The sequence below is a fragment of the Maylandia zebra genome, linkage group LG5, assembly GCF_041146795.1.
Source record: "Maylandia zebra isolate NMK-2024a linkage group LG5, Mzebra_GT3a, whole genome shotgun sequence".
NCBI lineage: Eukaryota > Metazoa > Chordata > Actinopteri > Cichliformes > Cichlidae > Maylandia > Maylandia zebra.
The window spans coordinates 15,612,243-15,756,421 of NC_135171.1; the positions used below are offsets into that span (position 1 = coordinate 15,612,243).

At 41.1% G+C, this 144,179-nt stretch overlaps 1 protein-coding gene across 10 annotated transcripts; it reads right to left on the minus strand.

Annotated features, from left to right (window-relative positions):
* Positions 1–424: 424 nt before the first annotated feature.
* Positions 425–92,226, minus strand: celf4 (CUGBP, Elav-like family member 4). 10 transcript variants are annotated; one of them, XM_014407983.4, is made up of 14 exons: positions 91,500–92,225; positions 67,104–67,186; positions 22,668–22,716; positions 15,550–15,678; positions 14,504–14,583; positions 12,229–12,369; positions 11,739–11,877; positions 10,352–10,504; positions 9,900–10,010; positions 8,479–8,541; positions 7,992–8,069; positions 6,650–6,793; positions 5,354–5,547; positions 425–2,369 (listed from the first exon to the last, which is right to left on the minus strand). In XM_014407983.4, the coding sequence occupies exons 1-13, from the start codon at positions 91,774–91,776 to the stop codon at positions 5,420–5,422; spliced, it is 1,575 nt and encodes a 524-aa protein (XP_014263469.1). In that variant the 5' UTR covers positions 91,777–92,225; the 3' UTR covers positions 425–2,369; positions 5,354–5,419. The 10 variants fall into 10 exon arrangements, with proteins under 10 accessions (XP_014263469.1, XP_023008283.1, XP_023008284.1 ...); XM_023152515.3 differs by having other exon boundaries at positions 7,992–8,072; XM_023152516.3 differs by having other exon boundaries at positions 8,479–8,544.
* Between the last annotated feature and the right edge of the window lie 51,953 nt (positions 92,227–144,179).

Genomic DNA, 144,179 nt, shown 5'->3' on the forward strand with positions numbered 1-144,179 from the left:
ATTAACCCTCTCAGGCTCAAACTAAGTTTTTGTTGCTAATGCACAAAAGAATACCTGCAGTGGTACTTCTGAGTAAAAATACCTCATAAAATATGTATGTGGGGTAATCAGGTTGTTAGCTTTTAAGTGTTACAAATCTGCAACGCCTGCCTTGAGAGGGTTAAAATCCTCCTTGGTCCAGTAAGCTCAGTCGCATCCCTTATCAAGCCCCATTGTGCCCATTTCAGCCCTGATTTTTACCCTTTATTACCTTCCAACTAGTGGAACTTAGTCTCAGGTGCCTTGCACACAACTTGAAAAGTTAGTGCCTGTGCTAGAAGGTTACCTAATGCCCGCTTTTGTTTGAAGTTTGAAGTGGTATCGCATGAATCTACATTAGACCTAAATGCTTTCACCCCCCCCAAAGACAATGATGGACCAACAGTGCTTGGACAATTTTTGTTATATTTGACATGCACTGAAGCTCTCTACGCAGCTGAAAAAATGATATGGATCAGGCTGTAGTTTTGACATCATAATAGCGCGCTGGCTACTTGCAGTAGTGTGTGTGTGTTCAGTTTTTTTTTCTTTGTTTTCTGAGAGCACAGTGCTTGATGGCAGATTCTGCAGGTGACAAGGCACACCTTGACATGGTGACAGCCCATACGCTACATGCACTTTACTGAATGCAAAAGAGAGCAAGGGTTGTGAGACATTTTCATTTTGGTTCAAGTTTCAAAGAGAAGTTTGTGTGTGTATGCATGTGTGCGTGTGTGTGTGTGTGTGTGTGTAAGCTCAAAAGATATGTTTGGAATAGAGTCGAAGATAATTGTCCTTTTCCTCTAAAATCATCTAGCCTGATTCTCTTAAAGCCTGCTACTGAGATTGGCTTTTTGCATTTTCAGATAATATGTACACCATATGTGTTTCATCACACATGAATCTTTTTAGCAATATATTGTGTGTCAGCATATAGGTAATCAGAGAAAGGAATGCCTGCAGTTTTGGGAGCTGCCAGATTTGCGATTCTTCCCAAGCAGAGCAATGCTTCAAACTCCAGCTAAAATCTACAAAAAAATTACAGCTCAACATAGTCAGTAGCCGTTCTATATACAGACACACATATATAAAATATGTGCATATAAATACATATATTTGTGATTAATATCTATTTATCCATATATACTGTATATATGAATACATTTGCTTGAATGCCTGTTATACATATATATGTACTGCAAATATAAACAAGTTCATATATTTCAAACATTTCTGATGTTATTCTATCTATGAGGTTAGGATGTCAAGTTAAAAAAGATAAGGCTGTGATACAGAGCAGCCCCTCCCATGCACTCGCCATCCCTCCCGAGACAAAATGAGAAGAGAAAAAAATAAACATTTTGAGTAATTGTAAACTAGCGAAGTGAGAGACCCCATTTGGTCATCTGAAATAGTTTTGCCTGTATTCAAAAAGCATATCAGCAATATATATGTATATATACATGTGTTGTATATATTCGTAATGTACACTTCTTTTAAGTGCAACTCCCCAGCCACGCTGGCTGACAGAGATGCAGTGGTCCGAGTATATTAGAGCTACAAGTCCTCAGCAATAAAAATGTTTGGTCTTTTGGTCCCTAAAACAACTAAGGAATGATGGATAAGACTCCCTGGAGACTGTTGCTATGGCGCTCCTCGGCAACGGTATCCCCTGGAAACGGACAGGCACTCCGAGCTAAAGATGGCCATCCCAAATCGAAGCCAATCTGTGTCGTGAAAATGTCACATTCCTACTTAAGTTCTCTCTCAGAGAATTTGTCCCTTCTTGTTTCAAATCTTAAAAATTGGTCTTCAAAACTCAATTGCTCCACACTATCTTAATGAAAGATCTCCTACGGCAATCCGCTATTATGTTTTTTGTTTGTGGTTTTTCTTGTGGTTGTTTTTTTTTTTTTTTTTTGTTATTTTTATTTTTTTTTTCAAAGTTTTGTTCTTGTTGGACTTTTGACATCCGTATTCCTTTCAAGAGTTCAGCGGGGTTGGTCATTGTAAGGAGGTTTGATGTAGTTTCTTTTACTTTTTTCTCCTCCTTTCTTTGTTCAAGTAAAAGTTTTTGTGGTCCAGAAAAGGTAGCTGTCATTCAAGCAGGGTTTTGTGGGGAAAGAAGTGTGTATATGTGTGCAGAAGAGGGGAAAAAAAGTCCTGGGGCTAACCAGGCTGGTACAAATTCACTCTGAGTTCCAAAGTTTTAGTACATCCAAAAAGGAGGTGTCCTTGACTCGGTCATCGCTCTCTCTCTCTCTCCTCTGTTTTCTGAAGCAGCCTCAGTGGTCCAGATGTTGAGTTTGCACTCAGTGGTGGGTAGCAAATAATCAACAGCTCAACAAAACCTGAAAAGCACAGAAGAAAAAGGGACTGTTTGAGTAAAGGAATGTGTGGAGAAACAACACAAGGTTTCACGTTTTGCACCTCGATGCATTGATGCTTGCACTTTTCCACAGGATAGCCACTGGCTCGAGCTTTTCTGCAGATTGCTTAGGTTCCTAGAAGTATCCCACGAAAACTGCACTTTGATACCAGCAGCTGTGGGGTTTGAAGGTGTGTCTAGCTTTGCGGTTCATTTGTGCACTTGCTTGGATCTGATTTAGATAATTGAATGAGACAGCTAGGTCGCTTGCCGTTGAACTTTCATTACACATTTCTACATTATACCGGAAAACAAGAAAAATGACGGAGAGATATTTGCTTTGATTTTTAAATTAATTTTTCTTTGGAAGCAATGACGTCACCAGTGTTGTGTGTTCCTTCTCTGTTGATTTTTGCTGTATTTACATGCAGATGGAGCGGTGCAGAATACTTAACAGGACACCTGCCTCTCTAAAGCGTCTTAGCCAGCACTAAGACTCTAAGTCCTGGTGTGGATAAACAAAGATCATTTTGCTGAGACAATTTTCAAAACAAATCAGTGCTCATCCTGCAGTGAATTAATCTGGCTTCCTGGCTGCAGCTCCGTTGTTATCTTCTACGCGATGAAACAAATTTTTCGTTTCTATTAAAAAACAAACTCTTCAATCCTGTTTTTGAAATGGTGAAGGGATTCTAATCGAGACACACCTTACCGTGTCATTAGATGTTAAATAAGAGTACTCTAGCTTGCTGTTGTGCCAACAGTGTGTTATTATTCTATTTTATTCTATTTTTATTTTTTTAGATGATAATACCAATAGTAAAGCTGGTGATGCAAGTCGAAAAGCAGCTCGCTAATCAGTTGAGAGCGTAATGATGCTCTGGGAAAAAAAAAAAGGAAATCAGAAGATGTTTTCTCCAACATTCAGTTTAAAAAAATCATTTTACATATCAAAAGGAGTGGCGGCACACATTTGATGACAAATTCATATGAGATTGCTCTTCCACCTGCAGTGATTTGCCTCAGGACACTGTCTGGTATGGTTCAGTTAGTTTGTGAGTGGGTGATAAGTTGCCCTTGAATGAAGTCATCAGTAGTGAATGAACGACACAGCCTAAACTCTCCATCACACAGATGAAGGGAGGAGACAAAGAGGAACAGCACAATTACCTGCCTGAGGGGTAATAAATGCCTCTCCCTTGGAAGCACTTTCTTCCCTGTGCAACATGCTGAACCATTTACCAATTATCTTTTACCTACGAGGTAACATACAGGGTCATTTACTGTAAAGTCGTTCTGCAAATAGAGGAGGCTACTTTTTTCGGCCAGCCTGGAAGCTGACATCAAAACAAGGTTTCACTTTCAGTATAGATAGACACGTCTTATGGTTCACAATTACATTTAACATCTTATATTCTCAATATGTTTTAACTAGTCTGCTTTGCCCCCTGTGTGTGTGGGACATTTCCGTTAGCGCTGTGCATCACAGCACTCTTGTTTTCAGCGAATGATGCACGGAGCTAAGAGTGTTTTCCGCCGAAGAAGGCGATGTGAGTGACACTTGTTTGCCCAAGAACACACGGCGCTCTGGCGAGAGTGTTGTTAGGTGTGTGTGCTGCACGTGAGGCACTGTAACACAGCTGTCAGCAGGTTAAAGCTGCAGGAGTTTTAGACAATGCAGTCGCTGCTGAAATTCCCTGAAATGTCACGTTTCACTCTCAGCTTGTCTTGGGAAATATCTGCATGTGACTAATGATAACAAAAAAAAAAAATCATTATTGTCATCTTCAATAAAGGGTAAGACAACAGCTGCAAAATTTCCTCTTGTTCTTTAGCAGGAAAAACGATTTAATCATTTCACTGTTCAATGAAAACATGAGCATGCTCAGTGAGTGCTTTCATGCACAACAGTGAACACAATTGGGGATTAAAACGAAGAGTTTCTCAACGAGGCTGAATCAGAGGATCACAAGATACTGAAAAAGCTGAAAACTGATGTTGATGCTTCTGCATTAAAAGCATTTTGTGTAGTGGAAATCATTACTACTGTACAAGTATACCAGTGCATCATCCAAAAACGTTTTGACTATCATGTAAAGATAAAAAACAAACAAAACATTTTTAACATGAAGAGGAATAGTCCTTGAATCAAAATCTCTAATTGTCCTGCATGGATGCTGCATTCTCTGAGGTAAATAGTAGAAGTGTAAAAGCATCTCAGATGGTATAGGTTTGTAAATGCTTTTGTACATCACATGGATAACTTGAACATCTGAGACTTGGTGGTAGTGAATGTTACAAAGAGGTTTTGAAGCAACACATGCTGCCATTCAATTGTCTTTTTGAGATAAGGCCTTGTTTACATCCTCACTAAACCCCATTCTGCGGGTATTACAACAGCGTTGCTTCATATTAAGAGCAGCTATAACTACCTGTATACAGTCTAGGCCTGTCAGTTCTTTTTTCAAAAATTTATGAAACAAAAGACAGCGGATTCTTGGGCAGAAAATCCTTTAACAAGGAAGACTGGGGAAGATTTTGCTCTCTATAGGTGAACATTTGGTCTCATTGGTTCCCAAACCCTTACAGAGTGCTGTTAAGAGAAGAGGTGATGCAATGCAGTGGTAAACATACCATGCTTCTAACTGTTTTTTGTGTGTTGCTGGCATCAAATTCAACACGAGCACATTTTTTTTAAACAAAATGTTTCAACTTTAATATCTCATAGGCTCTCTTTATACAATTTTTATATTTTATACAATTCAATGTATTGGTTACATTATTTTTATTTATTTATTTAGGTTTGTAGTCATGGTCCTGGGAGGATTGTGGGAATGTCAACACCTGGTTTTGTTTGGTGAGTGTTTGCCAGTATAATTTGCAATAGCTGTGCATGCACTCAAGAAACCACCTGTGAAACTAAACTGACAACAGGTGTTCCTCAAGGAGTCAACACTGATGCCTAACCTGTCTTTCCCTGTGTTCGACAGCTGCCCCGGCCGCCAGGGTGGCGGTGGCTGGCTGGGGCGCGGGCTAGTAGGGACGGTTGGCATCCTTTGGCCTCTTCAGTTGCACCTTGAGTCTTTTCATGCCGATCTGGAAGCCATTCATTGACTGGATGGCAGCTTGGGCACTACCTGGGTTGTCGAAACTTACAAACCCTGGGGGAAAGGCCAAAAGAGAGAGAAAGAGAAAGGAGGAGATATTGTTATATGAAGAAGCAAGAGCAGTTTGGGACACTAAAAACATGGAATGTGAAGATGAGTTCATTAAGATCCAATAGTCATTTACAGGTGTGTATGATATGAAAACTGGAACGATAATGAAAACCTTTAATCAGCACATAAAACTAAAAAACAGTTACCATTCATGAAACAACTAGTTGTAAGCGTAAATCTAATATAGTGTGATTATTAAAAAAAAAGCACATTAAACTAACATCACACAGATGTGTAATAGTATGACAACAACAACAGGATTACAGGATAATGGGGTTTTATAACTAAAACATCAATATGGTAGTGCAACATTTCAGTTTTGCTTTTTAACTTCCACTGTGATGTGGGGGGAAAAAAAGCGTCAAATAACAAATTAAAACCCGCATCACAAAAACGCCAACATGAATTGAGGAAATACATTAATGCAGCGTATTAGTGAGCGAAAGCTAATTTGCAAATGGGTTGCACCTGATGGACTCTCCATAAAACATTCTCCACAATCCATTTATAATTTGCCACATAATTATGCGTTCGACTACGCTGCACTGTCAGCAGCATGACGTGAGATGGCAGTTTTCTGTCTTTGCACGGCAGACTAACTGTGGGATTCTGAAGTTACGTTCTTGGCATGCATCCCTTTTTTTTGTTTTTAGCTGAAAGGAAGCTATAGTCAGGGGCATGCGACTGAAAAACCCACATTTGTATTATACAAAATGTCACGAAGAGCACAGTCGTAATCGAAAGATAAAACGGGCCGCTGAGTTCTCAGATCTCAGCTGTCTGTAACGCTTGGAAAAGGAAAACAAAATATCCAAAGTATCCACTCTTTCTTATTAGTAACAGCACACCTGCAGAGAAACGATCTGCTCTTTTGTTCATCTTTTTAAAGGGAGAGGTGTCAAGAGGTTTGGGGGTAGGGAAGGCGTGGGGGTGGGAAGGGAGTATTGACTGCAGTGCAAAAAAAGGGTGATTAGGAAAAAAAAAGAATAATAATAATCAGGAATAAATAACCAATAATCGTTTGGTTTTGTTCATTTTTACCCACCAAAGCATTTACTTTGGTTTGTCGCCCGATCCACAAACACTTTGGAGGAGATGACATTACCGAATGGCAGGAACATCTGCATCAGCTCTCCATCTCCAAACTCCTGAGGGAGGTGGTAGATGAACAGGTTGCAGCCTTCCGGTCCTGCATGGAAAGAAACGGAGAAAGGCGAGAGAAGAGAGGGGGAGGGAGAGAGAGAGAGATAAAAAGGCAAAGGTCAGAGAAAAGGGTCAAGGAAAGAGACGGGGAGTAAGAATGGGAAAGGCAGACCACGAGAGGAAAAAACTCTGTGATGACAGTAAGAAATTATTTAAAGTGTAAAGTAAAAGATAAAGAGGGTAGAAGAGCACATTGTTAGTCAAAGTGGGCTAAAAGGCAGTGAAAGTCAGTTGCCTCTGACAGCTTCTTATAAATGATGTATAAACTCAATTTTCTGCCAAAAATAGAATAATGTTGGTTATTTTAGAAAAGAGCTACATTTTTTTTTAACATAAGCTCTCACAGAAACCAATCAAGATGAACATTTCAACATTTGATTGCGTAATTTCATCAGTTTTCTTTGTTTTCTAGCTGTGTCGGTCCTATGTGGTAGTTAATCTCGCATGTTTGGATTGTTGTTTTGACTAAACTAGAATTTAAAATGCATCAGAGTGAAAAACACAAAATAAATGTTCCAGTTTTCTGCATCAGACCATCTTTATGCCCAGTTTCACATTAAATTTTTTTTTCCTTAAATGTGTTTCTTAATATTTGCCTAGTTTTAAGGTTCCAGAGTTGCAAAAATGAAACACGAATAAAACCCATAAAAAGTGTAGAGCAGTTTTCTCCAAGGCTTCAGTCACAGTTGAATGGTAACCTTAAGTTGGTGATTGCTGAATGTTAAGTATCATGAAAACTAACAACCTTCATACTGATAATTTTATGGCACCCCTTACTATATGACTCCCAAATGCTTAAAATATGGCCTCTGGGTTGCCACAGCTGTGAAATCATCTGCAATTTTTATCTTAACTTCCACAAGAGGGCAGTAAGGTCCCAGGCATGGGTGTTGAGCTTGGCGGTCATTCGGTTCATGAGAAGGCTTACAGCTGAGTTTGAGATGCTCAGTAATATTCTTCTTTTTCTTTTTCTTTGACTCATTCTCAACTCTGTCCTCTGTTTTTTTTATATTACCGAACCAAAAAGCACCAATAATAAAAAAGCTGTTTTGTATCAGGTAAACAAAAACACCCCAAAACACTGCTGAATATTTGTACTTTTCGTAAAAACTGACTGGCAACATTTCAAATCACCCCGCCAGCGTGTATGAGTATTTCAGGAGCATGCCGTGCGTGAGCGTTACCTTCTCGCTGCTGCTGTGGGATGATAGGTGGAGGGTGGGGGAAGGCTTGGCTGATCTGGCCGTATGCAGCGGGGTAGGCTGCTGACACACACAAACACACACCGCGGATCAGATAACAGTCATGACTAGAGCGCACACTTGTATACATATAAACAATGTGATATATGCAGGGGCACAGCAGGCAATCGATCAGATAGCGCACAATAGAGTCTAACGTGTTGCACACCCGACGCGGTGCAGAGAACAAACTGATGGAGTGAGACTGAAACACTTAATGTTACAATATCAAAATTTTAATTTCGAACAAAGGTATGCTTATCCTTGTCCTGTTTTCCGTAGTCTGGCCTCCCTTCCTACTGTACACACACACACACACACACACACACACACACACACACACACACACACACACACACACACACACACACACACACGCATACATATGCAGACACACATATCATTGGTGCAGTGAGAGTGACAGACAGACCTGCATACTGCTGGACTCCTGTGTAAGCCTGCTGGAGAGGATCAGCTGCAGTGGGACTTTGAGCTGCTTCAACAGAGACACAGAGAAGAGAAGAAAAAAGAGGAGGAGGTGGTGGTGGTGGGGGAGCACAGATGGATGGAGGTGTGTGTGTAGGGGGAGCGAGACAGAGGGAGAATGTAGATGGAGGAGAGGGCACGGAGGAAGGAGAGAGTAATATATAGCAGGGATGAGAAGGAGGAGAGCGATGGAGAGAAGAAAAAGCAGAAAGGTTAGCGAGCCGAACAGCGTGGAGTCAACTCACTTCACTTCGGTGTGTGAGGAACTGAATTCTGAACCTCTCCCTTCTCTTTTTCCAGACCCTTATACTTAAAAGTTTCCCCCAAAGCATTTCAAAAGTTTTCTTCTTCTTCTTTTTTTTAAGAAAAGCAGGAAAGCAAAACTTTGATAAACCACAGTTAAGACCAACACACACACACACAAAACAAAAAAGAAAACAACCAACAACACATGGCTCCACTGTCACCACAACAAAGAAAAAAATGTACCTAAACTTGTGCCTATCACAGAAAACCTAAAAAAAAAACAAGAAACACATTTATTTTTCACATGTACAACAACAGGACGAGCACAACGCACGTAACAGTGGATACGCCTGCTGCTTTCACTTCACATGTTCACAGATCTACAGCAAACTCTCCCTGCATCTGAACTACCGCCGGCACTGTGCCGCACCTTAATGCTACACACCCGTGCGTACAACGCATGCACAATAAATACACCACTGAGAACACACACACACACATATACACACACACACACACACTGATAAACATGTACACACTGATAACGCCAGTATCCTTTAAAACCAAAGTAACACCGAGCACGCTGTGGACTAACAGTAACACTGGAAAAACAGCAACAGATAGCCAGAAGAAAAGAAGAAGAGTTATGGGCTCAAAGAACCTTTAAAAAAAAAAAAAAAACCAGGTGAAATCCTGTTCAAAAATAATTCAGCTGTCTGTGTTATTATCATCCTTTGTAACACTGTGATACATTTTGCCAGGGGAATTGCAAGTTTGTGAATGTAGCAGCCACAGGGATAGGTTTATTCTAACAAGATGATTTGTATTTGTATACACTGCAAAGAACTTTTCTTTATGACAGTGTCTGGAAACACGAAGTCAGAGTCTTTTTCAGAGCATATTACAGAGCAGAAAATATTTCAGATATTTGAAGCAATATAAATCTTTACTGTTCACTCACAAACTTGAATTTTCCCTCTTTCTTTCCTTCTTTTTAAAATGTTTTAAATGTAAAAAGAAAGAATGTTTGGTCCCAATGGCTTTGAAATGATATCTTCCTGTCCCTGAGCTCAGAAAGAAAAGGGATGAGGGATGAGGGTGGGAGGGAAAGAGCGCTACCTTCGGAGAGAGATGAGAGGAAGCAGCCACCCTGAACCCCAAAACAACTCCGCGGAGCCACGCCCAAGCCGTTTTTCTCTGAGTCCTCTCTAAAAACCACCTCCTGCAACACTGGGGAGACAAGACAACCAAACACATCCAATAAGGTACTAACCACGACTCATGACACAAGCGCATAGTTAGACTCCGGCAGCCCGAACGCCTTTGCCAAACGATAATCGCCTCAACTTGCTTGCTTTCTGTGGACTACATTCGTCTGGCCTCACCCCCCATGAACATGCTTAAAGGCTATCCTAGTGTGTAAGCCAACATCATGCACGCTTTTCCTGTTGATGGCTGCTTTACAGTGGACGTGTGTCTACATTGAAAAAAATCATACTTTAACATTTGAATTTTTGTGTGTGTGTGTGTGTGTGTGTGTGTGCGTTCGTCTCTGAGATGATCATATTTACCAGGATAATGGTGTATCCCATTGGTAAAAACTGCTTCTGCGGGGGGCTGTCCATTTGCCTGCGGGGGCGGCATGCCAGTAAAACCATTTACACTAATTGGAGATGGGATGCTGGTCACTGTGGGGGCGCTGATGCCTGGTGGAGTACTGCCACCTGCAGCCATGGGGCAGACAGACAGAGACAGAGAGAAACAATGCAATTTTTCCACCCCGAGGACATTATGGAAAAGTTTTACTTTGACTGGCCACCTAGTAACTCTTGCAAATGTCAGGAGGGCCGGTCCAGTGGGCCGGTGAAGACACTAAATGTCAGGGCTGATTTCTTGTCCAAGTATGGCCCTTACAGTGAAACAACAGCCATTAGATGTGACCCTCAGACGTATTTTCTGAGACTAGTGAATACTGTGTTGATATCAAATGATTGCTAATTATGTGTTCCCAGAATGATCTTCTTTTACATTCCTTGGGTGTATCCAGAAACATGCATTTTCTTCCTTTCGGCTGTATCTTATTTCCACTGCAGTCTTAGAGTCGGGTCTTAAAAGAATAAACTATTTTTAGTCATTAATATTACACTTTATTAAACAGCTGGTGCTGCTGTTTTCAAAAGGATCTCATACTTATATTCGATTTTCCACATCTTATTTTAATGTCTTCGCTTTAGACGGCATGATGGAAGTGAATAAACAAAAAAAAATCCTTTTATCCAGACTGTTGTGTCATGCAGTGCAGATATATTATGTTGTAGGGCCATGTTAACACTTCAGTCAGCCAATTTATGGATTGCATTTATATAGCGCTTTTCAAGGAAAGCCATATCGTGCCATCGGCCCCTCTGGCCAACACCAGTAGGCGGTAGGGTAAAGTGTCTTGCCCAAGGACACAACGACCAGGACAGAGAACCCAGGGATCGAACCAGCGACCTTCCGGTTGCAGATGCGCTTCCCAACCCCCTGAGCCAGTTTTAGTGTTTGAGTAAATCTGTAACCACAGTAACCAGGTGTTTAGACTAAAGAATCAACCTGATGTATTTCTTTGATGGATATGGTTATTCAATTTTATTGATTTATTTTATGTTGTATGTACTTAACCTTAAGATGACCTTTATGACCTGTAAAGACTTTTATGAGCACTCAGTAGCACTGAGTGCTCATAAAAGTCAAAAGTCTCATGTGCACAGATGGAAGGTTTAGGGTTTCAGATTTGGGTTCTTGGCTTCCAGTGACACCAGATTGTCTGCTGTCAGCCCCCCTCTGGAACATTAATGCTAGCTTGTGCTCATGTATATTTATGTATAGAAGTATAATCCACAATGCATGCACTGTGGTAGATGCACTTTCTGAAAAAACTCTGATAGGTACTTTAACAATTGACCTTAAACCAGTTACCTGACGTGGGAGTCAGCGGTGCTCCGGGGAGGCCATTGATGGTGGCCATGTGCTGCATCTGGGCAGCAGCAAAGGCTGCCATTGGACTGAGGTAGCCTCCTTGGCCTACAGATGCCATCAGTGCTGCTTGCTGCTGCACCTTCAGGTGGTGAAGAAGAAGGGAAAGCAGAAAGTAATAAAAGTAAAGACCTGTGAGTCTGAGCTAAGCAAAGCAAGACAAAAAAAGCATAAGAAGTAGAGCTATAGCAGAAATGCTGCTACAGAGATGGGAAACAGCATATTAGGAGGTGAAAACCATGTATTAAACTTTATAGAACATCTATCCTTTAATTTTTTTTTTTTTAAATTAACATTTGACTTGATGACTTTTGCTTCTTCTTTTGCCTTTTCAAATTTAAATTTGAGCTAAGCTCGAGCGCTCTGTTTAATCTCTGTGGCTCACTGAATAAATAACTGTAGATAAAAAAAGGAGTTCTGTGGGGCATCTTGCCTGAGCGTAGGCTCCATAGGCTCCAAACTGCAGGGCCATAGGGTTGAAGATGCCCATCTGACCAGCCATCTGCTGCATGCGGCGTATGGTGCGCTCCTTATCCGTGTCGGCGAACTTTACCACCAGACTGGATGAGGCCCCCTGTGCACCCACCCATCCACCCACACACATACACACACACACACACACACACACACACGCCAGGAAGTACATGTTAATGTGGTTCGATAGACGTCTGACATAAGCTTGCATTAGCACACATACACACATACTGTTTTAAATCTCTGGCCAAGGCAATGGCCCCCAGAGCTTTAACTGGTGCCCATTTTCCCCAAAAAGTCCTGATGGGTTATAACTAAAAGGGACATTCCATGTTAAGTCAACCTTACATTCTCATGTAATATTTTTACATTTTCATAATTTCCTGTTGCAAGGCTTCCGTTATGAATATATTCCAATTATTAGAGCAATTTAAATATTTATGAAAAAAGTGCCACTTTTACAGAAGGGCAAAATCGTACTTTTTCGCCTAAATCATAACTCACAAGTTGAGTGGTTTCACAAAGCTGCTCAGCAATACTTTATCTCCACCATTGTGCTTGTGGGAACAGCTGGATAATTTGTGTGGAATCTGCCAGATTTGGGAGTATTCTATGGGATTTTTGTCAGATACAGCAACAAACACAAAACAACAAAAAAGCAAAACATCAAGACAGATCTTGACTATTTTCCCCTGAAACCTGTAAAAAAATATTACCAGTACTAAATACATACATGTACATGTGCAGGTGAACACATCGCTATGCACTCTGAATTTGGCTCATGTAAACAAATTCTTTTTCATAGCTCTTAGTTTTGACTGTCCAATCAAACAAACGTTTTCATCAGTGGTAGGCAATGTGAGCTCACTCTCATTGCACTGTAAGCTATAGAGATATAACAGGTACAATGAATAAAATATGAACAATGTGAAAATGTAATTGGTGCTTCAGATAAATTCAGAAATGCCTGTTGGACTCCTTTAATGAGCCACTCTTCAAACTTTTACTGCCAGCCCATTGCAGGTTGTAGGTACTATTGTAGCTGATGTAATGCAGCACAGTAAGCTGCAATGTAAAATATCTTCCTAGTGTACGAAACACCACATATGCAAATTACCCATATAAATGCACCGTATCCATGAAGAATGTTTAAGATTTCAGATGCTAATAAGATCCAAATGGTTTATTCGAGGGCTACATGCCTTAGTTTGTTTATTTTGCTTGCACTGGAGGTTCAAGGTAGCGAACTGACCAGAGGATGTGTACACTGTCGACATCAGGGGATGGATACGCTCAGTAACAATACTCAAGAGGGCTCTGGCATTTAAACAATGCACAGTTTGTACTAAGGGACCCAAAGCGTCCCGAGAAATTGAGCCTGTGTGATTTATAGCCTCAGTTTTCTATTCTTAGCTGACAGGGGTGGCACCTGGTGTGGTCTTCTTCTGCTGCTGCTGTAGACCCACCTGCTTTGCGGTTCAACATGTTCTGCATTCAGAGATGCTCTCTGAGTTACTGTTGCCTTTTCAGCTCGTAGCACTCTGGCCATTTTCCCTTGACCTCTGACATCAGTACTGGATATTTTCCCTTTTTCCAGACCATTCTCTTTAAACTCTAGAGATGATTGTGCTGGAAAATCCCAGCAGATCAGCAGTTTCTTCAAAGTTCAAAGCAATTGATAATTATTTAAATGTGCTGCCTTTGTAAATTTAGTGAAAAATGTAACTACATCTGTCCCAGGCTGAACTTTTTTTTAAATATGTGAATGTTTAGCAGTTTTTAGCAGCTATTTCTTTTTAAACAGCAGAACAGGATGACAGATAAAAACTGCTGCAAAAAACAAAAATAACAACTGTGCCTACCAAAATTATAGGTATACAACATTTCCCAGTAGTCCTAATCCACTGACTATAATTTAAGCAAATATTGTGCATATGATCACCTCTTCTTTAGAGGACGCTGTAACTTGAAAAATATTTCCTCTATGGGTCTAATATTTGAGAAATCTCATGACATAGATTCATAGATTCATCTTTCAACCCAGGAAAAAAAAAGTGTAAAAAATGGCTCAACTGAGATGGAAAGATCGAATAGCCCTAAGGACAAATTTCCTCACTGGGACTGATAAACTCCAGCCCGAGTTAAATTTATAAGGAATATAAGCAGTATTTGAGTCATCTCCCTGTGTGACTCACCTCTCTCACACACCTACATGCACGCACGCAGTTACTCACAGGCATTGTCTGGCTCCCGTGTAGTGCACCGATGGCTGCCTGAGCTTCAGCATGAGAGGAGTATTTTACAAACGCACAGCCTTAAAGAGAACGAGAGAGAGGAGAACCTGAGTAAGGGGATAATGAGATCGTGAGAACAAAGGGAAAAAAAAGTTTCCTGAGAAGTATATCATACAGTATCACAACAAAGCATTTATAGTAACAATACAACAAGCAGACAGTCCCCCCCCCTCCTTTTTTTCCCACCTGGGATAAATTTTCTACAGTAACAAATATTTAGTGAAGAAAGCCTCCTTTGCTGCGGATTGCTACATCAATGTTGATCGAAGCTCAGCAGACTAAATGTGCCAATCTGGCGTCATTAACGACTTCGAGGATCCTCAGATAGCGCTCAAAATGCTACAGCGTTTTGGTGTCGCTTACTATTGACAAGCGCCGTTGATAAATTTGAGTGATCAAGTTCTCAGTAATTATTGAGCTAAAGCCCACTTAGCTGAGTAAGCTGGCTGATGAAGCCTTGTTAATGGAGCTTCACGGAGGAATCAGAATGATCAAGCCCACTGTAATCATCAGGCTTAGTTATCATCGAGTTTCATTGATTAGCTGCTAAGCCCACTGATGAACTTCATGCGGTGAACTTGTGTAGCACTCTGACAACATTTAAAAAGGGGCATTTTTCTGGCATGACATGAAGCCCGATGGTTAATAAGGAGGGTGACTTATTTTTTTTTTCTTTATCAGAGCCTTGTAGGTTGACTCACGAGGTTAATGGGGTTCATCTGTAAAGAGCTGCTGGTTTGTATCTCTCGTCCCTTTGGGCGAAAGCTTGCAAATGGCATTTACTGTTGAAATTTACTGAATCTCCGGTATTCTTATGTAACGACTCCTCTGATGATTGTGAAATAGCCCGCTTTGACATCACTCAGCGCGGAGTGTTTTAAGAAGAACTTTGCAAAGTCACCAACTTTGAAAGGCCAAATCATTTCTGTGCAGTAGCCTGTGAAAAAAGTCTGCCGGCTCAAAGTCATAAACAGCTATAAACTCACCTTTGCTGTTTCCGTCGGGACCTCTGAGGATGGTGCATTCCTCGATGCTGCCGAAGGACTCGAAAAGGCGCCGCACATCATCTTCTGACTGTTGCTTGTTGAGCATGCCCACAAAAAGCTTTCTGTCTTCTAAAAGGAAAAAGGAATAGGTCACGATCAGGAGATCAGGAGATCAGGAGATGCTTTTTGGTATTCTACAAAGAGACGTGCTGTGTCGCTTAGACGGAGGCATTTTTGCTAAGCCTTAGATACACAAGCACCAGGTCAAATATCAGATGCAGTTTTGTTTTGTGATATAGTCAATTGCAACAATTTTCAAACTTGAAAATCTGCTTGATTAAGTTTCATTAGAAATTCAACTTTATTTGTGTTAAAAACAACTGAGTTGAAGCTACACGCCAAAAAGAGAAAGTTATAGTAGAATAACAGTTCACAAAAAGTTCATAATGCTAGAAAAAATAATTATGTAATGTAATCTAATGCTGCAGTCCTAGTGTATTTCTAATTCAATGCTGTTCCTGAGCTGAAAGTCTGTAATGTGCATTTTAAATGGACTAGCTGGTTGGTGTATTATGTTATTATTTAGTATGCAGTCTATTTGAGGTGCACAGCTGTTTCTGCATATTCACTTTAAAATGTATTAATACTGTTTACTGTTTAACCAGCTGCCCATTGCATATTTGCAGGGCAACCTAATCAAGGCGAGGAAGCCCTTTTCTGTGGAGTCTCTGTCCTTTGGGAATATGACTACCCCATGGCACAGTATGTCTGATGCTAACAACAATGTTCTCTCTCATCACATTCAGTGCAGCTTGCGTGACACATGCAGTGTCTGTGGTAAATGCTTGCCACTGTATAAGTTGGCTATGCTGCTGGTTTCACGTGTCACGCCCCCTCTGCAACCTCAACTCCTTATGCAGCGGTAGCGCGAAAGTTTCTGTTGCCCTGGATTTAATTGCTAATACCTGACAAGGTGTGGCAGGGAGACCAGACACTGTCATGCTCTCTCTTGGGTGTTGGTGTCGTTTTTAGCTAAAAATATTTAGTAAATTAAAATAAAGCCCATGTTTCTAAAAAAGAAAAAAAAAGCAGTGTGGAGTCAATCTCCGATTTATGTTGGAGCTTATGAGCCAGGTCATAAAAGATGCCAAGGAAAGATGTTCTCCAAGTTTTATGAACGCTGTTGCTAGGTAATATTTTCCCTACATTTATACTGAGAAAATAAGCTATTTTCTGCTCTGTATCTTTTTTTATATTTCTGGACTTCATCTGTTTCATCTTGCTTTGCACTTCCTTGACAAAAACAGGTAGTGCAAATAACACTAAACAGAATATGGAGTATTAATAGCTATGATGTTATGTAGAGAGATTATCTTCTTCTTCTTTTGGCTGTTCCTTCCTTCCTACCTCCGTCTCATCCTATCCCTAGCATCCTCCTGTGCCACACCAACCCACTTCACGTCCTCCTTCACCATATCTATGAACCTCATCTGAGGGCTTCCTCTTTTCCTCCTGCCTGGCAGCTTCATCTTTAACATCCCTTATGTTGCGATGATGAGATATTTGACTAAAGTTACTTTCATATAATACCACTTTGTACCTCAAGAAGGGATAGTGAGTCAGTGTAGCAGCAATTCCCTCACTCAAGCGTGAGAAGAAATAGTGCTGCCCAGAGATTTGGTGGGTTTTTTTTTAAATTTCATTCAGCAGGAAAAACAGTCAGGGAATGAAACTGTAAACATAACTCTGGCAGAGTGACAGTTGAGAGAAGATTAACAGGAGTTACCAAGCGAGCTGGCCAGCTAGTCCAGCTTATGCTTCCTCTCACACTGCCCAGGCCACCAGTATTAAGAGATGATGGGGACTTGTAACGAGCAACGGGCGTACAGCAGATCATCACGGAGGCTGGTTGCAGAGCTTTTATGGTTTTGTGTTTTCTCATTACTTGTTTTTGTTTTCAATTCGGTTTAGTTTCACTTGGTTTCCAGAATGGCTTTGCTTTAGTTTAGTGTTCATTAGTTGTAGTCTTTGTTAATTATTTTCATACAGACGTTATTTGTCAGGGGGAAGAATTGGAAAATAAAAGCAAAGATGTTTTCATGCATAAATGCTTAGTAAAGAGGGTCCGACGCAAGTTCAGAAAATCATTTCAGCTAGTCTTGTTTTATTTTTGTTGGTTTTTGGTTAGTTTTTGAATGATTTCTATGCTGTAGCAATGTCTCACAAAGGCAAACCAGCACTGCTGAGACATCCATATGACATGGAAATAAAAGAAAGCAATACGAAGCACCACTCAGGATTCTGAGCAGTCACTGCTTTCTACTGTGAAGCAACAGTGGTCTCTTCTAGAGCGAGGTATTTGTGGCAAATTAAATGGTTTTGTTTATTTATTTATGACTGCCTCCTGCACCCCATCCACCAGGAGTCATACTCTTCAGTTCCATTGTGGAAGGAAATTTCACCAAGTCCCTCGGTCCTCCCGAGGATTCCACAACATGTCGTAATTTTCAAACCAGAATATGAATGATCTGAAAAATCTACCATGTTGAATGTTATTTGTGCAGATTCTACAGAAAATAAGCCACCAAGTGATAATCATCTTGTATTAAATGTTATGTGTAAATAAATGTGAATGCATAATGTGTGGTGAGACAACATCCTGTAAGCAGCATCCTAGTAGCTGTTTCATCAGATGTTTTTGTCAGATATGAAATGGCACGACAAGATAGAAACTCACAATGACAGTGTGACAATGCATGGGTCTTGCTTGTCACATCAGTCTGACATTTTTTTCCCCCATTGAATCAGTCATTTAAAATTACAACCTATAGGCAAGGAAGTGCGCCTGTCACAGGTGTCAGATATGAGAGAAGGCAGCTGTGTGGGTGTGCCTTTCCTCAGGTCAGAACATGATTAAAATTTAACTAAGGTCAGTTCCCTAGTCTTGCCAGTGAACTTTTCCTTCCCCCCCCCCCCCTTCCCCCCCAAAGAACAACATATGTATTGTCATTATTATTATACAGAAGTAGGAAGTAATATGCATAAGTCAAAGATTATGCTGAATCCAGGAGACAGCTGTATGAATGTGGGAGGCTATGCGCATATTTTTCCCATGGCTAAAGAAAAGCTTTGCTAAGACCTTCGAAGCAGCATACCTACTTTCTGTATAAGGTTACAGCAGGTAAAGCGTCAGGAAAAATACTTTATCATTTCTCACGGCCAACACCTAATGCATTTATGGGTCTAATTCTCATTTATGAGCACGTAGCAATAATCCATTTGCATATATTAACTGCTGGCCTCTTCTTTGGCAAAAAGCCTCCACCATATTTATGCCCAAAATGCTGACGTGAAGTAACTTGATTACATGTAAAACTTACACGTAATTTTGGTACAAAACATTAAATTTAATGCAACTGGTGAAATTAAATGCATTTGATTGGTATACACTGAGTTTATACTAAACTATGTTTTTCAATGATTAGTTTGATTGAATTTGAGTTAAAAAACATTTGATTTTATATATTTCAGTTGCATTTTACTCAAAATTATTGTGTCATGTTAATGAGGGCCAGCACTCTTTTTTTTTTTTAGTGAAGTAACTCATAATTAAAACCTAATTTCTTTCTTTTTCACTGCCAATTTTTTCACATATAAACTTACAGGCTGTCAAATACATTGTAGAACGTTATAATCGGATACAAATCGGTCATTCAGGGTCTCTAATAAAATATGGACAGACCAAGGTTCGGCATCAGTTCATTAGTGTCAGCACATGACGGCGTTAGTCGAGTCACTCAATGAGTGGTCGAGGAGAATTGTGAAGCTGAGAGCGAAAGTGTGCTGGAAGCGAAAGCAGCAGATGTGTCGATGTGCATGGCTGTCATCAGTTCCCGCGTCGCAAAGAATCTGAGCTTTGTGGAAAAAAGGGGGTGTATACGTTCGGAAACTAATGAGCCTCAGTGCAATTGAGGCTCTGAATGTGCTCTGCAAATTAATGTGTGTCTAGGTGTGGGTATCCGCGGGCGTCCGTGTGTGCGTGCATGCGTGTTGAGGGTCCGTTCCCCGCTGCTTGTGCCTGACAGGGTGTCCTTGCCAAGTCAACAAGACTAATCTGCGCTCTGGCCTTGCACCGGGGGAGGGGGCAGGGTGGGATGGTGAGTGTTTACAAGAGTGTAGCGCATATCAGAGGTGGACACACATATGCACAGGCACGCACTCGCAAATCTTGAAATGTTTGCACCCCCACACCCTCCTCCTCCTCACATCTTCTCAGACACATACACATTCATAGTACACACCTCAATGGTGCCCAACAATTCTCCAGGGAAGCCACCAATAAACATTACATCTTTCTTTGTGAAAGGACTTACACACACACGCACACACACTCATATTCAGCAAGAGAGCAAATCAATATACACCAGAGTCTCAATAACGATGTAAAGCCCCCCCTCTCTCTCACGCACACAGACAGTACATGACAGTGGCTCTCCCCGATCTCCCACTACAGTAATATTTAGTTGGCTCGAGTTGTACCAGGATACATAAAAAGTATTAGTTTCCAATTTCATTATTGATTTTTGCCACACTTAACAGTACTCCTTTTTTTTATCACTTGCGCAGACCCATCTTCACTAAATCAGTTTTCACACATGAACTCAGGGTCAGGGTAATCAGGTGTCCCCAGTTATCCTTTCTCACACACGTAGCGCACTGTAGCAGATGGCCAGCGTTATCTGGAGACTCAGTACTGGAAATACTGTTTGGTTTAGGTGAGGGAGATGTCTGACTAGAGCAAGCACAGAGCAGGATATAGGACACTCACTTGCTAGCTGTGAATTTGTTGGACAAAGCTGTTTTTTTTCAAGATCAAGGCACATTAGTGCACCTGGTCATCAGGCGGTCTTTGTACTTGGAAGCTGGCAAGTTAAAGGTCTCTTAATGTCAGAACTGACTGTGTGGCACGTTTTCATTCTCACGAAGCTCGATCAGAGAAGTTATGACTGAAAGTAGCTTCTCCTTATTTGTTAACAGTGGTGGAAAGCAATGTGCTTATTGAATCAAGTGCTGTACTTGAATCTCATTTACTTTAATATTTTTCAGTTTTTGCTATCTTATTGTTAAAGTAATTTAAAGATGAAATATTGTATTACTTACTCCAGTGCATCTAGTTTTATTTTATTAGAAAGCCATAGTCTTCAAGTTTCAATCTTGCATTTAAACTTATGACAAGCATTTAAAATCCAGAGCATTAAATCAGTGGGTCGAAACCTGTTGGCTTCTGGCACTGTTACAATAAGAAGCGCCTAGTTGGTGATCCATGCCAGTTTTTTAGATGTGAAGTATTTGCTACTATTTTACCCTGAAAAGGTAAAATAATAGTAAGTACGGTGGTGCAGTGGTGCACTGCTGCCTCACACCAAGAAGGTAGAAATCTGACCGAGATTTTTGTGTGAAGCTTGCATGTACTCTCCGTGTGGGTTCTTTCTGGGTGCACTGGCTATTACTTAAGTGAATTGGTGATTCCTAAATTGCCTGTAGGTGTCTCACTGTGTTAGCCCTGTGACAGCAATCCGTCCAGGTTATACCCTGCCTCTCATCCTGCGGCACCACCAAGTGCTGTAACATCTTGTATCAACACTGGTTTTAGCTGAGTAATATCACACTGAAATGTATGTAACTGGGTTACAAGGGGCTAGAAGGTACCACCAGTACACTTTAAAACCAGTATATAAAAATTCAAATGCACAAATGTTAAGATTTTATTGATAACAGGTTACGATTATGTTATCAATATAATTGTTTTTGCCTTGTTTTTTGGCATACATTTGTTTTTTTATTATCATCACCAGTTTCTGACCCCTTATTACCCCATTACACAAACATACTCAGCTAAAACCGCTGTTGATAAAAGATGATACCTACTGGATACTGCCATACTGGATATAGATTTGGTATTTAAGTGGTAATAACTTGCTATCTCCATATTATTACCTTCTTATTCCTTCCCTTTTACCCCATTATTACCACATCGTTGCTGAGCTGTAACAGAAAGTGCAACTGAAAGATGAATTATTCCTCCACCAGTACAATTTAACACTCTGGCACTATATTATATTGCTTTGCTTTCCTGTGTGAAAATATGGGATCAAGAAGTAAAGAAATTTCCTGGAAAACCAGCAGTGTAGGGAACTAGATAAGAGGCAGAGAAGTATGGATGTCTTGCCTTGCCTTCACTTTCCTCATTCTCAGTGTTGCCTCTTTTCTCCCCCTTTCCATCAATCATTCTCAGAGAACCAACAAACTAAACAGAAGAAGAAGTTGCGGATTCCTTGCAGTTTTATTTATTTATTTTTTTGTACAAACTAACACCTCTCTCAGTCTGTAGACATCCACTGCTTATCAACCTTATCAACGAACTCCTTGCATGCTCCATTTCTTCTCCCCCCCTCCCCTCCCCTCACCCTTTCCATCTTTCTTGTGCCTGGAGAATCACTCTGGTGCCTGTTATATTAAAAACTGAAAACTTTGAAAGACTTCAGCCAAAATTGGTCAGACTGCATCAATCTTGTCTTGTACAGTCCATTGATTGATGTCAGGAGCAGGTCACTACTTGTCTAGACATAGAAAATTCGCTTTAAGCGGCCTTAGCTGTCAATATGGCGCGCTGCACACAAAATACCAGACCGGAATTCACTTTCATTGACACAGACCTGTCATTTACATTTTCAGTTCATTTGGCTGACACAAGCTTGTGACATTAGTCAAATTGGGTTTGCTTTGTTTGTCTTGGTGTTTGACAAACAAAGTGACCTGTTTCCCCCTCGAAAATGACAGGTCATGCGTATCTCCGTGTATGCATACGCGTTTGTACATGCATCAGCGCATATGATGAGACTCAAGGAAAGGAGCTAGAGGCTACACTGGCCAGGAAGAGCGCCGTTTACATAATGTGTTCTGAAAACTGGAGCGCTGTCAGCCCGCGTCGAGGTACGGGGCATCGTTTAATAGGACAGATAATGGTGAGGCTGATACGCGCAGGCAACATGCTTGAAGGGCTAGAACAAAGAATGGAAGTGGAGGGAAAAAAGGCAACAAAGAGGGGCGTACAGTACCTCCTCGACTCTCACTGTCTGCTGGCTTCACCTGGATCGGTCTGTTCATCTGTGACATAGAAAGAAGAAAGCAAGAGACAAAGAACCCAGTTAGCATCATGTAATGGCACATGCTTTTACCCCCCACCCCCAACCTCCCCCCCCCCCCCCTCCTAAAAAAACTTTTTTAGAATCACTCAGCCGCAATTGAGGGTAAAATGTATTGAAAATCTCCAAAGCTGCAGCACTTACAGCCATTGGGGGAATAGCTGGTTGGGAATATGGGTTGGAAATATTATTTGATCTGAGATGAAAGGAGAGAGAAGGGTTGGAAAGGGGGATAAGCAGAGGGATGAAGGGAAAGATAGAAAGAGGGGATGATAGAGGAAAGGTAACACCGGGTCAGCAGAGCTACTGCGAATGTGTCTGTCTCTAGAGGTTTGATGTGGCACCACAATATTATCAGTGTGGGCTTTGTGTTTTTATGTGATACATATGCACGTACAGCGCAGCCAACACATACAGTACATACTGTACAGTGAGACTCTATCTTACATGGGTTTTCAGACTCCTAAGCCTCATTGCAAATTGTTCTTGCACAGTCTTCTTTTAGCCTCACACACCAGTACACACGCGTGCGTGCATGCGCGCGCGCGCGCGCGCGCACACACACACACACACACACACACACACACACACACACACACACACACACACACACACACACGCTGTCCCCCACTGAGACCTTTCCACACTGTGTCCGCCGAGGCCCTCCTTTCATTTCACTCCTGCCTGTCAAAATTTTCCTCTCCGCCTCGCCACCCTGCTAAACGCTCACCACCAATCAATTTTTAATAATGCCAATCGCCATGCTGCCAGGAGGAATAGAAGGGAAGGGAGAGAGGAAAGGAGAAGAGATCAGAAGAGAGGAGAAAAAAAGGAGAGGAGAGGAGAAGATGGGGCATGTGAAGGATGAAAGGGAGAAGGGAAAGGTCAAGGTTCTGTGTGATGCAGAATCAGTGTTTTGCAAAATGTCATTAAAATCTTTTCTTTTGAATTTGCTGATATAGTCATCACCCTTATGAATCTGCAAGCTTTCAGATGATTCCCCAAAAGGCAAAAAACTTTGAGCACGAGGACACGAGGACGCGGCGCAAACACAATTAATGCTCGGACCTTCACCCTTTTCTGGCGCTTTTCAGCTGCTAATATTAAATCACATCATTCCCCACAACACTTGAGTTACCCATTCCCTCATCTCCCTCGTCTCCTCCCTCTCTTTGACAGCCAAGAACCCTGCTAATGTTTTTAATGTGCTGTGATGCATTATTTATCAGACTGGCTGTTGATATGGAAAAAGGACGAGAGGGGATAAAGAAAATGGGGAATGGAAAAAAAGGGAGTTAAAAATGAGTAAAAAGCGAGAGTACAGTCTTGTGAAAAAAAGTTTTCACAAGACTTCACAGGACTCTGTGCAATCCTGTGCAAAACTAAGTACACCCAGTCACAAACTGCTAATCAATTGACCAACAAAGTATAAGCACCTCTAAAATGCCACAATCTTCCCTGGAGTTGCTGGCTCAGCAAATTCAAACCAGGGTCAGATTATGCACCAAGAGCTACATTTCAGGCTCTACAGACCTCAGAAACATGATGCTAAAATGAACAAGTATGGCCTGTTGGAAGGGCTACCTTTCTATAAAGGACATGCCCAGTACTGCTAAGGTTTGCAAAGCTGCAACCGAACAAACCACAAGACTTGTGGAATAATGTCCTTTGGACAGACAAGACTGAAGTTGAGATGTTTGGTAATGCAAAAACCAACCACAGCATGTCAGCGCAAACACCTCACACCAACTGTCAAGCACGTCGGTGGAGAGGTCATGATGTGGCCTTGTTCCAAAAACACAGGACTTGGATACTTTGCAGTCACTGAGTCGACCACGAATGCCTCTGCATACCAGAATATTTAAGAGTCAAATGTGAGGCCATCTATCCAACAGCTAAAGATTGGCCAAAAATGGGGCATGCAACAGAACAATAATTCCAAACACAGCAATAGTCTCCAACATAATGGCTGAAAAAGAAAAGAAAGGTGTTGCAATGGTCTGATTGAAATGCTCTGGCGGGACATTAAGAGAGGGCCAGTGTCTCCACAATGATGTGAGACATTGATAAATTCATGGAGAAAACAATTACTCAAAAGTATTGCTGCTAAATGTGGCTCTGCCAGTTACTCATCAGGGTGTACTTTTTTTTTTACACGATTGGATGGATCGCTGTGAAAACTTTATTTTCACATGACCGTATGTGAATCAAAAAAGTGTTAGGTAAACAACTGATCGCAGGAAAGGTGAGATCACACTGGGTGAGAAAAGTAAAAAAAACTAAATGAAAAAAGTGAAAAAAGGGTGGCGATGGAAGGAATAAATGTAGTGATAAAAAAGGGAAGTGGGATAAGGAAGAAGAGTAAGGGGAGAGGGAATTAGGAAAACAGGACATAGGGGAAGAAGAAGATATGGATCAGAGTATGGGCAACGTCAGCTCAATGCTCCCGAGGGGGTCGGGGGTAAAAGCCTGCATACATATGAGCACTTTTACTATGATTCATACAAATAGTTTGACCTCAATCTTATCTAATTGTGTTCTACCTCAACTAGTTCTTTATGCAAGTGTCAGCATTAACCTGCATGTTATATGATAACACTGACCCACTGAGATTTTATTTAATTACGCAGGTCTTTATTTAAGTCTTCACTTGGAGTTTAGAGAAGCTACAAAAAACTATTTGGGGATGGCGATGGCAACAATATACAGTATGTGATATATACTTGATCTCTTATATGTAATAACATATAAAAAGCTAGATTTTATTAAAATAATAATTCCTCACTCTTAACGTGCAAAATCCCGTGAACCCGGATGAATTGGTGAATCCCTTAAATCATCATTGCCACTTGAGCACCAGCATGCGAAATGTCTGCTCATAAATTTTTAGATACCGTTCAAAATAATGTTAAGTGGTTAAACCATTATTTTCTTTTTGTCACTGAGGGCTGAGTGCTGTTTCATGGGCTCTCTATCAGTGGTTTCCATTACTCCAGGCCCATAAACTGCTTCAAGGTCAGCTTTATCATCCTGCTCATAATAGGGTGAGTTAGCACCAGCCCACTGGACAACTGATCCCAAAACAGTTGTTAAACCCACACGCTGACTCGCACAGATAGCTCCCCTCGGATGTCTGTGGTAGTGCTAGCTAAAGCCAGATGGCAGCATTGAGCAGGAGAAGCTCTCTTTAGCCTAATACCAGTGAAAAATCTCATTTACACAAAAGAGGCTAAAATCCATACATGCATACATATATATACACGCAGACATGAAATAAGAGTAAGTGGCTAAGCTCACATGACTAGACATGGATGCTTATCCACACAAGTCTGGCGCGTACACAGAACATGCAACAGCACAAAATAGGCCTATGCATCCAAGCGTGCGCGGGTCGGGAAATAAATAAGTGTAGGTATGCACAAAAGATATGTAAATGTAGCTTTGTGAGTCAACATGTGCAGTGCCTAAATTGGCTCATCTCACAGCACGCACACCTAATACCCTGTTTGTAGATCACTTTCTCTCCTCATCCTTGTAAGTGCGGTCGCCTGTTTTTCATTTCATATGCCTAAAAAAAAAACGAAAAAAGAATCACACACACACATGCTAAGCTCCATTCTTGCTGAAAGTCCACCTCAGCAGACTTGTGTTGAGAATGGCCTTGGTGTGTACCACATGATTGACAGCTCAAGAGGAACTGCAGCTACACAAATGCATGGGGGCACGCACACTCACACACATTCTTGCTACACTCCTCTGTTGATTATGTAACTCAATGACAGTGCTCTGCCTCAGTGCTGCCATAGATTCCCTGTTAACTAGAAGCTGAGGGAATACATGGTCTGCATGCAGTCTGTGCTCTACCAAACTGGTGAGTCATTCTTCTGAATCAGTGTGGCTTGAATGTCTAGCAAGGCCCACAAGATTAGCTCCAAGCAGTGTGGGACTCAAGCTTTGCCTTATTGGATTCTCCTTTGAAATGGGACAAAACTGAAGTCCTTGATCTGAGTTTTGCTGCTTACAGTATTGATTTCACTGTGTGCAAAGCACAAAAATGAAGTTATAGGAACAATATTTTGATGACAACTCTACGGGATTTCTTTTCGCTGAATTTCTTTATAGTACCTTGTTATGTCAGATGCACTTCAAATACAGTTTATTACAAGTTGCTCAAGGCAATGCCAGCATCACAAGCCACACACACACACACACACACACACACACACACACACACACACACACACACACACACACACACACACACACACACACACACACACACACAATAATGCATGCACACAGAGCTACATTAATACACAACACTCGCAAGGACACGAAAGTCCACAGTCACTCACACTCCCATCACTCTGTGAAAAAGAATATTGAAAGTATGCTTTACGAAACTCGGGAGAGGAGGTAGGATTTTCTCATTTTCACCCTCGTCTAGCAGATGTGTTTTTGAGAGAGAGTAGAGCAGTGCAGGCCAGGTCATTTCATTATCACAGTGAGAAAGCACTCCATGAAACTCTCCCAGGGAAGCAAGGAAGGCTGCTCGTAATATTCCTCCCTTACTATTGTCAAAACTTGCTCTATTTTACATTTTACAGTCGAAGGTCTTTTTCTTATTACATTCCAATTGCTTTCGTTTTGTCTTTATCCCATTTGAATGCTGAGATGTTTGGGGTTCTTTTGCTCTCTGCTCATACATATAATTACTGGTTCTTAAATGTGGTACACATAAAAGCATCTACAAAAAAAAGAGAACTGCTCCAAATGTTAAAATTATCTGCAGGAGCAATGTCACTGAGTGCAACTGTAACCAAATGCTGGTATTCATGTCAAATGAACCACTGGCACTCGACCTGGACCTGCTTTCCAAAGTATCTCAGCATGCATAACACTCATCTTGGGATGGAAACGCGCCAATGGAAACATTAGCTGAACAAATATGGTTATAACCCTGAGATGCTTTTGGGAAACTGGGCTGTTGATGGCGAGAAAAATCCACTCTCAATGGCAAGATTAGCTTGACTAGAAACATTAAGCAGGTGTATATTAGATTTTACACATGATCACAACCTATTTTAAAAGCAACAATTAAGATTTGACACAAATTAAGCTTCTACAGTATATGATTTCCCCCCCCTAAGTTACAATAATGTTTTATAAAGCCGAAACAAAATCTCACGCATCACCGTTACAACTGCTTCAGGTGACGACTGAAACTGGCCTTTGCTTGCCACAGCATCAGATGTGTTCGTTACAAGCCATTCAGTCACAAACTGAACAGCTATATTTGCAAGTGCCTGAACTAATCTGTGCAACAAATGTTTTACCAGTGTCATGTAGCAGGATGAGCTGGACAATGTGTAAAGTAAATGTTGACAAATGCTTGAATTTAATAACTCCTGGAGGTAACAGGAAGAACCACTATCAGAATTTTACTATAGCTGCTGTTAGAGGGATTTTAGGGCATGCCTCCCTTAAAGTTGTTTGAGTACATTAATATTTCAGGTGTGGCTTGAGTGCACATTCTTCTTCGGGTCGTGCCACAGCACCTTAGTTTGGTTAGGGTCAGGACTCTGACTTTTTCACCCCAAAACCAGATTTTCCTGTCTCTTCAGCCGTTCTGTTGTTGAATTGTCTTGTGAGCTCTAGATCGGTGTAGCTTTTTATCATTCAGCCTCTCCTAAGCTTTAGGTCACTGACTGCTGCCCTGACATTTTCCTGTGTAACCTCACCTTTTTCAAGTTTCTTTCTTTCTTTGTTTCTTTTTTATTGTTTTGAATTCAAGACTCTGAAGAAGGAAAGCAGCTGAAACAATGACGATCCCTCCACCATGCTTCACAGATGGGATGGCATTTTAGCGTTGGTGTGCAGTGCCTATTTTGTCATCTCAGCAGACAAGTTCCCTTTTCATACCTCCTTTACCCTACTAAAGGAAAACAAATATACGCTGTAATTCACTGTAATTTTTAAAATCATTCTTGTCTTCTTATCAGGAGTGTGGCACTTTTTCAAATTCTTCAGTCAGTATTTAGTCGTGTCAAACTAAATTCTGTTACAAATACTTATTTGTGGATCACAAAGTTACATATGGGACATTATTAAGCTCACTTGAACCATCACCTCTATGTAAAAGAAAAATCTGTGTGAACTAAAGAAGAATTGTTCTTCTAGACGTAAATTTGGCAGGAGTTTTTTTTTAAAACATGGTCACTGATTTCTTGAGTAAAATAAGCTACTTTCTATATGAGAGCCAATCTAAACTCAACTCATCCAGAATAACTACCTCAGAAGTAATATACAATGATATTAGTTTGGCAATTTCTCTCAGGGCTTCACAGCATACAGAAAGGGGGCATAAATTCTAACAGCAAAATGGTCACTACCTCCAGAGCAGATGTCAACAGCAATATATTCAAAAGTCTGAGGCAGCGAAACAGCAGAACAGGACCACCCTGCAAGGAGTCTTTGACATTAACCACTGCTCCACCTCTTTTAGATTTCTTGTCACTACAAAAGATCGTGTAATGCTCTTATAGGTATTGGTATCTGAGACTCTGTTATCTAGCCGAGCTATGAATCAGGCAAAAATCTCAGGGTGGCATTTATGTATCAAGATGTTAACAAAGTCCACTTTTAAAAAAAAGTGCTCCTAATATTTAAATGTAATAATCCAAGCTGGGATTTGAGTGGAGATAGTTGTAGTAAAGATGTGTCGTATCTCAGGAGGCTGCATGTTGATCTTTACAAGATCATACTAGGCATTTGTCAGACACAATTCTGTTACCAACAAACAACAGCCACCATGATGTTCTACTAGTTCCTGAAATGCCAGAAATGCAGTGTGACTTGATGTTGCCCCAGGCTCCAGTTCTACCGGGGCACAAAAGCATGCCTTGCACCCTCAGTTGGAACTGAATAATAACAAAGGCGTATCACAGACAGGCGGGGGTATTACAGTAATGTATAGTTTTTGTTATTGCTCTTTAATTCATTAAAAGCAGCTGCAGACATATATAAATGGTTGTAATCTGTTTTTGGCAGGTACCTTTTTGGGTGTCCACACCCAAACTCATTTCAGATGGATCCTAAGTCATTTTGTACTGGAACCAGGCCTGCCTTGGTTTGACAAGAACCTTTAGGTCTATTCTATAGTAGTGTTGATAACAGCTTATAAATTGATGAATGTTTAAATCTCACTTGGCTTCCTCTCAGGTTTAATCTCCACTAATGTCTACACATCTCACTGAGTATTTCCCCCCCCCCCCCCCCCAACCACCGCTGTAGTTCTTCATTCTGACATACGGCCAAACATTAAACCTCTCTTTTGAAGTGAAACATATTGCAGCGAGATCAGGGTCTGCGTGTGAGGGTAAAGAGGGCTATAAAGCAAAACATCACAATCGCTTCCCTTTTGTTGCATTGTCTTCTTCTTTAACCCCTTTCATCTTTACAGACAAACGGAGATGGGCAATCTGTTTCGCGTCAGATCAAGAACGAGAAGAGAATTTCCTGACAACAGCACAGCCTGGCCCAGTTTTTTGGGGTGGGATTGAGTAGCATGCTGCAGTCAGCCGGAGTGGACAGGAACAAAATAAATATTAAGAGAGAGAGAGAAAGGGGCGAAAAAAAGGCATCCAGATGAATTATGAATTACTGGCACAGACTGTACTTTATGTGGCTGTTGAACCGCAGCACTAATGTGGCTAGTAGAATGACAACTTGGCTGCAGTATGCACTATGGCCCCCCCAAAAAGACTGATCAGTATTTCTTAATGTTCAAAATTCTATAAGATCACGAAGCAGCTCGCTTTCTCTGAAGAATAATATACATGCACAGTGTTTTTAGGGCTAGGTTTTGAGCTGCAGCTGAAATAGGTTTAATGTTTGGTGGTGAAAGATGTATTTGAATGGCGGAAGTTAAATTCCCAAACGTCCCTTGCAAAATCATCCTAAACAAATTCAAATTTAATATAAAGCTGCCTCTCTATCTGAACTGAGAAATCCCTCTAAAGCCACTACATAAATGAAAAATACCGCCACCTTCTTCCCCCTGCCTGTTTCTATATGCTGCTGCTTCCTCTGTGGTGCTGCTGTCCCAGTAGTGTCTACAGAGATCACGACGTCTCCACAAAGGCAGATGAAAGGGAAACACACAGAGATCACAAAAGAAGGCAAGCCTCCCTGTCCGACCCTCTAATCACCCGGTGATTCCTTCATCAACACGGCTTTTGAACACCGCTCAAGCATGCACGGAACATGAAGACAGAGGATGATAGACAGGCACACACACGCAAGTCGTACACAAGCATCCAAATCAAATCACACCCTCGAGCACGGAGCATCATTCTCGACCTTGGGAATAATGTGTGTGTCAGAATAATGACAACTCAAAAGGTCCACTCGGTGTATTTATGCTCAACTTCCATGCAGATCCATCCTTTCCCGGTTAACGACAATTTCTTTGAAAATTCTTTTCCCAACTTTCTGACGACCTGTTTTAAAAAAAAAAACTAGTTACAAAATACAGACATTTTTAAAAGCTGCAAGTTATCGCACACCCCCACTCCTCCTCCACTCCTTTTTCTGTTTTGCCCGCAGTTGGTTGAGAGCAGCGATGCTTTTTCTCACATCCATTGTTTGATCCATTTCACACCAGCCCACCTCTTCTTTTTATCTCCTCCTGTTTTCTCTTTCTTTCACTGGCAAGCAGCCTGAATGCTGGCAGTAGTGGGAAGACTCTGGAGCAATTTTGAATGAGAGGTTAAAATGAAAATGTAGTTCTCTCTCTGTTTTTCTTTCTATTCTTGTTCCTATTATTCCCCCCTTATTCTTCTCCCTCCTATTCTCTTGTATGAAGTTGTTTGTCGAATAGAGTAAATGAGTGTTAAGACCTATTTTTCCCCTGCAGCAAGTTCATGCATGAAAACAGTGTTTTCCCCTCATTTCCTCCACGTTTTTTCAGTGCTCCAACCTGGATAAGAATCTATGTGGAATGAGAGCAGACAGGGTTTATGCTTCCCGCGAACACTTTAATAGGAATCGACAGTTGAGAATTCTGTTGTCACAGCGTAACAGGATAGAAAAAGCACATCATCTGCACCCCCAAATGATTTTGCCCTGTCAGAACCTGTTATGGCTCCACACTTTCCTGTGACATGCACTTGTACACGAGCTACGCCCCGACTCACTAAAGACTCACGCGAATGAAATGCGCTCCCAAATGATATATCATATGTCAAAATGTTCTATTTTAAGTTTACATAAATGTTTCATTTGTTTCTTTAAGGCACAAAGCATCACAGCTGACTCGGAAGATCTTTTTTTAAGAGCCCTGAACACAGGTTGATTATCACACTACAGCTTGATTCATCATAGAAAGAGGCATCACTAATAGAACAGTGCCAGGGTGGGAAACAAAAAGCCTGCAGAGCACGCACACACCTTTTGTGAGTTATATAATTAGATGTACAGCACCTTGGCAATCAACAACTCTGATGTTGCCATAGGGACAATAGCTTTGACTATAAAAAGAATGGATCTATATGTGGAGGTGGTTGAGGGCGGAGGTGCAGAGTGAGGCAGCAAGAGAAAGAAAGGAGAAGACGCGGAGAATGAAGAAAGAAAAAAGTGTGAGAAAATTGGTGCAAGAGAAGCGAAGGTGTTGCCGAGGTGCGGAGCAGCTCTCGGTGCATGTGTGAGTTTGTGTGCATGGTGCACCTGCACGCGTGTGATTAGGAGCGTTCAAAGCTCGTGGGTGTGTGTGTGTGTGTGTGTGCACGCGCACCTGTGTGTATGTGCTGCTGTTCTTGTGTATGAAAGTGTGCAGGAAGGGAGAAGAAAAAAAACAACAAGGACAAAATGTGATAGAGTTGGTAAGTAAGTGAGAGAAAGAAAAGAGCTAACTACAGAAATTGTAGAGGACAATTTTCAGCCTCTCTCTCCCCCTCTAAGCTTGCTGCATTGCTAAGGCTTTGCAGCATATAGTGAAGATTAGGCCAGATGAGAAAGCCATAAATTCTACTTTTCTCTTTCCAGAGGTGAACATAAATCATGGCTGGTACTGGCATGCCATAACTGGGTTTTTGCTTTTCACTTATCTAATAAATAAAATAAAATAAAAATAAGTGTGCGGGCTGTCATTGTCTGAGCCGAGCAGACTGCCTTCACTTGCATCCCTCCACAGTTTTTTTTGTCCTCCTCTCCAGCCATCACCGAGGTACAGAGACGATGAGTGGGTTTCCCATAATTGCTGCGGGAGCACTGTATTCATGAGCTGACTATCGCTGGACTGTGTGTGTGTGTGTGCGCACGCGTGTGTGCATGTGTGAAATGTGTGCGAGTGAGAAGAAGAGAGCGAGAGCTGACTTAAAAAGCCCCGTGCATATGAAAGACACCTTACAGCATATGCAAATGTAAATATAGACACAAATAGCAGCATGGGCAAACGCGCCATCGTTGCGGCTCGGGAAGGAAATGCAACCTCTCTCGTGTTCAAGTAGACTGAAAAGCCTGCACACGCACACTCACACAGACATGGAAACACACACAGCTTCTGTCTCATAAGGTTAGAGGGGTTAGAAGACGGTGTTGTAATGAGCTGTCACTCAAAATAGCCAGCTTTTTTTGTCCTGGAAAACCCCCAGAAGGGTGGTGGTGGTGGTGGAGGGGGGGGGGGGGGGGGGGGGGTATGATGTAAGGAAAAATGAGTTGTTGATACTGATTTCCCCCCTCCTGTCTTAATCTAATGAGTTTGATGAGCTTGAGCTTAATGCCATGACACTGTAACAGCTTAAGGAATATGGTTTCCATCTATCACTGAGTGCTCTGACTGCAGACAGAAAAATATAAAACTAGAGACCTTGGGAAGATTTAAAGGAATAGACACTGGCATTTTGAAGTTATGAAGTCATTACTGAAGGATTTGCCAACAAACAGAAGACGCTTTAAAGAAGCTGCCCAAAAACATACAAAACATAACATGTTGATTGGAAGCATTTGTTGGATGGATTTCATCAGCGACGGCCTGCGGTTAGTGGAGAAATGCTTCTGTCTTACTCTTCTAAGACAGACAGAAAAAGCATCTCACAACTTTCCACTGTTGCTTCTGTCAGCTGTAACTGTTTCTACCAGATCAAAATCAACACTGCCCTAACATGGACATAATAACATCCAAGTCTGGAGACAACTTTGACCACAGGGATGACTCTCTTCTCCCCTGTCTTAATGTTAACACTAGATTATTAGCAACAGAAAAAGTACATTTAAGTGTAATGGCTATATATAAATATTCTGTATTTTATAAACCAATTTAAAAAAACAAAACAATTCTAGGGCATTTTAAATTAAATACATCTTTTCTTTTTTCTCCCTTTGACATGACTGAAAGCACCTTGATTCTTAAATTCATGACTATCCTGTGTCTATGTTAACATGGCCTCAACGCTCCCCTGAATGGAGAGAAACAGGGGCTAGTAGGGAATGTGAGGGATGCTAGTATAAATAAAAAAGGCAGAGGGAAATTGCATGGAGGTATCATTCACGGGTGCATTGTCCATCTAAAACCCTGTAAAGCCTATTATGTAATGTGTAACCTCTGTACTCCTTCATACTCTCCAAACGCTGGACTGCCCTTAAATGCCGGGAGGGTTTCAAAGGATTCAGAGAAATAAACGGCAGCTTGTCTCTCATGTGCATGCACGCACACACACACACACACACACACACACACACACACACACACACACACACACACACACACACACACACACACACACTCCTTCTCTTAGCTGCATATTTCCATCAAATAATCACTAATTCCGTGCTCCCCGCCTGATTAAATATAGAAAAGCCAGGAAGAGAGGAAGACGAGCGAAAGAGAAAGAGTGTTGGGAACAGAGCAGTGTGAGGGAGAAGAGAGGAGTTAAGAGTGGAGGAGGAGGAGGATGAGAAAGAAGGGAGTGATACAGTCAAATCTGCCTCTTAGGCTCCGCCAAAGAAACAACAGGGAGTTTTTCAGTAAGACAGCTCTGTTGGCTCCAAGCTAAGCCCAGGTGGGCGATGTGAATGTTCTCTCACTCCCACTCACTTACTAGTCAAAAATATGCACATGCACATGACTGAATGCAGTATAAAGTACACACAAGTGCTCACAAACAATGATGCAGGCCTGTATGTTTCATGCAACTCACCGGTCTGCCTACATTCATACACACTTGCTAACAGAGTCAAACGTCCATGACTTTAGGGGGCATTACACTGACTTAACGTAACTAATAACCAACATAACTTCACCCTTACCTTAAAACACACCTCCATCTCTAACATGTCTCCCGACTATGTGACTAAGTTTGAGAAATACCTGAGACCACACACTCACAAACACAAGCACAAGCACACACAGAAAAACATCTTCAAGGATGCAACAGCCAATGTGTCAGTCTGTCTTTGTTTTTCACACACGCATTTATTCCCACATTCACAATGATAGTTTTCACTTTTCAGTGGCCTGTAAAATTATCAAAGGCTCACTCTGTGTAATCCTGAAAACATGCAAAGAGACAAAGATGAAACGAAGGAAAGATGGAACGGTGGCTATGCCACCCCACTTGCTTTCCTCATTTAAAAGTGAAGGTTTATACTGAGGATAAGAGGAAGTCTTAAGCAACTAAGTGAGAGAGGGGAAGTTTTAAGTAGCAGCAACAGACCAACACCAAGTTCGTTCCAGAGGGAAGTGAGAGAGAGGAAAAGAGGGGAATACATTTCATTATTAATGAAGGAAAAGTTTGTTCAAATTGAACCTGTAAAGTATCTCCAGCTGCTTTTCTTTTCAAACATAGGGAGGCAGGGAGAGGAGGTGGTGGAAGACCTGAATAAGGAAGTGGAAAACGTTAGTGAGCAAAATGAAAAAAATTGTTTCCTCCATTTTTGTTGGAGTTTGGTTAATTTAATTTATGAATATTTATTGTCTTAGTTTTAATTTTTACCCATCCAAACCGAAGGACAAAGTAGTCATTAAAGGCATCGCGAGTAGCGCCAGTGACACGTAAGGCCTTTAATGTGTGATATGAAGTGCAATAACACAAACCTAGCTGAATTACAAAATACAAAATGCAGCATTGCTTAGTGGAATACATTAAGGAGTTTTCTGCTACTGCGTGTTTCTCCGGTAGATAATTTTATACAGATATTAATTCATTATTGTGCTTTGTGTAGGTTGTTCAACCAATTGTTTCTTACCGCTTTACTTTCCTAAGAAAACTACTGAAATTGTAATTTGTGACATGCTAGAATGGCGTGGCTGAAGCACAAGTAAAGAAAGACTACAAGGTAAGCAAACTGAATTTGTAATGTTAGTCAGCAAACGATACAGCTGCTGTCTGCCACTATAAACTACTCTCATAACAAAACCAGCTGAGTGTAGCAAAATGATTGACGTGGTGGGACACGGTGTGATGGATGTTTATTTTTGTTTATGGATTTTATTTGCTAAGGAAGATTATGTCAGTTTTCCTCCACAGTTAAAGAGAATTAATGTAACCATTCCCCTCATGCACATCATCACTTATGTGCTCTTTTAGCAGAGGAGCTCCTGTTCACATGCCGAGCTCCCTTGGTGTTAATTTCAGCCCTATGCTTTGATGTACTTTGTAGGAATGGTGCCAAAACACAGCAGTTTTTCATATTTATCTCATCATTTGAAACAGACGCCCTTACCCCCAACACACACACATATGCATACACATTGACACACACCCTCAACCAAATGACCAAATGAACTTTATTTAGTACACACTGAACTTAACATGCAAACATGTGTACAACAGATATACTTAAGTAGGTGATCTATCCACTTCTAGGGTGCTTTTGCCTCTATTGCATCATGTAAATTCAGCTAAATAAAAAAATAAATAAAAGTATAGCTTTACAGTCTCTGAGAAAGCAAGTTGTCAGATTGGATATGTGCAGTATGAATGCATTTTGTGAAAGAGAGAGAAGATCGATTCAGTGTGAATCACTGAGGTGCATTTTAATGAAATGCAAAATAACATCTCTATATAAAAGAGACAAGCAGGAGAGCTCTTTGCATGCTGTGGCTGTGAGTGCTAAGATCAAGAGTTACATCTCCAGCATGTTATGGGACCCCTTCCAATTGTAAGCCCTCCACCTTCCACATCCAACTTCCCTTGGGATATCCCATATGTCAGGAGTAATGTTTTACGTTGTATGAGCTAAAGTTAAAGCTCTTATGCAACTCTGCAGTGGAGTGGCCTTTATTTTCATTACCTGTCAGGGTGGGTATTATGTCATTCTTATGACAGCGCTGGCCAATATGTCAGCCTCTTTAGGCTGAGTGCATCCATCTGTGTTACTATATATCTGACTGTAATATCTTCCTGGCTGTTGGCCAGCTGAATCTTGGTCTGCCAGAGTTGCTACTGTATCTCGCAGCGCCTCTCCTGCTCTCTCCTCACCACCCCCATGGACCTAAAAATATTGGACTTAGTGATAGGAAGGCATATGCTCCAGCCAACTTTTTACACACTTAAAATCTATGAAGAGAACTGACCATTTGTACACTTCCAAGAATTTCTGTGAGGACGCGAATCCAAATCTATAACTAAATGCATGAGTTTGTACTTCCAGTAGCTGCAAAGGCGTTTTGCAAGAAGAAATCTATAGATATTCGAGTGAACACCCTTATGGAGTGGTGCCTGGGAATGCTGAGGCAGAATGACTGATTTCAGGCGATAGTTTCTCCCCTGCAGAGTTAAGAGGGCCCACTGGCCCTTGGGAGCAGCCTGTCACAACTAGAGAAACTCCTGCTGGGGCCACTCTGTTGAGGTTTTCAGCCAGTTCCCAGGGGGTCCCCTCCACCACTTACCCGTTGAAATAAAAATCAATGGCTTAATGATCCAAAACAGGAAACAGAATAGGAAAAAAGAAAGTCCCTTAAACAACAAAATGTCTTTTGGCAAGGGACATTCTGTCCTGGGCCTTCATTTGTTTGTTTGTGTTGAAAGAAATTTGCTGGGATGGTAAGTGAGTATATGTGTGTGTGTACATGCACCAGCAGCTTTGAGAGAGTGAGCTTACCCTAGCTTAGTGGCACAAAACATATTGATTTATTGATTGCCTGTTTCACCCCCTCGCCATCTCTCTCTCTCCCCCTCTCTGTCTTTCTCTCTCTCGCCCTCTCTCGCTGCCTGTTATAGAGGCTCCGGGGACTTGAGACCGCAGTGGGAACTGAAAAAGGGACGTGAGTTTAGGAGAGATGGAAGAGGAGAGAGAGTCAGGGAAGGAGAGAAAGACACTGAAAGCCAGGGAGGAGTATCCCATTTGAGGGTTGATCCAGCGGCCTTTTAACCAAGGCCCCTACATCATTCAGATTTATGAACTAAGGTCATGGCCAAATCAAAACCTTGACCTATCTGTGAGGATGTCGATTTATAAGCACCTTGTAGTGGGGAGTGGTGGGGACTTGGCAGGAGGACTTGGCCCTGCTTTCCTATGGAGAGAGCTGGATCAGGGCTAGAGGAGAGGCTGGCTGTAATTTGTGATTAGCAGACAGGTTGTGCTTTATCATATACTAGTCACAGCTGATGCAACTCATTGTATTTTTTTTAAGTCACTGTCAAATACCATATACAGTAATATGTGCTGTCTCTCTATAAGCAGAGCATGGTGGAGCAAGTCATGTTGTAACCATCCATGCTATGGCTGTCTCTGTCAAGATCTGCAAGTTCCCATTAACTGATACTTTTAGATGAGTGGCCTTAAACACTCTTTAACCAACTAAACATTGCCACAAAGTGTCACTGACACGTAACATAACACTTAATGGGGGCATATCTGCAATGATTACAATGGCAAAATGGCAGCAAGCACAGTGAGTAGCTTACAGAAAACACATGTCATCATCGATTTGCACTGTGCCCCCTCCAGTTGCTTATGACTCTGGGGGATGCTTATGACAAGTATCCCCCCATGTTAGTTCAATGTCCCTTCCTAAACCTAGCCTCTCCATAAATTATGGACGGGATGAAATACGAGTCATGCAGCCCTTTGTTTCCCCCTCCCAGGGAGACCCAGCACAAAGCAAAATTTGTTGCTATTTTTTGTTCCTCACGCAACAGAAAAAGGAGGAGAGGAACAGAAAGAGACGCAAAGAAGTTAAACAAACTGAACAGCCCCTTGCACATTATGTAACAGAAGAAAGGAAGTGCAAAGTCACAGAGGCAGGAGGGCTACATTAAGCCTTTCTTTTTTTCTTTCTCTATTTACCATTTCCCTCCTGGTTGTCATGACGACATTTCATCCTGGGGTTGGTGCTGGTCTGCTCCCCATGGAGAAAGCTTGAAAAACCAGGTAGAGGAGGGCCACAGGGACCAGGGCCATTCTATTCTTAAAAAACAGCATCAGGCAAATACAATTACAAACCCAAGAAGGGCCAGAGTATAATCTAATAGATGCTGCATGGTGCATGTGGTGAAAGCCTCTCACTTTGCGCGAGATGGCAAACCCAGGCACAGTGTGCCATAGGGGGCCGTGGCACTGGCAGACATCCTGCTATGTGGAGTGCTGGGAGAGACTATTTGTACGACTGTTACAGAACACACTACAAGAACGATAATTTTATCTTCAACTCAAACCCACTGACTCAACAGTTCATCTGTGAGCTGTTGATTAGCTGTGATTAAACACAGTGTTGGTAAATTCTGGCACTTTTGTTGTGTAAGGGAAACACTTTTTGGACTTTTTCATGCCTTCCAAATTTGAGGTTATTGTACAGGCCAGTGGCTAATTAAAGGAAAACCCAACATAAAGCATCTCAGTGAAAATGCTGGGCCACTCAGCGATCGCACAGAGCAACTGCGTATTGATTTGCAGTGGCCCTTCCCTCTACGGGTAAAAATGGATCCAAACCATGCCAGTAAAATGTCACCAGATCTACTCAGTCAAGGAGTAAATAAAAATTCCTCATTCATCTATATATTTAAGACGTAAAAATCTATCTTTTTAACATTTAATGTGCAGCCAGCTTAAAAAAAACTACGTATGTCCATTATTTATAACAGTTTATTCTCAGATTTCCCTGCTTTCTGCACTTCTGCAACAATGTTTCCTGCAGCACTGTGTTTGCCCAAGATGATGAGTCAGACAAAATCCATCTACTCAGAGGGGTTAAAGAGTCCGTTTGAGTCTTGGATGTCAGCTTGTCAGCCACAGCCAACTCACTCAGATTACAAATGAAAGGATCTAATGGTGTCGACTGCGGCCAAATTCCTCTAATTAAAATCACAATGGCTGAAAACGTGGTAACACTGGCATGTCTTTGCTGAGGGATGCCCATTTTGCCCTTAATAAAGGATACCTGGAGAGGAAAGGTTAATAGCACAGAGCTCAATGATACAAGCACTAGTGTAATTCTATTAACTACAGTGTGTGAGGCAGTTGTGGGAGAACTCTTTTTACATGCACAGCTAGAGCTTAAATGTTTAAGGCATTAAAGATGAAATAAGGAAAGAATGATTCAAGAGTTTTATTTAATCCTGTTTAAAAAAAAGGAAAGACTAAAAGCCATATTTGGTGTGATCTATGCCTTCAAAAAGGCTACAAAGTTATAGTTTTTCCCTGCTCTTCTGTTTTTAAATATACTGACTGAATGACTCCATAATAGTCAGTCCAGGCAAATATAACTAGTTGTTAGCCACTATTAAATAGTTTGGACTAAGTAATCTGAGTCAGCATTCTAAATGCAATGTAAAACAGGAAATTATATATTGATGTTTCCAAAGGGAACTAATTTCCTTCTTTCTCTCTTAGTGTAGCTCTTCGAGTTATCTAGTTGGACCACAAAGGATCTCTGCACTGATGGGAATCAATTATTTCTTGCATGGTATAGGCAGCTGAAGGTTAACTCAGCAAGCTTGCATCAAAAAGGTAAATATCACTCAGAAATCACCATTCAGGTCTGACTGATAAACAGATGTACACAGGGACAGACTTACTCAGTTTTTTTTATACCTCTTTTCAAATGTATGCTGTCCCTGGAGAAATCCATGTTATTTATCAAACAAGCTCACTGGCCTGGAAGAGCAGTTTGCTTGTCACCTGCAGCCCACCTTGCATGTAATCAGTGAATTGTTCCTTTTTCCTTTATGCATATGTATTCAGGGCAGGATTACAGAACTAATTAAAAAAAAGATATGATAGGTGTGGCTTATTATTTATTCCACTTGATTTGCTAGTGTTGCGATTTGTGAACCGCGGTAAGTTTTTGTATATTCTGTGTTTATTACTGCAAAAGCTAAAAGTTAAATGTGCTGTTACATTTGGTTAGCCTGATGTAAACTTCTCTATGGTTCAACAGTTATGGGAAGCACAGTTTGGGCACTGTTACTTGTCCAGCACATTCCCAGTAAACAAGTGCATATTCAAACTACAGAGAACGGGAATGATCCCGGAAACATGTTCTTCAGTCCTCTGTGAATTGTACACATATGCACACGGTTATTAGTTAGAAAGCTCCCAGTGGTAACCACAATGCACGCAGCAAACATGAGTGCTAGCTCAGCCATCAGTTGATGGTTGAGCTAGTGCTCATGTTTGGAAATAATGCAAACTGACACCAAGTTTAGGTATAGGTTATTGTGCAGTAAACATTATTTAGAAATGTACAAAGTGTGAGCCTATTATGATTAAACTCAAAACAATTATTAAAAAAAACCCTAAAACAGCCCTATTTATAAGTTTGTAGGTAAAAATAAAAAATAAATAAAGCTGTCAGACCCAATTTAGTCAATTTAAGTCCCTATAGAGATTTTAAGTTTATCAAATACTGTGGAACTAAGTGGCAGCCCTTTGGGGTTATTCCTCTGGAAGTAGGCCCACTTTGCCTGCTTAGAAATGGCTACTAAATGGATTGTATTTATATAACACTTTTCAAGTCTTATTGACCACTCAAAGCTATGCAGCCCTGACATCCCAGAATGCATCCCGTAGGTATAGAGAAGTGTTTACACCTGGAGTTTTTGGCTTCTCTGGTTCTATCAGGACCACTTTAGTCAAAATAGGGTTGCTATTTGAGCTGTGGTATATTTAGTGGTGTGACTTTGTTATAGGGCTTCTTGGCCCTTTCATGCACAGACATGGAAAGCCAAAAGGCAGGGAGAGCAGCAGAAAGACTTGATCGCAGAGTGACAATGGACGTAACACTGTTTATGAGAGATATAGCATCAATAGCAGGAAATGGAGGAGATTGTGGGTTGCAAAGCAGCTTGCAGAAACAGCAGCATTTGTACACTGGCTGCAGTATGTGAAGTATCTATCTGGATCTGCTAATGGGATGTGCAGAAGGGTATCAGTTGGTTCGATGTGAGCAGCCACTGATGTGCCAGGATTGCTGGCTAAAGTTGACCTCATGGCCATCCAGTAGTGCTATGCTCAATTTTAAGCTTGTAATATCATCTTCCAAGTATCGGGGAGAATAAAGCAATGACATTTTTGTCATATTTTATTTTTCACAACATGTAACAGCAGGAGATAGTCTGCTGCTTCAGACATGTTCTCGCTACTGGACGTATGTCGTTTTGATTAACAATTTACCCAGTCGCCTGGGTAAATTGTGCGACTGGGTAAATTTATTTTAATCTTGATGAATAAATTTAGTAAATTCAGTTACTTACATTATTGCCATGTTGCCACAATCAGACGTCACACAGCATTTGTGTCTGATGCAACTACATCAGACATTTCCCTGTCATGTCTGATAAGCTCAGTACTGCACATGTTTGTAAAAACGAGTTCTATGTTTAAAAAAATGTATTTATGTATTTTTTTTTTTACCTTTTTCATGTAGCTCCTGTGCCTCCTTTTATGTCTCCCTCATCTCTGCTTTGCTCTCATTGTTGTTGCTTCCTGCTTTATTTTGAAGTTGCTCACCTTGTGTTTCCAGTGTCTTTGCTTACTCCAGGGCTGTTTCCAAATTACTTGTCTGTGCATTGAAAGTCCTGTTTCTTCCTCTTCTTTGTTATCCCTGCTTGTTGACCTTCCCTGGTCCCTACCCAGCATTTGTCTTTGTGTTTCTAGTATCTTTAGTTTCTTTTTTTTAATGTTTTACTACGCACTTTGTTGTAGCTACCTTGCCTTAAGAGTTTTCTCCCCCCCCCCCCTTTATTTATTTGCTTCTTAGGCCTACAGGATCAGTATTTTTTGCTTTTACCTGGCTGTCCTTTTATGTCTGTATGTAGATTTTCCTTTGACTTTCAAACCAAGACAGTCAATGCATTTGTATATTGTAAAAGTATAAAGTCTCTGAACAAGTAACACATGGAATGAACCAGTATCACAACTGTGCAGTTTTCTGTCATGTCTGAGAAGATTTGTAGGTTTATGTATTTAAAGAATTACATTAATAATTTATTTGTTATTTCTGCAAAATTAAAGTCAGAGTGTTGACATTAGCACCTCCTATTTTGTTGGCAGTTGCAAAGACCAGACAATGAAGACTAAATTAAAGAGTGAATCACACAGAAACCGAGAGAGAGGTTACTTTTCCTAGCATATAGATACAATTACATTTCAAGCAAATCCCTGTTCCCTGTTCAAAGAGGTCAACTAAAGTGTATCTTTATCGCTCACAACTACAGGAATAAAAATAAACTGTCTTGCCTCTGTAGAAAACTGTGATTAAATATTATTTTACTTCCCATTATTATGAGACTCATTTGAACCATGGGATTTTATTAAACACTGCATCAGGTAGAGTGAATATAGACAAAGACAAACAGGAGGAAAGCACTCAGGGGAAAGAACAAAAAGCACAGAGGAGGGTGCACATGGAGCTGCGGCTGACATAAGATGACACATGCACGGAAATAAATGAGAGATACAGTGAAGCAGAGAAGAAAGAAGGAACAGTTCTTTCTACCAGACACAAGACAGGAGCATTATAAGACTCAGCAGAGTTATGCTTAGTTGACTTTGAACGCATTTCGATATATATCTTAAATTTTGGATGTTTTGTTCCATCAGTTTTCCTTAAATCGGCATGTAATCGCAAAAAGCAGTCTAAAGCTGGAATTTTTAAGGAGTGCTTAAACAGCAAAACTTGAACAATGAAATTCTCCAACCCTGACTAATTTAACTAAAAGTGCAGGATAGAAGTAATCCTAGCCAATGCTCACACAGGAGGGCCAAGCAGCCAAAGAGCTCCCTACATGTGAGCCAGATGAACCTGCTCTCTTGGAACCTTGCCTGGACAAATAGGAGAGTACGCTTGTAAGGTCTGTGCATCAACACACCTGACATAAGCCAGCACTGCTCTGTTACACATGTAGGTTTGGCACAGCATTGGGAAATTTAGCATAATGTGATATGGAAGTTTTTCAGTTTTCTGAACGTCTTTTTAATAAAATAGCACACCTGGTTTTTAACAACATAAACTGACATGATTGCCAAATTCAAACGGGGCTAGAATTGACGTGTGTAGATATTTCCGCCTATGATAGCTTCACAGAAATGGAAACAAGCAAGTTGCACCGAGGACTTGTCCTGACTGCTATGCTGGCAAATTTTCACAGATGCTATAAAATTTCATGCGCTATCATATTAACTTTTGTTTAAGTGTTTATTAAAACCACAACTCTTTAAATGTCTGATGTGTGAAACACTGATGAAAGAAATGCTGAATGAGAGACTCCTCTGATTTATGCTAGCACAACAGAAGCTAGCAAAGGTGTGACGTGTGGGATTTCTTATATGTGGGTTTTTGCACACTGTATTAATTTACACCAAACCCATGTGATTAATTGTTCCGTGCAGACATTTATATTGACTTCTAGCAGTTGAACACAACCCTCTCGTGTAAACACGTAGAAAAATATATGTATATAAGAATAAGTATAAATGTACTCTACTACTTCCAGTTTGGACGCTTTTTTTAAGGGTGATATAATTAGGCCACTAAATACTTAAAAAAAAAAATCCCCCAAACGTCCCTCGACTTCACCGGCGATCTTACACAATACCCTAAGGAACATTTAGGTTTTGCACCTATCTTCTCACCTGTCCACCCCTGCTCCTTTGTTCCTCTCCTCTTGTCCTCCTTCACTCCCCTGTTGGCTCCCCCTCTCCCCCCTACCTCTTCCCTCTGCTAATGAGCAGGGTAATTACTGTTGGCCCAGGCCAAAGGGAGAGGGGGAGGAGGAAAAGACAAAACAGGAGGAGAAGAGGAGGAGACCCTGCCTAGTCTAGCCTGGTGCTCCAGATAGCATTAGTTCTCTCCCTCTCTTTCTGACACATAGCCCTACGCTTAATTAAACATGCCTCAGAGGGACGCAGAGAGAGTGAGAGAGAGAGCGAGACCCACACAGAGTGGAGAGAGAGAGGGGAGAAAGTGAGTTCGTGTTGGCAACGAGTTAGAGAAGGGAGAGGGAAAAGTGAGGGTGATGCAAATGCAGAGAGAGAGGCAGATAAGAAACTGGTGATGGAGTGTGAGAGAAGGGGAGGCGGAGAGGGTGAGACGAAAGGTGGGGAGATATCGAAAGGAGGCTTGAAGGGTGAGTGAGGCCGAGAGAGAGAGAAAGAGAGAAAGACGCTGGAGGGGGTTCCAGCGAGGTAAGAGCCGAGGAGAAGATGAGGACATCTTCGGTAGAAAAAAAGAAACAAGTGAGGTCTGATGGAGACAAAAAGGAATTAAAGAGTGGTGAAGAGCGCGGGGAATAGGATTACTATAATATATGAAAATAATAGCAAATTGGCTCCCATGAGACTGTGGAGTGCTAGCTCCACAGAAACCAAAGTAGTGAAAATGGTGGCTAGAAACCTGCATTTTCTGGTCACAAGGAAATATGAGCATAATCTAAAGCCTTGCAAGCATCGCAGAAGCTGATGAGTTTACTATTCTAAAGTGTGTCATAGCTGCATTACGAAGCACTGTGTCATTTAACTTTTACCTACTCCTCATATTTCATGTCTTGGTCTGAGTCAGTTTTGACCCGGGCCAACAATTCCTTCAAAATAAGAGTCTGCTCCAAGTTTGGAACTGCAGATTTGTTTAGAATGTATAAATAGCCTATGTGGCACAAACAATTGGATGGTTAATCTTTAATTAATGTTTCAGAGAGCATGGAGAGTGCATTTTTTATATTTTACAAAAGCATTTGCTTATTGCACAGAATGATGTAATGTTTTACCCAAGTCATGAAAACATAACAGCCATAATGATTTAAGTATATCAGCAAAACCCTGCAGTGACTTTTGAAAGTCTCGATTCTGTATTTAGACGTGACTTGAACATAATTCTGTCTGGATACAAAATTTTGATTACTGATAGGTGACGTACGTTGAATGAAGACACACGAAGCAAACGCAAAACATAACGTTACATTTGGGGGGGGGCAACAAAATTAACCTAAGGAAAATGAATATATATATACATACATGTGCTAAAATAATTATAGTAAGATGTTATTCAAAATGAAAATGGCAATAGCAGCCTTAAACTGTTAGGATTTAATATATATAGCTAATTATAACCATTAGTTAACCACAGTGCGTGAGTACTGGACAGCACACTTGCACTGCCGCGGTGTATGTGCAGGGCCCTTTATGCTGTTAGGCTTAGCATGTTTTGTTCAAACTCCATGATCCTTCAAGCTCAAGGCTAGCAGGTACCTGTCTCTGTCAGTCTGGGCAAATGTAGTGGGAACGCAAACAGTTCTTGTGACCGTGTGTTTGACAAGGCGCCCCTTAAAAGTCAAAATTCCCGAAAACCATCATTTCCCATAATTGCCTGGCTGCTTGCCTGTCTCCCTGTCTATCCATCTATATGTATGTATGCATTTATCCTGTTATTGTGCTACACTATAATGTTACAATGATGGATGTGCAAATTAAGTGTAGGCAGAAGTTTAGATTATGAGGTCAACCTATGTAAGTGTCCACTTTAGTCAATAGGTCAGGCTTTAGGCTACTCTAAATGCTTGGTTTCTAATAGTTTTTTTTCTACTCTTGGTCCCAGTTGAGGTCAACAAGTGGGAATTTTACATATAGAGCCACACACGGAAAAAGCTGCTCTGAGTAAAGCACCCCCAACAGCCTGCTCGGTCTGACTCACAGACTTTTTCCATTGATTTACTTTCTTTAAAAAAAATGTACTTTAGGTTTTGAAGGAAAGTTACATCTGAGTGGCTTTTCTAAAGGAGAGGCATAAGAAAAAAGTATCTTTTGAAACCAAAGCCAAAAGTGTTTGTTTTTACACGTCACTTCATGGAAGAAGAGGTGTGAACGGAGCCCAGTATGAGGCTAGATTTTGGCTAGGCTAATGCTAAGCACAGCAGCTGCTGATGAATTGAAACCACAAGCTGTAACATTACATCAGATGTTTGTCTTGTATTGATAATTAGATCAAAATGTCTAATTATCTTTACTATAACAAAGACTAACTTTAAAGTTCGGTGGCAAAGTTTGCAGGGAAAGTAGGAAACACAACCTTGCTAATTGGGCCCTGAATGGGGCCCCACCATACTTCAAATATATATATATATAATATATAATTCATACTGCAAATTTTGATACAGATATGATACCAAGTAAATACTAGGCCAGTATTGCCAATACAAAAATGGATACTTTTAACCTATGAAAGTCATTATGTATTTTGAAACTGCTCTTTTGGAGACGTGGCATGTAAATGTGGCTGTATGCACTTTGGATCAGCTTAAAATAGATGTGATAGTCAGCACAAAAAGGTTGAGACATCTTACATTGATATCATATCGAGCTAGTATCCCTCCGATACCAATACCAGCGCTGGTATCGATGTTATCAATATATGGATCGATCTGCCAACCTGTACTCATAACTGATTCTGTTTAAATGAACCCAAGGAGAACAATGAAAGCAAGACGAAGAGGATTTGTGCTTTCTGGAGAGACAAAATAAAGAGGAAGAGGAGAAAAAGTAAGACAGATGTGATTGGAGCAGATGATAATGATTAAATATAAGGGTCAGTAACTAAATGCTGCCAGTTTAACACTGACTTTGGGAGAGCAACACTTGAATAACATAACTTCCACCTGCATTGCAATGCTGGTGGAATCACCGGACACTGCAGAGGTTCTTGTCCATGCATTTGTGACTTCACGCATTGATTATTGTAACACTCTTCTTTCTGTGTTACCGAAGAAAAGTCTTAGAGGCTTACAGATGGTACAAAATGCAACTGCTTGCATTTGAACCAAAACTGGGAAATTACCCCATCTCTTCACTGGTTGCCTGGTCAGGTTCGAGCAGATTTTAAGGTCCTGTTGCTCACCTACAAGGCTTTAAATGGTTCGGCACCTTCATATATCTCTGACCTTTTGCACCTCTATGTTCTATCCCGTGCCCTCTGATCTCAGGACACTGGCCTTCTAAAAGTTCCTAAAGCTAGAAAAAAGACTATTGAGGAGCGTATTTTTCGTGCCCCATTTTTGTGGAACAACCCTGAAGATATTAGGCAGGCATGCTCCGTGGAGGTTTATAAAGCTAAGTTAAAGACACACTTGTTCACCCTATCCTATGTGTCTTAATTTTATGCCTATTAGTTTTTAAATTGTTATCAGTTTGTAAATTGTATAGCTTTTTTCTGTATTGCTTTTATTTATTTATCTTTTTATCTTCAAATAACTGTTCAGCACTTTGTTTAAAAGCGCTTTTTAAATAAATTTGTTATTATATTATTGTTTTTGTTCATGTTGACATGTAATATTAATTAACGCCTAGCTAAGGAGTCCATTTTTTTGTTGTTTTCAGATTGTTTATAACATAATGGTGATGAGCGCTGGTTGGAGGGGCCCCTGTGAATTTTGACCTAACAGACTCTGGAATCACCACTGATTCCAGTGATGGGCCACCTATCCGACTGAACATCACCCACACAACCCAAAAAACTAGACTTTTTTGTTCAAACTCCATTTCTACTTCTTTAGTATTCTGCCCCCACAGAAAAAAATCAACATCACAGCAACATTTCAAGTTAAAAACAAAACATGAAGCTTTAAACATACATTTCACACAGAAAATGAGCGACAACACGCTGTGGACCCATGCTAATTAGTGGGCTTTACTGTTGTGAATAATAAACTAGGCTAATAACAGCACAATTATGAATGCGTAATCACATTAAAGGGACATGGAGACTGGTTTCAACCTGGTAATGATGACATGTAATTAGAGCGCAACTGTTATCTCCAGGATCACATCAATAATTCATCACCACACGCATTTTTGTGTTGCACAAAGATGACATCTAATGATTAATAACGGATACATGGATGTCTATCTGTTCTGCAAATGCTGACAGTTGATGCCACATAATTGGACAGAACTGTTTTCCCATTTTTGAGAAGGACTGAAAGTGCTGGAAGAAACACCCCCCCCCCCCCCCCCCCCCCCCCCCATACAGGTCAAACAGTCTCTGAATTTAATGAGGTTATCAGACATTTTGTAGCATTTACTAAGAAATATCTGTCCCTGTGTCGGTTATGAGCTGCTAAGGAAGGCAAAATAAGGACATGGATACACGTGTGCTTTTAGAAAAGGATTTCAGAAAAATAAGGCACGGTGACCTCGTGGTCATACGAGAATAATTTGTTTCTCATTATGACAAGAAAACAGGCATGCTTGTACAGTTTTCAAAGAATTTATAAGTAGGCAAAATCGGCTACGTTTGTGCAGTGCTGGCAAACATGGGAGGATAACTGTGAAATTATCAACCTTTTCTACATCGCTGCTAATGACAGCATGAAGCTGGATATCTTTCAGCCTCCATTTAAAGAGATTTATTTACCATCTTTTGCTGCCAGGGCTACGTTATGTAACTTTGTCTCTTAAAAACACACCACTGTTGATGAGACAAGCTATGTCTTTGGAGGGTTTGGAATGATTTTTTGGTTTTGCTAAGACTCGGGGAAGGAAAGATGCAAAACAACAAAGAGCCAACACATTTACATCCACATGTAAAAAGAAATTGTCAGTACAGCTTGCGCAGGAGGAAATGAAAACAACTTTACAAAAGTTTAATTAAAGAACAGAAGCATTGTCGTCAAGAGTCAACTGCCAGTCTCAACATCTGGGCTCCAGCTATTGTCGGCAGACTTTCTCAGCAGTCTGCCTCATTGGTGAAAGACTAGCGGAGCAAATGAAAAAAAAAATTGCTCTTCCATAGCATTGCGCAGACAAAAATAAATAAATAAATAAAAGACGTGAAGGAGGGAAGAAAGTGGAGATGCGGAGAAAGAGCCAAACGGGTTCTGCGTTAGTCGCTGCGAGTGACTTTGGATTGCATTGTACTTTTAAACTTTAATGAATACAGCCCTTGAGTCATGATGTAATGAGATCAAGAGAAGAAAAATAACACAGAAATCCCAAAGAGGGAGGAAGAGATACAGTGAGAGGGAGGACAAGAAAGAAATGCTGTGTCATTATTGCTGACTCAGCACTCATTGAGTAAACACACCCGAATCATAACGTGCTCACGCTGTCCAGTATATGCACATACCCAGCTATAACTCACTGTTAAATTGCTATTGATTCACCAGTGCCACTGCCTGCATAGAGCTTGCAACAAAAGGAATTGAATATCAAAGTTCAGCTAGAAACTCCAAAAGGCAATTTTGGATATGAGAATAACATGTGAAAACCACCAGGCACTTAAACGCTCAGAGGGTCACCCACCAGATGTGAACGATTATAGTGAATATTCAATCAGGAAAGCATTTGGTTGTTTTCTTATTTGCTTAAAAAGTCTTTTAAGGAGAGACATCTGTGAAGGATACATGTATGTTCCTCTTCACTATAGCTCAAATAGAGGCTTTACAAATTGGCATTGTAGAAGGCTGCTGAAATGCTCAGCAGCCTTGAGGTTTTAAACTACACATAATAATAGCCGGTCCTGAGTGGGTAGCTGTTCTAAAAATTCTCTGGTGTGCTTTAAGTAATGGCACAAATACAAGTAGAAGTGCGTAGTTGGTATGAGTAGAGGCAGTCACCAAGGCTGAGTGGAATAAGAACAGAACGCCATCTGCAGAAGCCCACACTCAAAGTATAGAGAAACATTTGCTCAGAGGGGCTTAAAAGGATAACCGGCTGTCCCGAAATGCTTAATTCTGAGTTAACACGAAAATTACCGTTCCAAGACGGAAAAACAAAAGCACAGCGATGGTGAGTGAGTGATGCAGGTCTCGTGCTCAGACCAGACTGTCAGTTATTAGAAGCAATCTCACTTTGATTATATTGTTATTTTGGGTGAGTGCCTAGATGGAGATGCAGTTTTTTAGATGTATTGTTAAGCGCTAATGTACTATAGGTCCACTGGCAACTTTTACTAAGCAGCAAATGCCTTTAGTTAATGCGGTATTATTAGTTAAGCTTTTAAGCAAACAGCAGCATGTCTGAAGCAGTGACATAGTTAAAATGTCTTTGTGTCTGATGTGTTCATACAGTGTGGATATGATTGTGCCCCTCTAGACAAGGTCACTCTTAGACACCATCCTAAAATCTGCCTTTGTATTTGCCTCACTAGTGTCAGTAGTTCATTTCATGCTAGCTTGTTTTGGGATTAAGGGAGCTGCTGTCAGAGTTGGAGTACTGGTAACACAGAGTCAAAGACGACACTGGGAAATGCAGTTCAAGAACACAAAACCACTGTCTTCTCACTACAGAAAACAGATAAACAGGAATTTAAGAGATGATCATTTAAAACGTAATGATGTGAAGCAGTGGAGTTTTTTAATTATTAGTGTGCAGAGAAAGCTATTCACAGAAGCCATTAAAGAGGGAAATATACACTAGGCAGCTTAGAACTAAGTGCTTCTGCAAGAGCCATGTCAAACTTTTAAGTCCTTTACTACTCAGGCAGACGTGTTACTGTTCAGTAAATGAATTATTGGTTGGCTGGATCCTTGCCAAAGACAACCTTGCTGTGGAACATGATTGTTAATTAGGTCTAGATGTGCTTAAGGGCTAACAAATGTGCACAAGCACCACACCTCCAACATCCAGCTGAGATTAAACTGTTACTACAGCCTTATCTTTGCTTCCTTTAGTAACTTCACAGAGCCGAACCTGTGACTAACTAAATTAAAATGCTCTGCCCTTTGGCATTAAAAGTGGTTAATGCATGAATCAGTTTAGCCATCTTTCATGCAATGCTAATATTCTGTTTTGCAGCCAGTGGGGAATTCATTTGTCTGTTTAATTTCACAGGTGCCCTTAACGCACTGATCAACAACAAGCGCTGGTTGTGAACAGGCGGCACCATCTGTGTGCAGGGAGTGCCAAGGGCCCTGAAGTATTCGCTCTTTGCCACCGAGCACTAAGACTCCATTAAGAAGTCTGGGTCCATGCATCTTTGGCCATCATTTATTTGGCAAAGGCAATTAAAAAGCTCCCCCCACCCAAAGACAGCATGTGCGGTAGAAGCCACGTCTCCTCTCTTAATCACTGGTAGTAATTAGTTTCTGCAAGCGGTATCATTAGGTATCACCGCTGGCACTGTTGTCACAGCTAGCGCACATCTTGGATGACAAAAGGAGACGGAAGGAATAGAGGAGAATCGCCGCTGTAACAGAGAATCTGGCCGAGTTAGACTCCTGTCCAAAAACGATACAAGGTTGTCCCACGAGAAGCATAATCCATCAAAGTGATTTTTCTTCTCTCGCTTTCTCCTGTCCCCTCCTGTTCTGCCCCCCTGTCTTCTTTGCAACGTAATCATTTTCCTCTCACGGTGTGTGACATTCATAAAGGAGGCTAGTGCTGGACTGCATCTTGCCAAAGTTTGGGATGAGTTTTAGAGGTGTGTCTACAATGTGGGGTTGCCAGAGGTAAGTTACCTTGCTTCTTGGCAGACTTTAACTGTCCTTCCTGCCTATTTCTTTTTCCTCGCTTTGCTTTCTCTCTCTTTTTACCCTTTTGTCCTGCCCATCATTGATCAGGCATTTAAGAGTTGAGTGACTTTAGGAGGCCAAGTTTTCCGTATTTCCAGAGAGCTATACAGAAATTTATAAAGCAGCTAGGAATATAGTCAAAAGTAGTAATTTGAATGAATTAAAATTGTAAAATTGCCTAACCTGTTGTCCAGAATATTAATTCCTGATCTTCTGGTCAGTTTAAGTTTAATTATTAATAATCTAACCCTTCTGACTTCAATCCAATTCAGTTTAGGGCTTTGAAAGTGGGTCTTCGTGACACTTACTAAGCTAAAGAACATCACCAATCTGTCTTTAAGCTACTCTCTAATAAGTTTTAGTTATTCAGCAGGCAAATAATGTCTACAGGGAAATGGAGCTAGAGCTTGTGCTACATTTTCTTGGGTATACAGATCCAAAGGAACGCAGCTGTTCAGTCCCTTAACCACCTTTAGTTTTCAGTAGAAGATCCTTTATTCAAACTTTCTAGGGAACCTCAGAGGAAAGGCTGTTTACTCACAGTCTTCACAAGCATACTAACAAGCTGTCTGAACATACAAACCTTATTATCACACAAGGCTTGGGACTAACCCCCAGCCCCCCAGTCCCCATTCCCCACCACACATACACACACATACAACCACCCTGTAGATTTTTGTTTCATTAATGATGCTGCAAAATTTTAGTCTGTTGACATGTGAGGGCAGTGCATCTCACAGCACTTTGTCAAATATGTAGACAGCATTAAAACACACAGGCAAAAAAAAAGAAAAAAAAACAGGCATGGGAAAGGGGGTGGAAAACAAACATCATCTGACAAGTTTGTGGCACATTTGGTTCAGACAGTGTGATTCCCTCTGGATCTAAGAGTGGTAGCGAGGAGAGGAGGTGTGGGAGAGGAAGGCAGAGAGACAGAGTGAACTCTGAGCAATTGTTCTTCCATGTGGAAAGGTGACAAAAGAAAAGTGTGAAAGGGCTCACCAGATACAGGAGGTATTGAACAGAAAGGATGGATAAAAAGAGGAGGGATGAACAGAAAGGAAAAGGATGAAGGTGAGGCTGTAATACGATTAGAAGGTTGTAAAGATGTTGCACTGTTTGGTACAATCGCTTCTTTAAAAATAACATTTAGATATTTCATGTCTGTTGGGAGAAGTGTTTTGTGTAGCTCCCTAACAAAAAATCCAAAATTCCCTAAAGCTAACATGAGCTGTTGTTTTGGTATTTGTTGCCAGTGTTGTATTCCTGTAGTAAAACTACATGGGAGAGTGTGAAGCACAAATCTCTTGTTTCTGTATGTTTAAGATGCTGAGCCTTGCAAAAATTTGACACTCTTCAATGTCTTTGCACAGAATTAAAAACATTGTGTGATTTTTCTAATGTAAAATCTTCTTAAGTTGCAGGTAAAAAATGATGATGTAAGGATCGATACGTAGTGTTCTTCTTTGGTACAATGTAATGTCAGATGTTCTGTTCCCTTTCTGAACCAGTTAGTATCAGATATATTAAGGTGTCCCAAAACCAAGGTGCAAGCTACACTGTGATTTTTTATGTACATTTCTAGTATGAAGAAAAACACAGGCGTTGTTCGCACTAATGCCAGCATACTAGAGGCACCACTCACACCAACAGTTGTTGCTTTTCTACTTTGATTACTCACAGAGGACGCATAGGTATTATGACTGTGCACAGTTTCAAAGATTTCATGCAGACATCTGAATGGAGCCTCACATTCACCTTCTGATGACATCACATAGACGCAAGTGGACATTCGAAAACTGCAGCATTGGTTATTTTTCCTATTTGTTCCAAGTTTTTCACAGGCCATATATAAAACAAAGAAAAATAAATAATCACATAAACAGATTAACAACATAACTTCAACTCATTACGGAATTCTTGCAACAGTTGTATTTCTTTCAGTATTTTAGAGGTATTTCTTTTGGTGGTAGAATCCACCTGATCCACTGTACAGAGACTATTGTGTTGTAGAAAGCTGAACATGTAACCTACTTTTAGAACAGATAAACTAATGTGCAGACTGTCAAATTTAATTAGCACATTTGCTTTGCGACTGGGACAAATTAAATGGCCCCCTCTGGAAATCTCCAGAAGTTCCCAGTGGCCACTCTCGTATTGGTGATATGTTGCCTGACAAATGGACCGCCTGGGCATGCCTTCAGAGCCGTAATCATGGTTACAGAAAAAAGGGGTGGGATTTGTTAAAAGGGGGTCAAATGCAATACAGAAGTAAAGTAAAAACACAAAACTGTGTATAATTTAATTTGTTAGCCGCACTATGTCCTATGACTATTATTCTATGTTCTATTATTACTTGCAAATATCAGTTTAGATAATCTAACAGTAAGCCACAGCAAGCTATATCTACTCTAATAATAGCTTTTAAATTAAATAATCAAAATGTGATAACTGAAAAGAGTTTTACAAACATTTTTGTAACTGTTAAATTTTCAGAGGCTAAAAAGTAATTGGACAAACTAACATACCTTTCAGATATAAGGCTTGTTTCCTCTCTTGAGATAATTTGCCAGGTGTTTTTTGTAGCTATCTTTAGTCTTTAGTAACTGAAAAGCATGCTCCGCTGGACTGAGATCAGCAATCAAACAACCCTTCAGTGGCCAACTCTGAGGGGTTGTTTTTGCACTCTGCTTTGGGTCATCATCCATTTCCACAGTGAATCACTGTTCAGTCTATTTTGCAGCGTTTGTCTGAAGCTGAGGAGAAAGTCAAGGATTTCTCCGGCCACTTCTATCACATCCTTAATAAAAAGTAGTGGCTCGGTTTCACTTGAAGCCATACATGTCCATGTCATGACATTGCCTCCATCACGTTTGACAGATGATGTGACTTGCTTCAGATCATGAGTTTTTTCTCTGCTTCACTATACTGTTATCTTCCTATCATATCATCTCATCCTCTCACGTTACCCTTGAGTTCATCCGTCCAAAGATTTCTTTCTTTTCCAGAACTGTGCAGACTCTTTCGGCAAAATCTGGTTAGAAAAGTAAACTCTAATCTTTCACTTTTAGCTGTCATCTGTGCTCTTCTGTGTTTTTGAGCTGCCCAGTGCATTCATTCTTTTTCAGTATGGACCAGACTGTTGATTTGGCCCCACTCCTAAACTTTTTTCTCTCTTTCTGATAGGGTTATCATCAATTTCCAGCCTAATGATGGTCTTCTTCACTCGTGTTGACATCTCTTTGGACCTATACTAAGAGTTCCAGTAAACAGCTACCAAATGCAAGTTCAACACTTGGAACCAACTCAAAATACTTTATTTGGTTAATTTGTCATGGAGTGACAAGGGGCCAGCCCTAACCTGGCCATGGAAATGTTTGTCTGCCTACCGTCCGATTACTTTTTAGGCTCTGAAATTGGGGCCTCTACATTTAAACATGGATAACCAGTTAGTGCAATGCTTTTATCTAACCCCTAAAATTTGCACTTTAATTACATCTTGATTACTTTACATAAAATCCAGTGTGTTGGTAGACATAAGCACGCTACATTTACCAAGAAAATATGTGTGATTGTCTAAAATTTTTTGGATCTAACTGTACTCAGGTAAGTCTTTCTGTGTATCTTTCTCACTGTCGTTCTGCCTGTTTCTCTATCACTCGCTAACACATACACACATATGCAGACCTTGTTGTGTCTGCTGGTTGGAGGTGATGCTCCCAGCAGTGGCATATCAGACCATAATGAAAGCTCATTGCCCATGGTTTGGCAGTGTGGACAAACACTCTTTCCATTCCCTCCTTCACTCGTCCACACACATCCTGAATCACAAACACACAGTGAGAAACGCTTAAGTGGGTGAGTCAGACCCGCGCTCTTCCTGTGTCTCACACACATGAACACTCACCCAGGAGAGACGAGGCAAACAGCAGAGCCCCTGCCAGGTTATATGGAGGGACAGAGTGTTCTGAGTTACTGCACAGTGCAGCCACTCTCCACGGCAGCACCATACAGAGTCCATAAAGCATGATGGATGGCCTATCATCATTTACCTCTTTGGTGACTTCTCAATGCTGTCACACCCCACCAAGCACATGCAAGAGAGGTGAGACACACCAAAGCAGACAGGCAAGCAAAAGGCAGAGCCTAACGACAAAAACAAACAAACAAAAAAAAGCAATGCAGACAAAATGATGCTAAAATGAGCATTACAGAGAGCGATGCAGGCAGGCGGGGAGTGAGAAGGGGGAGAAGAGTTAAACAGAGAGATGGATGAGGGAGCATTTTTGATGTTTGCTTGAATTAATGCACACTTAGTTGCATAAGCAAACAGTCGCACACACAGACACGCAAGCACACACCACCACAAAAGAAGTGAACCATCCCCTGTCCCTTCTCTCCTTTGATGACAGCACCCCACACACGTAGAGGCTGTATTTAGAGCATGCAAAATCTACTGTCTCCTCCACTCTTCTCTCTTCTCCTCCTCCTCCTCTCCATCCCACAGCAGAGGGGAGCAGGAGGAGGAGAAGAGGGAGAGAGCGAGGCAGATACAGAGAGAGAAAAGAATGAACACCAGATGCAGCGAAATGACACACTGATAGTTTACATGTCAAAGCGGGTGAGACATCAACAATGGGAGAAGGAAAAAAAGAGAAAAATAACGGCTAGAACAGTAAATAACTTCCATGAGAATGAGTGCAGCCAGAGAGCCAGAGGGGGCCACAAGGCTCACAGCCTGCACTGCAGGCTGGATAGTAAAACACCGTGCAGTGGGTAAATCTGAGCTCTTGTTCTGTTTCGACGTTGGGAACCTGAGGCTTCAATTTACTCGGTTGTGTTTCAGTCAAGTGTGCCATATATTGCTAACGTATAGGGACCTCCAGTGATGAGGTATGGCACTTGCGAAAAGCAGTGGGGCAGAAATGTTGGCTGTATGTTTAAAACTCCAAAATACTAAAAATAAACTCAAAGCTACTTTGGCAGCCAACTTGATATTATTAATTAAGCTATTAGGCTAAAATAACACATAAATTTTCATTTAAGAACAAGTATCTTAAAATACAAACAGATCTCATTGTCACACATTTCCAGAAATAATCTCTGTGCACTCATGCTCACGTAAACACATATCAGATGCCATGCTGCCATGCTGCTCACAAAAAAGTTGCTGTCGCTCTTCACGCCAGCTGCTGCTGCCGTTCATATAGAGTTACAAAAGACATAACAATAATCTGCCCCTACCAAACAGAAAACGGCTCATGTGAACACAATCAGACTGAAACATGAAGCTCAAATAAAATAGCAGTTCTGTCTGATTGAATTGAAGGCATGCAACTGTTTTAACGGGCTGGGCTCCAGCATTGCGAAACAACATTAGGCTACCTGGAAATGGCAGGAAGCTTGTACTGCACATGTTTTATTTAAAAAGTGTTGGAAGGGGTTAATGTGCTTAACAGGTGCTCGCGGGTCTTAAATTATTGTCAGTGTTTTGATGCTAAGTGAATGAATCCTCACCGTGTTGCTGCACTGAGCACTGGAAGAAAATATTTTCACTAGACATCCAACCTTCATAGACACAGAAAGATAGAAAGCATAAGAGAGAGAGCGAGCGAGAGAAGGAGGGGGTCTGCCTCTCTGGACAGTGCCTATTGATCGCCACCCGGCACACATCACCACAACTTTCACAAATTGCTATTGAGAAGTGACCTGTAATGCAATTACTGGCCAATCCGGGGCCTTGGCTGCCATCAATTATTAAAAGCTGCCTGAGTCGTGGCCCGCTATGCCGTCTCAGCTGGTGCGTTGTGTCATTATCACATCTGCCGGCCACCAGCTCACCAGCTGCTTCAGCGGAGTTGGGAATAAGATTTCCGAGTGCCACTTCGCACTCTGCGGAACGTATCAGAGGATATGGGCCAAACGAAGAAAGTGAAATTGCCACATTATATATTCCAACGGCTACAGCAGAGGTGAGGTGGTGAAGGTCACGGAATAAAATGGGTTTTGTTTTTTCCTTTGCACATTTCCACTGAGCATGAGAATGGTATTTACAGAAGGGTAAAGCGCTCTTTGTGAAATCTGTGTGGTTACTTTATGCTTCATAAAAACTTTTCTAAGTAGAAAACAACATTAATATTGCAGCGTGGTACCACTGGCTCCTAGTATTAAAAACTTTTAGTACTGTAGTCAGTGCGAGTAACAAACCAATGGGCAATGTTTCCATCCACAATCCAACACTTTTATAATTATTTTCCACATATTTCCGCTTCACTTTGGTAGCTTTTCGGAAGTTATTATGAGAGATTACATCAATGATAGAAGGAGTGCATGATGATTGCACTTGGCCTTGAACTGGCAGCAATTTTTTCTAGATGTTTTCATTATAAAAGGCCTTGTTCAAACTGGGCTTTTTTTTCACTGCAATCACAGTGAAATTATTTATTGGCTATCTCGTTCACTGTAAAATACTGTTACCGAAGAAATCGAATCTAGAATGCAACTTAGCATCAATTTTTAAACACTCGAACAACTTTATTCCAAAAATTCTATAAAGCCATTTTGGAGAACGAGTCAAGACTAATGTTCATTTCGAGACTTCAAATAAAATAGAAAGACTTAAAGACAATTAAGCTCAGTAAGCTTTCATTTTATAACAGCAGTTGGTCTGCTTGAGGAAAAAAAAAAAAAGGGAAAGCGCTGATTAACAGAAAGGGCTGATAAAAAGATGCAGAGCACACTGGGCTTCACAGTAAAAGCTCCAAGAGCGCTGTAAAATCTCAGGAAAAAAAGAGAACACTGAATGAAAATGTTTGCTGCTGTTTAAAAGCATCTGCTCTGCCCCACATTAACAACTGAGGTAGGACAGACTAGTCGCTGGTGCTTGACAGAAAGGATAGGTGTGCAATGCGAACTGTAATATCCTCCAATGATCAATAAAACACCACTTTAATAGATAAATTATATTGTAGGCGTGACTGATTTATTGCATTTTATTGTTTCCAGTTATCTTTCCACTGTTCTTCAACATTTAATGTGCATGGTAAATTACCTGAACAAGCCACAATAAAAGAAATCAGACAACACAGCACTCGCTGGTGTGGAAAGACACATTGTACTGTATGCGTGAGGAGGCTTGAGAGCATGAAAAAGACAAATAGATATAGCAGTGTGACATACAGCTATTCGGGGAAAAAAAGAAGTCCCTGTCCTGGCAGGAAATTTCAAAGCAGCTGGAGTCAGGCGAACTCAATACAGCAGCAGCAGCAGGAGGTAAAACTATGACAATGGCAGAATGACTATCACAACCAGCTTATGGAGACACTTAAATCTGTGAACTATATGCACACCCAGCGCTGAAGCCAAGGCGCACACTGGTTAGGATGCTATTACAGTGGGGTTTTTTTTTTTCTTTTTTGAATAGCTCCAGCTGCAGCAGCCTCCACTTCTGTCCTCTCCCCAGCGACAGTCACAGTCACTGCCAGCTTTGTATCTGTAAGCAAGTTCATGGCTTTGAGGGTTTACAAAACAATTCCAATCAAGCAAGAACTGGATGTGTGATTTCTCTGAACAGTAACTTGGGCATCACAGAGCGTTTTTTTTTCTCTCTCAAGATTTTAAAAGTGAATAAACTGCGGCTGGATATATATATATATTTTTAAAAAACCTCTTTTCACTTTGGTGAGTGCAAGGAACAGCCTGAAAATGCCAGTTGTGACATTAGCACTTGTAAATGCTCAGTGGAGCAGGCTGTTGAGGACGAAGACTCATTGGTGCGCTTTAAGACCGTGCTTTCGCGGATCAATACAAACTCGAGGAAAAGACAAGATGATTTCAGACTGTGACAGGAGCTTGAGCCAGCTATAGACTGAGGTGCTGGAAAAAAAGAGCATCCCACTTCTAAAATTTCTGAAGTGGGGGACATGCTTTTAGTCTAAATAATGGTACCTCTTAAAGGTGTTTAGAATCTCTCAGACAGTTCAAGCCATTTCGTTGGAGAGCATATCACGGGTTTTAAAGCTGCTCTTGGCTGAGGTCTTTCTTTGTCTTCCTCATCATTTCCTGCGAGCAGCACCGTAGTAATCTTTCTTATGAGAGTAATCTGTAATTAGAATAATGATTCATACGGCAACAAACTTGAGTCAACACATGTCACGATGATGATTGGCAATGGGGCTGACTGGAACAGTTACACTGGCGAAAACCCAAACTGGATTAGCAATATAATGCTACATGTGCTGCAGTATGGCTCAGTAGTAAAAAAAACCCTTAAAACGGAAAGAAAAAGTGCATAATTTCACATATGGATCATCAGTCTATTGACCCAGCAGGTAGCATGCACCACCTCTGAAATTAGTTGGCTTATTGGACTACAGTGAACTACTGCCTCGAGACAGATAAGTTTTTCTCATTTGTACAATCTGCTCAAACTCCACTTGGCAATGGGAGGTTGTAACATCAGGCCTGGAGCCCAATGATAATGGGACCATTCAGACTTTATATGACAAAAGATGGTGTGTAGGCATGTAATGATCTTTGTTGCAATTATGGCACCATTCATGCTTTACTCCTTAAAGGGGTTCAGCCAAAGCCATCCTATATAAGCCAAAAGTATGCGGACAACCAAACACCACAACCATATTAAAAAAAAATGTTCACTTCAATTTATGGTTATATGCTAGATTTTGCTTGCGGCAGGTGTAGGGCTAAAAAAAAAAGCTGAAATGACGTCCCACCCTGTTCGTAACAACCTAACTGCCAGAAGAATAGCGGACACTTTAAAGGTGAGGAAGATTAAAAATTGAAACTAGGAGGCAGGAGAGAGGTGCAGCCTTGTCTTTCTCACCCACAGCAATGACATGGATGTGAATGTGAGACTGTCGGCTTTGCAAAGTTGTTTGGAAGATCTGGGGTGAAGGGTTTTTAGATGCTGCTCAACTGTCAGTCAATCACTTTGGTTGGATTGGCTTATACAGTAGTGGCAGCTTAAGCCCGTATGGACATAGCTCCATGTAGTTCAGGGCACAAATCAATCAGTTAATCAATCAAAACCAAAACCAATGGCATTATTCTGCTGCTCTGTTAGCCGCCATTCTTCAGTGGAGGTTGAGCTGGGAACCCGGCTGCAGGAATATGGGCCTGTTTCGGCACAGGAACATTATCGTTACTGGTGTTTGGGTGATAAGGCCTGGCGGACAGAGACTTTTTCAGTTCATCCCAAAGACATTTATGGAGTTTAGCAGTTATGTTTTTCCACAACAAACCATGAACAATGTCTTTTTGGCCCTGGCTTTGGGACATTGCTCCATTGAATGACAGAAGGCGACGATCCCAAGCTACTGCCAAAAAGTTTGACCCACGCTATTGTCCTAAATATTATTGTATGCTGAAGCATCAAGACTGAAACTGAGAGTGTAATCCAAAGAACAAAAAGCCACAGAGCATAAAAAACAGACTATAGCACCTCTAAAACGTAAATTGTTAGAAATAAGAACTTACAAAATTAAGTTTTTCAACAAACTGAAATCTCTGTTTACCTCTGAATTTATTACAAACACTATTTACAGAAAGTCTTTCTGCTTTTCTACTGTCTGTTTGGGGAGACTCATTTAAATTTTTATTGCAGGCTTATGACCTGCCAGATTCCGGCTGCCTACCGCCTCACTTAAAAGCTTTGCTCTGGTGTGGACGCTGGGTACAGTCTACTGTTTCTTCATCCAGACTACTGCCAATGCATGCTGCTATTTTCTTTTTCATCTTAGGCAATGTGAGACTGAAATAAGTTGCTCATTATGTCTATGAGTTGACTAAAATCTGTATGTGCGTGTGTGTGTGTGTGTGTGTGTGTGTGAGGAGAAGTCGTTTCAAGCTAAAACTTGCTTGTGCATCACCCCGGCATTCTTTCAATGACTGTGCATTCATTAAATGGAGCACCTTATGGGGCAAATGGTTTTCTTTTGGATAGGGGTGATTAGGATAGTTGATGAGGTGATAGCTTGGGGAGAGAGCGGGGATATTTTAGCTCCAGGGTCTGTGGCATTATTCATGTGGACGTGTAGCTATGCCTCCCGCACGCTGAGCCATAAATCTAAATCTACAAGAAGGACTGAACTACAGTACTTGTACACAAATCATAACTGAGCACCACCAAAAACCCCGCCATCCAAACACCTCTTCACCCATGTCACCTGGGGAGCTTGGCAGTTATTGACCAATGAGGGCAACTTATTGAGAAAAAGCTGCCATGAAACTGGGTCGCAGGAGCCAATCAATGGCATGGATTTTTTCTTTTTTTTTTTGCCTTGGCATTATCTCGACTGAGAGCAAGGACTGAAAGCGGGGGTGGTGGTGGGTGGGTTGAAAAAGAAACAGACACAAATCATTCGGTATGGAGGCACCCCGACTATACCTCTCCTTTCACTCCCTCCATCCACCCACTCTTTCCAATCTGCCATCATCCACCCCTTCCTCTTTCCTCCATCCTGCTATTCATTTGCTTTCCTGTGATTTCTGTTGTTTGTTTGCCCCTGGGCTGAAAACTCTGTGTGTTTATGTGTGTGTTTGTGTGTGTGTGTGTGAAAGCGCTCTGAAATGACGCATTGATTCACAGTGTTCTATATTTTCTCATCTGGCTCACTATTACAGTGAGAGTCAATCGACGCCGTATTTCTCTCACTCTCTTGCTCTCTCTCTCTCTTTTACTTTCTCCCTATTTCTTTCGCTCTCTCTGTCTTTCTGTGTGTATCGGAGTATCATGTTTTTGAATGGAAGTGCTTACGAGGGGTGTTGTATTGCAGTTACAAGAGAAGTGTTTGGAGTGTGAGTGCATGTGTGTGGGGTGTTTTGTACCTGTTTGTGTGTATTTGTATGCATTATTTTCTAACTTTGAGCTCAGCGCTATGTATGCGAGAGTGCGAGCTCCCTCTGTGCCCTGTGTGGGGGGCACTTGGTAGTGCACTGGCCCATATATATATATATGTATATATATATATATATATATATATATATATATATATATATATATATATATATATATATATATATATATATATATATATGTATGTCTTTTCTGCGTGTGTTGAGGGTGTTAGTGTTTTTATGTTTGCCAGAATCTGCTGGCGAGTCTTTGTGCAGTGTTTCATGAGCACATGTGCTAGTGCTAGCGCTGCAACTCCACCCCGTGACCCACACGTAAATGCACACCCGCATGCACGTGCACACACAAGAATACATCTTCCCACTCGTGAGGGCTCTTCTTTTGCCAGAATCAATACAGGAGCTTTTTAATGTTTCTTGCCATAGTACGAGTCTGAAACTGGAGCGCAGGATCATAACTGTGGCAGTCAGGGCCTGGTGTTTGGGACGCCCCTCCCCCCCCCCCCTTTTTTTTTGTTCTGTCCATTTATGTGCTTGTTGTCTGTTTACCTCAAAAAAGGGAAAATCTTTTTCACAGGCATATTTCCCATTATGTTGAAAATGTAGCCATATTGAACAAGAATTGTCAAAATCTGGAACAGTCATAACTACATGGTACGTTTGCATTTATGGTAACTGTGAAAGCTTACCGTAACGCTAAACTGCTGCAGATGGCCTGCTGTTTCACGTGTAGATCAGTATTTTTCTCATGGTGTTGATTAATAAAATTCTGACACAGCAGACCCACACACTGTGGTACTCATGCCTAAAACAGTGCCTAAAGTGCCTGCAAAATACACGCTTTGTAGTTGAATGTCAACAAAAAAATATTAAATTTAACTGATTGCTCAATCAAGTTTGAACATCAAAAGCAAACTGATACACTTTTTACCAAAGCGTTTGCTTTTTGAACCAAAAATAAGACTATTATATACAACACAATAATCAATAGCAGTCATTTCTTGCTCCATGACCTATTGACTGTTCAGTGATCCATCCACGCTTCAAGAGAGTCTTTCACTCTTTACTTGCTGACTTTGCTCCCTTTGCACTGTGTTGGTTTATCATTCCAATACTGGATCCATGTCTTGAATATTTTGAATGTTCAGCAGCGCTGGCTTCTGTGTCACTTGTCAGTAGAGCTGATTTAATTACGCTAGCAGACACATATTCTCCATCAGCATAATCCTGTGTACCTGTAGTTTGTAGTGCTATAATGGAATGAGCAATGTGAAAACAATTTGTCATCTATCACCAGTAGTACAATGTCAGCGTCACTTTAACATCAGTATTTCTGCTTGTCACTTGTTTACCCAAAGTCTCTCCTGACACTGCACCCGCTCGGTCGCGCGCACACGCACATGCTTACGCTCATGTGTGCGTGCACATTCACATCAGGCATCCCTTAGTACTTTGTCTGAGCTACACCAACAGCCTACAGCCATGCTTACAGGGCATTTCCACTAGGAAGTCAAATCCCCTCTTCTCTCAGCTCACCTGGCAGCACGGAAAGAAAAAAAAAAAGGACGGCAGAAAACTTTTTAAATGTAAGAGCTGGGGAGCAACTTTGACGGAAAAAAGCGCATCAGGACACAAAGTGAAGGGGAAAGAGGCTTTAACAGGGTAGAAAGGAGATTTCATTTGCCGGGTTTTGGTTGTGTTGGCCTGTGAGTGGGGGGATTGATAGAGGATAGAAGGAGAGCGAGTGAAGAAGGTAGGTAGGAAGAAAAACAACACTGAATGAAGGAATGGAAGTAAGAGGGTGTAGCCGTGCGCCATAAAACGTCCCACTGCCTTTCCCAGGGCCAAGTCCTCGCTCTATTTCTAATGAACTCATTTATTCTGTTTTGCTGGATTTACCTTCACCAGCAACAAAAGACAGTCTCCTGGTCTGCCTGTCTGAATTCTCTGCTTCAGGGTTTGTTAAACATCTAGGTCTGTCCTATAGCCTGCCTGTGTTTATCTAGCTCTCGCCATAGGTCAAACACAGACTGTCCTAAACTGCCAAAGGCATCTCTAATTGGCATCTTCCTTCTAAAAACAATATTAATTACAAGCGACTGGTTACAGTAATTTGCTGGTGATGCATTTCTATGTAGCATGTGAAGCCAAACATAGTCCCTTCAAGATGGAAAGGCAGAATCCTCAAAAAATGTTTTTGTGAACCACATATTCTGGTCTGTGTCAAACAATAGCAACAAAGGCAAAAACATCAATCGGCAGCACACTTTGTGTGAACACAAAATCGCATTCTGGTTTTGGCCAAATATTTAATCTCTCCTCCTCTCTCTCCTCGTGTCTCTGTCTCTCCCTCCCTCTTTCTTTCTGAATAATATGCCACTGGGAAGTAAAAAAAAAGAAAAAAAGACTGAGAGCATGGATCCCCACTCCTCCGCTCTTCTTGACTGCACGTCTGTGATGTCATAATCACTCACATCAAAGGCTGTGCGCTCAACACGGCGACTGTCAGCTTCCCTGGAGGCGTCATTAAAAACGAACAGAGCAAACCGAGCCAGGCCTGACAGAAACGCATCAAAACTTCCTAAGACTCACACACACGCACGCATATGCGTAGCTAATGCCGGCTACGCATCCATGTTCACGCTCACACTCAGGCATCGGGGAGCATGCACGTACTAATCAAAGCGTGTGACAGAGACAGACACATGCACACAACACACATATGTAATAATAAAATCATGTGTGCGCCAAGGGAAGAGCTCACATTGCTGATAAAACCCTCAGACTCGCATGCGCACACTACTACAAACTGAAAATCTGCATCTTCTCTGTGACAAAGTGAAAACTTCCTCATCCTGTCATGCAAAAATAGAAGTCGAGCATTCAGACGCGCATGTTTTGCTTCCAGCTGCATGTGCGTGTGAACAGCAGCGGCCGCAGCATGTGGACGGACATCTGTCGTAAAAGATGTGCTCTCTTGATATGCATTCACAATGCACTCCTGTTTCGCTGCCAGCCTGGGACTTAATGCAGAGTGTGCACATAAATGTAGAAAGAGTCTACATCTACCAGATTTTCATTCCTCTTTCCTTCTCTCCGTCTATCTCTCTACACACTTGCCCACACACATGGGCGCATGCACACGCACAGACACACACTCATTTACACAAACTGGAGAAAGGACTATAAATAGTATGCCTATGATGTGATGCCGTGTGGTTTATCCCTATGGGTTTGTGTATGTGTGACTGTCAAAGTGAAGAGAGAGGGAGGCAGTGAAAGGAGAGGGGGGGGGGGGGGGGGGGGGGTGGCAGATGAAAAAAAAGACCTTTAAGAGAAAGAAGTGTGGTGTATAGCCAGTGATAAGCACTACATGGCAGGCATGGCAAAGACAGAGTCTCCTCTTTGATCTGAAATAAATATAAGTCATTATATGCTAAAATGAGCATCTGTGTTTGTGTGCGACTGAATCCAAGACGTGTTTATGTAAGATTTCGCTTCTGGCTTGGCATGTCTTTTCTTGTGTGCGACTTACTCCTGGCAGGGTCTTCTGCTCGTGCAATGCATTCTGGGCTTTCAGGGCTGACTCTCTGGCACAGTAGGTGAGGAAGGCACAGCCTGAAATACAGCAAGAGAGAAAGACACAATTATGTTATGTGAACTGGGGACAGAGGAGAGACAGCTACGGGAGGGGGATGCACCAATCATCAGCAAATAGCTAAAAACAACACACACACACACACACACACACACACACACACACACACACACACACACACACACACACACACACACACACACACACACAACCACACGGAGTAAGCCTGCAGCCATAGCTCTGAAACTCTGTCTACATGGCCGCAGAGGGAATTTGTTCGTGCTTGTGTGTCCACAATAAACAGCATTTCGGTGACTGAACAAATTGAATATTTCTGCGACCGCGAATGCAATCCACTTGCATGCAGAAGGGAAATAAGTGGGACTAAAATTTGCGTCAACGTGTGACGATTTGTGTATTCTGTTGCGCGAGAGCCACCATGCCCCCATCAACACATCAAATCTGACTGAGCTTTCTCCCTGGCAGCCTGAAATAGCAGTTATCCATTCGTCCATCGCACTCTTCTGGCTGTTGTGACAGGGATAGACAGCCTGACAGCTTCTTTCTCTCTCTCTCTTACCCACCCTCCCTCTACTTTACTCCCTCCACTCTTCATTTCTCCATCTCCCTGCTCCATATGTTCCAAGACTACCCACAATCCTCGGTTTTGTTAGCACCTGGGCTGACATGTGGGGGTGGAGAGAAGATGGAGACGCAGGAGGCAAGGAAGAAGAAGCCGTGGGGGAACGTGCGCGCTGTTCCCTTGCCACCCCCCGCTGACAGTGAGGCACACACCACTGTCAGAGAGCTGACAAACTGTCAATCTACAGATCAAGCCTAATGATTCATGTGTTTGACAGATTAATAAAACGCTCACAGAGACAATTGCACAATAGGTTGATGCGCAATTTGAGCTCATACTGTACGCACAGGTATTTTGGGTGTTTGCTCACATCCAGGTTGTGGGAAAAATGTAAATATTCTTCATTTACACTCATTTCAGTCACAATCAGGGAAAGAACCAAATGTGCACAATTAGCCTTTGGACTTGTTGCATTACAATATCTGGGAATTTTCCAAAAAAGCGATTATAGAGGTATTCAAAATCATTATATCACAGCAGCAAGAAAATATTTCATAGTGCATATAATATATTTATTGTTATTGCTGTTTCCAATCTGTAAGAACAAAGGTACATAGTTTGTTTTGAGAACATCAGCACCTAAGTCTGAGATGATTATCATAGACCCCTACTTACAGACCAAAGACCAAAACACAGTGCATTTTAAATAATGCACCCCCTTCTCGAAGCTCTTTGTCCTTTTTAAATACTGGGGGCTATTTGTTGTTGAGGGTAACATCATGTACAGTATGTGGAAGGAGAGCAGCTTCCATCCTCTCTGCTCTGTGTCTTTAACCCCAGGTCGCCCTGATGGTGGGACCCCAGGGAGCTCTGCTTGTTGGTGTTTTTAATTAACGTGCCTCTCTCTCATTAGGCGAAGTGGGAGCTGGCCGCTGACAGCTTGGCTACCTCCTTGTCTTCTCCGGGCCTGTCGTGTTAGCACTACATGCCGTTGCTGTCCCAAAGGAAGGACACGCAAGCCTCTGATTCACACGTCTGACGCTCATTCACATGTTTGGAGCACAGTCACCTACAGCAATCAGCGTATTCAACATAGGAAGACGTACTCCTTTGGCTTACTTTAAGCAAGAACAGAAATGCAATGTTAAAAATGAATTTTTACTCACAAAATACACCTAAGTAGCAAAAGCTAAAATACTCATGATGACATTTTACATTAACATTTTTTAATTATTAGCAGTGTGTGAATATGTAACATTGCGATGCAGATATGGAGATTATTTCATATTTCAGCTAAACAGTTTGCTCCAGAGGTTCCCAGAAAGTTTTGACTGTTTCACACCCACAGTGATGAATTGCATTTACTGTATATAGAACAGAATGTGCAACATTATAAGACAGGCTGCATAATGTTAGTTATGTATTTGTTTGCCTGCAAAGACACTTTGGCATGCAGAGTGGAGGAACTAGGTGATCTAATCACCAATAAAATACACCACTTAGTATTTTATTCCCAAACAAAAACAAAATGTAAATCTATTTTATTTATGAAATCATAATTTCCATTTATTCAAATGCACCTGCCTTCCCCACATTTTATAATCTACCCAATCACAACAGCAGATGTAACTCTGAGAGTAAAAGCAACCAAAGACATGCTGGATTACTACATATTAACCCGTGTGATCACTGTGCATTTTGTACATTAAAACTTAACCTGGAAATAGCTACATATTATAGCTGTCTCGTATTAAGTAGAGCATACTGTAATATAGAAGAAAATGAAAGATGTGCTAAGTACATTTATTTAGATCCACTCACGTATGAGAGATGGATGCTCTAACATGACTAAATATACAAACACATACGCATGCACGCCAACACACACATGAAAAGTGACAGTCAACAAATGTTCAATTTATCATCATTGTCACAAGTCAGATGCTGGCAGCAGCTCTAGTATCTGACTAAGATCCATATTGGCCCAGGAGAGAGAGATAAGCTGTTTGTTTCTGCTGTCAATGCTGCCAATTTGGTTTCCCATCACTTCAAATTCAAATCAACAGCAGCGCAGAGGGGGATCTGAGAGAATGTATGTGTGCGTGTGTGTGTGAGAGGAGAGGAGAGAGAGAGACGATGGAAGATGGAAAGAAGGGCAAAAAGAAAGAGGGGGAGGAGAACAGCAGAGAGGAAAAACAGAACAGCGAGGGATGCTCGGTAAGAGACGGAGAGGGAGAGAGAGTAGATAAGATCACCTAGCTTCTGTGAACACCATCCCCCTGTGTCCTACACTCGCTTCTTATCTCAACTGCAGCAGACACCCTAAAGGGACACACACCCACTGAGAGGGAGAGAAACAGAAAACGAGCGAGAGACAGCGAAAGAGGGAGGGAGGGAAAGAGTGAGAGAGAGAGAAATATGGGGAAGGAAATGAGAGAAGATGAAAGAAAGCAGCAGGGGAATGGTGGAGGCTGAATACTTTCTGGTGGAGGAAGAAGAAAGAAATCTGCCATCACCAGACCTTATTTAAACGACAGCTGTGTTGGACCACATGGAGCTTTGACCTTGTTGATTTGGAAAACCCAAATTTGATGAGCTGCCTTTGCCAATGGGTTGCCCAACAAGTTGCCAATGGGACTGATTCATTGTTTGTTTAAACATTCTGTTGTAAAAGATAACTCAACGAGGAGGGATCATTCATACCAAAGAACATTATCCTGTATATACATTATATATGAATCTAGAGGAGTTTAGCGATTAGATACCGATAATGCAACATAGCAGAGCGGTGTCCTGAACAAAAGTAGGAAATGGGACAGGACCCCAGAGTCTAGATGCTGGTGATGGAGCAGGGTAAGCAGATGGCTGATGGAGACTTCGTGTTACTCTCTGATTATCCAGGATGAGGTGGAGATGGAGCGGAATGCAAAGACAGTTGAAAGGCAGGAAGACAGAAGAGCTATGTGCAGAGAGAATAGGGATGGTGGACTGATCGTCTTGGATAAGAGGGCAAGAAAATCATTGGACCGCAAAGTTGCAGTGACTTTGACAGTAAAGTGGAAGTGGGAAAGTGGCAGTGAAGAGGAGAATTGCTCAAACATGTAATGCGCACATTTGAATGGAAACAGATTCTCCTTATTAAGCTAAGCTTCATTTCAATGACTGATGCCGAGTATCAAGTCAGGACTTTGGCTAACATTACCCCCGATTTGAAACGAGTGCTTCAATCCAACTTGTGTTATGCAAATCAGATATTTGATTTTTTTGGGTTATATTTTAGCTCATGAGGAGCTAAGTGCTGTAATCTGTTGCTAACTTTTTTTTAAATAGAAGGAATCCACACAACCTTTCCTGGTTTTGAGGATGTGGTATGTTACATGTAGACGTACATATGTTGCCATTTCATCCAATCTAACAGTTTACCTCGTTAGTAAGTAGCAACATAGATTTATCAGTTCACCAGTCCATTCTGATCCACTTATCTAATTCAGGGTCCCAGCTACTATAGACAACCACACCTATGGGCAATTTAGAATCACCAATTAACTCCACCAACTGTGTGTCTTTGGACTGTGAGAGCATGCCAGAGTAACTGGAGAGAACTCATGCGACATTGGAAGAACACGCAAACTCCACACAGAAAGGCTCAGGACAGATGGTGGATTTGAACCCAAGACCTTCTTGCTACGAGGCACCAGAGCTAACCTCCATGCTATAGCAATTCGAACAAATGTTAAACAAATACTAAAAATGTATCTATATGCTACTTCATTATTTATTTTTTAATAACTAAAGACTGTCGACATATTTAACGTGTAAACTGGGTGTAAAGGTAATTAAAACCCTCAGATTCCCAGAAACAATATAGCGACCGTGATCTCTGTGACATCCATGGCCCAGGTTGGGGACACACCATTCTTCAAATTCTCCTTTGAAACTAATTATAATCCTACTAAAATTAAAAGGACTAATGAATTAGTGCTCAGCACTGTTACCGGACACATGAATCACTTTTTACCAGCATACACTGCCTGATGCCACCCAAGACTAAAAAACTTGAGGGACAATGTTATTGTACAGAGTTCTCTAATTATCTTCTGCCTATTAATTCAGGGATTGTAAAAGGCGGACATAAAAAGTTCCCTCCTCTCGCTCTCCCTCTCTCTCCCTCCTTTTATTCCCAGCTACAGATGAGGAGAAACTCCCAGTGATCATTTAAATATTTCAGAACAACTTGGTAAGAGCCTAAAAAGAGTCAATAGCATTAAAAAGCTTTATCCACGGCACAGCTGAAATCCCTGGAACTCTCCCTTGAAAAACTTTGGCATGAAACTTTGTTTGAGGCTGTCCAATTTCAGTCAGTCAATAGAAATCTCCACGTCTCCCCCTACCTCACTTCTGTTAGCACTTATCTTCACCTGAAAGGGTTGACCAAGGACAGACTTTGCTCAATAAACAGAGGAATGTTTTTTTTCTCCTTTTTAAAAGATTGACCTTAAGACAAGAACGTTCTGACTGGATTTCTGTGAGTGCTGAGGCTTAGATAACGCTCTTCAATTCACTCTTGAAATGGGTCAGAGTAAAGACAAAAATTCTTGACTTATTGTGTTCAGAGAAATGGCATATAAAGCCTTGGTCTTTTAGTCGTATGGTGAAAATGAGTAGTACTGAGTGCAAAAGTGGAATACTAATAAGTGTTATATTAAAAGAGTTTCTCAACGATACAGTTGCCCTTGTACTGCTTTAACTGGGACACTCGGTATGAGCCATACAATTGCTATTCAGTCTGTATCTGGTTTTCAAATGCAATAAAATTAAAAGAGTAAAGTTAATACTTGCAATGCAGAGGAAAAAAACTGCTTTAAAAAAATAAAAAATAAACACAGCTATTAAAACCATGTCTCTATAGCTATATTCCCATCTTATCTTTATTCGCTGCAGAATCATTCTCGCCATTTCTCTAATGCATATGTATACAGGGAAATGTTTAGGATGACTTAAAGTGGCAGACTTGAGAAAAAAAGAAAAAAAAGTCACATATCTCCAAGTAAATCTGATATCGAAACGTAAAAGCCCAGACAAGCCCCCTCACTTTTGGTTCTGCGAGGAATAGTAATTCAATAAAGTGAGCAGCAGCCGCTCATATCCCCTTCACCTTTGCTGACCTTTCAGATCATTACTCACCAAGGAAGAAAGAGACAGAGGATAGAGGCTATTTTAGGGGACACAGCCAAGGTCTCCGGGAACACGCCAACTTTCTCCTGTATCGTCTTAAAATCTTTAATTGGCTGCTGTAATCGCTGATTAAATGAAAAAAAAAAAAAGCACTTTGAAGCCCACAGTACGAGCTCAGAGAACAGAACTGAGTGTACGAGTGGAAAAAAATAACTCAGTTGCTCAAATCGAGCATCTTTTTTTTTCACTGCGTGAAAGAGGCCTTAAAAATTCAGGAGTTGTTTCAGGGGACGAATGAATGTTGGTCTTGATTATGATATTATTTCAGCAGAGTGAGGCAGAACTAAGGGGCAGTGTTATGAAAGAGGAGGTGAATTCATTTGTAATAGAGTGTAATAGCAGTCTCAGCTCTCCCATAGGCAGCTATATGCAGATCCCTCAGCCCTCTCTTCGGGGGGAACTGGAAGAATCCATAATATAGAAACGCACAACAAGCGTACCACTGAGGGAAGCAGAGAGCAGGAATAGATAGAGCAAATGTTAATAACCAGGTGATGGATGAATCTCTGAGGGACGGCACTTCTGTACGTCTGTTATATTTTTTTCCATTCTTAAAAGTGCAGGACATAGTCATTTTGAACAATAAAGGGGACTCCGGTTGTAACTAAATTACTTTTGGAGATGAGGATATGAAGATCGTAAAATAAAAGTCATTATACTGTATTCTGTGTGAATACTAAGTTCTGATTGACTCGGGGTGTAAAATAAATTTTAATAACTGGGCATTTTCTGCAAAACTGTTAAATCATCAAGGCAAATCAAAGCTTGCTCATGGTTTGAATGTGAATTTTAAGCAGCACAGTGAAAAATACCCAGAATAAATTACTCCCAGATTGCCCTGAAAGATGTGGGAATAAAAACAACCTTATTTCAGATAATAGAAGCTTTGAAAACCAGGTAACTTTACATTTCAATGTGGTACATTTAGGGGGATAATAAAGGGAGACAAAAACAATCGACATTACAGATTCATGCAAACTAAAAACGTTTTCCCCCCGATGCAACGTCGTTTTCAATGAGCGGGGTAGTGTTTTAGACTTCAGCAGAAGTCCCTACACATCTAAGCGGTATGACACTGTAGGAAAATGATTGGGATTGTCACTGTCATGGGACTTGTCAGCGTCTCCAAGGATACGCAGGAGAAGCAGCAGATGGGAGTCTGCCTTTTAACATCTGGTTAAGGTGGTTAAAGGGTTGTTTTCATGTGTTCTTTTTAGGGTTGAAGGCCATCTGATTTATAGCACCGACTCCTAATCTAACCTTTCTATGCTTCAATGCTTTTCTACTTTGGATATTAAAAAACAATGACAGTAAAGGAACAGTGAACAGCGATGCATCAGTATGTAATGAGCTGGGAGTAACGATGAGCTGACCTGATGCCTTCTAACATTACAACTAAAGATGAATAAAAAGCCTTTTTCGTTTGTTTCTTTTGTTTTGATTGTGACATACATGCGTGAGAAACAATGAGAACTTTTAAATGGTTTGTGCTTGTGTTTGTGTGCGCGTAAGTCCCTGAAGACAACAAGTCCCATCTCTCGCCCTGCTTGCCAGAGTTGCCGTCTCTAAGCTGTGCTAATCGATCGGTGAAGGAGGAAAAAGGGCCAGCTTTAATGTGTTGCATGTGAAGGATTTAGTGGAGAGCACAGCCATTGAATCAGTGGAGTAGAAAATGCATCATTAGGACAGTGTCAACTCCCTCTGCCCCCACAGACACACACACACACACACACACACACACAGAGTTGCAACAACCCTCACTCAACCTCCACTCCCCCCCCCTTATCCCGAGTGCACTGAAAACGTCCACATATTCATACAATCGCATGACGTGAGGCGTGCACAGAAAAAGCACGCATGTGATGCTTCAGCTCTCATAGCACAAAATAAAATACCTTCTTAAACAGCACTCACTCTGAGTGCATCCCATGAAACATGGATGCTCCAACACCCACTTGTATGAGCTTGTTAAAAGCTCCCCTGATGGCAAAACACAGACGTTAAATGTCCCAAAAATCCAGGCAGACGAATCACCTCACTCCCATCCTGCCGCTGCCATTTTGTCAGGAAATGTTTTGGGGGGGGACTAATTTTAGCTTTTCATTATATGAATTATTAAAACTGCAGTGACTCCTATGACGAACTTAAAGTCTGAACCCGGACATACCAGGTCAGTCACTGTGGGAAATTTATTGAGGCAGAGACTAATAAAACAATGTGGGACAGATAACAAATGGGCATTTTTGAGCTCATGTTACTATAGTTCAATGTATTATATGGGAATATTATACTTTAGTCAGTGGAAAAACCTCTTAAGGAGTGTTTGGACTACTGTGGGACACCAGAACGCTCCTTCAAAAACAGCACTACACAGCAGTATAGGATTTATAGATGGTGATGGTGATTTTTTGGTTTCTTGTGTATAAATACCATTAAGAGACAGACTATACCGGCCCAGTGTGTGTGACAGTTGTGTGCACAATGTTTTTTCATCATCTGTAGTCTGCTTTACTAAGAGATTTTGTTATGAAATGGTACTTGTAGGTTTTTCTTAGTTGGAAAAAACTGACAGTGAAACACGAACCATGAGTCACACCTGCTCACGCTGCACTCGCTTAATGGATCTAAAATTAACATGTTCAAAAGTTGCTGTGTGGATTTGAATGGGGATACTGACTGACTGAAATTAACTGAACATAAATTCAACATTCAGACTTCAGCAAAGTTTATTATGCTTTTTTCACAGACAGACAGACAGACAGACAGACAGACAGACAGACAGATAGATAGATAGATAGATAGACAGACAGACAGACAGACAGACAGACAGACAGACAGATAGATAGATAGATAGATAGATAGATAGATAGATAGATAGATAGATAGATAGATAGATAGATAGATAGATAGATAGATAGATAGATAGATAGATAGATAGATAGATAGATAGAGGGTCAACAGTCAGACAAGGACCAGGCAAAGCTGATTAATCAAGAATCCATCTCCGGATGAATCATGTATCACTAAGAAGACAAAGTGAATTCTGTCATGGGAGTGGTCCCATGTCTCATCCCCCTGGTAAAACACTTACAGGATAAAGACTCCCATTAATATTCCTCTGAGCTCCTCGCCACTCCACCTGCCTCTCTCTTCTCCTTTCCTCTCCCTGTCCTATTATCCTGCCTCAGCGGACATCCTGTCCTGTCCCGTCCGCCTTGCCAACCTGCAAGATGGAGATGAGAGGACGATCCAAATGCAGAAGGGGGAACATGAATCATTACACTTCCTGTTGTTGCACACCGTCCGGGGAAGGAAGAGAGAGGACGCCCCCGGGGCTCCGATTGATTCCGGAGACTTAATTGGGTTTATTAGCCAAGATGTTGGGCCCCGTGAGGAGGCTCCCAGAGGCCGCGGAGTTCCCCCCCTCCCCCCATCCCCATTCCCACTCTTCTGAAGGAGAAAGCCTGCGTAATTGTTTTCCCTCCATCTTCTGTGTCATTGTCAGATGGGTCCTGCGGGATTATTAGCAACCCCAGGTCCCTCAATAATTCATCCAGAGCTATTTATACACAGATGGAGAGTCCTCTAAAGTCTCCCCCAGTGAGATTATCTGACGCTTAGACAGACAGACAGAGAGAGGGAGAGCAATGAAGAGAAACCGGGCTACAAAGGGAAAAGCACGAGAGAGACAGAGAGAAAATGGGAGAGACGTACAAAGAGAGTAAGAAGGATGGAGAGAGGCAATCACAAAAAGAAATGCAAAGACGAGCAAAGCAAGTTTGACAGTGAGAATGAGAGACAGCAGTGGTTTAGGTAGGCACAATGACAATGATTCTGGTGTGCATTGAGTTTCAAGGTGAAACTCTCTGCTCTGCTTTGGCAAAGTGAACAAAAGCACTGTCCCGGGAATAGCATATCCTCACACAACACACATTAATGGCTTTTAATCTTCCCCCCTTTTTCCTTCATTTAACACAATTAAGATGTTTGCAAAGCTAACATGGACCACTAGTCGCTATAGGAAGGACAGATGAAAGACACTCAGGGATTTCCATATACAAAGTAAACACAGTTATCCATCCTTTCTAACGTGTCAGTGCGTAAGACCAACAAAACAGCAGCCAGCCATTTCTTAAATCACCTAATAATTCACTAACATAACATTAACACATTAGCATATTAACATTAGCGCATTAAACAGCTTCTAATCCCAAACAGATAGTGGCTGGGCTACACAAGGCTGCGCGACTGCTGGCTTTTAATAGCTTTGCAGATACCTGTGTCTTTCCGCCTGCAAGTTAAGGGGACATTTTGTTGTCGTCAGACTAATGAAGCCTTTGGCGCACAAAGTTGATTTTCAAAGTCCCTTTGTTGGCGCTCCAGCCGCAGATAATTATATATATTCATCCCCTTTGGCAGTCACTTTTATCCAGCTCATTTAGAAAGCTTGGCTTCCTCTTGGACAAATTGGGACATTGAAAGGCAGATTGGAGTGATAGTTTTTACATTTTGCATCGATGGCACATTAATCAGGGCAACTATGGCTATGGGAAAAGTCTCAAGCGCCCTCTGAAACACAAGTCATTTATCTGTAACAAATAGTATCGCCGTTAAAGCTACGCCTTTATCTAAATGCATTGTTTCATTCTGTATGAATATCTTCCGAAGTAAAATTCTAATTTCCCAAAACATGGGAGCTTAAACCTCTTCAACCTAAATCTAATAAACTGCAAATAAAATCTGGGTTTTGGAAATGGATTTGAAAGCCTAAAGCAGTACACACACACTGAGGTGTGTCAGCGAGAACATCACCTCAAAACATAACTGCATTTCTATGGATGCTGTGAACAGCAAATCTGCTCAGTGAACATTTTACATTTTGCTGTTTTCTTTTTAAGATAAGTTTCAAAATGTTTTCCCTTGTATAAAAAATATTAGACAGAATTCAGTATCTTTTACACATGAGAATAAAAAATGTTTGGATGGAAACGTTTTCAGAAAATGCCAATGCAAACTAATTTGGTCAAAGGAGCTTGCAACGAAAAGCGTCTGAAGCTCCTTTGACTACGATGACCTGGATGACTGAGAACCTTCACAGACAAACTAATTTGGTAACTTTTAATCAATGACTAACAATCAATGGTAAACTGAGTATGTCACTTACTTTTCATTGCTGTATACAATTAAATCATAATGAATAATAACACCTAGGTTTATAACACCTGCTTTAATGGACATAAAAATGATGTTGAGGAAATTCACATGACTGAACCTTTGTCTTATAAAAGGCATAAACTGTAACACTACAAATGACTAGTGAATATACTGTTTGGTAATTGTGAAATAACTGTTCACTTGAGTTCAGTTAACAGTTTACTATTTATTACTGATGGTTATTATGGATTTCTACCACTAGTTTGACATTTCTTCTAAACTACTGGGAAAGTTTTTGTTAGCTTTAGGTAAAGCCAATGCCAAATTAATTGCTGCTGCCCACTGCGTCCTTACAGTATTGATGAACAGTCTATAAAGTAAGAACACTTTTCTCTCTCTCTCTCTGCTACACACACACACACACACACACACACACACACACACACACACACACACACACACACACACACACACACACACACACACACTTCTGTTGCTCCGGGGAAAGCAAAGCTTATCAACTACCCAGTGCTCACACACTCTCACACACACACAGACTTCACTGTCTCTATCTATAAACCCCATGAAATCATTCCACACCAAGTGAAGCAGGCTATGTATAGGTTTGGCCAGGGTTCCATCTCCTGTTCTGTGATTAAAGGACCAAACTAATAGGCTCTGTCTCATTGGGAACCTGTGTGGGGCTGGGAGAGACCTCCGAAGCCATTAAATTGCAAATCTGTAATAATTTGCTGAAGGCTTTCTGTCCAGATCATTCCCTGGGCTGATTTGTGCATTGAGGTAGCGTTCTGAATGGCCAAGCACAAACCCAGCTGAGCCCACCAGCTAGCCAGCCAAGTTAGTCTACAAGGGGCCACGCTCCAGATGTGCATGTACACACACACACACACGCACGCACGCACGCACGCACGCACGCACACACACACACACACACACACACACACACACACATGCACCATATTTACTTTGCAAGAACCACAATACAAAGTTTCACAGAGTCTTTTTCACTTAATTTGCACCAACAATCTGCTTCTAATTAAAGCCAAATTAAATAAAGGCGTGAGCTAATACGCTTCATAAGTCCATGCAAGTTCAAACCTCCTTTTTGAGGTGCAGATTTGTGGAATGGAACCTTCTTAAAGACCATAAAAGATATTTTCTACATCAGCTTACATGTGATGAACACGAATGCTCGGTTATTTTTTCCAGGCAGCTATGTTTGACAGGGGGCTTTAGATTGCAGGCAAATCCCACGTCGCAGCTTGTTAACTTGTTATTTAACCCTATAACAACAAGTTACATATTTGATACCAGAGTTTTTGTGAGTTTTTGAGACCACTGTGATTTCTTTCCCCCTGAAAACCTTAAATAAATTGCACAATACACTTTTAAGCAGTAAGTTGCACAGAAGCAATAAGTTGCACAAATTTTACACAGTACAGCAAATACAGATTTCAACTAATTTTTCCATAAATAAAGATCTGGTGGTTCTTCAGCTTTAACAGCTAGTCAGTTCCAAACTAAAATGAAACATCTGCATTACAAAAAAAAAAGGAAGAAGTTTGTAAATTTTTACAGTTGTTACTTTTGGCACTTGAACTTCTTTCAGAAAAAGAAAAAAAAATCCTGGGTTGTCCAGGATTTCTGCTGCATGAGATGAAATGCATATTGCATTCAATTTTGATGCAACACAGCTGAAGCATGCCAGTGACAATAGAAAACCTCTGTAATGCAGTAAGGCAAGGCAAGGCAAGGCAAGGCAAGGCAAGGCAAGGCAAGGCAAGGCAAGGCAAGGCAAGTTTATTTGTATAGCACAATTCAACAACAAGGTGATTCAAAGTGCTTTACAGAGACATTAGAAACAAGAACAAATAAAAAGCATGATTTAAAATTGAATAAAACAAGCAAATAAACTAACTAACTAATTAACAAACAAACAAACAAACAAACAAACAAACAAACAAACAAACAAACAAACAAACAACAGTATATAAAATCAAAACAGATAAAATCAGAACAGTAGATAAAATCAGTAGTTAAATGTAAGTTTTGAAATTTAAGCTTAAAGTGTGGATTTGGTGCTTTATTCAAATGCAGCTGAGAACAGGTGAGTCTTCAACCTGGATTTAAATAAACTGAGTGTTTCAGCTGATCTGAGGCTTTCTGGGAGTTTGTTCCAGATATAAGGAGCATAAAAGCTGAATGCAGCTTCTCCGTGTCTGGTTCTGACTCTGGGAACTGATAAAAGACCGGATCCAGATGACCTGAGGGATCTGGATGGTTCATACTGGGTCAGGAGGTCATTGATGTATTTTGGTCCTAAACCATTCAGAGCTTTATAGGCCAGCATCAGAACTTTAAAGTCTATCCTCTGACGGACAGGCAGCCAGTGTAAGGACCTCAGAGCTGGACTGATGTGGTCCACTTTTTTGGTCTTAGTGAGGACTCGAACAGCAGAGTTCTGAATGAGCTGTAGTTGTCTGACTGATTTTTTAGGTAGACCTGTAAAGATGCTGTTACAGTAATCAAGCCTACTAAAGATGAATGCATGGACTAGTTTTTCCAGGTCCTGTTGAGACATCAGATCTTTTATCCTCGAAATATTTTTGAGGTGATAGTAAGCTGACTTTGTTATTGTCTTAATGTGTTTTTCTAAGTTTAGGTCTGCATCCATCACTACACCCAAATTTCTCGCCTGGTTTGTGGTTTTTAGATGTATAGATTGAAGTTCTCTGGTGACCTGTAATCGTTTTTCTTTGGCGCCAAAGACTATTACCTCAGTTTTGTTTTTGTTTAGCTGGAGAAAATTGTGGCACAACCAGTCATTGATTTCCTCAATGCATTTACAAAGAGCCTGTACAGGGCCTCGGTCTCCTGGTGACATTGTGATATATATTTGTGTGTCATCTGCATAGCTGTGATAGTTTATTTTGTTGTTGTTTATAATCTGTGCCAGTGGGAGCATGTAGATGTTAAACAGAAGGGGTCCCAAGATGGAACCTTGGGGAACTCCACATGTGATACTTGTCTGCTCAGATGTGAAGTTACCTATTGATACAAAGTATTTCCTGTTTTCTACGTATGTTTTGAACCAGTTTAGTACAGTTCCTGAAAGACCTGTCCAGTTCTCCAGTCGTTTGAGTAATATGTTGTGGTCAACTGTATCAAATGCTGCACTGAGATCCAGTAAAACTAGGACTGACATTTTTCCACTGTCTGTATTCAGACATATGTCATTAAACACTTTGGTCAGAGAGGTTTCAGTGCTGTGGTTCTGTCTAAAACCTGACTGGAAGGCAAGGTAGCAATTATTCTGTTTTAAGAAGTAACTGATCTTACTTAAAAACGGGAGATTTGAGATCGGCCTGTAGTTGTTCATTTGTGTCTTGTCAAGATTGTCCTTTTTCAGTATAGGTTTGATTACAGCAGTTTTTAGTGATTCTGGAAACACACCTGATAATAAAGAAAAGTTGACGATCTGTAACAGGTCTGACTCTAAAGTCTTTGAGACCTTTTCAGTAAAAAGTTGTTTCTGTCCACAAGCGACCTATGCAGCTGCACCCTCACGTGAGCAACTTTAAATAGCAGTCAAGATCAAACTTCAAAAAGTAGCATGTGAGGAAAATCCACAAACAGACACACACACCACTGACAAGTATACAAGTCCAATTAACATGTTGTCAGAGATCATGCTAATATGGAGGGCACTTCCTTATTTACCCCTGGGGCACCTGGGCGCTGCAGGGGTCTAATTCTGCTCCCATCCCAGGAAGGTCATTCTCCCTTCTCAAGCCATGATGGCCACAGAGTAGTGCTTAAATCTGGTAAAATGCAGCCTATAAATTACAGCAGAGGACAGAGGGGTCAGAGCCTGGCATGGAACTGGGCCAGGAGCTATCAATCTGCCGGGGCCAGCGAGGGCGACATCTGTCTCTGGGACTCCCTCACTCTTTTTACTTCTATCTCTGCCTGTCGTTTCCCATCCCTGCTTTTCGGTCTTTTCTTTTCAGCCCCTTCCGTCTTCCCTTTCGTTCCTTTTTCTCACTCCGTGTCTGTCACTGAACAATCTCTCCATGCCTCCATTTTTAGACTGCACCTTCCTTTACAATCTCCGCTCTCCTTCTTTTATATCGCTCTGGCTCTTGATATTCTCTTTTTGTCTTTGTGTGCAGCCCCCCACCCAAGCGCTCTCCTCCATGGATCTCCCTTGCCTCTTTTCACGCATTCTCTTACATCATCCCTGTTTCAACATGTCTCTAATTCTGCTTCCCTCTCTCCTGCTCTCTCCCCCAGTCTCTCTCGCTCTCTCTGTCTAGAGCTCCTTGTCGTTTTACGCACTCTTGCACCATCTCCCTCTGCAGCGATATGTTTTGGTCTATCTGCTCTCCAACCAGCAGGACAGAATAAAGCCTTGATGTACTTTCCCTCAATGTGATGCCAATATCATTTGAATGGTAATATCTGATGGCAAAATGCACATTTTGGAGGGAATGAAAATGGACCCAGTGGGTATTCAGAAACAAATACAAATTTGATATACAAATTCAAAGCTGATGTCGTTCAGGATTGTGCAAACTACACATTTTCCCCGAACAGAAAACTGAGCAGTTACAAATCTTTTCTGAAGCAAGTAGCTAACTCATGAAACCACACTTATATATTACAAAGAGAACAAGTAGTTTTGATATGAGGCTAACTCTGGAAGTCAAAACTTGTCAAGCCTAATTTACAACAAACATGTCTGTTTGGTTGATGCTTTTCCTAGTTTTGTCAGAACATCTTGCACTACATTTGCTACCCAAACCCTCGAAAACTTCCACATAACTTCAAATCAAATCAAATCACTTTTTATTGTCACATCACATGTGCAGGCACGCTGGCACAGCACATGCGAGTGAAATTCTTGTGTGCGAGCCCCACAAGCAACAGAGATGTGCAAACACAACAACACAAACGAGCAAAATACAAGAATGGCCAACCTGAAACTAATAAATATATGTACAATATATAATAGTGTATGCATTTCTGGATGTGTATACTAAATATTTTCCTACGTGTGTGTGTGTGTGTGTGTGTGTGTGTGTGTGTATACACATTTTTACAAATTAAATAGTAAAAAAATAAAATAAAATAAAATAATAATAATAAAATATATAAAATATACAGAGTTGAATATGTGCAAAACAAGTGGCATTTATATACAGTGTGGAGTGCATAATGTTGAAGTTCCAGTAGTGGAGGTGAGGTGTCTATGACGTGTTCAGCAGTCTGATGGCCTGATGGAAAAAGCTGTCTCTCAGTCTGCTGGTACGGGACCAGATGCTGCAGAACCTCCTTCCTGATGGAAGCAGTCTGAACAGTTTATGGCTGGGGTGACTGGAGTCCTTGATGATCCTCCCCGCTTTCCTCAGGCACCGCTTCCTGTAGATGTCTTGGAGGGAGGGAAGCTCACCTCCAATTATCCGTTCAGAGCACCGCACTACTCGCTGGAGAGCTTTGCAGTTGTAGGCGGTGCTGTTGCCATACCAGGTGGTGATGCATCCAGTGAGGATGCTCTCAATGGCACAGCGATAGAAGGTCCTGAGGATGCGGGGGCTCATGCCGAATCTTTTCAGTCTCCTGAGAAAGAAGAGGCGCTGCTGCGCCTTCTTCACTGTTTTGTTTGTGTGTACTGACCACGTAAGATCCTCAGCCAGATGTACACCAAGGAACCGGAAGCTGCTCACTCTCTCCACAGCAGCGCCGTTGATGGTGATGGGGGTGTGTACTTCTCTGCACCTCCGGAAGTCCACTATCAACTCCTTTGTCTTTGCGACGTTGAGGGTGAGATGGTTGTCTTGACACCAGTGGGTCAGGGCGCTGACCTCCTCCCTGTAAGCCGTCTCATCACCGTTGGTGATAAGACCCACCACTGTAGTGTCGTCCGCAAACTTCACAATGATGGAGTACAGGATGGAGTACAGGAGAGGGCTCAGTACACACCCCTGTGGAGCACCAGTGTTCAGTGTGATGGGGGATGAGGTGATGCTGCCCAGTCTGACCACCTGGCGTCTGTCAGACAGGAAGCTAAGGATCCAGCTGCAGAGGGAGCTGCTCAGTCCTAGATCCTGCAGTTTCCTGTCCAGCTTCGAGGGAACGATGGTATTGAATGCTGAGCTGTAATCTACAAACAGCATCCTCACATACGTGTCTCTCTTCTCCAGGTGTGACAGGGCAGTGTGTAGTGTCAGGGCTATGGCATCATCAGTGGCATCAACTTATTAATCATCCTCCATTTTCTGAATCAAACTTGCCTTTGAATAATTGAGGGGGCTCTTTGAAAAGCCCTAACCTCCATTCCCACCTTCCTTTTACAAGTCAACGTGGTGCATTTTTAATTGGAGGGGGCATGAAATAGGCATGAAGGGAGATGGGAAGAAACGGAATTGGAATCAGGGACGCTCAAAATGTGGCAGTCATGGCGCAGCGTATGAGGTTGTATGCAAGCATACAGAGAAGACTAAATATGCATCTGGCCTGACAAGTCACACATGCTTGACAGCCCATGAGGTGTTTTCTGCGTGCAACGATAGCACACGGCTCATGTAATCCCTGCCTTAGAATATCCTAGCAGATGGACCTAGATACGCCACTTTGAGTTATGCTTAGCAATTTGGTTGAGAATAAACATCAATTCAACTTCCTATAAAGCATAAATCTCCAAAGCCGAATGATTTGTTTAGTCTACATGAAACAGTCTTGTAGGAGCTAAAACGGTAATTGAAAGTACATGCATTACAGTCTGAAAAAGCTGTGTCTGTTTGCAAGGTAGTAGCAATGATTTGCTTTTGTGATATTAAAACCAAATTTAGCCTCGAGAACAATATAAGACAGGGTCAAAACAGAAACAATATTAATCTATTTGAACGGGGACTGAAAGGAATGAGAGTCCTTTGGAGCCGGATATGTAACAAGAATTAATGCTTGCAGGGTATGCATTAATGGGCCATTGCCACAGTTGGCTGTGACAAACTTTGGTTCTATTTTTCATATTGCTGCTGTGTCATGCTGCTATTTCCTTGTGGAAAGCCTCTGCAGTAGAGAGCTGCAGCTGGGCCCGTTTTTATGAGCATACTGAGATTTTGAATCAGGTTTGGACCCAAGATATATTAGTAAGCATTAAAAAAAGTCACTCTTGAGCGCTACTGTGGCTATGATTGAACTCACAGCACTGTAAGCACATGTGGCACTGTGTTTTCTTGTATGCTGATACGCACAGATCACATAATTCTAAACTGTATGCATATAAAAAGATGATCAGATGACAGATATATATAGAAAATGTATATATACCTCGCTTTAAATACACAGGTGCACAGACACAGATATGTGTATTATAAAATTTCCGACCATAATGCCTCCTGACTGTGCAAAGCTTGATAAAAGGAGCCAGAAGTTCTAATCGAAAAGGCAAAACACCAGCTTCTAACTTCAAAAACAGAAGAGATTCATAATCCTTTGACTGCTGAACAAAAGTAACTATTGTTAAACCTTTTACACTCAACAACCACATATAGAGTGGAGTGCCTGTGTAGTTGTATGCCACAGATAAGTATTCTAGAAATGAAACTAAATGCAAAATCTAGACAGTTAAACAAAGAAAAAAGACACATTATATTTTTTTATATTAGCATACATGCAGCTCCATGACAATGCTTTTATATATCATCTCTATCATTTCGAAATACATTAAAATTTTGAAAAACTGAAGGAAACCTTATTAAGCTGAAAGGAAAAACAAAGCTCTTCCTCACAGGAAGCTCTATGATTAGCACTGCAGACTTGAACACAATCAGCAGCAAAACAAAATGAAACTCAAAAAAAACATGTAAGACTTTCCAACATTTCAAAATTATTGCATTCTCCATCTCCACAATCGGCCACCGGTGCTTGAAGCAGGGGGCGTTGAAGTAGTATTAAGGGTAGCTAAAAGATTGAGGAGGCCCAAAGCATCAACTTTTAAAAAATTTACCACAAAGCACAATAATATTTAACTGATGCAAGAACCTTGAAAACCGAAAACATTTACCTCTCCAAGGAGCACTTGTCAAAAAAAGGTTGTTTTTTTTTCATCCTCTGAAAAAAAAAAGCACACGGGGGCAATGAACACAGCAATAAGAAAGCAAGATTAGGAAACAAAGACAGAAAAAAACGCAGATTGTGGCGCAAGCATCTCAGCAATCTTTTTATGAAAAACTAAAAAGCCAAATGTTGTTGAAAGATTTAAGGCATGCTTTATTTGAACTCAGCCCTGGGTTAACTCTGTCAAAACACAAGAAAGCTTTTATAATGTACATACAAGTTTTTCAAAGAGTCACCTTAAAAAGTGTTGGAAACATCTGTCACCGCCACTGACCGCTGTTGGCCACAACTTTATCACGTGGAACAGGTTTGAACCACAAGGCAGTTGTTTCTAATTTTTGAATTCTAATTATACAAAAATGATGTGCATTGTGTTAGTGGAGGAAAGAAACAGTTATTAGAAAGTATGCTGTTGTTATTAACAAAAATTATTAAAAGATAAAAAAAGAAAGTTTGCTGCAGGTTGAATGCTTAGTGTGTGTCAGTTGATTTGCATCAATCTTGAGGACATGAAATGAGGTGAACAGGCAGGTGCACAGCCTTCTCTTTACATAATTCTCTGTGTATGTAAAGGTCAGTGGTTTAATGAGAGGACTGCCGAGGTCAGGGGAGCCAGAGGGCTCCACCTCTCTGACAGGCCACATAACTCCAAACCTGCTGTTAGCATGCTAATCCTTGCACAAGCTCCATGAGCACTGCCTCCTTTGGCTTGGTCAGACCATCTCTCAGTGTGACTAACTGGCTCCCCGCTCGGCCATAAGCCAGCCCCCATCTGACAGTCCCCTCCAATAATAATGGACAACAGAGGCAGCACTGGTTTGACAACGGTCCTCGTGACAAATTAGACTCACTGTACTCCTCATTCTGGCTCCGCCTCTCGATTTCTTCTTGTTGCTTGGCAGTTCTGGGCTCTGCCAGGGCAGTGGGCGCGGTATGGCACCGGTTGTTGAGTTTACTTTGGTATGAAGTGCCTTCCTCTACGACACATGCTGCCTTTCTCCCTGACGAAACACTCGAAATCGATGCATCTTCATAAATTTGGAGCACAATGTGAGACCTGAGCGTGCATTCTGAACGGCGCTGAGTGGAACACGGGCCAAGGAGACAAGGAGCACATAAACATACACACTCACTCACACAGTCATCCAAAACTGAATGCGAAAGGAGGAGAGGGAAGGATCCCACAGAGAGGATGATGCAACCGGAGTGAAATTTTTCGGCCGGAACGCATGCTGCATTAACGCAGACCTGCAGGACGAAAACACACACCCGTACTTCGTTCTTTTTCTTGTTCAAAGCTAAATTTGGTTTTATTGCCCCATTTTTTAAAAATAAAAATAAATAAATAATTTTTTTTTGCATCCAACAACCTGTAACATACAATTTCCTGAAAAAAAAAAAGATCCTTTCATGTTACTGGCATCATGACTTTCTGGCCTCACTGAGAATGATAAGCCAAATGAGCTGTTCTGTTCTAAATCTGCTTGCCTGACAGATTCAGGTGAAAGAGCTATAATATCTAAAGTGAGGGAATTCGAGAGAACCATAACTCCCTTTATGACCTGCACAGATTATAGTCCCCATCTGCAGCATAAGGCATCTGCAGTATGGGTAAATTTAAACAAGATTACAGTCGGTCATTACACTACATCTCTGCTTATTTGATTTCAATCATATTCCATCGTAAATATTCAAATAAATTTCTGCAGTATTGATGGACTTATAAAATGGTTTAACAGCCAATCCATTTCTTTTCATTGGGTTAGTAGTGTCTTGTGTAAGTTGAGAAAGCCTTATGAAAGGGTGTAGTCTCGGCCAAAGACCTGTGGCGCCTCGCTTACATCACTTCCCAGGTCAAAACGGACAATTTGGCCCAACTCTAAATGAGTTTTCAACACCTGCCTTGACTTTGAGCAACTCTCCAGCTTTGTAACTACTTTAACTGTCGGAGCCTATGGCGAGAGCCGCTGCTAATGTATTTAGTTTGACCAAGGACAAATATATTACTCACATTAAATAAGCACCAAATGAAACAATGGCCCTAAAACAAACTTGGTGACAGTTGTGTTTGCTAAGAGGAAAGAAAGATGCTGACAATAAAGGTTTGCCAAGAAATACAATGCTGCGTGATGATGTGACAACAGTAAACAGTAGATAACACCTTTGGTTATTAAATGTGCTCCCCCGTATCATCACAGCTCAATTGCCCCAGTGATTATTACACGAAATCAGGTTGATGAATAGTGCTAGCAATCACATCTACACCTGCTCTTCTTGAATGGATCTCCACCTCCCATGCAGCATTGCCAGAGAAAAGAGAAAGGGTTGGCTCTTTGTGCTCGCCGTCCCGTTGTGCTTGGTAGCAGCAACAGCAGCAGCAGCAGCAGCCGGTGACCATTATAAATGGCCTCTATTAGCATGGCTGAGTCGCAGAGGGGAGAGAAATAAAATCATTGGGAGAATGTAGGCCTGCACTGGTGTCCCTGCACCCGCTACCAAGCTCTGTCGACCTCCGTCCCAAGCTTCCCTCCTCCCCTCCATTCCAAGGGGACACAATCCTAAAGACTAGATTACTAATGATACATGGGGTCATTATGGGGAGGGTTATGGCAATAGTATCACAGGCACAGCTGACAATAGCAATAAGAGGGGTAGCTTTCTTCAGCGGTAGCATTACCATAGCAAAGGCTGTTCTTTATGCCTGTTGATGTATAGCAGAAAAGGATGAGGGTCTTTTATTTCCTGCCATAGCAGAAAAAGCTGTGTATTATCTCCCTGAAAACCATGCTTAGGTCTTTGTTAAAATGCCATGTCTCTGTGAGTAACGTTAAATGAACACAAAAGTATCCCCAGACAAGGCATTACCATGTTAACAATAACAGTTACCAGCTACGTGCTACATGGAAAAGCAGAGGTAGAACAAAATTGTAAAGTAAATGGCAGTCGATCATCTACAATCTGTGGTTCAAGCTGGGGCTTTGTACTACCACAACCATTACAGAACAAGATGCACTGTCACTGAACACACAAGGTGTCAGTGCATAAAGTGAAGAGAAAAGAAGAGCGAAGGAAGGGAAGGAATGAATGGAATCAAGCAGAGTTAATGAAAAGGAGAAAAGATGGAAGAGGACTTTTCTGCTGGACAGTTCTATAGACTTCACTCCACTGGAGCATTTCACACCTTAAAGGGTCATCATGCCCTCAGCTTGATGCTCTCTATTCTGTAAGAGGACAAATGCAAACAGTCTGAAGAAACTGAAAGGAAAGGGGAGAGCCACACATATGCGGAAAAGCTGACAGGGAAGCGTAGCAGCTTGAAAGCCAGTTCAAATGTGTTCATACATAAAACTGCTATCAAATTCGTTCACATGGATTAATTTCACTTTCATTTCTGCAGATCAGTAATGGTGATCTCTTTAGAAAACAGGTTCTTCGTATATATATTTTAATATTTGCGAACTGCATTTATCTTCCTGTGATGGCTTACTGTACCTAGTTCATGCGATATTGTGCAGTGTTCAATAAGCCCAGTGCGACGACAGTCGGTCACTTTGCCCGTTATCCGTGGGATGTACTGTCTTTTACTGCTAATTTGGGCATCTTCTACGGAAACCTCAGGGTGCGGGGGAAACGCGGCCTTCAAACAGCTCGCAGTGAGCCAGTGAGCTGGTAAGCCAAGGAGTAGCTGGTGCCTCGAGCTAGTTAAAATATGAGCACAGCGGGGGCTCGCTAATGAAAGCGGGGGCTCAGCCTGGGAAGCAGGACCGTATATCGCAGTTAGGAGACAGTTCTTAGAATCAGCTGGCGAGCCATGCCTATAGTTCTGGGGCCACTAGTGATTAACCGTCCAACAGGGAGTCTCTACTACAGCTGGGCTATTAATAAAAGATACACCCCCCTCCTCCTCCTCCTCCTCTTCTCCTGCCTCTTTGGTTCCCTCAATGTCTGCACACACTCTCTGTCCTCTGGAATTTATTTGTATATCATAATCATTTCCTGACACATGGTGGATGTCACACATTGTTTGCACGAGGCAAAGGTTCAGGGTGGGGGGTGATGGCTTAAAAGGCAAAGGAGAGGGGTCCTGAAAAGTGGCAGCTTACTTTTCACCCTGCGATGTGTCCTGCAGGTATAGCAGATCAATTTGTGACCTCTCACTAGATGGTGATTTCCACAGAATGACTATTCCCGTGAGAGTAGAAAATAAAATGCAAGGGTAAGGCACCATCATTCATGCTGGAGCACTTCAATTCTTTATATTACACCAGAAGGGCATATAACACTGTTGCATCAAAAGTTTATGATGATTCACTGTCGTCAATTCTATAACAAAGGCAACCCTGACAGGGTCAGTCATTGTTGGTACAGAAAAAGCTATTAAGGCAGTATTTGATTAGAATATTTCAAAACTGGTTAAAATAATACCTCTATATGCAATCACCACTTTAGTGCGATTTCTTCTTTTTATTTTTATTTTTAAGAGGGAATCACTTCGATCACCCAAACCTGAAACACTGACAAAGGCTTAAATGCTGCACAAAATTACAACATGCTCATAGTCCTTCCACTGTTGCACACGTTCGTGTACATGTGCACGCGCACACCCTCCCTCACTCACTCCCTTCCTCCCCCGCCAACTCATCACAACCCCCACCCAACTACCCCCCAACACACACACACACTGAGCGACTTACAGAATGTATTGCTTTGAGGCAATCAAACAGCCTCCCTGCTATTGCAACGTGAAAACACCAGGTTAATAATCAGGATTCAGCAGAGTGAATGAAAGCACGTTTACAACCGCTGGACTAGATGTGTGAATACTCCCGTGCACACTATAGGAACATTGGTCCTCCTAAAAATCACCCCCCACACATATTCATGCCGTCGTGACTCCCGATTCGTGACACTCTTATGCTTGCATATGTGTGTTTAATAGGGTAGAAAATGAAGCACTGATTTTGGGAGCCAGTGACAAGTCAGACGCTGGAAATAATGTCCCCCTCTACGTGCCACAAATGAAACAAAATGCGAATAAACATGCAGAAAAGTAATTCAAGCTCCAGCACTATAGAAACAATTGGCCAACAATTGCGCTGCTCTACCTATTAAATCCCGCATGATTCAGGCGCCCCGCTCTCACCAAACGTGTGACAGATTTCACTCTGGCAAAAACAAATAGAGCCATAGGTGTCGCGGGGAATATGGGCATAACCCACCTTTGTGCATGCCCGTGAAGCGGTCTTTGAGCACAGTGAGCTCGTAGATTTTGCCGAACTCCTCGAAGAGGGGCCGGAGGTCCTTCTCATCCAGGTTGCGGGGGATCTGACCGATGAAGAGTTTGATGGCATCGTGGTCCTTCATGGGGATGGTGGCCGGGCATCCCGCCGGGCTGTGGCTGTGGTTTAATCCGTTCACGAGCCCGTTCGTGCTGGCGGAGACCACACCAACACCGTGCACCGTGCCGTCCACCTGCCCGTTGGTTAAAGTTGCCATCTTCGGACCGGCCAGTGAGTTGGGATGGGTACAACAGCAGCAGATGGTAATGGTGGAGTCTCGTTTTACGTTGGAAAAAAGCTGGTGGAAGTCTTGGTCAAAATTTGGTTCCGAGACCAAGCCGTACCAGGGATGGTTCCGCTCTCGTCCTATCAAAGCCAGTATTTACAATGATTTGAAAACACATGAAGCATTTGGCGAAGACGCATATCAAAAGCGCGCAGTGCCGTTGGTCCCGGTGGAGGCTTTGATTCCTTATATTTATGTCCTAACCAATAACTCGTTCATTGATTTCATAAAAGAGAGAGAGAAAGAGAGGGAAGAAGAAGGGGGAGGGAGAGAGAGAAGAGAGAGAGAGGGAGAGAGACCAAGAGCGTTCACTGTCTATTTACACCCACGTTCCTTCGTCCCAGCTTCTTGGCACCCTTTTATTTTTTTTGCATTGAGGAGTCTGTAAGGGTGTCTTCTCGGTTTAAACGAACAGGGTCGGTTCGATCTCTGCCAGAACAGAGGGGAGGTTAGAATAAAGGGGGGGCTTTAAACTCGGCATATATAAACCCAGCATATTTCTGTCCCCCCCCCCCCCCCCCCCCCCCCTTTTCTTCGGCAAGTAGACAATGGTACATTCCACCGAGGGGAGAGGGTCTATAAATAGAGAGATATAGAGAATACGGTCCTTTGTGCTCCTACTCAGAGCAAATAACTACACTTTCAAGAACTTAAGAATGCAATACTTGGGTGACTGACAAACACTCACACACGCAGATACACACAGACAAAGACTCTCTCTCACACACAGTTTTTATCAGGAGTAATAAGCCGTACAGCTATTTTCAGAAATGTACCTACTATTAAGTGAAAATAAACATTGACCACAAATTGATGGTGTCTGCGGTTAATCGGAGGTTTATTTATTGTTTTATGTGCTTAAGTCACTCTGCATATCCTTCATCCACCTTCCTCATCCTCGACGGCAGCAGCAGCGAGTCGCTGCATCCTCGCTTCGCTCCAGGACGGTGGACAGCTCCGTGGTGCTGAAACACAGCCTTACAGGCGAAGCTCAAAAATACACGAATGGAGAATTCCTCGCACGGCTTCGACTGTTCGCTGTTATCAAAAGCAAGCACAGCTTTTTTTGCAGCGGTTTAGACTACGTATTATTATTACTTTCTTCTGCCGTTTCGAAAGTCACACCGAATAGATTATTTCATTCTCAGAAAGGGGAAGTCTGTGAGCACCGCCGAGTGGCGTAGAGAGGGGGCACAAGGAAGAAAAAAAGGAAGAAAAAAAGCCATTCGGGTTATTTCAGGTAATGAAGACAATGGGGTGGGGGGGGGGGGGGGGGCGACTACATTTTGATTCCATTTACACCAGAAATGAGCTCAAAATCATAAAAAAGAAAGAAAAAAGATATTTCCTGATCATTTGTTGATCATTTGATGAGCTAAACATTCACTCAGCTTCTTCATCAAATCGTTTTAGTTTACGAGCCTGAAGGCACCAACAAATCTGAATTTAAATAAAACCGGAGGCCTTATTCTGATTATTTTGGCAGTCCTTCATTATAAAATTGACAGTTTGAGCGAGTTAGGTGTTTACACATTTCCCATTGAAGGCATGCACCAATTAAAGGCGTGCTTATGTCTGTGATAAAAACGGACTAAACAGAATAACCTCTGTTATATAACAGCAAGTATCATCTGATTCAAACTACCGCAAACGGAAATCTGCGACGTTACACGGGGAAGGTGCAACGGCGGTGGATTTGAACATGCACTGTAACCAAAACCTCAGCTGAATATAAGATCAGATGGTTACATCAGCTTCCTATTAGCTTGGACAACGACCTCTCAGTGGGATAATTGCCATTCCTGGTTGTTTCCTTTGGGAGTAAGTACATGTTTATCTGTATCCCCAGAGGAGAACAGCAACACCCGGGGTCTTGTTAGTGTATAAATGATAAGAATGCTGATAATCCTGTTTGAATCCAATCTAATGAAAGCCATTTTAGCGGTCAGCAAAGCAGAATGTTAACGATGAATAACTCACAGTGAAGTTAAGCTAGTTGGCTCTTGGCAGTTGTGTCTGCTGGACACTCCTTTTAAATAGAATGATTCAGACCCATTACCTCACAGTGGGCCCTTGGGGGACTGCCATGCGCGCAGCCATATGTACGCCGAGGTGCCACAGTAAGGCCAGGGTATGACTCTTAAAATTCGTGCTGTGCTATGTTGTTTTCCTCTTTTTTTGGGAGGGGGTGGGGGGATGTGTGGAAACCCCACCCGACACCCCGCCCAGAAATTAGCTAACCATTAAATAACAAAAGACACACTCTCAGGGCGACACAGCGCCTCTCTCACCTCTTTCCGCTCTTCCGCCAGCTAAATGGCCCGGTAATGTCATCCCGTTCTCACGGCATGACCGAGCCCCAGCAGTTGCGGGGGTGGTGGTGATGGTGGTGGTAGTGGAGAAAGGAGGGGGGCCGGGGGGTGGGACTTGGCTTTCTTTGGCATGACACTGTGCTCTGCTCTCCAAGCTTTCCCTCGGGGCCACACTCCATTCACCACAGCAGTCCTGTCTGCGCTCACGCCTGAGTTACCTGCAGCAATATTTTTTAATACAAGGGTGAAATGGGAGGGCACAAATCATTGTAATTATGTTCAGTGGGTACTGTCGCGATGATTACGCAAGGTATGGCGCCACAACGGGTCCCTCGTGGTCTGCTTCGTCACACAACCTACCTGAGAGGTAGTGGAGAGGCTGCGGTGGCTGAGCCCATCGGACTGATGACACGCAGTTAGCGAGAAAGACGTGTTACAGCGTGTCTGTGCACTCCCCAAATGGCACTTATTCCAGTCCATTTGGGTATACTCAAATACGATTGTGTAGCTCTTGCAAATCCTTTCCGCAATACTCAAAACACCCAGTCTGTCAGACAATTTCCACATTTATTTACTGTTATTTTATACCCCCCTTCATATTTGTTTGAAGCAATGGAATTATAATTAAGTTTTCAGTGCTCATTAGCAAAATAAATCAAGACTTGGACTGTTAATATTTACAGCCTCACAGATTGCAATTGTTTAACAGCAACAACAAAAAGGCTTTTAAACACAGGAATGCTGACTGAGATAAGCCTCTATCCACGGTGCTGAAACTAGTGGGAAGACAAGCAAAGCGTGCCTCTGTCCGTGGTGCTAAATTTAATACAGCACAATGGTGGCAAGTGTTGCTCTTTAATAAGACAAGATGCCCCGATAAATTCTCAGTGACAAAGCTGAAGGCCTTGGAGAAGAATCTATAAACAAGGTGTAGATAATCATATGTAGAAATGCCATTTCTCTCAAAAGATTCCTCTGAGCTCAACAAAAGAGGTCACTCTATCCCTCAGAAGATGGCTATTTTGCCTAGGAATATTGCTTCAATTTTCAGTTTCAGCACTGTAAACGGTTGCAGCAAGGCAAATAAATGAAAAGGGAAATGAAGTAGCCAAGTTACACAAATAGATTGATAATCTGCATTGGGCACCGTAAAGTGCTCTGGCGTTTTCAATATTACCTATTCTGCATAGTAATGTCTTTTCTCACCTCTCCTTCATATGGGACAAAGTTCTAAATCTCCTTTAGCCTTGGGACACTCGGGCTGTATATCACCTCTCAGTAATTTAGTAGGAAGAGCACAAAGGGATGAGGAAATGGCAGGCGCATGACTGAATGCTCAAAAAGTTTAGAGGGACAAGAAGGGCAGGGGGGGTCCTCTTTAACTTGATTAGCAACAATTTGCTAGAGATTGGAAGGGATGTGCCAGGAACAAAATTACTGCAGTAGTTTCAAATGTGCATCTTTTGAAAATGACACTGTGTTCTTGGCATAAGCCGGATCTATATCTACATAGATACAGATACCTATAGCTAGAATATCTATAATATTATGATTGTTTAAAATGTATTTATTATATGCGAAGATTCCAATCTAACTTACACATAAAACTATAGGTTTACTATGTGATAAATAAGGGGAGCTATAAATGTTAAGCACTTATTATGCAAATGCATATATACAAAAATAGCTGCTGATCCGGAGACAGAGAATTCGTTAATTTCCAGAGGGGGGGAAAAAGCATTTTATTGGGTCATGTGTGGAGTGAACAGTCTTCCAGTGGAAGTTTGTTGACACAGGGATAAGAGGCGGTGACTTATCTCCCCTTAGGCAAAAACAAACAAGGCCACAAACACATTCAATAACACATTAAACCTTTGGAATTATCTGCAAAGCGGCCTTGCAGCAGATGTGTGGCCTAAACATGTCTTAAAACCTTTGTTTAGTTTAATACACAACATGAAATTATGAGCTTGATATAAAAGTACATCCACATACATTTAGACCTTGTTTTGCATAATTAAACACAATAATGTAAGTATGCGAATCACATTCCACTCACCATTGGGTGATAAAAACCAAGAGTTCAGCTTAGTTTATACAGTGCCACCATACTTGATATGACCAGGAAAGTAATCCCCGTTGCTCTGTAAGAACTGGAAAATTAGTGGATTACACATATGCCATCATAATCTCAACAGGGTGCTATTTTTTTATTAAGATAAATCCTGTAGATTTGCGAATTGCTGGATCTCAAGGGGCTCTTACTATGTGGAGCAATGAGGTGTGTGTACCTCATGCCCCTGCAGTTATACCTGGCCTGCATTGGAAAGAGATTAGCGCTGTGACATTTGACATGGGTAGGCGTCTCTGCTTGTGCCGAGCACCGGCTGCACAGATCAGCCATGCTGACAGCTCCTCTCCTTGACTGACTGGCTGCCCTGAAAACACACAAGTCTCTTTACAAACACCAGCTTCTTGACAACATCACCTATACACTCGATTGCACCGTGCACATTCCTACCTTTGACACCCACGCACACGCACGATTTCGCGCTCATAAATGTGACATATAATTAACCTAATTCTATTTTGTGTTCTTTCTGACTATAAAACTGGCTTGTTGGATCTGATGTCATACATGATACATGCAATCAATCATCATAGACAGAAAATGACTTCATTTACTCGCTGCTGTCTGAATCATGCAGCACCAAAATCCCATTTCCACCACAACAGATCAATTCCACAGAGAGGTCACGAGGTGGGATGAACTCTGACTCCTGGCTTTGTTGGTGCACACTGATGATACTCCGAGGGCTTGCCCCGGTTGTCAGGGTGATGTGACACCTCAGTTCTAGATAGGCAGCCATTTTGGGGCCACAATTTCCAACTCCAGTTTGTCATTAATTGCTCTGGGAAGGAAAACAGGACTCATAGGGGAGCACGATAACACCTGGCTGTTTGGTATACCCATGGGCAAAAAATGTCTTGAGAGAAGATGAGGTGTAGTGCATGTATCACTGTGTGTGAGAATACTTTTTGAACGTGTCCATTTTTATATTGTATTTTCTACACATGCATACATTTAAATATCTGAAAATATCACGCTGGTTGCCAGAGAATATGAATATAAGCCTAACATGCCAAAGCAAATATGAGCCTATGGCACTACTCCCTTAAATTAAACCTAACCTTACCCTAACCTCAAATCGAGGGAATTCGTGAATTCGATTTTTGCCATGTTTTTAAGAGAATTTTAAATAATTCATTAAGTGTACACAATGTGATCAAAAGTATTGAGGTCATAGCTCTTAATGTTTGAATGGTTGGTGTATAAACTCTGCACTTATCTATTTCTTTACAAATTTCTAAAAGAATGATTCATTCCCAAGCAATTGATGACGCCTTATTTTATAACCAAAGAATTCTATGGTGTTATACACATTTTCTTTTTACACTTTTAGCACCAGTAAACCAGCAATTAATATGCTGAAACAGCAGATATATGATTCAACAGGTCAAATAATTCTGCATAATTACAATGCATGTCTAACCTCAGGTATTAAAAAAATCCAACATGGGGTGAAATCTTAAGAATTATAACTTAAAATGTCAGCTTCAAAGGTTTCAGTCTTGGTTGATTTGGCACAACCTGTAGTTAAGCTACTGGTGGTAAAAGCAGCAGCACTTTAAAACAACAGGTCAAACAATTCTGGGGGCAGCAAAACAAGCTAGTTCACAAATTATAGCCATTTTTCCATCATTCGGCGAACAACTGTGATCTGATTTTATGCTGCACACGGCATGAGCCTGCGAACAGCAAAGCACAGTGAAAGTTGGTTACCTCACCGAGACGTCGCCTGCAGCTCTTCATCTAACAGCTCGCTGCGGTTTCTCCCTCTTGTTCCATTACTCCGTGCAATATTTCAAACTGATCTGCTGTCAAAAATCGCAGAAAGTGACTGTTGTCTTGTTTTGCAGTCAGTGGCAGATTACTTAATAAAAAAGGTCAACTCATGTTTCCACGGTGAAATGCTTTTAATGTGAAGCTGCAGCAGTAGGAAATGTTTGGTTTACATTAGCAGTAACTTAATACAGCATTTCCCCCTGGAAAGACACCACAGACATGCTGCTCATAATACTACAAATGCATCAATATTGCAGTACTTTCATTTGCTGGCAGCTGTACACTGTTGTTACCTCATTCAGCAATAAACAGTGTCACATGAGACACCCATAGTCATAAGACTGAAACTTTAAAATATAGTGTTTCATATTAGATAATCTCCCACTGAACCCATTTAGCATGTCTAAAATCATATATACACTCACCAAACATGATATCAGTTACTTCCTGCTAGCACTGGGTTGGGGTCCCTTTTGTCTTCAGCGTTGTTTAATTGTTTGTGGTATACATTCAAAAAAGTGATCAAAACATTCCTCAGAGAGTTGGGTCCATACTGAAACGACATCATCAAACAGTTGCTGCAGATTTGTTTGCTTGCATGAAGCAAGTCTTCCCTTACACCACATCACAAAGGTGCTCTTTTGTATTGAGCTCTCCTTTTGAGTACAGTGAACTTACTGTCATGTTCAAGAAACCAGTTTAATTGATGTGGTCAGCTAAGATACTCAGGTAGATTATAATCTTTATGCCAAATTCTAACCTTACCGTCTAAATTTCGCAGAAGAAATTTACACTCATTAGATCAGGCAATGCTTTTCCAATGTCAGTCAGTGTGGTCTTGGATGTAATAAGTGGTTATTTCAGTTACTGCCTTCATATAACCTCTTTGGAGTTCAGCTATTCTCTGACTTTTGGCATCAATAAGGCATTTTTTGTCCAAAGAACTGCTGCTCACTTGATGTTTTCTCTTTATTTGGACCATTCTCTGTAAACCCTAGAGATGGATGTGTGGGAAAATCCCAGCAGTTTCTGAAAAAAATCAAACTAGCCCATCTGGCATCAACAACATATCAGGTCCAGCGTCAGTAAATCACCTTTCCTTCCTATTCTGATGCTGAGTTTGAACCTCAGCAGGACATCTTGTCCATGCTACATCTCTATATGCATTGAGCTGGTGCCTCTGGGTTGCCTGATTAGATATTTGTGTTAAGCATCTCCAAGGGTGTACCTAATGATTGGCTGGTTAATGTATGTTTCATTAGAAAAAAGACTTAAATATTTATAAAGGTAACTCAGATCACAAGCATGCAGTTTGTGATAAAAATTGTGATTGTGAAGTAGTGAAGGAAAAGTAAGGTATTTTAATTGATTTAGTCAAATTCCGATCTTTACCACAGAGCTCCCATTGGTGATAGGTGGGAAAAATATTCTTTTATTAATAATACTTAGGAATATAATGAATTACTTGTGGCCACAAGATGTGCTATCTGATTTGTACTAAGCACAACAGGCCCATTATCACGTGCGGTTAAATTGAATTCATTTTTTTTTTAAATTAGGGATGGATGATAATGATATTATGCAGCTGTTGTTGTCAGGCAATTATAACAATTTGCCTTATCACATAAAATAGTATTTTTGATCAGGGGATGTAGTGCAATCAGAAGAGGGTATTGCTCAGTGGGTCTAGGAAAACAAAAAAACGACACAATGCATCAAAAAACTGACCTTTTGGCATTAACTACTAAAATTAAACCAGCACCATCATCACAAAGTATTCTTTAATTTAATTTACTATGGAGAGCGTTGACAGAAATATCACTGTCAATAACATCTCGTGGCCATGCAACAAATTTCCCATCCATGTCATCAGAGTGGGACCAAAGTCTCACAGAAGACTGTGGTTTGGCTGAAGTTCTCCACAATACAATGGCAGCAAGAAGTCTAATTATAGCTGCAAAGAGGAAGTGATAGTGAATATTGACGGCACAGTAAATCCCTGGCACAGAGAAGAGCCCGTGATTGCAATATAATAATTTGGCGTTTGGCTAGACAAAAGAGGCAGCAAAGACATATTTCTGAAGACTTAGACAGAAAAATGACAACAAAAGAAATAATGGTGTAATTGAGGTGAGATCTCCCAGAGTTACTTGTGTGTGTGTGTGTGTCTTTTGGTGGTCCCCACAGCTTGCTCCTGAGTGATGTGTAGAGAGCCTTATCGGCAAAGGAGAGGAAGTATGTGTTACATTTTTTTGGTCTGATAATGACAGATGAATGGAGGCAGACGGAGAAAAGAATGGTAGAGTGATAGAAAGAATTGCTAGATAAACAGGCAGGTGGAGCGATAGATAGATAGATCAGTTTTACAGTACTGTCTGCCAGTGAAGTTTGAATGTGCTTAGGAGCATGTCTCTCACAGTGTAGGAGTGATTGTCGGTGTGTAGGCTCTGTGAATAGAATATCGAGCCTGGATGAGCACATTTAAGATGATTGTTCAAACACACAAGCTCACAACGACGCACACACGCATTCACAGCAGCACACTCACAATGCACCGTGTGCACAGTTGCTTTTTGAGATCAATTAGCATGAAAATGCCATCTTGATAAAATCGAAAGAGGCAAATGCGAGATGACTGAGAGAAGTGGATGATTGCACGTGCTGCCTATCTTCCCGTCTTCTTGCACACCGTTCTTTTTATTTCTTTCCTCTCAGGTAGAGACAGACAATGCAAATAGCAAAACACCAGTCTGCCTTTTCTGACCCCTAATTTGTGTCCAGCATGCCACTCTGAACTTTAACATCTTGACCGTTATGTTCGTACCATTCTTTACACAGTGTGTGGACTCTGCGGAACAAATTAAACAGTATTTGTGCGAAAGACGCATACCAAGCATCGAAATCCATCAGCCAACAAGTCTGAACAAGGCCGCAGTTTCCCCAGCTCCTGGCAGACACCAACACGAAGGGGCTTCCTGGCAACAGCTTTGCTCAGGTAGAGAAAGGTCATTAATAATGAATACTAAATCAGCATGTGAAAAAGGTTACCATTTTCAAACGCTGCACTCTCTTCCTTGTACCTCTCCCATAGCATTTATTATAGCCTTTTCACTTTCCTTTCACTGTCACCTCTTTTGTCAGTGAAAATATGAGCTATGGCTTTGCTCTGGTTCTGTAGGGGGCAGGAAGGGAGATGAGAGGAAAATGGTAGGATAGTGTGATTCATTCATAAAGATCAAGTGTGATGGCTCTGGGAGTTGTGTTGGACTGTTTTTTGTCACTGTGTAAGGCTTTTCATAGTAATGTGTTCTTAAAAACCTGTGGAAGGATGTACGATTATAAAACTGTGAACTCTTTAAACCAATAACTATACAATGATTAATTATTTACTGGTCTGCAGTGCTTGCTTACTTTGCTCATGTATTAAAGCACAAACATGTGTGTTAATTTATCTTCTTATTCTTTCTTTCTTCATTATATCACTGTATACAGTCAAACAGAAAGAAAGGTATGGCAAAGGTACAGCAATTCTGAAACACAAAAAAGAATAATAAATACTTACATTTCTTCTTCTTCTTCTTCTTTGCAAGCTCCATATTCATTGTACATGACAAAGTAATCAATCACAGGCACCATTAGCGTCACTGGTTGATGAACACTTATTTGCAGATATGCATGGCAACACAATTCAGTGACATCAAAATAACAAAGCATTTTTTAAGCAAAATGTATTTAAAAACAATAACATGCACGTAACGTATGCGTAACATTAAGAATGCAGACACACCAATAATGTACACGTAATGTTATTCTTTAGCTCACAGTGCTACTCACATGTGACCTATGTAAGGAATCTTCAAATAAGGATAAAAATGAGTTCAATAGCTGGGACCACATCCTCGGTAACGATGGGCAATGAGGGATGAGGAAGTGTGAACTGGTGCTGCGGTTTGGGGAAGGCCTCAAAGGGGACTGGTGACGGCTCCCGGGCCGGGCAGATCCCCATGTACTAACAGGAAATGAATTAAGGAAAGGAAGAGAGGAGAAGAGGAGAAGAGAGGGAAAATTGGGGGGGGGGGGGCATGAAAATGAGAACAACAGGTATTGGAGAAGGGAGGCTTTTATGGTCTGAGGCCGGAGGGGCGTGAAGGGGGAGTGGTCCCGCTCCTGAAATTCAGATGATATCTCCACTACAAAGAAGTTAATAGTGTTACAAACAGACTTTCAGATCAGCTTTTGAGGTCCTTTAAAGGTGTGAGCTTTGCAAAAAATCAGACATGAGCACATTGGGACATTCCTTCTCTCCTCTCCTCATCTTCGTTGCTCTAATAGTGCCTCAAGAACTTTGCACAAACCATGACATACTTTGCCAGTGTTCATGCAATGCATTGCCTGATCTTCAAATACACCACCTAGTCTTCTTGCAAAGTGCTACTCTCTCACGAACAGCTTCCCTTGATCCTTGTGGAGGACTCCTGGAGGACACTGTGGTGTCATGCTGTGAGGCTGTGGCCACATATGTGTGCACCACATGGTTCCCCTGAGGGAACCGTCTGATTGGATATGGGTGCTGGAGCCTGTCGCCTATCTGTGAACTCTCCCTTAATCTGGATATAGTAAGCCCACAGGGAAAGACACATCACAAGGGCTAAGTTCACTGTTGCCTTCACTATCTTTCTTTCCAACTCACTCATGCAGCTGACAGAAAAATGTATTAAGAGGACTGTTATAAACTTCAGCTTTTATATACTGACTACACTCAATCCACATGGTGAAATCACATTTTATAGTGCTGCACATGAACAAGATTTGATCAGGTTTATGGGAGCTGTTTGTAGAGTGGAAATAAAACAATATGCTTAAAATGTTCTTCCCTTTAGTAACACTTTGCATATGTTTTTGTAACCTAAATGGTGATAGCTCATGGTTAATATATTTATATATTCATCTTTTGAATACGCCTTGCATAAACCAGAGTTCTTCATTTGTCAAAAAAATCTGAGAAGTGTTATCTTCTTGTAATTATATGTCCTACTACTAAGAGAGAAAAAAACCCCCTCTGATGCGGGGTTGTTGTTAATTACCCACCTAGACCTCATTACTGAGGTGTTGAATCATTAGGCAGTAGGAAAGTTAACAAGGGTGATGCTGCTAGGAGATGTTCCCAAGGCAACTTCATCTTACGTAAATGTGAATACGCATCCAGAATCTGAGCTGATGTAGTTCTGACATTATTGTTAGGACAACATAAAAATAAACTGTATTTTCAACTGATTTTGTCAACCAAATAAAGTTGAAATCTCTATGAAAATTATTAAGTGTAAGCTTAGACGTATATGTTTGAGTTTGTGTGTGTGTGTGTGTGTGTGTAAGTGAACTTTTACACACACATGCCTAATGGGCACAGGTGTGTCGGCCTGACTCTAGGTGGGTGACCTCTCCCTTTATGTTAGAACCTCATGTCATGCAGAGGCAGAGACAACACTTCCCAGGGTGGATCGATCTCCTCTACGCCGCAGTACTCTGCTCCCCTGTCTCAAACACAAAGGGAATGCACCTGCCTGGAAGTGCAGCTTTGACATAAAGCCTGGAGGGAACCAGATGTCTCTGAGGCATGTTGTGGAATTAATGCTTCCACCTCCAATCATTTATATCACACTAAAATAAGTGTAGTGCAAATGGATAAAAACAGAAAACCAATGCTATCTTTACTTTGTCTAAAAAGAACCAAAATAAAACAAAAAAGTTTAGTTAAATAAAGATTCTATGAGATGGGGTTTTAGTGCTGTTCCCCAGCCTGGACTTTCACAGTTCTTTTCCATCTGCTCCAAGTAGTGAAGATGCTGAAGACTTGGAAAACTTTGATCTCCGGGAAGACTCAAGTCAGGAGTTTTAGGATGACATGGAATCTATCGAGAGCAGCTGCTGACAACAACAACAACGTCTGCAGTGCTTTGCACATACACTACAGCTTGTTATACAACACATACCGAAGAAGACAAACGTTCTGAACACTGTCATGGCAAGAGTGACTAAGTTCTATAGTTTACTACATTCTACTTGTGGACTAAAAGAAGCATTTGAGATGGTGTCTGTGGAGCCATCCGGCACATCCCTACAGCTGTATCAACAAGATGGACCAGCACTTTACGCTTTGTAGAGGCAGTCACTGACTGGAATCCCCAAATTCTTGGAGGCCCAGGGTCATAAAAGGCTCAGGTTATCAGCCAGAGAGTTGAGTCAGCTCAAAGAACTTGTGGAGGTTTTGGCTCCATTCATTCAAGGAGACCTCATTCAACTTAGTAACTTAGTGCAGCGCTTCTATCTGTCACTTACTCACTTACCAGACACCTCATTAGGATGCCAAATGCAATCCATTCACTTGGTGTGTTTTGTAACAGCACTGCAGAAGTCTCTTTTGACTGGTGCAAGATGTCCAAGGGCCAGCTCGAGTCAAACGGGAGGTGAAGGAGATGATAACCAGTAAGAACACCCTTTTCAAACATTTAATGATTCTACCATCATCTATGTGAATTTCATTGTCATTTATTTAATTAAATAACAATGAAATATAATGTATTATAGCTATGTTATAACTAATTGTGTTTTTACTGCAATATTTCAGAATTTCTGTTTGTAGAAACGTGGAGTCGGAGGAGGTAAGCGAATTATGCTGTAGGTGACATCAGACGCCGGAGATTTGGAGGAAAAACGCAAATGGTAGCATAGAATTTAAAAACGCTTTAAACATCAAGTATTCCAAATAAATGGTAAATGGTAAATGGCCTGTATTTGTATAGCGCTTTTCTAGTCCCTAAGGACCCCAAAGCGCTTCACACTACATTCAGTCATTCACCCATTCACACACACATTCACACACTGGCGATGGCAAGCTACATTGTAGCCACAGCTGCCCTGGGGCGCACTGACAGAGGCGAGGCTGCCGGACACTGGCAGCCTCGCTGTAATTTAACTAACCACATCTGTCCAACTATCTCCAACACCCTGGAGGATAACGAGGAGAGTTTAGACGCTCTCCAAGATTTCATCGACTGGTGCTTCCATGACCTAGTAATGAAGATGGCCCAGAACGCGTCTTCCCCAGCCAAAGTTGAGACGCCGTCATCTAAAAGATGTCGCCCGGCAGACTCCCCCAGCACAACATTGCCTGCCGGCAAAGACGTTGTAGACATCCTGGAGTCAATCGATAAGCGATTGTCCAGTTTTGATGCGAGGCTGTCCCTGGTGCAGATCTTACGCCGGGAATTTAAATCTCTATAGGAAGAGTTCAGCCAGCAGCAGGTGGAAACACTTGCTGCGGAAAACGCCGCGCTGCCGGATTCGGTCAAATCTCTAGCCAAAAAGGTGACCCAGTTAAACATAGAAAATAAGAAAATAAAACAGACCGTTATTGATCTACAAGCCCGTAGCATGAGAGATAATCTTGTGTTTTCCAGAGTCTGCCAGAGAGGACCCGGAAACGACCGTGAGAAGCTTCATTAAAACCCACCTGAAGCTACCGGGGGACACGGTGAAAAACATAGGGTTTGAAAGAGTGCATCGCATCGCACTCCGAAGACAGGAAGTGGGAGACCACATTTAGCCTCACAGCACACACAGATATAGGACACACACACTCAGATGTGCTCACACTTGCTCATATTAGTTATTAGGCACACACATAGTCAGACCTATGGAGCTTCTCGACGTGCATTTTTCTTCTCTTTATTTACAAACAAATGATGTGTTTCCATTTTCCTCACCCATCTAAGTGAGACACACAGCGTACATCATTCGCCACAAACACACAACTACGGGCACACTAAGGTTTGTCACATGGAATGTGCATGGAGCTGGCTCCAGAGAAAAAAGGTTAAAATATTTAACCAACATAAAAACCTACAGGCAGACGTTGTTTTATTACAAGAGACTCACAGGCCTGTCACAGGTCTGAATGAACTTAAAACACCTGAGTTTCCTAATGTGTTTTCAGCCTGTTATAATTCTAGACAAAGAGGAGTAGCAATTTTAATACATAAAAATATTAATTTCACAATATTCGACACAGTTATAGATCCAGAGGGCAGATTCCTAATCGTTAAACTATCTATACTTAATCAAACGCGATGTATTGTAAGTGTATATGGTCCAAATGTTGATGACCCCTCATTCTTCCACGAATTTTTTAGTGCACTCTCTGAACACCTAGCTTGCACACTTCTTCTTGGGTGGGACCTCAACCTGGGGCTAAATGAAGAAATGGATAGGCTCAATACAGCGACTTTGGTCTTTGCGATGCATGCCGCTCCCTTCACCCCAACAGTAAGGAATATATTTTCTTTTCACATGTCCATCACTCCTACTCTCGTCTGGATTATCTCCTAGTCAGCAGCTCACTGCTGAGTGACATCTCAGACACTGAGATTCACCCTATAACTGTCAGCGATTATACTCCTGTATCTTTAACACTAATACACAAGAATAATACTACGCCAAGTAAAAACTGGAGATTAAATACATCACTACTCAAAGATGAAAAGTTAATCAAATACTTTAAAAAAGAATGGACTCTATATTTAAGCTATAATGACATTCCTGGAACATCAGCATCTGTCCTCTGGGGAGCAGGGAAAGCTGTGATGAGAGGTTAAATAATTTCTTTCTCATCACATAAAAAGAAAGAAGAAAACAAAAATGTTCAGGAATTAGAAAAAAACATCAAATCCTTAGAAAAAACCTATGTGTCCTGCCAAGATCAAGAAATATTGAACAAAATACGCAAAACAAAACTAGAATTAAATGAAATTATTAATAAAAAGACTCAATTCTTAGTACAAAGACTTCGCCTGCAAAATTTTGAAAATGGTAGCAAATCCGGACAATTTCTAGCTAACCAGTTAAAAATCAATAAAGAAAAAACAACCATATGTGCTGTTAAAGATTTATCTGGGAATACAATATATGACCTTAAAAAAATAAACAAAATTTTTAGGGATTTCTATGAAACTTTATAGACACCACAAATAAACCCATCTAAAAACGAAATTGATCAATTTCTCGACAATGTAACTCTTCCAAAATTATTAGACACCCAAGCAATGACACTGGATTCGTCACTGACACCAGGTGAACTCCAGGAAGCTCTGATAAGTATGCCCAATAATAAGGCTCCAGGTCCAGATGGTTTTCCAGCAGAATTTTACAAAGAATTCTGGACGATCCTGGCACCAGTTTTTCACAGAATGTTGAAGGAAATCAAAGAAAATGACTACCACCTAATATGAACTCTTCAAATATTAGTCTCTTACTAAACCCAGGCAAAGACCCTGTATTTCCTTCAAGCTATCGTCCAATATCCCTTATTAATGTAGACCTTAAAATAATCTGCAAAGCTCTCTCAAAGAGACTGGAGAAAATAACCCCCCTTTTGATTCATCCTGACCAAACTGGTTTCATAAAAGGTAGGCACTCATCAACAAATACACGTAGATTACTTAATTTAATAGACTACTCATGCAGTAAAAACATTGAAACCATAATATTGTCTCTTGATGCAGAAAATGTGTTTGACAGAGTTAACTGGAAATTTCTATTTGCAACTTTACATAAATTTGGTTTTGGAAACTCTTTCGTAAGCTGGTTAAAAATATTATATAATTCCCCAACAGTCAAAACAAATGACCAAACATCCTCCAGCTTCTGTCTCCTGAGGGGCACCAGGCAGGGATGCCCACTCTCCCCTTCACTGTTTGCAATTTTTATTGAGCCACTAGCAGCAGTAATTAGACAGGCTACAACAATTAAGGGCATAAAATGTAAAAATATAGAACATAAAATCAGCCTTTAAGCGGATGATGTGTTGCTTTTTCTCCAAAACTCACAAACCAATCTCTCTGATGTAATTGCATTGATAAACTCTTTCTCAAGTGTCTCAGATTGTTCAATTAACTGGTCAAAATCTATAGTTCTTCCGATTAATTGCTCCTTCCATAATTCTTCATCTACCCGACTGCAATCTGGAAATATTAAATATTTAGGTATCAATATCTCACCTAAGCTTTCAGAATTAACTAAATTAAACCACATCCCACTTTTAAAGACAGAAGAAGGTGATCTGGCTAGATGGAAATCTCTACCCATATCACTCATGGGAAGGATCGCCGCTATAAAAATGATGGTCTTGCTAATTTGCTAAACTATTTATTTTCAATGATCCCAAGTAAGCCATCACAAGATTGGTTCAGATCTCTAGACTCGTATATTTCTAAATTCCTTTGGAAAGATAAACCCCCCTCAGCTTAATAACATTACAAAGGACCAAGGATAAAGGAGGACTAGATCTGCCTAACTTTAATCACTACTTTTTAGCCAACAGGTTTCAATTCATCTCTAGATGGTTCAAACACACCTTCTTAGATGAACCCTGGATAGATGTAGAACAGGCACTATGTAATAATCTAGAAATTTCAGACCTACCATTTATCAGCTCAAACATCAAACGACATGAACGCTTTAAAAGCATCAACATCAGCTCTTCTCTGACAGCAGGCCCGTGCGGGGGACCTCTGGTGCATTGGCCCCACTGGAGGGCTCTCTAACTGGTGGGGAGGCTGTTATATCTTTGCAGGAGGTCTCCTCTCTACAGGAGTTCACTCTGCAGGTGGGGGAGAGATATAGGAGAAGTGGAGAATGAACTCAACCTGGGTGTCTATTGTCTTATGTAGTCTGGGAGATGATTGGATGATGGGGTGGGTGCAGTTTTCTCTGCGGTGGGGTCGGGTGGGCTACCCCAGACTCTGTGGGGCGGGACGGTGCTGCTGCTGCCCTTGTTGTGGGTTCCAGAGTGTTGGGGTGCCTACGGGGGTCAGCGGGGGAGCTGGCCCCAGGGAGGGGCCACTTGACCCTCCCTTTCTTCCCTCCCCGTCCTTAGCTGCCTCCCTCTTCCTGGTCCACCACACCCACACACACACGCAGGGCTTGGGGTGCAGGTGTGTCACCAGGGTGCAGGGGAGGCACTCCCCCTCTGTCCCCTACTGTCCGCCCGTGCCTCAATTTTATTCCGCAACCTAGACATCCACATTACTCATACTCTCATAACACATACATATAGGGCCTTGGGAGTGGGCACGTATACAGCGTCCAGTGGATGGTCTGTGTATTCAAACCCACCTCTGGCGCTGGTGCCCTACCCTCAATTTTAAATGCATATAGACACTGAGGGTTGTCGGGAGGAGCAGTGCTGCTCTCTAGCAGGAAGCACCATGCCCTCCTGGGTTTTAAATGCACTTTAGAACAGCACGCAGCAACACTATATATGAGCGGGGGGAGGGAGGTTTGGGGTCTTCACTCATCCCCTTTAACCGTCGGGGCTGAGGGGCTCGGAGGAATTGCTGGCCGTCAGATTGGGGTCTGGGATGCGGGGCCTCCCTGCTACTGCAGATAAAAAGGCGGTCTGCTTTCCTTCACCCCAGAGAGAAGAGCTACATCCCCTTGGTCTGGGTACGGTTTGCCCCTCTGGGGGCAGGGGTACCCTGACCTGGGATATAGAGTATGTTTGGGGAGTGTGAATGTGTGTATAGTGTCTGTTTGTGTCTGTCTCCACGTTGGGTGAGTGCCAAGTATTTGTTTGTGTATATGGGGGTGGGAATGCACGTTTGTGTCGTGCGCCTGTTCGTCTGTGTCTATATGTCAGCTTGGGTCTTAGACTCCACCTCTCTGGGAACATCTCAGGCTCTCCGAGGTATGGAGGCCTATCTCCCCTCACCACACTCCCTGTCGGTGGCTGATGCCCTCAGACATTGGTGTGTTGGTGGTTCTTGGTGTCTGGGGCTGGGCGCTCATGTATGTACAGACTCACTCCTGGTGGCCGATTGGCGGGGCCTGGCGCCTGTGGCCCGGCTGGGCCCCTTCCGGAGGGTGGGGTACCCTCAGGCCTCAGGCTATCAAAAGAAAGCCAGCAAGAAAAGGGTGGACCATGACTCATTGGTAAAGGCTGAAGTTATTCGGTACATCCAGGTGGTATCTGATGAATATGAAGTTGACTGTGTGGAAAAGTAATGAAAAAAGTTTTTCCAAGACTTTATCATGTAACTATGAAAATACTTGCTCCAGCAGTCACCAGAGCACCAATGGAGCAGGTATACAGCCATGGAGGCATTATTATGTGCCTTCACATAGCCAGACTTAACACCAAGACACTGTCAAAACTGATATTTTTTAAGTCTAACTGTTCTGTTTAAAATATTCCAGGACTGATGTTCAAGTAGTCAACCTGTTGCAGGCTTGCAATTTTTAAAAAGTTATTTTATTTTTAATATTTCCATTTTTTGCTGTTATTGAATAACACCATAGTTGATGTAAGAACACTTTCAAATGTTTTCTCCAAACTTTAAACATGGAAAAATTTATGAATCAGAAGGTTGAGCTACAAACTAAGTCAGTTAACATCCTACATCCAGTTGTAACAAGCAAAGAAGTTCATGAATTTATCGACTTCAATTGAGCAGTTTTTCATTTTCCTTTATTGCAGCAGTCCTCTTAAGTGAGTATGCACGCATCATTTTAAATGTTTATCAATAGAAGCTATATAACATAATTCATGACATATAACAAAGTGTTATAGGGAGACTTTTTTAGTGTTTATCTGACAATAAAACATCAATTTCAGCCATTAGAGACCTGAGACTTGGCTTGGACTTGCAAAAATGACTCTCTGCCTCTAAGTCATAACCATTGAACAAAGAGTGGGAATGGGAGGTGAGACTCACCAGGACTGAAGGAGTGACTTGCAGTCAGTGAGTGAAAAGGGGAATGGGAAACCCTTCTAGGCTACTGCTTAGTCAAACACTAGTACCTCAACAAGAGGTACTAGTGATTTTCAGCTTACTGTTCAACACCAGTTATGAACAAATTGTTAAACTAATCTGAAGACATACTGTATTTTCCCAGTAATGGACATGTTAATTTATGGTGATCAGATTGAGGATGGGAATGCTTTATTGATGTTACATTTACGATGACTTCAGAATGAGATGCCTCATTTTCATGTCATTGTTATGTAACTCAAATGGTCTGCTGAACATGCCCTACCCAAAAAAGCTATATATTTTCATTAGACTTTCAGCATGAACATCATGTTTATTGTAATTCTTCAGGAAAGGAGAGTGAAAATACCTTAAAGTGACAATCAACTCAAGATCATTAGCTGAATGAGGAGCTATCATATGGAATATTTACATCAATCTCTATTATTACTGTTAAATGAACTGTAACCAAGAAATCAAGGGTATTGCAGATCTCCTTTTTGATTGAGAAATAATATAAATGACCTCCATCAAAGACAGGTAAACAGATGAAAAAAGAACAAGGAAACACACACACACACACACACACACACACACACACACACACACACACACACACACACACACACACACACACACAGTGGTGTCTTTAATGGGTCTCCAGCCCTCTAATTTCTTAATTTCTTTTTGTTGTTCTTTCAAAACACAGTCTCACATTTTACAAGCGTAATAGTGTAAAAGCCAACAAATAAGAAAGACAAAATTAAGAATAAAACGTAATCCCATATTGCTATCCAACCAATCTTAGTAGCACTTGCTCCACTGCTGTCTCTGATCCTGGACAGAAAGAGGATTAATGCTTACCAGTAACAAAATTACAAGGAAATCAAAAGCACATGTGAGACTGCACCATGTGTAGTGGCCCCTCTCGCTGCCCCCTCTACCACACATGTGCACACACACACACACACACACACACACACACACACACACACACACACACACACACACACACACACACACACACACCTGTCTCCGTTCTAACACATTTCAAATCCAAAAACGTCAATAGTCATTTCAGTCACAGACAAGGAAGAATGAGTGTATGTGTGTGCGTGTGTGTGTGTGTTTGTGTTATGGGGTTGGTGAGGTGTGTGGGGGCTACTTGTACTATGACAGACGTGTGGAACAACAAATGAACAATGCCTCGAGCAATATCAAAGATATCGATGGGAGGAGATTTGAATGGCGTGTCGGTGGAAATGTTGATTATCACTCATGTCAATTGTTGAGACAATGAGTGCTCTGGGGCATCTGTCTCTGTTTCTAGTTGTTTCTTTTCTTGTCATACCCAGGAGTTTCAAGGTAATGAATGTTCTTCTTTTCTGCTGGCTAATGTCATTGAATAAAGGGTGATGTACACATGCTGTACAGTGTGAAAACCACACAAAGGCCATGTAGTCATATTTTCTAAATGCTGCACAACTCTTGTCACAAACGCATGACACTATAGTTGACAAATTAGACACTATGTTACCAGCTTGCTCTTGGATTTACAGACTTTAACTGAAAACAGCTTCCCACATAGGGTGAATACAATTATGCTATTTAAACTGAAGCCTAATAAAACAGAAAGACAAAAACATTTCACAAGATAAACATGTATATTAAAAAAAAGACAAGAACAAAGGTTGACAGGCAGATAAACATAGTGAAAACAGAGACATTAGACAGACAGTGATGTGACTGGTAGAATGGGTGATACGCAAGCTAGTAGGGGTGGAGAGGAGAAAGAGAGTGGCAGATAGAGACAGCCAGGCATGTACAGTAAGCTGACAGGAAGGAAAACATGGAGGAAGACACAGAAGCAGATCGAAGGGGGAAAAAGGAGATACACATGCAGGTATACAAGCATAAAGATGGACAGAGAGTTATGAAATATAGGCAGGCTTGCTGAAGAAAACTGGCTGTCCAAAAGGCACACATTAAGATGCTGAGACTGCCGCACATGACCAGGTCGACAACCCAGAAGCATGTGATCAGGGAGACATTTGGAAATTCTGGGTGGAGTGTAGGCTATTTGACGGAGAGACTAGCAGACAAACAGACAAACAGAGAAAGTGAGAGTGCAAGACAGTGTTGTAAATGGGCAGGTGGAGAGAACACACACACACACACACACACACACACACACACACACACACACACACACACACACACACACACACACACACACACACACACACACAGGCAGACAGGCAGGGCCAGAAATGAGCCTGGGCAGAAGATAAGATTCCTGGGTGGCTTTGCCATGGGCACCGGTCTGCAGAGCACAGCAGCTTGGGGCAGAAGGAGGAGTAGGGGGAGGCAGCGAGAGGGGGTGGGGATAGTGTTATCAAGCCAGTGCAGAGGCTGGGTTGGGCAAATGGGCAGTCTGGGAATCCCACCTCTACTACTACTCTCCCTCTCTGCCATCCAGCAGCTGTGGTGAGACAGGGAGAGGAAAGACAGAAGAAAGACCAGAAAAAGGATCTAAGTAAAAAAACAAACAAAAAAAAAACGAACCCATGCATACACACCTTGTTCCCGAGGTGTGTATACATGAATTCATAGGTGTACAGTTGTCTCAGACTGATAGTGGCTTCAGATGAGTGAGGAACACAATGTTCCTTTATCACTTTATACTGTTGGGGTTTTTTTAGCAAGAGGAAAATAGACAGAGGGAGAAAGCAAGCGAGTATGCAAAAAGAAGTACCGGATAGTGCAGCTTTGATAATGATGTTTCTCTGTATACAGGAATGTTTACAAAATGATATCCACAAAAAGTTAAAGGCACGGCTATGTGACTCTGACGAGACTCAGGTGAAACTATAGATGTTGCACATACAATCTTTTCTCCTCCCTTTCATGTGTGCCACTGTCAAGTATCATATGTCTCTGCAGTCGGAACAAGACTCTCCCAGCATGCAGGCGGTGCATGCGTATGTATGTGCCTATGTTCACAGCAGGGTATGATCTGCCCAGTAAGACTAAGGATTTAAATAATATGCTGGATGCATTTTCAACAGCGACCACACAAGCAGCTAAGCAACACTGTCAGTTCACGTTTTCTGTAATTGTGCACCGCAGTGCTAGGCAATACAGCAAAGTTAAAGAAGCAACTTGTGCAGTAGAAATGTCTCATTTTTAAGAAGATACTGACGTAGAGTTTACTGAATATTTAATCAAAATTTTATGTAAAAAAAGAACAGTTATAAAGTTTTGGTGCAAATACTGCCACTGTGTGGCTACTTATTAAAGAAACCCTTTAATACATAGATACATAAAGCATGACGGCACAAATATTGCTAAAAGCATGCTCCAAATACATATCTGAAACTATGGATAGGTTTAAGAGAACATGATTCTGGGCACTGGATTATTGATCAGGACATCTGAATGTTACTGGTTGACATTAGTGGAGTCTAATGTTGTATTCTGCCATTTTTTTTTTAAAAGAGAGGCCAAGAGAGGCTTTGAAGGAAGTTTGAGGGTAGTTTGGGTGGAATAAGCCTACAAGCTTTCTGGTGGGTTGTTATTTTTTTAAGGTATGCCACAACCCATTAATATATTGCCAGTGGTGTAAAAACTGGTTTAATACATTAAAATTGCATACATTTTTTAAACTTATGCATCAAAACACATCTAAATAGAAAAATAGGAAAAGCACATGCAAAAAGAACACATACACATATACAATGTTACACAGAGGGGCTCAATGCTGCAATAATTTTTGTCTGGAGTTCCCATTATGTCACTTTATTAAGTTTACATATTTCAGGAGAGGGAACAATTTAGATTTCTCATTTCTCCTCAGTCTTTCGTCTCTTTTAGTTTGTACCCTAACTGTCCAAACTAAGATGATATAATTATTTCTAATCCCGAGTCTGATTTTTCTTCTCTCCAGAGCAGAACTTCACTCACCTGCTGCCTGTTCTCATTATAGATTACAGTGTCATCTGCAAACACCATAATCCCATATGCCCTCTTCTCTGGTATCATCCACAATCCCTTTATATAAAGTCAGTACATAGTCAATTTCTGTTTACATTTAATTTACCTTATTGTTACCACAATCCCTCTCTTTTGACTGTTTATTCCAAAGTAATAAACTGAAAATACAAAAATTCGGCAACCCTCAAAAAATGGTATTGATTACATCTCAATGTCTGTGAAGGTTCTCAGTCATCCAGGTCATCGTAGTCAAAGGAGCTTGCAAAGAAAAGCGTCTGGACTTCTTTAAGTTACTTGAAGACGTTTCACCACTCATCCGAGAAGCTTCTTCAGTTCTAAGGTCAAATGGTGGAGAGTCCCAGGTATAAACCTAGTGGGAGTATCCCCCCACAGAGGGACAAAAGGACCCCCTGATGATCCTCTAATCGCCTGAGCCAAGGTGTGAAACTGGGTGTGGGTCCCAATCAGCCAGAGTTTCGGGTGAGTTCATTGTGAAACCTGGCCCCACCTTATCATGCGAATTCCTGAGATCAGATGGCCCAGGATGTGAGTGGGCGTTAAGGCGTCTGGGAAGGGATCTCAAAACTGGATTATAGATGGCAGAGAGTTGGTGTCGTAAACCCCCGCCTCTGTTCAAAGATGGTCGCTCACAGTGGACATAGATGGCTTCTTTCACTCCTCTTTCAAACCATCTGTCGTCTCTGTCCAAAATGTGAACATTGGCATCCTCGAAAGAGTGTCCTTCATCCTTAAGATGCAGATGGACTGCTGAGTCTTGTCCTGTGGAGGTGGCTCTTCTGTGTTGTGCCATGCGCTTGTGAAGTGGCTGTTTGGTCTCTCCAATGTAGAGGTCTGGGCATTCCTCGCTGCACTGTACAGCATATACCACATTGTTAAGTCTGTGTTTTGGCGTTTTGTCTTTTGGGTGAACCAGTTTTTGTCTGAGCGTGTTGCTGGGTCTGAAATACACTGGGATGTCGTGCTTGGAGAAAACTCTCCTGAGTTTCTCTGATACACCGGCTACATAGGGGATGACAATGTTGTTGCGTCTGTCTTTCTTATCCTCCCTCGCTGGTGTCTGGTCTTCTTTTCTGTGCCTCTTTGCTGACTTTAAGAACGCCCATTTAGGATAGCCGCATGTTTTGAGTGCTTCCTTTACATGTGTGTGTTCCTTCTTTTTTCCTTCAGGCTTAGAGGGAACATGTTCTGCCCGGTGGTGTAGGGTCCTAATTACTCCAAGTTTGTGTTCCAGAGGGTGATGGGAGTCGAACAGGAGGTACTGGTCCGTGTGTGTGGGCTTCCGGTAAACTTCGATGTTGAGTTTGCCGTTCTCTTCAATGTGCACAGCGCAGTCCAGGAAAGGCAAACAGTTGTCCTTTGTGTCTTCCCTGGTGAACATCAAGCAAGGACAAGACTCAGCAGTCCATCTGCATCTTAAGGATAAAGGACACTCTTTCGAGGATGCCAATGTTCACATTTTGGACAGAAAGGACAGATGGTTTGAAAGAGGAGTGAAAGAAGCCATCTATGTCCACTGTGAGCGACCATCTTTGAACAGAGGCGGGGATTTACGACACCAACTCTCTGCCATCTATAATCCAGTTTTGAGATCCCTTCCCAGACGCCTTAACGCCCACTCACATCCTGGGCCATCTGATCTCAGGAATTCGCATGATAAGGTGGGGCCAGGTTTCACAATGAACTCACCCGAAACTCTGGCTGATTGGGACCCACACCCAGTTTCGCACCTTGGCTCAGGCGATTAGAGGATCATCAGGGGTCCTTTTGTCCCTCTGTGGGGGGATACTCCCACTAGGTTTATATCTGGGACTCTCCACCATTTGACCTTAGAACTGAAGAAGCTTCTCGGATGAGAGGTGAAACGTCTTCAAGTAACTTAAAGAAGTCCAGACGCTTTTCTTTGCAAGCTCCTTTGATTACATCTCAATGTCCTCTGTCTGTAATGGAGCCACTGAAATGTAAGCAACAAAGTGCAATGCACTGCACCAACTTTTTCAGTTCACCAGTCTGCGAGGAAACTTGTACCATCGTGATAAGTATAGGATTCCACTAAGATGGAAAAACAACACCAAACTTCTGCAAATATACTAGAAAGTATATTAAACGGTATATTAAGTAAAGAATCAAAACAATTTAAAATGTCGCTGCAACACAAATTATTTGAGGATGCACACAGGAAGGGTAAGAATCTCTTCCCCATCCATCTTCCTTTTCCCCATGTCTCAATCTAGCTGTGATAAAGGAGCGCCTCCTCTGCCAGACACATGGCCAATTACAAATTAGCCAGTTTGTCAGAAGGATGGGGGTGGGGGGATCGTAATCAGGCTTCAAGAGGTGGAGCCCCTTGAAGATTAATTGGAAATGGGCCCCCGGTAAATGTCAATGGCAATCAAGGGTTTGTACAGCTCTGATTGACTCTATACACAGACCCCTCTACCCAGGATAAGCTTTCTCCAGCCGTGACATTGCTGGCACCACTCCCTTACTCTCTCCATCTCCGCTGAAAGGGAGAGAAGACAGGGACAAAAGAGACAAGGAAAAATGGCGTTGTACGACAGCGATGGAATACCAAGGAAGGGAACAAAAGAGGAACGTCTGACATTTCGAACCTCCTGTAGTGTTCATGTTTAGGAGCTTTGGTTATGATTTGAAAGAGTGCAGTGCAGAGGCACACCAAAAGAAGCAATTTTCCACCCTGGGACTACATCTGAAGTGAAAGTCATCAAGAAGGCAATTTTCTTTGCTTCCAAATATGGCCCTGGAATTTTTTTAAATGCATTTTTCCACGTGTTTTTAATGCCTGCGAATAACTCAGGTTTTACTCCTTGATAATATATCTGTCAAAATATGCAACTCACAGAAATAAAAACCTGAATGTTCAATTATTTTTATCTGAATCAAAATAACCAATAAAGAAAGATTATATCTTAAAAACTGAACTATTTAACTTTGAAGTGTAAGCCAGAACCTCATCTGCTCAGTGAGAGATCTGTGTTATTCTAAGTGGCATTGCAATTAGGAGATAAGGTTCTGAATTTAAGTGTTAAGCAGCTGCGGTTAGTAATGAAGATAAAGCTTAGAAAATACACTTTCTGAAAATTATAACTTTATATGTTTATGGCATATTAGGTGTATGGCAAAGTTGATTAGCCATTCACTAACTTCCATAGTAATTGTTGTTAGCAGCTACAATTATAAAGCTTCCTATTCTACCACATCAGTAATGTTGTTTACAATGAATCTGGTGGCAGATTTATGACCCACGATACTTGGAAAATGTTTATTATTAGGTGCTTGACTTCAAACAGAGGTATTAAGTTTTGCTGATTAAAAAGAAAACTGTCAGAAGAAGATTCAGTCGGTTTGAGTCAACCTCATAAGCTCCAACAAGTCACAGGTGATCCATGGAGACTTAAGGTTAGTTTTTGGTTTAGCCAGAAGACAAATAGGAAATTTTCTGGAACTAGGAGATGTCACATATCAATTCCAGTCTCATATATTTTGCTCTTACAGTTTTCATGGTAAAAGAGTTTTCATTGGGGTGTTCAATAGGACAGGCGCAGCAGTGATGTAGCAACAAGAGCCATGGAGTATGAGTGGATTTCTGTAACTTGTAAAATAGACGGGCTAAATGAGAGAGTTATCTACTTAGAATAGAATAGAATAATCCTTTAATTGTCCCACAAGGGGAAATTTGGTTGTAACAGCAGCCAAAAAGACACATATACATATCTACTATAACTCTGAGGTGAGCGACTGAAGAAACTACCAGTGTGACCAAAGGGTTTTGACTGACTACATATAAAGGGGATTGAACTATATTAGAAGGTTATACCTATTACAATACAAAGTATGACTAGCAAAGACTCAGCAGTTACAATGTGACAACTGTTTGAGTGTAAATAAATTTTACTTTTAACTGAATTCAAAGTACATTCTCTTGCTCATACACCTTACCATTATGGATTTTTTTAAAAATTTATACAATAGTAAATTTCCATTATTTTCAGGTATTTTTCTGGTGCCCCAGCTGCTGTAATGTCACAGTTTTTATATTTATTATTATATAAAAACAAGTATTATATGTATATGTATATGTATGTATTATATTATATGTATATGTATTATAACATTGCTACCTCTGATCCATTTACAATAAAGCAAATCTTAATGTGGAGTCAACAGTTTTTGGGAAGGAGTTCTGGGGCATTGATGTCCTCTACTATCCTCATTTGTATAATTCACAGCATTTTCATTTACATTTGAAAGCCTCCCAGTGTTGGAAGTATCTTTCTTCCACTCGTGTTTTTGACGCCTAGTTAAAAGGAAATACTTTCCCAAGTGTCTCAGCTACCTGTCTTCAGTGCTTTAGGATGTCTTACATGCAAAGACCCAGTGTGACAGTGAATCGAAGCAGGACCGGTCAGCCTGCATTTGATGGCATCTTGCTGCTCTTGCCAGAGCTGTACTGTAGTGACAAATGCTGTCAATATATTGGCTGAATGTCAAAAAGTTCGAAAACAGGATTTTCTTACTCAGGCCGGTCTTGTCACAAACAATTCTGCAAGTGCATTTAATTCAGCTGCCTCCTCCTGTCTCCCCATACCAATGCAAATTTCTGTTAACCGAGGCAGAAAATGCCCGCTTAGTTGATTAGATTCTCCCAACGACAGGAAGAGCAAAGTCAACGATGAGTTGAGGCAAGATGACTAATGAGGAGGGAGATACAGAGGAGGAGACGACATAGTGTTACGTCAATTATTTCATCGATACTGGCAGTTCATCAACCCGAACACACATTAGTTGTTGGTAAACAAGATTTTAGAGTTTGACGACTGCTACACGAATGGGAAAAATAAAAAAGGAACACAATCAAAATACAAAATGACATTCCATGTTTTCCCTCGAAAGCACAAAATGCTCAGATCCCAAAGAGGACTGATCTCTTTTCTGTTTTCTCCTCTTTTAAAGCATGGTGAATATTTAGGGTTATTGAAACTGACTTGAGGGTTAGAAAATAAAGGGTGTTCTCGGTACACACATATATATTTGTTTTCTTTTATACTTGGACTTGTGCAGCCCACCCTCTATGCTTCCTGCTTAGAGCCATCAAGTCATTAAAAAACAAATATCCATCACAATAATCAGCTCAAGCCATTCAGTGGTGACCGGCCTTTGCCAAGGTTTACCCTGGGCATGACATCACCTGTTCAAAATGAGAGATGGTGATCAAGACTAGCAAATTATGATTGGTATGATCTAGTGATGCTCTTCAGCTTGATCAGTGCCTCTGTTGTCTTCCAGGTGTTGGTAAAAATTACAAACCAATAAATGATCTAAAAAGTTTTGTGGGTTTTTTTTTTACTTTCATGATATCCTCATTTTCTTCGAAAACTTAATGCCCACTATCTGACTCTTCAAACCCAAAGGGCATGAAGAGTCTGGTAGTCTGTTAGAGTTTTCCCATATTCCCACATACCCCCTGGTATTTTTTCTGATCTTTGACACTTGTTTTGTCTCACTCATAGGCCCATCAGTTAGTCTCTCTTCTGGATTTTGCCCTCTAATCAACAGTCGTACTGAGAAGACTAAATAGGGCTTGGAGACAATGCTTTGTTGTGTTGCCTCCCATCAACCCCTATCTTGGAGTACCCATGTGGACTGTACTGAGTATGCCCATAAATCGCTAACAATCATTCCACTTGTCTGTAACCTGCAGAGTCATTATTACATGAACGACGAACTATGTTTCATTCTCAGCAAAGTAAGGCTACAGTTCCTTCCATTAGAATGCCACACAACTTCAGCTGGCGAGATCCATGCAGCCCCTTTTTGGGTTACTGGTTGACCAAAACCAGCTAACAATAGTGATTCTCATGAAATCGCTGCTTTCTTTTAAAAATATTTCGTTAAAAATGCAGCACTAGCGTGTTGGACATTTTCTAATCAAATACCACCTAATGTGTGCGGGGTCATTATAGCAACGTGGCTGAAAGTCCAGTGATGTCATTTGTATGCGACATTAATGCCACAACAAAGGAGGATGTTGAAGTGATGGTATACCTGCTGCTTGGTGCATAGCTTTCTGTCAGATTCAAGGACCACAGTGTTGTTTTACGTGTAGCCATTTCCCTCGTTGCCGGCTTATAAAAATGATGGTTTTGATTTGAATGAAAGAGACGCTGTCATGATTCATCAAAGGACACTACTGACTAGCCAATCACTGGAATGCAGTTACATTTTCGAATCGTTTGGAACCTCACCCGAGTAGGTATTAAAAAAGTACCTGGTACCAGGTAACATCACCTAATGGAAAACCTTAAAAATTGAGTTGAGTCATGCCAAGCCACCTTGAATAGGCACTAATGGAACAGAGCTATCAGTTTGCCAATTTGGTACCAACTCTATTGGATATATACAGTTTTTGTGAGATTTTGAGACTTCTGTATTATCAGTGTGATTGCTTTTTCCAAACCCTAAATAAATTGCAGAATACAATTTCAAACAATAAATTGGGGGAAAAAGGATATCAAATATATGTATTGTGCAAATTAATATTTATTAAAGTTTTTAAAATTGCTAGAAGGTTCATTAAACACTCTTTTAAAAAAAAGTAATTTCTTGCAATAATTTCATGTTTCAGGCTTTAAAGAGTAAAATTCTGTTTATTTTAATTTTTTGTGGTCTGGCCTTGTCGCAACTCTCTGGTAAACTCACATGCATTGCCTGCTACTTGCCAGCTTTGTCCATCTTAATGCCAGTGAAACCCCACCTATCAAGACTGTTTGTCCGGCTCTTTCTTCCATATTACTTGTCCATCTCACTGGCCAGCATCGCTCCCCATCGACTCAACTAACTCTGACAACCTCTTGTCTGCCAAACCTCACACTTTCCAGAATGAACCCAACCTCTTCCACCTGCAGCTCACTGTGATCTGCCTTTTAGCTTACTACCGAGTGTTCACTATGTCCTATCCCACCACCTCTGCAATATTCATGCTCACCCTTCAAATATCACAGTAAATCCGGTTTTCCCTATTTCTGAGTCCAGCTTTTCAAGGTTTTGGAACCGTGATTGGCAAATTCACAGATAGTTTTGTGTAGTATACGCTGCTGCAGATCAGGATGCAAACATACACATGATCTGATATCCATGCATTGCTGTTGTTCCTACGTCATCATAACAATGTCGGTCCAGCATCAACTAGCCAATCATGTTGTCTGAGCATTAAGTCAGAATTAGCCAATCAAAAACTATAACAAGCAAACCAACACGAGTGACCTAAATTTGGCTAACAGGAGTCCTGACTTAATAAAATATTTGTTATGTTGCATAAATTAATAAAGAAAACACTTGAAATGATTAGCATTTGTTCAATAAGAGAGTTTTGTATAAACAAAGATGCTTTTTAAATGAAACCTATGACATACAACAACATGTTAGTTGCAATGTTGGTCCTGGGCCAAGATTATTATAATGATGATTGTTATGGAGGAACAACACCGACACAGGGATATCAGATAAAGCTAAATCGACACCATACTGTAAAAACTGGCGTTAAAAAGATGTTATGTCGGTAAAAATAATTCCATATATGGAGGAGGCCTGTGAATTTCCAAGTATAGGAAGCTTCATCCTGATAAACATTCACAATCTAATTCCTGCTGAAGTGACACAAAGTTGGGTAGACTTTTCTAAGTATGTGAGAGCAGAGGAGAGTTTAAGAAGCAGATTTGGTGTGCCAACGCAAGTAAAGGCTGTACATTTGCTGTCAACGAGTCTTTTTCTTCTTCATTTAAAACCTTTGACAAGCTTTTTTAAAAATGGAGTCGTGCACCATATTAAAACAAGAGTCGACCTCATCAAGTTGGTCTGTGCAGCAAATAATCCAAAAGCAGATGGTAAAGAAATATTTTAAAACTATGTTTTCCTTGATTTCCTGGATGGAGCTTCACCGTCTGATTTGTAAGCCAGTGCCAGTGACAACTGCATTTTAGAAGCTCTGCCAGATATATTACAAGGGGGAACTGGAGCAGAACAGCTCACTGGCAATGCACCATAGACATTATGCAAATACCATAAGAGAACATATTAGCTAGTCTATCGGTTCCCCTCAGAGATGCCTCCACCAAATTGTCTAAGAAGTCGCAGTGAGCCCCCACTGAGCCGAGGAATGGGTGAATTTAAATCAGGGTGACAAAGTAGCCTTTCTGACATCTTGTATTGCTCTTCCCAATTTCTGAATGTATAGCGCCTACACGTTTTATACCTTCTCCAACACAGTGCATGTCTTAATTTGTGTCTCCTGCAGCAATCACATGCAGATGCCAGATAGCCAATCATCACAAATATGACTTAATGAAGATACAGCCAATCTGAAAAACCCCCAGTGGTTTATTGAAAAGCATTTGGTGTAATGTCCCATAACACTTGACATGCACATCTCCAGCAGAGCATTTGAGCACAAGTCAAAACGGCTGGATCAACAACGCTGACAATGGCATATATTTCCAGTAATAGCCTTTATGTTTGTTTTTAAAGAGGCTATGGCAATGCATGCCATTATAGGCCTAATGATGTACGATTGTCCTCTCACATATTGCAGAGTTAATTGGGCCTCTGTGATCATGCCTAATGGCTTTACCAGGGAATTATTGACACAGTGATGTGGGCCGACGTGCTACAGGTTGGTGAATAAATAAATAAGCAAGCCCCCACTACACCCACCCCTTTTTGCTCAGCCACGATGCTCGTCAATCTTGGCAACTGCCTCTGTAGCAGCCCAGTCAGTTAACATTTTAGAAAATGGCTGCCCATTAATAATAAAGGCATATTAACATAAGTGAATTCTGCTATGGTGTGGGATTCAGTGGAACAGTTATTAAAGTCCAATTTGGCCCCATTAATAATGCATCCACCTTTGACTTTTTGATATCCAGATTATGTGGTATTACTGTGGCTATACATTATTTATTAACCACATTCAATTGGGGACCTTGATGACTTCTAATTGTTAGGTGGTGGTGCCATTAAGTTATCCCTGATGAGGCTTGTCAATCAAGATGCATTTTCTCGACCTCAGTGTCCAACACGCTACACTCACACACACGTAAGCACACAGTCAGAGCCAGGTGCCAACAGTGCCAACAGTGGCACAGTGCGGGACAGGGGCATAGTGCTCCACCCCACAACCCTGCTGAGACATAGAGGTCTGACTCCTGTCTGTCACGGCCATTTGAAGTCTTGCAGAGGGGAGGCCAAACAGCATGGGGCCTGCAGTTAGAGAGGCCTGGCTTAAAAAGTTAATGGCTCCTGTTCTATACTGAATGACACTGGGAGGGTAAGTGATTGTCATGGCTCCATTCTCAAGGGGAGACTTTTGTCAGTCACTCACACAGACAGACAGCAGCACATGCACAGTTATATAGATTTAACTAGGCAGTCGTGTACACTATACAATTTATGTCCACAGGGGAAAGTGCATATAGAGCACTTCCAAAATGTACAGTACTCTAAGTATCTGTAAATGCATGTGTATTGTGCTGAAGAACCAACAAGATGCCAGGCAGCATGCTGTAACTCTTCTGATGGCACACACTGTGCCGTACAAATGGTGAATAAATGACAACACATCCCCCTCAACTGTAGGCTAACAATCATGCTGAATACCATGTCATTCTGTCCAGCATGTTGAGATTTTATTGCACGGTAGATCACCCCAAACTAATTTGAAACTGAATGACAATCACTTGCTCATGAATGTTCCTGCTGCACAGAAAGGGCTGAGTAACAATTTGTGCACCGCAGAGTAAGAAGAAAAAGGAAAAACGAGTGTGAATGAATTCTGCTCCCCTGAGTGCAGGCAAGAAATGGAATCAAGATAGAAAAAAAAAAAAAAAGAGGAAGTGAGATATCTTGTTAAATACACTGGAATTGGATACAGCAGCAGCACACAATGCTCTAGCGCTACACACAAGCACACACAGACACACACACGCGTAGACACCAGGTGAGTTTTATGCCTCACACATCCTAAAAATTAGAACTGGTGCACATTACACAATTAAGCACAATCTTTAGGAGCCTACCTGAGTTTTATAAATTGATATTTAATCAGCGCTCCGTGGGGGAGACTTTCTGGCAAATACAGGGGACCTCATGTTGAATCTGGCAAGCACTACATCCCAAGGGCCACAGTAGCACCAGCTGTATATGACACAGAGATATTCCACAGTTCCGTTAACAGGGATGAATATGGTGCAAAGTGTTCTTAGGCTGCCGGGATCAGTTCATGTGACCATCTTCAATTTGTGGCCACTTAATTAATGATCATCTGTATGCCCGGTCATGCATTCAAATAATGCAGTTAATGCAGAACTCGAGCATAAAGACAAGAGTAGATTTTTTTCCCTGCGTTAATACTTTTTAGCTTGTCATTTTATTTAGTGACCCCAATTCAATGCAAAAACAGTAGCAAAAAGTCCTAATCTTTTATTTTTAATGTTTAATTTTTCAAGATAATAACACAACTGTTCTTATATAATATTCTTATTCTTATTCCAGGGGTATTATTATCTAATTATCTGGTTACTTGTTACATGTCAGAATCTGAATAAGTCATGCATTAGCATGCAGAAGTCTTGCCACTAACTCTTATTGTGTATGCTGTGCGTTTGACTGAAAGGATCTGTAACTCTTGTGACATAAATGATGCACCAATCATTTGTATTTACAGTTTGATTAATGATGGTTGTTAATGATTAATTAATATTAACTAATCGGTAAATTCTTGTTCGAGACATTACTATAAAATGTTGGCATTAATATTCATGTTCACTGAATATTCATGTCCATTCTCACCCATCAGTATGCCTGCTAGGAGCCAGGACAAGGCCAACACTTATAATTGGCAATCTTTTCCTGTTGGTTGACAGTACAGAAGAGTCATTTCCTTGCATTCAAATCTGCGAGTTGCACAAAGCCGGCTTGTCAACTTTCCACTTCATTACAGGTCAAGCAATAGACTCATTTCTCTCAGGCGCATCGCTCCCATAATTGTTTTCCACCTCTTCTTTCGTAGCCAATTTACATGTGCTTCCTTGCTGAGTGTAATAGAGACAGAGAAAGGAAAGACGAAAATGCTCCTGCTTTTCACTTCCACTCACCGTCCATTAACGACGTGACACATGGAACGCAAAAAGTAATATGAGTTTTGTCCCTTTTTTCGTAGCATTTGCTTTAAGCCATGTGATACAGTGTGCTGAACTGAGCTGAGAATTTGATAGGAAATTGGGATGTAGAACGGAAAAGAATGGGATAAAAAGCAGACTGGAGGAAAGGTATAGACTGCACTCAGTGAAAACTAATAAACAGGTGCCTGTGTGCTTTTCGTGCCTATACGAGTACAGGCATTATCTGCAAGTGTAAATATATAACAATAAATGGCAGTTACAAATTGAGATATACAGTTTAGCCTTGGAAACATCAGAAAAGGAATACTTAACAGCTTGCTATAGCCTTTCAACTGTCATTGCTTAAAACCCTGTCATGATCCTGGGTCCTTTTGACCCAGCGTTTTGTGTTTTCTCTTCGCGATTTTGGTTCTGTTCTCTAATTGGTGTTTACCCTGTTCCCCCCCGTGTGTTCCTGTTTTATTGTGAAGGTCTGCGTCTTATGTGAATGTTTTCAGTTTGCCTCCCTGGTCAGCTGTGTCTCCCAACTGTGTGTAATCTCCCTGTGTTCTGAGTGTATTTAAGTTGTATTTTCTGTCTCAGTAATCGCTGGTTCGTCTGTGTTGTTTCCCCTCGGTCTCTCCGTATGTATTTCCCCGGACCTCCCTGCATCTTCGTTTCTGGTTTGTCTTATTAGTTTACCCAGTTTAGGTTTCTAGTTTCATGTTTTGCCACCCTTGCTGTTTGTATTGACCCACTATCATAAATAAACACCCACCTGCACCAGAACTGCCGTCCTTCTACAAATCCACACGGCTTGCCCCGCAAACCGTGACAAACCCCAAAGGCTGTTGCATTCACTTTTAAATGAACACTTGGAGTGACCAGTTAAGTCATTTTAAGCGATTATATTTTTTAAATAAAAAAAATATGTTTTTCTTTTTCCTGCTGTTCCTACTAAAAAAACCGTCTACAAAGAGTTTAATAAAGCAATGATACCAATCTCATTCCTGTGATGAGATTTGATATAATTCTCAACAAAAGCAGGAGTAAAGCACTCTTTTTGTAACCACAAGCTGCCACAAGCAAACCTACACAGAGGCGGGAGAATCAGAGGCATGAAGGCATTATTAAAATATCAAAAATCCATGAATGCAAAACACGCAAATAAAATCAGATCACTTGTGACTCAGGAAAAAAGACAGCAAAGATGAAGCACTTTCATGTACCTTCTGGCTTAGAAAAAAATATCAAAATAATAAGAATAAAACACAAAGTAAAACAAAAATGATCATGGAAGAAATGTGACTATTTTTTAATGAATACTTAAAATGATACAGCACGGCATAAACTGTATCTCCAACCTGCATCCACATCTTCCGCTTCTATTGACAGCTAGGTTAAACTCTTACATGTAATAATTGTGCCTTCTGGACATGTGCTTTTAAATTATATTATAATAATTATTTATTTTTTAAATTAGAAATCGGTATTAGCACATAAATATCCAATTCACAAGATGATACACACAATACATGCAGACAGTTTGGTATTGGCATTCCTTCATCCACTATTCCATATCAGTGATGCATTGTTAATTTCATGTAAAATTCTTGTTCGGAATTTTCTCTCATGATTTTTTAATTATATTCATACTGCTTATACAGCATCCTTGTATCCCTTCCCTCTGCATCTCACTCCTGTGTCTGCCTTTATAAATCATCATCCTTCTGAAGTCATACTGCTGCGATAATCGTGCCCCCTCTCTTCTGAAAATCTCTCTCATCCTCTTTCCCTCCCACACTGTTTCTCTGTGTCTCAAAACCCCATTTCTTGACTCCAACTGGCAGCAGCAAGCGAAGACAAGTTTCTCTTATGTCACCCTACACACAGACTGCACGATAATGCTAATTCACCACGACAACAATTTAGCATCGTTACTATAAATGTTTAACATGTTCCCAAACAGTTCCCGTCATGATTGGCAACACAATTACTCAAAGAAAGGAGCTGACAAACTGAAATTTAATGCGAGCCAACGTTACCCTGGATTGCATCAGTGGTACAGAATCGACTGCAACAGACCTTTTTAACCAAATCTGGCGAAGCAGAATCAGCAGTCGATGTAGAAGCGCATATGTGCATTTTGGGACTCCTTGATACGCGTGATTGCAAGAAGGTGTAAGATTACTCAAAAACTTGATCGCTTGTCACCACTCTCTTATCCACATAGAGCAGGCTGATACTTTCTTGGAGTGCTAAAGCCACAGTTCTTCCTGCCTTTTGAAGTCTGATGAGTGCATGTTTCATTAGTGAGAATTGGATTTCAACTTTGTAGCATGCATTTTATCATTGACGAGCATGTGTGAGTCTCCTTTATTGCATGCCTGCTGTTTGGGTAAACTTGTGACAATCTGTTGGAAGCTTTTCATTTTCCATTTCACTCGACCACGAGGCTGTTTTTCTGGCTGCACTGCAGAGAGACCTTCACAAGGCCGAGCTTTTAATTGCTTCTTTGCAGGGGGCTCGTCTTGACAGTGCCTCACATCCTTTCTTCTGTGAAAAAAAAAAAAAAAGGAACGAAATCTTAGAAATAGTGGCAAAAGGATTTCTGCCTACGCTTGATCTCCCCTGTGGAGTTTGTCAAACAAAAGAAGATCCTTTAATTTGGTCGCAACAGGAGCTTTCCACTATACTCGGCACGCACAAATTCGAGCAAGAAAAGTCAGTGCCCCCCCCCCCCCCCCCCCCCCAAATGTCCCAGGAGAGTTGGCCGACCTCACAAAGTTGATGAACATGTGTGTGACTGGAAATGTCTTATAACCAACATATATTTTTTGCAACACTGTAATCACTTACTTATTTATATATATATATATTAAGCATCTTATGTAAGGAAGGTTCATATAATGTATTTCTTCAATGTATTGACAATGAGGTGTGTGTTTCATCAGGCTTACCAAACCATCTGAGTATTGCAGTGTATAACTTTTTTTTCTTAACACTGTGTATTTGCACTTGCACCATGGTCTCAGCAAGTCTCCATGGGAACTGGCACAGGGGAAATTGTTTCTCATAACCAAGCACCTAAGGTGAGAGGGGTTTAAGAATTCAGAAAAAAACCCCACAGCAGACAACAGTGCTGGTTTAAACAGGAGCTAGTGACTTGCTCTAACAAAACATATGCTGTGTATGTGTTTTGCCCCTAAAGTGGTGAGTTGTAAATCAATCCACGATCCTCACATGTGGCTCCGCTGCATCTCAAGCTTCAGTATATCATCAGAGTGTGAAAAAGAGTTGTAACGCTTTTAGGAAAATTGGATTTGAGAGAGCTTGAGTTTAAATTTCAGTGTAAGGAGAACAACGTGACAGGTAATTTAATATACAATATAACACAGCAAAGTAAGTTTGAGGACCTTGAGACAAGATTGTTGTGAACAGAAATACACAGCATTGAACAAAATGCATTGTTTTAGTATTTAATTCATATTCCCCTTCTGACTGGATCCATCCACTTTATATCACAACAAAATACTTTCAGATATGCTACATACAATAGGATATTCCACATCTATATTCCTTTAGCTGATTCCTTTAAGCACAACTTAAAGACAGTTTTAGTAAGATCTTGGGTCACCACGGACAGAACACCAGAACAGTTTCAGTGTCATTGAAAACTTTCTTTTTTTGGATAGACTCTTGGTTAGACACCATTCTTCCAAACGATATTTCCTCTTTGATGTTTTATGATAGTGGTGGGCACGTGTCCAAACTTAACTTCAGTTCTGGGAGCTCAGTCTAACTGGGAAGTGTGGAGTAAATATGATACATATTATCATATTTGTAATCATATAAAATATCTAATTTTCACTTTGATTCCTTTCTTTTTCAGCCATTCTGTTGTAGAGTTGTTGGTGTTCTTGGGGATAACTGTCCTGTAACATGTGAGTTTCAGCTATTTGATGGCCTCAAATTTCACTTTAGAGTATTTTGGTAATGAGGTTTTGCAGACATGTGACCATAAGCAATGGGAAGTTAACTTCTCCATCATTGTAGGCATGTTACAATCATGATAACAACGTAGTAAATAAGTGAATAAGGCTCAGTCACACGGCTCTATAGAGGTCATCTGGTACCCACCTGGTGATGAGGGAAAAATTAGCATTCCCCAACTGGTTGTGAGTGGTTGAGTGTCGCTGGGAAATTATTGCTAAAGCTCCCCTCCAGCATCCTACAGACTGGCCTAGCAACCACTCTGTCACTAGGGAAAAACATGTACTCTCCAACAGGTTGTCAAAAACCTCTTTGAAATTGCTTTGGTCTCTAACATATTGCTACAGTCATAGTTTGAATGGAATTGTTCAAACTTCTCTATAAATACTTTCCAGCTACTCTGAACTTTAATGAAACTTGTCACAAACCAGAGAGGGTGAAGGTTTGTCTTCAAAATAAAAGTTGCACCTTTTGACACATCCTATCGGCAGTGCTACTGGCAACTTACTTTGAAGGGGAACTTTTTTCCATTTCTGGCTTGCTTTGACTTGCTACCTACTGCTTCCTAGTAGTTAGCATGTACGAAAATATACAGGCAACCATAACAATCAATTAGCAATTAGTGTAAACACTTGGAGATCTTTGATGTAGCACCTTCTTCGTAACTGCTTTCATTCATGGTCGATTCAGGGACAAATTAGCTACTCAGGTTCTCTTGCGACAAAACCAGTCCAAATCATCAACCGTCCCTTAAAAAACGGAATCGTCCCGTATTTAGAAACAAAAGTACACGTCCCGTATTGAGCTAATAAGGGACGCACTTTGTCCCGTAATACAGTGAGAATAAAAAGTAGTCTAAATGTTAATGGAATTAACGCTTTGTTTGAAAACATAATTCCCAGCCCCTCTCCTGCTTTGTGACCAATGAGCTGACAGCACACTTATGACAATTCGAGTATGACAATTCAGATTACCGCTCATCTCATTGGTCGAGGAAAGGTCGCTTACGGAGAAAATACCGGAAGACAACGGATGACCACAACAAGAAGCATGGCCAACAGGGAAACAAACGCCGACACTGCGGTGCAAGTCTCGGATGACAGTAAACCTAAAGCTGGACAGACACTGTGCGATTTTTTCAGTCACGTTATTCAGCTCCTGCTCAAACTGCACGATTGACTCGCAGGGGTTAGAAGTTGGTAGGTCACGATGCAGGTCTCACACTATACCTCCCGATGCTCTGATGTGACCTGAGTGCGCACACTGTGCCTCCATAAAATGAAGGTTATAACAGAAAATCTGTCGCTCGCTCTCTCTGTCTTTCACTCACACAGACACACCACCACCATCAACTTTGCTAAATTGCTAATGAAAAACATTGATCAGGCAGCTGTGATTGAGCAGCAATGTAGATCCAACTATTTTCACGGTTGTTGTGGTTGTGATAATTTTGTGATGCCACATCGAAAAGGCTCGGATGAGCTTTCCAAAGTTCTACAAGTTGTGCCTCCATCGCTTGTGTCCAGATCACAGGCTGCACAGCCGCGTGAGCAGTGTGAGCGGCTGTGGTGACACCCTCACGAGCGATTGATGATCGGGAGCTGGTCGTGAGGTGTTAATCGCTTCTCGTTACCCCACGTATACTACACGATGCACAATGAAGGCCAAAATTGGGCCGATCACCAAATCGGTCCCACGACTCAAAAATCGTCTCAAAATGGGCCAAAAATCGCACAGTGTAAGCCCAGCATTAGAGCAGCAATGTTTGTTCCCCTCAGAGAAAGAAAAAAAAAGGCTGCAAAAGTACTGGGAGGAATGGGAAAAGGGAAACACCTGGCTGGGAAAATGCACGATAACACCTTTAAAGCGCACTGCACTGTGTGCCGGCGCACTTTTTCCATAGGCATGCTTCTAATGGTGGGCACATGAAGAACATGAGGGGTGTGAAAGCTCGGGGAACCCTTAACCAATTTCTTGTCCACCAGGCCACAGCAGAAGCAGATATGGTATGTAAACACTGGTTTGTTTTTTTAAACCCTCTGGTTAAGGTTAATATGGACATGTGCAGTGAATATTAGCGCTATGTGGCCAGAAGTGTGATAATATAATTTATTTTGTGTAATAAACAACTGCAAGGATAGATGATTACAACAAATAGATGACTAATACATAAAAGTAATACATAGATGAATAATGATGATGAGTTAAGATACGTAATCATGGGAACAAGTGGGTTTACAAACAGGAGCAGCTGATTAGCATTAGAAAAGCTGGAATAATACCTCAACTGAAGCCAATTGTACTAAATGCACTATATGTGCACAGTTACAAGAATATTTTTGTTCTATTGCTTTCTATTAATTTATATAATTTTAAGTTAAGCAGGACAGAGTTCTTTTAAAGAAAGATTTACTTATATTCTCAAAAGTTAAGCATGACAGGCTTCTGTTTAAGAAGGAGACCTGTTTTACTGTGTTAATGTTGTCATTTTGAGCTAAAAATAAATGGCTAAATGATTATTTGTTTCCCATATGGTCATATCACAAAGAACATGCATCTGCTTAAATCAAATTCAAGTCAAATGGTTAAAAAATAATTTCACACACAAAAAAAAGAGCTACCACACTGGGAAGGGTGAAGACAACTGGGTTGCCCAGCCCTGGCCACGAGGTGTCCCTTATTTATTTTTCAGGGAGTTGGCAACCCTACACTTCTGCCACTGTGCTTGATAACTGGTAGGAGCTTTCTGCACTGACATACTATGTTTAGTTTTTGCTAAATATGCAAAACTAACTTTCCACTTTGGTCTCTTCTGGTAGAGAATACTGTTCCAGTAGTCTTGTTTTTTGTTCAGATGGTATACCGCAAACCTAAGCTGCTGCGTTCTTCTTAGAGAGAAAAGGCTTTCTCCTGGTAATCCTTCCAAACAAGAAATTCAGTCTTTTTACTAATTGAACTGCCATGAACTTTGACATTTAACATGCTAGCTGAGACCAGTACAGTCTGAAATGAAGCTTCTTCTTCTTCTTCTTTTTTTTTTTTTTTTTTTTTTTGCTATTTCGTTGAGCAGTGGATGGTCCGACCTTGGAGTGAATTTTCTGGGATGTCCACTACTGGGTGGTTTATTGCATTATATTAACATACTCCTGAATACTCAAGAACATGAAACTTCCAAAACCTTTACTTTTATATGGATGGTCACACTTGCTAAGATCAGATAATCAATAATTAAGCACATTTGATTAGCATTATCCAGCTGTTATTTCCTTACTTTATGTAAGTGGTAAGGGTTTACTGAGTACAGTGAAAACTTTCTTTTCACATGACTATTTAAATGCACAAATCTTGAATTTAAACATACTTTATAAGTATGTGTGGGTGTATGTCTGAGGATTTTCTTTAAACTCTTTATTTAAGAGAAAAGTATGCCCTCACAATCTGCCACTGTGTATAAATCTTGAGTAAAGTAGATTTGTTGTGCTCTCGTTTGCCCTTTCTTCCTTTTAAAGAGGTCTAACATGTTGTGAAAGAACCAGTGATCCATTTGCCCAGCAGGATCTGCTGCTCTGTGGGGAGCTGGAGGTCTGGCTGTCCCTGGAGTACCTTGATCCCTTTCATCTATTTCCAGGTGAACCTGTGTGCCATCTTATTGAAACCCCTTTCCTTACTGTAGTCCAACCTCGACGCATGCCTTTGCCATGTAAGGATTAAGGCTTAATATGGTGTCAGCTTCAGCTGGGTTCAGCTAGATAATTGAACCCATGTGAACTAGTGTAAGTATTTCACAGTAAGAGAAAAGCTCAGGATTAAAACTTCATTCTCTCATTTATTTCACATCTACATTCCTTTATTCAGTAGTCACCAGTAGTGAATACAGTAATTTATTAGGTTAGAATGAGATGTAAAATACTTAGATTTAGCTTCTTTGCTGAATTCGCTCATGTTTTATATCTATTTCCTGTGCACTTTCCCATTTCAGTATAATCTAACATCTAAATAATATAAAATCCATGTGTTTTCTTTTCCACTATTTTGAAATTAACTGAATTTAGTAGCCTAGTTGGGAACAGCTCTTGCCGTGTGTATCTCACACATGAGTATGCTAGTATCTTTATGTGTGCATAATGTTTAACATATTGCAGCAGAAATACAACAAAGGAACTGAGCAGCTAGATCTATGACAGTAGCATTAATCATAAAAAATAATGTGTATGGTTGTTCTTTATATGAAACACATCACCTAATATGCATTTTAGAATCTACAACAAGAGTCTGAGCTGGCTGGTGGTGTAAGTTTCCAAAGCAGCTGGGGGGATTATGATCTTATAACAATGAAAATGTATGAGGATTGGAGATGCAATGAACAATCTGGTGTGATGTGTGCTGTAGCTGACAATTTGTGGGGCATCAGATGATGGTTGCCTGTTGATTTCTGTGGGCTGGACGACTGCGGGAATCAGCCTGAGCACTGCTCAGTCAGTCTGTCGTCTCTGGCAATGAGAATGAATGTCAGGCATTATGCTTGATCAGCTATGACCACTATATTCGCCCTCAGGAAATGTTGACAAATACTTGAATCACACACTTTGACTGACTCTGCAGCTCTGCGCCCCAAAATCTCTCTTTTTTTCTCTCTCTCATCCCTCCTGTCCCTCCTTTTTCACAGTTCTCCTTTTCTCCTCTTTTCTCTCCTCATCTGAGACTATGATTTGTCATGGTGACTGAAAGAGGAGATAGAAAAAAAAATGTTTACTTCAGGAAAAAAAAATGTCTCTAACGTGTCTTAATGTATTCTTTTAAAAGAATTGACGCAGTGGCACGGAAAAAGATTAATTTATCACGCCATCAAGCACAGGAACAGCTGCAGAGAAGGATGGGTGTAAATTGCAAGTCGCTGACAATGCCTGCGTTACAGATGGATTTCTCTGTCTGCGTTTCATATTGAGATGCCGGGTGTATGAGAGGAGAAGAAGGGAGCGATGGGAGAGAAAGGGGGTTAGCGAAAAAAAGCAATTTTGTCAGCTTTCATCCAAACTTTGTGACGGGGTAATTTTGATCCATTAGCTCTAAGCTCCTTGCCTTGGCCAATTTTCCATCTTTCTCACTTTCACAAGATCTGCTCTGCGGGAAAAATACCTTTGGCCTTAATGGAATCTGTTTTCAATGCAAAAAATGTGCACGAATACATATCTGTTGGATGCATCCGCTTCCTGCTAACACATACTGTTGTTTAAGTCAGTGTGAAATTGTATGCAGGTGTCTAAATTGTTAACAGAATATCAGTCTGCTCTTTCTTTAAGTGGAATTAGAAGTTTCATGACAGTTTAAGAAGTTTTAGGAATTGCTCCAGTAGTGAGACTGCCTAGAAAAGCCTGGGAGATGGGCAAGGGGCCAAGAAGCCACCCCCTCAAAACTGGGATTGTGAGATGACAATAACAGGCGAGATCAAAGGCAAAATGGGGAGAAGGGGGTGAAATTCTAGAGAGCCACCTTCAAAATCGCATCACTGGCTGAGCGAGCGTGGCAGCATTTAAGGTGCTATTTGTAATATCTTTGTCCCCTGGCCCACATAATGGAAAATAGAAGCAAAGGCGGCTACAATCCAGCAAAAGCGTTTATTTAAGAAATAAATTTTTATGGTTCTGTTTTCTATTAAGATGTCTTTTTCAGTCTAGATGAAACAGTGCGAGCACGGGCAACACAATGCAAATGCTGCATCCGCGAAAGGCACATTGTTCAAGCTTGAAATTATCAGCATAATAAAGGATCAGAGATTGAACCATTGCAGTACGCTTTTACCAGATTTGTACGATTAAAAAAAAAGGGTGCCATTTATTCTATATCAGACTTAAAATGGCTCTTCCCCTCCAGCACTGTTGTTGGAGGAGCTTCTCCTGCCAAACATCTTCAAAGAGCAAGAATTACTGTATATACACAAACAGAGAGCCTTCTGTCTTAGACTACAGCTCAGGGCTAACTTCCTGTTGCACATTCTGTGGGGAGAAGTGTTAACACAAACATGTTTTCAGAAAGACGGATTACTCTACTGTGTATTGGTCCACTTCTCCTTCCCCGTTCCCTCTCTAGGTTCTTGGATTGACCACCAGTGTAGTGGGGCACTCAGCTGAATTGTGGACCTGTTTGGAGATTTTTTTTTTTTTTTACGTCAGATTAGAAATGCCAGTTATGCCTTATCAAGATGGAGGGTCAATAAAATATTGAAGCAACAGTGTTTACTCAGATTAAACCTGCAAGTGCCAGATGGTGATTATGGGACAGTTCAAATTCAAGTTTGGTGAGAAATAGGGTACATGTTGAATTATGGATCACACGGCAAGCCTCTGGGAATGCAAAGAATAGATAGGGAGGTAATCCCAGAATGCTGAGGAACCTGTGAGAGGTAGGAGGACAAGAGCTGATAAAAGAAGTAGGGGGAGAAATTGTGGATGGAGGAGTTTGGTATCTAGGTTGGTTTATTTTCTATCTGTAAAGTAACATCTCCTTCAGAGGCCCTGTTTTAATTTACAAAATGAAATATACGGTGCATTCAGTTTCAATTTCATTTCAACTGCCGGCAAATATCCTATTTACTTATTTAACATACAAAATCGTATCACGAAAAAAAGAAAATGGACAAAAAGTAGTGGCACTGCACTGGAGTCAAAATGAATTCACAGTGGGATTATTTTCAGGTAGCTGTAAAAGGTAAACTAAAAGGTAAAGAACCTGATTTAATAAAGAAAGCATATTGTCAACTTGCAATCTCTTCTACTTCAAACATAATTCAATTTCACTTGTGAAAGGAGATACCACTTTTAATTAAATTTGTTTTAGTTTTCTTTGAAGGTGCAATAGGTGACAGACCTCAATTATAATGTACTAATTAAAAAAACATAAATAGATAAATAAATAATTTAATATACGAGGGGAGGAAGTAGAGAATGTGTAACTCATGAAGCTTGTGAAGTTCCTGCTATCTCATCATTCCCATTAAAAGAAGGGAGAGCAGCTAAAATTGAAAGTGACGGTGGAGTCTTTAGGAGGCGGCCTGTGATTTCCAAATTATCATATTTTCCGAGTCAATAATAAAATGCTTATGATAGTGCTAGCTATGCTGACAGGCTTTAATAAGATAGGGTTGCTGGAGCGCGGCACAGCAAGGGACCGAGTGGTTGTGTGTTTTTTGCATATGTATCACAATGTGTCTATACCGCGCACCTGAGCGACACTTCACTCGAGTGTGTGTCTCCGTCCAGCTGTGTGTGTATGTTTGCGTGCTGTGAGCGTGCACTTTGTTGCATTCATGCGTCTTATACGGCATGTGTGAGTCATCAGCGGGCAGCACTGTCTGCCAAAAACCATCAGTTCAAACGTACAAAATGTAAAACCAACAGAAATATAAATCAGGCCTGTGTCTCAGAGCCAACCCTGGGATCCTTGCATCTATATTTTGGTTCTGTCTTTGTTTGCGTGGTTTGTGAGATGTTTATCATGCATAACATCGCAAAACCCGTTTGAATTTACAAGAGCTTCTGCTCAGTGGCAAAGTATCATTGTTTATTAGGTTACTTCAGCAGAGATCATTTAAACAAGCGAAACTCTCGCCACCATAAAACACTAATAGTGTTCTCTGGCAACACTGTCAAAGTTGTCTTGCTTTTGTTGACACAACACATCCTAATTTAAAGCGTGACTGTAATGTAGCCCTCTTGGCTTGCAGAAACCTGTTTAGCTTGATTGCTAATGAAAGCGAGCCTGCTGCTTGATGTGTTGTGAACTAAACCTTGAGTGTGGTTAAAAGTATTTTTTTTAAACCTTTTGTCACAGTTTGAAAATAGCACGCCCGCTCCCATCACTATATGACTATGTGCTATCATATACCAGTGCCACATACTGTATGATACATGAGCCACAGTATCTGGGGACATCATTGATACCATATTAGGAGAAAAGATAAAAACTAACAGGCCCATTGGGCACAAGTGTAGATCCTTCATTAGGGCACTGCTCATTGATTTCCCTGTTGGTAATTTCACACTGATGAAGTGAGTGGGTACAAATATGCATGGCCCAGTGATTACCTTGACCCCATCCTACCCACAACCATTAGCAAGTGGGTGGAGAGGGGGGCTGCTGGGTAGAGATAATTGTCTCTGGGGAGGTCAAGAGGGAAGGTTAGGCCTGGGTCCCAAAGATGTGCATGCTTTTAGTATGCTGTCATTGTGGTGGGAAAGTGCCAGGGGGACCATACGGGATGTAATCACCACTCACTTAAAAAGACACACTTTAAAGATGTTTGTGTCGACAATTTCAAATTCTTACACCTATATTTTTAATGGAAAAGATCACAGGTTTAAATGAGGTAGGGGCCACTCAGTAACAAATATCAAGTTGAAGCACATGTTCATGTTGCACAGTTATACACCAGCAGCTTTGAACTCCTGGTCCATTTTCACCAGTAAGTTATGACTATATCTATTTTCATGTGTTTGATCATTTTATCAACATAACCATGACTGACTCTGTGTAACGATTATGTTTGTATATAAGAGAGGCTTATAATAATGGCCTTGCCACTCCTTGGACTGCCATAGGAGGCTGTTATGAAAAGTGGGCACTGGCCTGTCCTTTCCAATAACCTTTCCTTGGGAGGGAGAAGACAAGGAGAGACAAAACAGGTAAAGGAAAGAGAAAGACAGCTGGGGACACAGAGAGAAACCAGTTACGGTAACGGTTGGTGGCATTATCGTCTAGATGGCTGACAGGGAGGTCTGAGTCTAAAGCCCTCTCTCATTAGATATGCGAGCACATTAGTGGGGACGGCTGTCTTGCTAAAGGTCAGGGATGGAGGATGCTGGGACGGCGGCAAAGCGGGAAGCGATGAGCATCCAACCTTCGGGCTCACCTCTTTGAACTTCAATCATTTTGGCCTGGACTTAATAGGTCCCTGGAGAGGATCAGAAGCAGAAAAGGAATAGAGAAGGGAGGGGAGCCTTAATGGGACATCACGCCACCTTGACATTTTAATTAAGACTCCCAGCCATTAGCATGCCAGAAGTTGGACTGTTAGAAGCATGTCATTTTCTTTCGTTTGTGTGCGTAGCAGGACACCGTGATGGTGATCAGTGGCTGATTTGCCAAAACGCTGACGCAGATCATTACTGTACACATTATGCAATTAAGTGCAGTGTTTGTGTGCAGATGCATCATCAAGTGACATGGCTTTATATTAAGATTTAACACCAATAATAATCGTATTCTTAATAGTGCATCGCTGCTGTGCTGTTTCCAGTTCGATTTTTCACCATTAAACTAAGTTCATGAATTTTTTATGAGAGCACAGATTAAAACATTACAGAAATATGCTGCAGCTTCAACATACAGCGATAGAAGCAGAGCGATACACTGTTGTTCAGATGGTACAAGTTGTTGTAATAGGAAAACACTTTTTTTAAAGGAAATTAAATGAAACTTTTTTAATCGTTGCCACAGGTAAGTGTGGGCAATAAATTTAGCAAACACTAAAATGCAGACAGAATTTTAAAGTACTGAGACATAGCAGTACCCCAGAATCATGAATGCATTATGATTGTTATAATTATTGTAATTATGAAAGAACAATATAAAAATTTTTCCTTTTGTGAACATTTATGTTTATTTGCTTTAGCTGTTTCATAATTGTTGGCTACTGGGTCACTGAACCCAATTAACATCTGCTAATATTCAGCAATGAAATTGTTCAGGCAAAAGCAAAATTTAAAACTAAAACCCAAAAGAATGGTGTATGACATAATGTAAGGCCTTATTAGAATTATATTCATCAAAAAGAATAAATCAGAAGAAGTATTCTGCAAGAACTTGATTTGAAGAGCTAAATCTGAATAAGGATAAAATGTAAACACCATACCGACCTCAGCAAAAACCTGCACACATGTTGCTACCTTCAACATACAGCCAGTCAGTGTGATGAACTTAATGGACTTTAGCCCCAAATTTGACAAATCCAATCTCAAGCTATGAAGAAAGGAGGCACTATTGATTTACAGAGCCACCTAATTTATCACACCGCCTGAAGTTCCTCAAAAAAAAAAAAAAAAAAAAAAAAAAAAAAAATTGACCAACGGGGGTTATTCAATACAATTTTCTTCATTGGTTTGTGGAATGAAACTGCTCTTCTTCTGCAAAAACAGTAAATGATGACAGGTGCCAGGATAAGAAATGTGACAGGAATTCTTTGTTGCCTTTCACTTCAGGAAGCTTCATTGACCACATTAATAGTCTCTGTGATCTCCAACCAATGATTTACTGACCAGATCTGTACAGATGTGTCTTGTCTTGTCTCCTTTTACTTACCTACCAAACTGAAATACAGCTCTCTACAGAGGTGCTCCAGCTTCTGAAAATGTGGACATCTGAACACTGTACAGGCCTATAGTGATACTGAGAACAGCTATAATAGTGCATGTCTGCCATACTATCATCCTGGTTTGAAGTCTGTCTCAGACCTCCAAATGGTACAACACATGTTTAATTGCATTTTGTTGCATCCATTTCATACAGGGTCTTCTCCTCTGAAAGGGTGCAGGTCTCTCTATACTCCCACAAGAGACCAGACAAACATAGCAATCTTTATAAGTGCAGAGGGAAACCATTGTAAAGGCACTGACCCTGCTGAGAACAGGGCACTAATAGCAGTACCTCTTAAGCCAAATGTGATAGCAACTGACAAGCCTCATCCGAAAGTGCACAGCGAACAAACTCCTGTACAGCTTGTCCCCAGCGCACACCAGAACAAGAAAAGGAATGGAAACCTATACATAATGTGCCATGCATGTGCCCTGATTTTTGATGTGGTATAGCAAGGAAAGGGCAGGACCTCTCTCATGACTTCTACTAAGCTATAGATAAGTCCCTACATTGTAAAAATTTTAACCCCTATAAGCTGTTTACATTAAGATGTGGCGGTTATGTCTACTTCATTTCCCAGGTTCATTTCCTGACCACTGACATCTCAAAACATTTGATTCTCATGACTGTAAAATAGGGTGTGAGCTTACCTGATACAACACCAGGGGTTAAGGTGGGATTTGAAAGGTGAGGCACACTAAAATCTGGTATACACATTATACTGACATTTCCATGCCAGCTAACTGTATGGACTAGCCAATTTGCACAAAACACCCTTTGCCTTTCCTGTTTCTTGAGTTGACTTTGAAATTACCTTCTACCTGGGAAAACAAAAACAGCATTTTATCACACCTTCTTTCTCTTGTTCGATGCTCGAGATGAATACAGCAACCATAAATTTAGTGACATCTGCATAACAGGGATGAAGATGCAAAAAGGATGTGTGCACTGTTGGGTGACATCACTTTGTGATTACTTTCTTATTTATTGAGTATGTTTCTCCCTGCCATCAGGTGGAAAGAACAGCAGGCTGAAGCATGTAAAAAAAAGAAAAAGAACTTTCCTGGAAATATTATGTATAACCTGACAATTAGATTTATTCACTTATTAATCAAAGGTGCTGGAGTATAATTCTGGCAAGCTTTAACCTCTACAACAAAGATGCCTAGTGGACTAGATGAATAAACACACACACACACAAATTCAGGCATTCTTTTCTTCAGATTTATAAAGTCCTGATGGTCCTATACATCACAGTCACTGTGAAATTGTCCACATGTGCACAAGCTGGATTCCCACTCTCATCTGTAGCCATTAATATATATGAAGACATTCCCTTAGTTTATTATTCACAGATAAAACCACAAGTCATGAAAAGAGCATACTCTGTTGTGACATACAGCATAGTTAAGTCCACAGATATTTGGACAATGACAACATTTTTCTATTTTTTTCTACAGCAGGGTTGAAATCAAACTGTCGCGGTGTAACTGAAGTGTTGACTTTCAGCTTTAATTCGGGGCTTTAACAAAATATATCATTAACTGTTTTGGAATCGCATTCTTATACAGAGGGTTTTGTTTTTTAAAGTAATCAGACACTTGACTGAACAGTGGTTTTCCAGGACAGATGAGACCTGTTCTCCTGTTATTCCATGACAAATTAAGCAGATAAAGGATCTGGAGTTGATTCCAAGTAAATACATAAAATATTGATCTGTGCAGAAAGTGAGCAGGAAATCCAACAGCACAGTCAGTCAATAACTGTAATTACTGTATCTGCCAAAAGAAGGTAAAATGTAATAATGTCAAATGAAACCAGATATGGATTCATTTAAAATCAGCCAGAAAAAACATCAGTATTTGTTTAAGGCACTTTATTAGTGCCACAGTCCCCTGTTCTCTCAGTGGATTGTATTTATGCTGTGGATGTACATTCGGTGTTTTTCCTGGTGTCAGGGGAATGATCTACACCAGTGGGAGGCTACTTTGTTTCCTTGCAGAGTGTTTAGCTATCAGCGTAATGATGAACCTGTGACAGAAGCCAAAGCAAACAGCCTCTGCAGAGAGAGTTATGATGCCAGACATTAACAGATCGGCAACACTGCACAGGAGATAAGCCCTCAGGGTTAGGTCCAGTGGCACACATAAAGGGAACCCTCTTTTTATACCTCCTGCTTTTTCATTGACATTACCCGTTGCGTCTGTTTTTTTTTCTTTATTTGCCTTTTCTCCAGAAATTTGGAATGAAATATGTGAAACCCTGTAAACCATGCCCACAGAAGGAGAAACGAATGGTGCCACAATATGCAGCCAACAGTTTAAGCTTTAACAAATGGCTGTAGCTGACTGAAATTATTAGATTTTACTATGTCAGAAGATTTTTTTAGAACCATATCTCCAGTTAAAGTAAGGTTCATTAATATTTAGACAATGTAATTGGACAACCGGCTGACAAGCAGCTTCATGGCCAGATGCAGCCCGTTCCCTTATCTAATGACAAATTAAACGCATAAAAGATCTCGAGTTGATTCCAAGTGTTTAACTTGTATTTAGTATTTTTTTACTGGAAATGTCAAAGAGATATTGATGCAAGTCAAAGAGACCATCATTAAGCTAAAAAAAAAAAAACCTATTAGAGAGATTGCAAAAACTTAAGGACTGGCAAATTCTACAGTCTACATTATTAGAAAAAAGGCCAGCTCAGCACCAAAGGCCTGAACCACCACTAAGAAGACAACTAAAGTTGATGAAGACAAAATTATTTCCATGATTAAGAAAAAAATCCTAAATAACCGCTTCTGTTAGGAAACCGTTGTATTGAAATTCTGCTCATTAGCATAAATACAAGACAGCAGGTTTACAAGGTGGAAACCACTGGTTACATTAGAAAACAAGAAGCCGAGATTAGACTCAGAAAATATCTGAAAGATACTGAACAGCTAGGAAAGGAACAGCTCATGATGCAAAACATACCTGCCATCTATTAAACACGATGGAGTATATGTTACGGGCATGTATGGCTGCCAGAGGAACGGGCCAGTAATGTTTTTTGATGATGTGACGGCTACTGGAAGTAGTAGGAAGAACTCTGACGTTTACAGAGCTATAATCTCTCCTCACACAAATGATGTGAAAAAACTGATCAGACAGAACCAATGGATAATGACCCTTCAAGGCAAAGAAATGGGTTATTCTTCCATAGTCAAATCAGTCACCTGATCTCAAACCGACAGATCGTATTCTTCTGTGACTAAAGACTTAAGGCCATCATTTTTACTCCAAGTATTAAAAAAAACAATCCTTACATTAAAATTCTATTGTCCACATACTCTTGAGCCTAAGTAGATGAAATTGACAAGAAGGCACAATTACCGAAGAGTCTACAATTCAATGGAGAGTGATTAATTGGTTTTCCCTTTTTTGTCTAACTGACACCTAATTGCTCTCAGACTCTGTGGAATAATTTGTTTTCTAGCTGAGAAAATGAGAACAGATGTGTGATTATAGATGTCTGTTCATAAATATGAACAAGATCAAAATGACAAAAAAAAACTGTAAAAAAAATTAATAATGAACGCTTAAACGTGTAGAAAAAAGTGTAGAATAGTCAAGAAAATGTTTTGTAAGTGTGCATACCATGGACATGAAATGTAAGATGTATGATAAGTGAAACTGTACTTTTGTTTTCTTTTATAGGATGCATCAACCCAAGACTATAATTTTGC

What these genes read in the sequence shown, in the direction of transcription:
- celf4 (XM_023152514.3), bottom strand. Translation starts at nt 91,776, where the DNA reads ATGGCAACTTTAACCAACGGGCAGGTGGACGGCACGGTGCACGGTGTT. An exon ending in TCCCGACGGAAACAGCAAAG is followed by an intron (nt 14,584 to 15,549) that starts GTGAGTTTATAG and finishes GTTCTCTTTAAG; the next exon opens with GCTGTGCGTTTGTAAAATAC. An exon ending in CCTATGGAGCCTACGCTCAG is followed by an intron (nt 11,878 to 12,228) that starts GCAAGATGCCCC and finishes CACCACCTGAAG; the next exon opens with GTGCAGCAGCAAGCAGCACT.